Source organism: Mauremys mutica, chromosome 12 (assembly GCF_020497125.1).
Source record: "Mauremys mutica isolate MM-2020 ecotype Southern chromosome 12, ASM2049712v1, whole genome shotgun sequence".
NCBI classification, from domain to species: domain Eukaryota; kingdom Metazoa; phylum Chordata; order Testudines; family Geoemydidae; genus Mauremys; species Mauremys mutica.
The window spans coordinates 4,441,639-4,570,853 of NC_059083.1; the positions used below are offsets into that span (position 1 = coordinate 4,441,639).

Here is a 129,215-nt window from a genome sequence, read left to right on the forward strand (position 1 = left end):
AATTCCCAGACAGGATCAGACCTGTGGTCCATGTTTCCCAGTCCCCTGTTCCTGAGAGAAGAGGCAAGAAACTCCAGCGTTAGCTGGGACCCTAACAGCCCCTCAGTCGCAGCGGGCAGAGAGTTCAGTCACATAACAGCAACTCCTATCAGACCTGACAAACTCACCCAAACAACCTTAGCTCTGCTCTTTGGGTCATCCTTCTTAGAACAACTGAAAACAGCAAATAATCCTATCCTTATAGAAACAAACATTGAAAAGTCTGAAAATACACAATGCAAGTCACCAAAACAACCTTAACTCTGCCCTCTAGTTGTTATTGTTAATTGGCTGATTGTGCATGAAATAACTAACCTCCCTTCCCAAACTAGAGTTCTCCACCTTCACATCTTCCTCCACCTCAGGGGTTCTCAAATCTTTTTGCTGGGACCCCCTTTGAAAATATTTCAGGTTGTGATGACCCCCCCATACCATGCTACTCTTACTTCTGCGCTGCTGCTGGCTGTGGCACTGCTTTCTGAGCTGGGTGTCCAATTAGCAGCACTGCTTCTGTGACCCCACCCGTACAATAGTCTTGCAGCCCCCTTTTGGGTCGGGACCCCCAGTTTGAAAAGCACAGCTCTATCTCTTCTTCCTGGCTGAAGTCAGGTCAGAAAACAAATGTAGCGTCTCTAGGCCAAACCCATTTTCTCCGAGCTATGAAGGGGCACAAAAGTGTTTGGAAACTTTTTGAAACTCTGGAAGAGCTTTTTCCTGGATCCCCTGGACATCAGTACTGCCCTGTCTGTTTCACCTCAAATTTTCCATGAACATTCTCCCCTTCTAGAACCCTTTTGTGCCAGTTCTCAGGCAGATTGGTTATGCTCTAGTGCAGTGACAGAGGACACAACTGACCTGACATTGAAATGAGAGAGTCTCATTTCATGGTTTAACAACCACTGTTGAAGGGGGAGGATTTACTTATCGTATCCTTCCTCTGTGAAATGTCTCTCTTAGCCCTAGAATGAGAGAAAAGCGTAAGGGCAAAGGGTCAAAACACCCTATCACCTGCATCCATGCCGGCCGGGGCAGGAGGGAAACACAGGGCTGAGAATATCTGAACTGCCGGTTATTCCTGCCCTGGGGACTGTGATTCCAGCTGGAGGGGAAAGTGACACAAATGACTGGGAGAAGAGAAATTCCTCATGGGATCCCAGGGTAGGAATCCCCTCCTACCCCTATAAAATCTCCCACTGGGACACTGGGGTCTCCTCCTAGCCCCTTCCCCTCCCAGTGCAGACCCTTGTAGCTCAGTTCAGGGATTGGTAATTATTTGTGTAGACACAAAACCCTCTGGTAACTCGCAGTGACGTCTGCTGAGCTCTGTTCCCAGCCAGGCTAAACCATGTCACCCCCTTACTAAAAACACCAAAACACCTAAGGGCATCACGAGCTAAGGTGACAATCCTAATGTTCTGCGCCCAAACAGCCTTAACTCTTCCCCTGCAACAAAACGTGCCCAACGACTACAGGACAACACCTAAATCAACCTTCACCGTCCACCCTAAAACTCTCTCTCCGAACCGACATAAACACTTTAATCCCTCCCTCTTCTCCCAAAGAGAAAGTTATTCATTTAAAAAAACAGTTAAGACTGTCAAGTGACAAGATACCTAAAACAGCTAATATGAAGATGCATCAACACAGCTGTGTGTTGGGGGAGCCCAGGGCTGGGCTAGCAGCACCTGCAGGTTGGGTTTGAGGGGCACCAGCAGAAGTGTGGGGGGAGCCCAGGGCTGGGCTAGCAGGGGGCTGTGGGTTGGGATTAAGGAGTACCAGCAGAACTGAGGATTGTGGGGGAGCCCAGGGCTGGGGGAGCCAGCTGGGATTGAGGATTGTGGGGGAGCCCAGGGCTGGGGGAGCCGGCTGGAATTGAGGGACATCAGCAAAGGTGGGGGGAGGAATAGCTGGGAGGACAGAAATGGGGGAACACAAACATGGGGGACATATGAGGACCAACATAAAAGGGCAAGACGGACCAAGAAAGTTAAAGCAGAGAAATGAGGGAGACCTCGAAGGCAGCGAGAGATGGGAGCACTGTAGGAAGAGGGAGTGTGTGGGGTAAGCCCTGTGTCTCCTCAGGAGACAGAGAAACTGGAGAACCCCTTTATCACAGGCTGGGGAGGGAGAGGAGAAGCGCCTGAAAATGCCGAGGGGCGGGAAGAGACTTACGATTTGGGGCGTGGGGACAGCTCATTCCATACCCAGTGCCGGGCACAGCAGAGGGGCCTCCCACAAGTTACCACGGGCAACAAGAAACTCCTCAGCAGTGGGGGCAGTCGGTGGGGCTTGGAGACCAGGGGCAGGGGCGGCTCTAGACATTTCGCCACCCCAAGCAGGGCGGCATGCCGCGGGGGGCGCTCTGCCTGTCTCCGGGAGGGCGGCAGGCGGCTCCGGTGGACCTCCCGCAGGCGTGCCTCCAGAGGGTCCACTGGTCCTGTGGCTTTGGTGCACCACCAGAGCTGCAGGACCAGCGGATCCTCCGGAGGCACGCCTGCAGGAGGTCCACCAGAGCTGCCTCCTGCCCTCCCGGCGACCGGCAGAGTGCCCCCTGTGGCATGCTGCCCCAAGCACCCGCTTGGCGTGCTGGGGCCTGGAGCCACCCCTGACCAGGGGTGGCTCAGTTCCCATCTCCTAAAACCAGCGCCTCACCCCACTCTCAGAAAACGTTGGGTGAAATCCTGGGAGTTTTCCTGATGACTTCAGTGAGGCCTGGACTTTATCCTTTTCCACATAGGAAAGGGAACAAGAGACAGGAACAGAAAGAGAGACCCTGAGACAAGGTCACCTACTTACCAGGTTTGGGAGGATTTCAAAACAGACCCTGAAATCTCCCTGATTCCTTCCTCTCTTTTAGTGATCGGCCGATGGGCTCTGCTCTGGCCCCAAATCCACCATTATCTTCATGATACATCTTGGTTTCCAAATGGCGCTGGAGCCTTTTCCTGCTCGGCACAGACTCTGAGCTCAGGTTAGAGCTGCCCTTCGCCCGCAGCTGGGCTGGGCGGGGAGAGACACACGGTGGAGGACTAAGGGCCTTTCGTCTGCCCCGATACACCCCCCTGCGGACTTTGATTCCAGGTGGAGGGGAAAGAGATAAACAATGACTGGGAGAAGAGACGCCCCATGGGAGCCCAGCCCTGCAGTCCTGTTTTTCCCATGCTGATGTGTCCCATTTCAAATGCTGGCTCCATGTCCTACCATTGAGCTGGGATTAGCTGCTGTTAATTATCGGCCTGTCATGTACCCCTTGCACCAACCATCACACTGCCCACACAGCTCGTTAGCTTAGAATGAAGGCTGATAAATGCCATTCACAGCTATGCTGAACCCTCCCACCCCTCCCGAAGATGAGACATCTCGGCGGCTGTGGTGAGCCCCCAGGGGCCGGTCACTGCCCAGCTCACCCTCCAGCCGGAGATCCCGTCACAGAGCAGGGTTTTATAGCAGGGCTGCTCCTCCAGCTTGTGGCCATCCGGGGGCTGTGCTCCTGCAGCTGCCCCCATCACCTGCTTCTTGCAAAGCACAGTGGCCTGCCCACCCCGCCCTGGGCATCCCTGCAGAGCTGGGGAGGAGGGGAAGCAGGGACCCATGGCCGGGATTCTCTGAGCAATGGGGGAGAAACAGACTCAGATGGGCCCGGGGTGCTGCGAGAGGGGTGCAGAAGAACTAGGCCGGGATAGTCAATTATTGTTGTCAAGGTCCAAATTTCTTGGTCAAGGAACAGTGAAGGTCCAGACTACACAGAAACATTTTCCACGCCGCCATAACAACGATTCTAATAAGTAAATAAAAATATTTTGTGGTGTGTTCAAAAGTGTCTGGTGGTCCGGATTTGGCCCACAGTCCGCTTACTGACTACTCCTGAATGAGGTGGTGTGAGGAAGAGCTGTGGGATGGAAGGGAAGAGACGATGTAATCTACTGGGTCAGTGTATTCCAGGCGCCATGGAAACCAATCTAGGCCACAGGGAATCCAGGTACCATGGAAACCAGGTCTCTGAGAAACAAGGTGTCATGGAAACCAGGCACTATAGAAACCAGTTGTCATGGAAACCAGGCCTCTGAGAAACCTGGTGCCATGGAAACCAAGTTGTACGGAAACTGGGCTTCAATGACAATGCAAGCCTCAGGGAAACAGGCCTACAAAGAAGCCGGGTGCCATGGAAACGAGATCTTAGGGAAAATGGATCTTCAAAGAAAACAGGCTGTGTAGAAACCGGGCCTCAGAAACCAGGCTTCAATGACTGCAGCTCTCTGGGAAATTGGGTGCCATGGAAACCAAGCCATAGGGAAACCAGGCTATACAGAAACCAGGCATCAGGGAAACTGGGTACCTTGCCAACCAGGAATCAGGGAAATGGGGCAACAGAGAAAAGTATTGCCTCAAAAGGCCATCGAGACACCAGGGCCCAGGGAAATCAGCTCATGGAGTCAGCGGCCCTGACAGCGAGTCTGTTTTTATTACTATTTGACAGCAAATAAGTTGCCAGGCACTGTAGGTAATTCCCACGTGGGGCCCAGTAGCTGATCTCCTCCCTCAGCAAGTGATTTCACAGGACATGGGTTGGTTGGGCAGACACTCTCTGCGGTGCTGGTGTGGCTGTCCAGGCTGTGAATGGGTGGCTGGCTGGGGAGCCCTTTGTTCCCATGTAGGCGAGTGGAATATCCTGCTTCGGGTTTCGTGTTGAGTCTGGCTTTGCTGAATATTCATAGACATGCTGGGTTAAATTCTGATGACATTTATACCAGCATAAATCTAGAGTAATTCCAGAGTCCAACATTTTGTATCCATATCATGGAGCTGATTCCCTGCTGTGTGACTCTGGTTTCACACCGGTATAACTCCTCTGATTTACACCGGACGCTAACTGGTGTAAACCTTGAGTAACACCATAGCGAATCAGGCCCTGTGTTTGGGTCGGTGTCTGATCGCTGATACATGAAGCGTCCTAGTGACAACTACAGATAACGTTCCCCCATGAGCCTCTACACCCACCCCTCCCAGGACCCTGCCTCCCACCCCACTTCTTACCCCTGCCAGCGAGCCTTGGGTCCCTCCCACTTCCCAGCCCTCAGCACCAAGAGACAACACCGTGGGTTCAGAAGGGCCTGGCATGCAGAGCAGGACCCAGGTGCCGGCCATGCTCCCAGTGTGCAGTAGTGACAAGATCACTGAACAGCCAGACGTGTGCACAGCTTACAGGGAACTCTGCTCCGGGCCCTAGCGAGGCTCAGCGGAAGTGTGAGGTGCAGGTGCCTTTCCCAGGCATGTCTCCCTGGCAGAAATCTGTGGGGGCACATGACCCTGCATGCCACCCCTCCCCCATCGCCTCTGTGCATGGGGTTGACAAGGCTCCTGTTGTCAGCCCTGAGTACCTGGGCTCCCCCCGTCTCCCTCATGGGGCTGAAACAAAAAAATCCTGACATTTAAGAGTTCTATCACAAGATCATGAGTGAGGCTTAATTTTCCTCAGAAATCATGTCTCTTGTGAAAAATTCATGAGAGTTGGCATTGCTGCTAAGGGCCACCAGGCCTCACTGAACCCAGTCACCATGGAAGCCGGGTCGGGCAGTGAACAGGCCTAAGGGCCACCAGTCCCAGCGAACCCAGTTCCTATGGAAACCAGGCCAGACAGTGAACAGGCCTAAGGGCAACAGGCTGCAGTAAACCCAGTCACCATGGCAACGAGGCTGGGCAGTGAACAGGCCTAAGGGCCAACAGGCTGCAGTGAACCCAGTCACCATGGAAACCAGGCCAGTCTGTGATTTAATTTTTTAATCTATGTCATAGGCCATCATGTGCTGAGCTGTCAGTGACAATACAGGACCCGCCCTGGGACCAGTCGCTGACCTCTCCTGTTAGGACCCATGATGCTGTTGGACCAGGGCTGGTTGGGCTGACTCTGCGGGGTGGCTGGTTCACTAGCCCTGGCTGGGAATTGGAGGTGTCCAAGGCAGCCCTTTGCTTCTGCCACAGCGAGGGCCCAGCCAGCTTCAGGGCCTTGGCTTTGTGCAATGCTTGGGGTAGCCCCAATCTCCACACGCACCGCGAGGAACAAAGATCAAATTGGTGTTCTGTATTGTTATTATCGATAGCCCGGGGAGCCCACAGATCCCCCACAAACCAGGTCCCGGGGCACTCGGTGCTGTACAAACATAAGTTAACAGACAGTCCCTGCCCCGACGAGCCTACATCTAAGAAATGATGTCACATGGGGTGCAACAAACAAATGGGGCTGGAGGAAGGTGAGAGGGGCAGGGCCATGTTTTTACAGAGACTAGCTCTGTGCACAACTTGTAGGGATATGAGGTTTTGTAGTTGGTTGGTGTTTTTTGTGGGAGATCTTGTATGTTTTACAATGTGTAAGATGATGGGACACTCTGTTGATGTGTGTGGCATCAATACCCAGATAAGGCTGAGAGATTAGAGTATTCAAACCACAATGTTGTGCTATTTTCTACCTTTGTTACTGTAGCGTGATAGTAGATTGATTCTGGGGGAAAAGACGGTTACTCACCGTAGTAACTGGTGTTCTTCGAGATGTGTTGCTCCTATCCATTCCAGTTAGGTGTGCGCGCCGCGTGTGCACGGCTCTTCGGAAGATTTTCACCCTAGCAACTCCGGCGGGCCGTCTGGGCGCCCCCTGGAGTGGCGCCGCTATAGCGCAGGATATATACCCCAGCCGGCCCGTCCGCTCCTCAGTTCCTTCTTGCCGGCTACTCCGACAGTGGGGAAGGAGGGCGGGTCTGGAATGGATAGGAGCAACACATCTCGAAGAACAACAGTTACTACGGTGAGTAACCGTCTTTTCTTCTTCGAGTGATTGCTCCTATGCATTCCAGTTAGGTGATTCCCAAGCCTTACATAGGCGGTGGGGTCGGAGTTAGATGTTGCAGAACGCAACCGCTAAGCCAGAGGCTGCAACAGCTCTGGACTCCGGGACCAATGAGGCAAAGGTGTGGACCGAGGACCAGATAGGTGTACAACACATCCCCCGAAAGGGAATGCGAGCCAGGAAGGCAGCTGAGAAGCGTGAGCCCTGGCGGAATGTGCAGCAATGTGGCTCTATGGAACATGGGCCAAAACAGAAGAGGTGCAGATGCACAACGTCATTGAAGATGAAATCCTCTAGGAGGAGACAGGTATGCCCTTTATCCGGTATGCCGGTACGATGAAGGTTTTGGGGGCGTTACGAGAGGGCTCTGTCCACTAGATATAGATTGCGGACGCCCTACAGATGTCGAAGGAGGGCAACCGTTGCTCTCCTTGCAAAGAGAGTGGCTTCGGAAAGAAGATCGGAAGGAAGATATCCTGGTAGATATAAAAGGCCGACACCTCCTTAGGGAGGCAGGTCGGACGTGGTAATAACTGCCCTTGTCCGTGAGGAACACAGTATACCTTGGGCCTATTGTGAGAGTCTGAAGCTCGGAGACTCGTGTGGTCGCAGGAAAGGCTACAGGAAACTGTCTTGCAGGACAGTTATGTCAACGAGCATGTAGACATTGGCTCGAATAGGGCAGTCATAAAACTGGTTAGAACCAGATTGAAGAGCCAGGTTTATGGCGGGGCCCCACTGGGGGGGCGGGGTGCATAAACGCTCCAAGCCCTGAGGAACCAGATGGAATGGAGCGGGATCTCGGCGGGAGAAACCTTGCGCGTTTCGGAGCAGCATGAGAAACGCTTCCACTCGGCCAGATACTTCAACCGAATGGATGATTTTATACCACCCCGGAGAATCCCGTAGAACCGAGGTCGAACAACGTAGCTCGGATCGGTTTAGCCACGCAGGAGTCCTGCTGTGAGGTGCAGGAATTACAAGAGCGGGTGGTGAAGGTTGCCGTGATTCCATGTCATGAGGTCTGTGCCAAGAGGGTTGCTACCGACAGGTGTAGCAACATGGTGTGCCAGTGCTGCCCAGGTTACACTGGAGCGATCCCGATCAGGGGCGCTCTGTCCCTGCAGAGTTTGAGCAGGACCTTGTGAACCAGCGGGGACAGTGGAAAGCGTACGGTAGATGGCTGATCCACGGCCTCAGGAAAATCCTCCAAGACCGAGCCTGGGGAGAGGCCTTGGAACGAGGAGAATTTCTCTCTCTCTTTCCGTTCTCGCGAGAGCGAGGAGGGCTATGCGGGGAAAGACCCACTTCTGGAAAACGGAATAGATAAAGACGGGAGGAAACCACCACTTGTGAGACAGGAAGGATCTGCTGAAGCGATCCGCCCGCTGAATCGCCTGGTACACAAGGCAGACTGCTCTCAGCTCTCGGACATTAATGTGTAAGGCCAGCTCTTGCGCTGACCGAAGGCCGTGAGTGCGAAACTACGCCAGGGGTGCACCCAGCCGAGAGATGGGCTGTCTGTCATGAGGGACCCCGAGGGGTGAATGAAACAGCATCTCCGGATACACCGGGGAGGACGCCGACTCCCGGTGGAGGGAGCCTAGGCTGCTCGGGGGGAACGAGCCGACCACGAGTATGGCATCTCTGCCCGGGTGGCACACCCAGGTGAGCCACGATTGAAGTGAACAGAGGCGAAGCCTGGCATGTTTGGTTGCAAACGTGTAGACAGCCACGTGACTCAGGAAACGTAGGCAAGTGCGAGTCCAAGTTGGCGGGAAGGTCCATAGACCTTATACAACTGTCACCCTCGCCTGAAACCAAGGCTGAGGTAAGCAGGCTCTGGCGAGTCTGGAGTCCAGGATGGCCCCAATGAATTCCCTTCCCTGAATGGGAATCAGAGTGGATTTTACTATTGATCATCAGGCCTAGACACAGGAATAGGTTCGTGTCGATGCCCACATGACTGGTACTTTGGGCCCGGTGGTTCTTCGAATGAGCCACTCGTCTAGATACAGAGAACGTGTATCCGACGGTGGCGAAGAAAGGCGGCGACTACAGCCATGCACTTTGAACACCCCTGGGCTGTATAGAGGCCAACCGGGAGGGCCGTATACTGGGAATAACGATGGTAGGCCCCAAACCGAGGGTACCTTCTGTGTGGAAGAGAAATGGCGACGTGAAAACACGCGCCCTTCATATCGAGGGCGGCGTACCAGTCTCCGGGATCCCAGGATGGGATGACGGTCGCCCTGGGTACCATGCGGAACTCTGCATCGTGACTTGTTGAGTTCCCGCAGGTCTAGGGTAGGTCTGAGACCTCCCTTCGCCTAGGGGATTAGGTTTCGCCCTTAGGTACCTCCTGTATAGCTCCGATGAGGAGGAGCGTCCGCACCTCTTGCCAGAGGAATCGCTCGTGAGAGGGGTCCCCAGGAGGGGCGAGGATGGGTAGGCTTTTGCCCCATTGGTGGTTAGAAGGACCCTAATTCCGGCTCCTTTGAGGTGCGGATTGATGGCCACGACCGTGTAAGCCACGCCCGCTGGCCAAGTCCTGACTTTGTCAAGGCGCAGGGAAAAAGCATAGGTTGGGGACGGAAACGTCGGCGCTGAATCACCGGCGTGTGCATGCCGAGAGAGAGAGAGCAAAGTGACCCTGCTGCCCTTTAGGTTCTGCAGCCTAGGGCCAGTGTTTTCAGAGAACAGGCCTGTGCCATTGAAGGGCAAGACCTGTATAGCGTGCCGCAGCTGCGAGGGAAGGCTCGACAACTGGAGCCATGAAACGCGCCGCGTGGCAACACCCGAGGCCAGAGTCATGGCAGCGGAGTCAGCTGCGTCCAACGAGGCCTGGAGGGAAGCTCTCTCCAGCTCCGTCCTTTGCTGCAGGAGGGCATCGAACTCTTGACGGGAGTTCCGAAGAACCGACTCTGTAAATTTGCCCACTGCCACCCACAGTAGCGGATAAGCAGGGCTTGCTGGTTCGCTACACGAAGTTGCAGGGCCCCCTCCGGGTACATCTTATGGCCCAGTAAGACCACACACCCAGCCTCTTTGGATTTAGGGGCTGGTCGCATTTCGATTAGAGGAGGGCCGGAGGGGTATGTTCCTGCCCCCGCCTCATCTGGGGAGGAGGAAGAAGAAAGGCCAGGGACAAGCGGGTCCTGTGTGGGCTCGAGCTCCTGGACGAACGCTGATCCGGTGGGATCTGGGAGTCCGGTGCCGAACCGGGGGTTGCTCTGTACCGGTCGGACGGGGACGACTAATTGTCACCTCTGGCACCCGGAGCTCCGAGGGAACGGAGCGAGATGGGGTCCCCGGTACGCCTCTGGCGTGGGAGTACACTCAAGGCGTCCAGAATGACCACTGATCAGAGTCTTCCAGGAGACCTGAGGCCACATCGGAAAGCAGAGTGCTACGCATATGAAGTGTCCGCACGGGACGACACTGATGCGTGGCTGGATGGCCCTGGAGGAGCTGAAAAGCTCTTGGTAGAGTCTCCGTCTGTAACTGACGTCGCTCGATGCGGCACCGGGGATCGGTACCGGTAGACAGACCAGTACCGAGAACGGGACCTGCCACCGAAGCTGTGCCGGGCGGTCGACCGAGGGTGCGAGGCTCGATGATCAGGAGTGGCTACGAGCGTCCTGGTGCCTGGGGCTTGATCAGTACTGAGTGTCCCGGACCGGGGATCAGAATGCTGACCGGTGCCGCGAGCACTACTGGTACCAACATGGAGAACGGTGCCGAGACCTAGATCGGTGACGGGACCGAGAACATCTGCGGGACCGCGACCCTGAACGGTGCCGCTCTGCGGTGCCGAGGTAGGGTGGTTTGAGCAAGGCAGGCTTGCCCATCGACTATGTAACTCCCACCGGCGGTGCCGGGGGTTGAGGCAGCGTAGATGCTGTCATTGCAATCAGCCCCCTCGCCGTGGACACTGTCTCCGGCGTGGATGGAATAGTGAGCTCGACCCTAACTGGCACCACGGATGCAGCTTCATAGCGAGCTCGACCACGGCCCGTACCGGGGAGCGTTCCAGCACCGGACTCGACGGCTTTTGCCTGGCCAGAGTTAATGGTGCGGGCATTGTCGGTGCCGCGGTAGACATCGGTGCTGGGCGATCCGACGGAGCAGAGCGCTCGGCTGCGGAGCAGGCGGCTCGGACGCAGCTTTAGGGCGAGCTCGACCATGGTCCATACCGGGGAGCTTTCCGGCACCGGACTCAGCGGCTCTTGCCTGGCCGGAGTTAACGGTGCGGACATTGACGGTGCCGCAGCAGACATCGGTGCCGGGCGGTCCCACTGAACATCGCGCTCGGCTGCGGAGCAGGCGGCTCGGACGCAGCTTCAGAGCGAGCTCGACCACGGTCCGTACCGGGGAGCTTTCCAGCACCGGACTCGACGGCTCTTGCCTGGCCGGAGTGAAAGGTGCGGATAGTGTCGGTGCCGCGGCAGACATCGGTGCCGGGCGATCCGACTGAGCATAGCGCTCAGCTGCGGAGCAGGCGGCTCGGACGCAGCTTCCGGGCGAGCTCAACCACGGTGCGAACCGGGGAGCTTTCCAGCACCGGACTCGACGGCTCTTGCCTGGCCGGAGTAACTCTTCATCCTCCAGGAGAGGGGTCCATGCCGAGGGTACGTCGGTAGCGACGGTAGTGCCAGGAGGCCTTGGCGGTACCGGCGATCCGGTGCCGAGGGAGCGTGCCATGAAAACTAACTAGCGCTCGGCGCCGAGAGCGGAGGAGCAAGAGCTGCCTCCCTCAGGAGCTGTTTAAAACGAAAGCCCCGCTCCCCTTTGTTCACTGATTAAGGGCCTCACAAATGCGGCACTTATCTGTGAGGTAAGATCCCTCGAGGCACTTAGGAGAAGATCCCTTGTCGGCAGCGGCTTGTGGCTGGCCGAGCATTAGAAAACGCTGTGGACCGGGCATCGGACCCGGCACCGGGTGAGGGGAAGGGGATAAACCCCGACCCCTGCAAAATAAATACACTATACTATTCTACAAACAAACAGAGTTAACTACAACTATAAACAGAACGAGAGAAAACTACGAGTAGCTAGGGAAGTGGAGGTCAGCTAAGCTGTGCTCCACTGTTCCAATGGCCGTCACAGGCGGAAAGAAGGAACTGAGGCGCGGACGGGCCGGCTGGGGTATATATCCTGCGCTATAGCGGCGCCACTCCAGGGGGCGCCCAGACGGCCCGCCGGAGTTGCTAGGGTGAAAATCTTCCGAAGAGCCGTGCACGCGCGGCGCGCACACCTAACTGGAATGCATAGGAGCAATCACTCGAAGAAGAATCATAATTGCATTAAACAGGAAATGGATGATAAATACACCTCGTATTCTAGGAGATATCCGGCTATTCCAGCTCTGATCAACAGGGGGCAGCAGGAATTCCAATGTGTTCAGGAATTCACAGATTCATTCCATTTCATTTTATTAACTTTAAGTCTTTAAATCAGGATTTGGGGACTTCAACATCTGAGTCAAGGGAGAGAATTATTTCAGGAGTGGGTGGGTCAGCTTTTGTGGCCTGCATCTTGCGGGAGGTCAGACTAGATGATCATAATGGTCCCTTCTGATCTTAAATTCTATGATTCTATGATTAACTAAAACAAGATGAATTACAAAGGGAGGAATATAGCCCAGTGTCAGGGATTCCCTGTCTATATTTAAAGCCATTTACTTTCTGCTACTAGTAACAGCTGAGAGTATTAAGATCGAAAGCATTTCCACAATCCAGTGGATTTTCTCCCTCTTTGCTTTTCAAATTCCCTCCAGTTTAGATAATGTTCTCTTCCACTCACTCTTCCCCTGCAGTTCCCATGCACTAGCACAATGTTGAAATGTCCAGGCTGCAAAGAGTAAAAAGAAAGGTTTGAATTAAAAAAAATGTTTTGATGGGAGTTAAAAAAACCCAACAACATTTGTGGAAATATTTCTGTTTATTCCATAGGAAAAAAATATGATAAAGTAACACAGTTAGGACTTCAAAAATACCAAGACCAAAGTTAAGGTTGTCTGCATAACCCTAACTCCCTTTGTACTTGTGCATTCCAGTACAATCTGTAATTCAAGATCACGTACTTGTTCTTAAATATACAAAGCTAAGATACTGTGTAATAACACATAGCATCTGTACAGTTAAACTACTTTACAAAGATAGATCAGTAACTATGTTCATCTCCGTATTACAGTTCTGAAGAGATTTGCCTGAAGTCAGAGGAAAAGCTGGGAATAGAACCCAGCAGTCCTGGCTCCGTCTTCTAGACAAAACATCAGACATTTCTTGACCTGAAACCTTAGCTACACCTGCAAACATTTCTCCACAGGCTAATTGAGCCCTAAATTCTGACCTGTTTTAGGGGGTGGGTTACTGGTTCATGATTTGTTGAGAGTCCCAGAAACCGGACCACACCATATCCTATAATACAGGACCATCTGCGGTATTGGCATTTCCTTCTGGTTAGCATGAGAGGAACATCTAAGCCTGCAGTGCAATCTGCTGCCATAGCACCTTGAAGGAGCTCATGTGTTTGCAGAAGATCAAAGGTGCCCCTAACTTGTTAGATTTGCCCTGGTTGTCCACGTGCCCTAGCTGTCCATAGAGTGGGGAGCAATTCTTGATTTCTGCTGAGGCAGAACTTTGTAGCTCTTCTGTTTTGGTAAATAGGCCTCAGAATTTCAAGCAGGTTTCTCCTCCAGAGATTATCTAGTTTTACTTTGAGCTCCATGTTAAATAAAACTAAGAACTGCCTTGGCTTTTGCACATTTAAAATAAATTACAGAAAAATAAACATTTACATTTTATTTACATACATGTGCATTTATACTAGGCCATGTTCAATGGAACAACCAAAACGTGTCCATGGAAACCCTAAGTCACCCTGTGATCCTGTTGATTTTCCAAACTCCTTGTCTGTTGCAACCTCTGTTATGTCTGGTTTAAATTTCAAGCCTAGGTTGAACCATGTCTAGGATCAAAAGCTTGTAGAGTCTAGACTAAACATTTTAAATGGTGTCAGTTAACTGCCAATCACTCCACCCAAGTTAGAAGAACATTAAAAGTTCTAGGCCAGGTATGCACTACAGACCTATCTCGGTATAACTACGTTGCTCTGACCTCACCCGCCATGTAGACAGTGCATGTCAAAGGGAAAGCTTCTCCCATTGACACAGCTACCACCTCTCAGGCAGGTGGATTAACTGTGCAGATCGGAGACGCTTTCCCAGGACAGCTGCCTCAGAAAAGGGGTAGGTGGCAACCCTACGGCAGAACTAGGTTCACATTGTATCAGTTACAGCAAAGTTTCTGTAAGACAACACAAGGAATGGGTGTGAGGGGTCTGTGTGAATATGCAACAGTCACCTGCCTCCCCCACACCTCCTCATGGCCAGGGTGGTGCTACAGCAGCCTGCCTCAGTTTCCCTTCTTCCTGGGCTCCTCAATAGACTTCCCAGACTTCTCCGCGCAGACACCTTCCTTAGCAACATGACAGCTGCACACAAAACTCAAAGTCCCATAATGAAGCCAACCAAATCAAACTCAGTTCCTGGCTTTTAGCAGGTCCCTCCCAACCCTACCTTGTTCCCCTGCTGTCTCCAACTCCCCTGCAGCCTTCTTCTCGTCATAGTCCACAAGACCCTTTCTACTCTCTGCAGCTTCCCCTGCCCTAGCATCCTCTCTGGTCCTTTATGGACACCAGCTGCCCTCTATCTGGCCTCATCAAGTGGGTATTAATGCCGCACAAGTGGACAGGATCAGTTTCGTCTTAAAGGGCCCAGCCCCCCCTATAGCAGAGGAGAAGTTGGAAAGTCCTGAATAGAGTGATACAAGGGATGAATTTGTTTCACCCCTGACTTTCACTCACTCAACAGCCCTTTCTGTGAGTAATGCCAGTTCAGACCGTTCACAGGCACATCCTGTGGTGTAATTCACACCCCCAGTCGTATCCCTTTGGACCCTGGCCCTGGGTTTCTGGGCAATACTCTACCTACGTTTCTATTGAAAAAGTCGAGCTAGTCGCTCCCACCATTCCAGTTCCTTGACTGTGTATTGGATCTCCCCATCCCTGCCCCTACACACCTTGATTTCATTCTCCGCTCCCCCCGATGTGAATTCCAAAGTCACCTGATCACACTGGACGGTTAACTTGGAGTTGTTTTGAATGGAAATGGGCTCCGAACAGAATCCATCCCAGGCTCGCTCTAAACAGGCTCTCAGGGCTTCAGTGTCTCCCTCACAGAACTGCAGTTCATTGCACACACGCAGCAAAATATCAGAACTCAGTGGTGGTGGGTTGGCATGTAACCGATCCAGGTATATGTGTATTGGGAGCTGCCCAACATCATACTGAGGTCTCCCGTCCCTGCAGCACACAGAGATCTTGCACAATCCTTCCCCTGACAGGAACTCCAGGCTCCCCCTGTACCAGCACAGCCTCATCCTGGCGTTCCTCTGCACGGACGGGGGCTCCTGGCTGAACTGGGAAATGGCCTCCTCAAAGCAGCAGCTCAGCTCCTCACCCGGCACCCCCCAGCGCCCCAGTCTGTCCCGCACCCTCGCTAGGTCTGCGACGCTCAGCGGTTCTGGGCTGGTGTGTGACCAAGTCACTGGCCTGTCCCCTCCCAGCTCTGTGATGTGATACTGGGGTTCCCCATCGGCGAGGAGCACCGAGATCTCACACTGCCCCCAGCTGGAGATGAACTCCAGCTCCTGCCCATCCCAGTGGATCAGCAGCCTGGCGTTCTCCTGCACACACCGGGGCTCCTGAACGAACTGGTCCAAGGCTTGGCAAACACAGGCTCTTAGGGTACTGGTGTATCCCCGACAGGACAACAGTTTTCTCAACACTCTCCACAGGGTGTCGGCGCTCAGTGGTTCTGGGTGGGCGCGTAACTGAGCCACGTACATGTGCACTGGGAGCTCGCCAACCTTGTACTGGGGTCTCCCATCTCTGTTATGTACAGAGATCTCACATTCCCCCTCCCCTGAAAGAAACTTCAGTCTCTCCTTTCCCAAACAGAGCTTCATCCTGGCGTTCCCCTGCACACACCGGGGCTCCCGGCTGAACTGGGAAATGGCCTCCTCAAAGCAGCCGCTCAGCCCCTCACCCAGCATCCCCCAGTGCCCCAGTCTGTCCCGCACCCTCACTAGGTCTGCAACGCTCAGCGGCTCTGGGCTGGTGTGTGACCAAGTCACTGGCCTGTCCCCTCCCAGCTCTGTGATGTGATACTGGGGTTCCCCATCGGCGAGGAGCACCGAGATCTCACACTGCCCCTGGCCAGAGACAAACTGCAGCTCCTCCTCACCCCAGTGGATCAGCAGCCTGGCGTTCTCCTGCACACACCGGGGCTCCCGGCAGAACCCCTGCCAGGCACAGAGAAAACAGGCTCTCAGGGCGTGAGTGTCTCCATGACAGGACCCCAGTTCACTCAACACTCTCCGTAGGGTGTTCGTGCTCAGGGGGTCTGGGCTGGCATGTAACCGCTCCAGGTACATGTGCACTGGGATCTTCACATCATGGTACTGGGGTCTCCCGTTCCCATAGCAAACTGTGATCTCACATTCCCCCTTCCCTGAGATGAACTCCAGCTCCTCCCCACTCCACCGGATCAGCAGCCTGGCGTTCTCCTGCACACACTGGGGCTCCCGGCTGAACCCCTCCCAGGCGCAGTACAAGCAGGCTTTTAGATCATCTCTGTTCCCCTTACATGACCCCAGTTTGCTCCATACTCTCTGTAGGCTGTTGGCGCTCAGTGGTTCTGGGCGGGTGCGTAACCGAGCCAGGTACATGTGCACGGGGAGCTCCCTATCCAGGTACAGAGGGAGCCTTTTGAAACAGAACACGGAGATCTCACACTGCCCATCCCCTGACAGAAATTTCAGGCTCCCCCCATCCCACCAGATCACCATCCTGGCGTTCTCCTGCACACACGGGGGCTCCCGGCTGAACTGGGAAATGGCCTCCTCAAAGCAGCCGCTCAGCCCCTCACCCAGTGCCCCCCAGCGCCCCAGTCTGTCCCGCACCCTCGCTAGGTCTGTGACACTCAGCGGCTCTGGGTTGGTGTGTGACCAAGTCACTGGCCTGTCCCCTCCCAGCTCTGTGATGTGATACTGGGGTCTCCCATCGGCGAGGAGCACCGAGATCTCACACTGCCCCTGGCCGGAGACGAACTCCAGCTCCCCCCCACCCCACCGGATCAGCAGCCTGGCGTTCTCCTGCACACACTGGGGCTCCAAAATGAATTGCTCCAAGGCGTGGGAAATACAGGCTCTTAGGGTAGCCGTTTCTCTCCGACAGGACACCAGTTTTCTCCACACCCTCCACAGGGTGTCGGTGGTCAGTGGTTCTGGGTGAGCATGTAACCGATCTAGGTACATGTGAACGGGGAGCTCCCCAAGATCATAGTGGGGTCTCCCGTCCCTGTAGCGCACGGAGATCTCACACTCCCCTTCCCCCGACAGGAACTCCAGGCTCCCCCTTTTGCACTGGATCAGCATCTTGGCGTTGGCCTGCACACACGGGGGCTCTCGGTGAAATTCCTGCAGGGCAAGATTAAAGGAGTTTCTCAGCTCCTCACCCATCACTCCGCAGGACTCCAGACTGTCCCTCACACTCGCTAGGTTTGCACTGCTCAGTGGTTCTGGGTGAGACAGTAACCAAGCCAGATACACATCCCCAGTCTGTGCTGTGATGTGATAATGGGGTTCACTGTCCATGTAGTACACCGAGATCTCACACTGTCCTTCCCCAGAGACGAACTCCAGCTCCCCCACGTCCCAGCGGATCAGCAGCCTGGCGTTCTCCTGCACATACAGGGGCTCCCGGCAGAACCTGTCCAGGGCGAGGTCCAGGCAACTGCCCAGCTCCTCACCCAGCTCCCCGCATCGCTCCAGTCCATCCCGCGCTCCCTGCAGGGTCTCCATGCTCAGCGGCTGGGGGTGGGAACATAAACTGGTCAGACACACGGCCCCCATGGGCTCAGAGATGTGGCACCGGGACTCCTTATCTGTGTCAGACACGCTCATCTCATACTCCACTGAGGTGGGGGTCAGCTCTGCCCCCTCGCTGGGGTCACCCATCCTGGCGCTGCCCCTCACACGAGGGCTCCCTGCTGGACTCAGTCGAAGCAGCTTCTCCGGGATTTGGATGCTTCCTGCTGGTGATTCACTCTCTGCGCTGTGACGTGCAACTTATCACACTCACAGACTTTGGGTTGGAGCCTGCTGAAGGCCGATCCATGGCCCGATCTGTCACTTGCCCGTTCCTCCCGCCTTCTCCCCTCTCTGACTACGGAGACGCACCCGCCCCACGGGCCGAGATCCGGGTCACAGGCTGGTTTTGTGTTGCCCTTAGTGGGGCTCTGGGTCAGAGTCCTGCAGAGCGGGGCTGAAACGGGCTCTCAGCTCATCCGTCGCCTCCCCCTGGGATTGCAGCTCCCACCAGGTTCCCAGGGCAGAGGAGATGCAGGTCCCATGGATTCAGTTCGGTCCCTCTGGGGAGTTGTCCTCACAAGGGCTCCGCTCAGCTTCTCTCCTGCCCTGCTCCAGCAGGTCCTGAGGAGAAAACAGGGGAACATTACGGCTGGTCATGGGGGTGCATCTGGCGTCTCCCAGAGCTGTAGGGCTCAGGTCACAGCCCCAGGCAATGGCTCATGGAGCAGACACAGGAGAGAAGTTTTTCTGTCTTTAGTGGCACCAAGTGGGGTGTCCAGTACAAAACTTGGGGACCAGATCCAGCCTTCGCTCTGCGTTGACGTGGCTGCAGGACGTGTTCAGACTGTGCAGGGGTTGGGAGCGGGGGCCCCAAAGGAATGAGGGGATGTGACGCTGAGTGTCACCAGGCCTGACTTGCAGGTGTCTGGCAGATCCCTGCCATTCACCGCGCCTGAGATCGGTGCCTGGGCTCCTACACAACGAACGGGGAGAGCCAGGCACAGAGACAGCGATTCACAAAAGCCAGCAGGGTGGGCAGGGGGCCACCTAAGCCAGCCAGTGGGAGGGGTGCACGGTGGATAAATAATTGAAGACATTGGAGCAGGGGGACTGGATCCTGGGTCTCCCACAGCCTGGGAAGTGCTCTAAGGAGCTTTGGGGTTTGGCTTATACCATGAGCTGTCAGCAGTGGTGGGCTGTTATCTGCTGTATGGACCAGCTGCCAGAGGGGGACACAACGCTCACTTTGCCAGGGATACAGCAGTACCCTCTGACCCACCAGCTCTGTTGCTCACAAGCAGGTGCCTGGTGGGTCACTGGCTGGGACGGCTGATCTGGGCTGGGGTGGGAGCTGTCTGCAGTTTGTGCTTTGTGCAAAGGAAGGGAAAGACCAGAGAAAACCTGGACGTTGCAAGTTATGGCGACGCTCGAGGAGATAAACAAACAATGGAAATGCCCAGATAAGGTCACCCAAACAACTATGTGTCACCCTCCTTAGAACAACTGAAAACAGGAGACAGCCCGGTCCTCAAGGAAAGAAACACACCGGGGTATGTTTGGAACTACACAGCTGAGGCCACCCAAGTGACGTTAACTCTGCCCTTTGTGTCACTGCTCGGAACACCTGAAATCCAGGGTCCAGTACTGAGATAAATCCCCACTTCTGTCTGAACCATGAAGTAGCAGAGGGATGACCCACACATCTCTCCTGGCAGCAAGAGCCTTTTAGATGGCTGGAGGATGAAGGGCCTCATGGGATGCGGGGGACACAAACATGGGGGACATATGAGGACTGACATAAAAGGGCAAGAGAGACCAGGGGATTTATAGAAGAGAAATGAGGGAGACGTCAAAGGCAGCGAGAGACGGGAGCAGTGTAGGAAGAGGGGGTGGGGGGGTAAGCCCTGTGTCTCCTCAGGAGGCAGAGAAACAGGAGAACCCCTTTATCACGTGTTGGGAAGGGAGAAGAGAAGAAGCCCCCAAAAATGCCGAGGGGCAGGAAGAGGCTCACGATTGGGGCGTGGGGACAGCTCATTCCATACCCGGTGTTGGGCACAGCAGAGGGGCCTCCCGCAAGATCCCATGGGGAACAAGAAACTCCTCAGCAGTGGGGGCAGTCGGTGGGGCTGGGGGACCAGGGGTGGCTCATAAAGGGTCACCACAGGCTGAGACTCACCCCAAATCCTGAGGGGGCCCATCCAATATGGAAAATAACCAACCTTTCCCTGAACGATTCCCCCTCACTTCCCATCTCCTAAAGCCAGCGCCTCCCCCCACTGTCTGAAAACCGTGGGTGAAATCCTGGGAGTTTAACCACTGACTTCAGTGGGGCCCAGACTTTATCCATTTCCATGTAGGAGAGGGAACGAGAGACAGGAACAGAGAGAGAGACCCTGAGACAAGGTCACCTACTAACCGGGTTTGGGGGAATCCACAGAAGGATCCTGAAATGTCTCTGATTCCTTCCTCTCTTCTAGGGATCGGCCGACGGGCTCCGCTCTGGCCCCAAATCCGCCATTATCCTCATGAGACATGTCAGTTTCCAAATGACGCCGGAGCCTTTTCCTGCTCGGCACAGACTCTGAGCTCAGGTTAGAGCTGCCCTTCGCCCGCAGCTGGGCTGGGTGGGGAGACACACCTAAGGGCCTTTCACCTGCCTGGATACACCCCCCTGCGGACTTTGATTCCAGGTGGAGGGGAAAGAGATTAATAAATAACTGGGAGAAGAGACGCCCCATGGGAGCCCGGCCCAGCAGCCCTGGATTTCCCATGCTGATGTGTCCCAGTTCAGACGCTGGCTCCAGCCCCTGCCGCCCAGCTGGGATTAGCTGTTGTTAATTATCGGCCTGTCATGTACCCCTTGCACCAACCATCATGCTGTCCGCACAGCTCGTTAGCTTAGAATGAAGGCTGATAAATGCCATTCACAGCCACGCTAAACCCTCCCACCCCTCCCTAACATGAGACATCTCTGCGGCCGTGGAGAGCCCCCAGGGGCTGGTCCCTGCCCACCTCACCCTCCAGCCGGAGATCCCGGCGCAGAGCAGGGTTTTATAGCAGTGCTGCTCCTCCAGCTTGTGGCCATCCGGGGGCTGTGCTCCTGCAGCTGGCCCCATCTCCTGCTTCTTGCAATGCACAGCGGCCTGCCCACCCCGCCCTGAGCGTCCCTGCAGAGCTGGGGAGGAGGGGAAGCAGGGACCCATGGCCGGGATTCTCTGAGCAATGGGGGAGAAACAGACTCAGATGGGCCCGGGGTGCTGGGAGAGGGGTGCAGAAGAACTAGGCCTGAACTAGGTCAATTATTGTTGTCAAGGTCCAAATTTCTTGGTCACGTTATAGCCCAGGTCCAGACTCCACAGAAACGTTTCCCACACGATGCTGTTAATAAGTAAATAAAAAGATTTCGTGCTCCGTTCAATAGTGTCTGGCGGTCTGGATTTGGCTTGCAGTGCCCCTATTGACTGCTCCAGAACATGGCGGCGTGAGGAAGAGTTGTGGGATGAAAGAAGAGGCCACGTAATCTACTGGTCAGGTTTCAGAGCGGTCGCCGTGTTAGTCTGTATCAGCAAAAACAGCGCGGAGTCCTTGTGGCACCTTAGAAACCAACACGTTTATTGGGCAGAAGCTTTCGTGGGCTAAACCCCCTTCATCGGCTGCAGGGAGTGGAACATACAGGGGGGAGGTATAAACACACAGCACGTGAACAGAGGGGAGTTGCCGTACCGAGTGGGGGCTCAGTGCTAACGAGCCAATTCAATTAAGGTGGAAGTGGGCACAGTTGTCAACAGTTGTCGAGACTCAAACGCTGCCCCCCGGGCGCTTAGGAGCTCGTCAGTCCGAACCCCCCACCCAGTGTCCTGCTAACGCAGCTGGAAGAGCCGCTGGAGGGGAGCAGAGGACTCCAGTCCTGGGCTCTGATTGGGGGAACCCTGGGGGGCCTGACGGGTCCCCAGCCTCTGTGCGCCCCAAGCCAAGGGGCAGGACGTTGTCTGTGCAGCTGGGTCCTCCCTGCTCAGCTCTGCTTCCCCTGCGACACCTGCCCCTGGTCTCCTGGGAACCTCTCCCCGCCTGGCGCCTGGTTTGCCCTCTGGTCTGTCCCCTCCAGCCCCTGCCCACCCTCTTCAGCCAGGGCTCCCCCTGCTCTCCCCTCCCCCAGTTGAGGGTCTCTCCCTGGCCCTTGGCTGGGTCCCTCCCACACAGGGGCTCCTTCCTTCCTTGGTGGGACACCCCCCCCCAGAGTTGGCCTCCCAGGAGCACAGAGAACCAGCCTAGACCTAACACAGACCTCCACAGCCATAGAGCTACGGGTAGAGCATCACCCCCTTCAGCCCTGTCTGTGCCAGGGGAGGGAGGGAGAGGAGAGACCGGCTGAGTCCTCCAGGTAATAGAGATAAGGGGGGTGGGGGCTAGAGGAGCTTGTTTTGTGGGCACAGACAGGGCACCTCAGGGGGACAGGGTGAGCCGCGCACTAGAACCAGCCCAGAAGAACGGGTGGATTCTCTCCCCAGCGAAAGAGGCCGGCGAGAAAGTGAAGATCGGGTCCCAGGTACCAGCATCGAAAAATGTCACCTGCCCCCGTTCACAGTCCAGAAAAACCCGGATCCTGCGGGGTGCTGAGCTCGGGGAGAAGCGGATGCTCTGTGCAGGGGATGTGGGAGCCCGGTACTGATCCTCCCAGCACTGCACAGCCCAGATCCCCTGCTCAGGGTAAAGGCTGATCCGTCCCTTCCTCCTCACAGATGCTCTGGCCACCCCCATGCCCCAGACTCCCCCCACCTCCACCCCCACCTCCCAGTAATGTCTGCCCACGGTGAATCCCTCAGAGCCCAGCACGCAGCATATGGTGTCAAATCTCTCAGGGTTGTCGGCCAGATCCTGCCGTGTGTCTCCGTATCTCACACTTTTCCGATCCGCGGACAGGATGAGCTCAGGATGGGCCGTGTCTGGATCCAGAGTCACGTTCGCTGCAGAGAGAGAATCAGAGCATGAGGGGCAGAGCTCAGCCCTGGGGCAGGGTCTGATCGTGTCAGTGACAGAACCTGCCCCAGCTGGGGAGTGAACCAGGCAACCTCCCCACTCCCGGATTTACCCAGCTCTGCACGGGGAGCAGCGCTGAGATCTCAGCCATGGGCCGGGGGGATTCACACCCTGACAGAGCCAGTTCAGGGACAGAGTGAAAGGATCAGCTCGGCTGAGCCAGGCCCCAGACCCTGAGTCTGAGTCTTGGTCTACACTACGAGTTTATATCGAATTTAGCAGCGTTAAACCAAATTAACCCTGTACCCGTCCACACAACAAAGCCCTTTATATCGATATAAAGGGCTCTTAATACTGGTATCTGTAATCCTCCCCGACGAGGGGAGTAGCGCTGAAATCGGTATTGCCATGTTGGATTAGGGTTAGTGTGGCCGCAATTCGACGGTATTAGCCTCTGGGAGCTATCCCAGAGTGCTCCATTGTGGCCGCTCTGGAAAGCAATCTGAACTCGGATGCACTGGCCAGGTAGACAGGAAAAGCCCCGTGAACTTTTGAATATCATTTCCTGTTTGCCCAGCGTGGAGCTCCGATCAGCACGGGTGGCGATGCAGTCCCAAATCCAAAAAGAGCTCCAGCATGGACCGTACGGGAGATACTGGATCTGATCGCTGCATGGGGAGACAAATCTGTTCTATCAGAGCTCCGTTCCAAAAGACGAAATGCCAAAGCATTTGAAAAAATCTTCAAGGCCATGATGGACAGAGGCCATTACAGGGACTCAGCACAGTGCTGCGTGAGAAGCATAACGGAAAGCCAAAGAATCAAATGGACGCTCATGGAGGGAGGGAGGGGAGACTGAGGACTCCAGCTATCCCACAGTTCCCGCAGTCTCTGAAAAGCATTTGCATTCTTGGCTGAGCTCCCAATGCCTGAAGGGTCAAAAACATTGTCACGGATGGTTCAGGGTATGTGTCATCAGCCCCTCCCCGTGAAAGAAAAGGGAAAAAAATCGTTTCTCGCCTTTTTTCAACCTCACAATATGTCTACTGGATGCTGCTGGTAGACGCTGTGCTGCAGCGCTAAACAGCAGCTTCTCCTCCTCTCCTCTCCCCGATAGCAGATGGTGCAATAGGCTTGGTAACCGTCCTCATCCCCTGAGTGCTCCTGGCTGGCCTTGGTGAGGTCGGTCGGGGACGCCTGGGCAAAAATGGGAATGACTCTCAGTCATTCCCTTTTTAAGCTTTGTCTCCTGGAGATTCAGTCCTGGCTGGAATATCAGAGCAGCTGGAGGCTGCGCTCCTCTCCCACCCCCTTTTCATGTCTAATGAAGATTCGGGACTATCATAGCAGTGGGAGGCTGTGCTCCTCTCCCCCCCCACACCCTTTAATGAGCAATAGAGATGACCTGCCTGGAATATCATAGCAGCCGGAGGCTGCCTCCCCCCAGTTTTATCTCAATAAAGTCAGTGTTGTTTCTTATTCATGCATTCTTTATTACTTCATCATGCAAACAGGGGGATAACTGCCATGGTAGCCCAGGAGGGGTGTGAGAGGAGGGAAGCAACAGGTGGGGTTGTTGCAGGGGCACCCCCTAGAATGGCATGCAGCTCATCATGTCTGCGGGATGTCTGGGGCTCTGACTCGGAGCGGCTGTTTGCCTCTCTGGTTCTTTAGTAGACTTGCCTGATATTCTAGGCAGGACTGACTCTACCTTTAGACAAAACATAAAGAAGGGAATGACCTGGAGAGTGATTCCCATTTTTGTCCATATGCCCCAGGCCGACCTCAGCGAGGCCAGCCAGGAGCACCCATGACAGCACCAGACGGTACAATAGGACTGGTAACCGTCTCTGCTACCTTGCAAAGGCAAGGGAATGCTGCTGTGTAGCACTGCAGTACCGCCTCTGTCAGCAGCATCCAGTACACATACGGTGAGAGTGAAAAAAGGCTAAACGGGCTCCATGGTTGCCATGCTATGGAGTCTGCCTGGGCAATCCAGGGAAAAGGGTGCAAAATGATTGTCTGCCGCTGCTTTCACGGACGGAGGATTGACTGATGACATTTACTCAGAATCACCCACGACACTGTTTTTGCCCCAGCATGCATTGTGATCTCAACCCAGAATTCCAATGGGCGGGGGAGACTGCAGGAACTATGGGATAGCTACCCACAGTGCAACGCTCCAGAAATCGACACTAGCCTCGGTACATGGACGCACACCGCTGAATTAATGTGCTTAGTGTGGCCGCGTGCACTCGACTTTATACAATCTGTTTTCCAAATACCGGTTTCTGTAAAATCGAAATAATCCCGTAGTGTAGACATACCCTCAGTGACTCCATCCTTGTGCCTGGGGGGGGAAGACAAGCGGGGGTCAGAGGGAGCTGGTTTTAAGCCACCTTTGTCGTCCTTCCGTTAGTCTGCCTGGCCCCTCGTTCCAGGGGCCTCAGGGCTGCGAAGCAGAGAGCAGCCAGAGTGTGATGCCTCCTGTCTGTGCCCCCAGCAGATTATTGGCAATTAGCAGCAATGGCTAATACAGTATTGCTAATTTCAAGAGATCAAATGTCATGAGAGTGGCCTCAAAATCAGGACATTTTTAAAGAGGATTCTATTGTCCTTTTTTGTCAGTCTCTTGCTGTTTGAACCCCCCTGGCCCCTCCCCAGGGCTGTGCATGTGACAGTCAGTGCTGCCCACTCTCCCGCCTGTCCTGGAGAAGGGGATTTTTGCTCCTGCTGCAGGAGCTCTCACCCCCCATCTGCCCATCTCCTGCCCAGCAATTAATCCTGTCCCCCAGCCCCCATCAGCTCTGTCCCCATCCGACCCCCCCAATTCAGTCCCCCAGCACCATCATCACCCCCCATCAGTTCAGCACCCCGACCCCACCGCCCTCAGTTCACCCTCCCAGCACTCACCCTCTCTGCTCAGACCCCACCAGCAATACAGCCCCCCCCCCCAGCCCATCAGCCCCCCAATCACTTCAGGCCCCCTGCAGCCCCCAGGCCATAATAAAGCCTCACAGCCCCACCTCTGCTCCTCCTGGGGCTCTTCACCCTCCCTAGGCCTGGGGGATACAGTGGGGGCCCCTCTCCCACTTCCCAGGCTGGCAGGGGAGCAGCCGCACTGGGGTGGTGACAGCGGGAGCCCCAGCCGCGCCCAGGGCAGCTGACAGGATTTCTAAGTAAAATTCAGCCTCGTTTTTAAAACTCTGAAATGTCGGGATTTTTTTTTTCAGCCACGGCTCTATGGTGAGATCATGAGTGAGGCTTAATTTTACTCAGAAATCGCATCTCTCACGATTCATTCATGAGCGTTGGCCTGTCTGTGAACAGGTGACGTCTACCGAACCCCTTCTGACATTTTTAACATTTTTTCTTTTGACTTATAAAGTAGAGAGAAAACAGAAATGTCTATTTTTGTATGTTGGCTTCTCCCATTCTTCATTGTACCACTTGTGCATTTGCTAATACTAATAATATGGCCAGGGGATGTGATGTATGCGCATAAAGAGTTCTGAGAACGAGGTGAGATGTTCCTCTCTGATTTGCCAAAAGGCTCATTTTTAAATTCTTAGCTCTCTATGGAGATACACTGCTCGCCCCCTCTCCCGTACCCCAGCCCATCTGGGTAACCCAACCACTAGTTACAAATTCTAAATTCTAAGAGAGAAAAGAATCGACTTTTCTGGTTTTAGGAAAGATCTGGGCAGCCACCAGTAATATGTTGCTCAGCTCCTGTCAAATGCAAAATTGAAACAAATGCTGAACTATGGTGCTGCCAATGAGCCCCTATAATTTCATAGGAAAGTTTTCACTCACCCTTTGATCCGAGAAATTTACCTTTGTCCAACCGCTGTCTAGACAACAGTGAGTCTAGAGGAAGAAATGGGGGAAAAAGACGAAATGTCAGGTGGTCGTGTTTAGGGATATATTCACATTGTTAATGTTCTAACACAAAAGCAAAATGAAAAGAAAACAAACTTTATGAAGTTCTAGTGAAGGAGGTTAAGTGCAATTCAGACCAGTACAAACCATTCCACCCCTCACTATAAAATAACCCCAAACATTAGAAACTAAGGACATGACAGACCAGAGATGTTTTACCAGCAATTACACACCTGTGGCTGGCCCATGACAGCTGACGTGGGCTCGCAGGGCTGGGGCACTGGGGCTGTTTCATTGCGGGGTAGATGCCGGGGCTTGGGCAGAGGCCTGGGCTCTGGGACCCTGTGATGGGAGAGAGTCGCAGAGCCCAGGCTCCAGCCCAACCCCGAACCTCCTGAGCCGCAATCAGCGGACACGGGCCAGTCACAGGTGTTTAATTGCTGTGTAGACAAACCCGCCCCCACTCCCAGAACCACAGCCCCCTCTTGGCTCCAGCTCTGGGGAGAGGGGGCAGAGACAGGTGTAAGGGGGGTGCCAGATAAAAAGTTTGGGGACCACTGGCTTTCAGCACCCCCACTTGTAAAAATTCTTCCAGCACCACTGCCCCCACACCCTCTGTGGGGCTGGAGCTGCGAGCGCTGGCTCAGCCTGCTGCGGGGGAAGCCCCGAGCCTCCAGGCCCCCTCTGTGTCCTCCCATGGATGTGTGGTCAGCGATTGATTTTTTTCTGTGGGTCAATGGCCTGTGATAGAAAAAGGTTCCCCAGCCCTGCTCTGAAGCAAGAGAGGGACTGTGGTGACACCGGAGGCCTTGCAGACAAACAATCCAAACAAACATACTCCAGAAACAGTAAACTCAGCAGGAAGCTCAAGCTCAGGTTAACGTTCCTGGGGGTTTCCTTTCTTAGCAGCTATGGAGTCCGAATGCAGGTCCCTAACCCAGTGTGTGTGGGCCGTACTGAGTTCTGGGTAGGGAATTCATAGTTTCCAAATGATTAGCTGACCATCTCCATCCACAATCATTGTCCCTAAGAGATTTCCCCAGCTCTGTCAATTATCAGTGTAACATAGGTGAGAAAATCCCCCAGGTGACTGGTTATTACCTTTGAATGTCCTCATTATGGTCTCCAGAGATGCGTTTCTTTGAGAAGATTCCCAGATTCTCCATTTCAGGTCAGAAGAAAAGGCCACTGGGTTCTGAAACTTCTCCCTCCCGCATCTGAAGAACAACCCAGTGTTACTCGCTGTGGAGTTCGGTCATGTTTGTGTTTTACTAACATGTATTTTATTCTAGTGAATGGCTGTAGCTCAGCAGACCCTGGAGGTTAAATTCTCTGTTGCCCCAGGAACAGGTCCAATCCCAGTTTGGACACTACAAGTTTCCCCTTCATTCTGGTGAGACCGATACTGGAAAACTGCATCCAGTTCTGGGGTCCCCATTTTAAAATGGACGTTGAAAAAGTGGAGCTGGTGCAGAGAAGACCCACAAATCTGATTTGAGGGCTGGTGAAAATGCCTTGTCCTGAGAGAACCCTGGCACTTGAGTGTGGGGTATAAACACCGTCCTGGGGAGAACAGACTTGGCACTAAAGGGCTCCTCAGTTTAGCAAACAAAGGCAGAACAAGGACCAATGGCTGGAAGCTGAAGGCAGAGAAATGCCCATGGGAATCAGACAGACATTGTTAGCAGTGCGGGTGCATTAACCATTGGCAGAAACTGCCCAGGGAAGTGGTGGATTCTCCATCTCTTGACAGGGCACCAGAACAGGGGGCCGTGGCCCCATCACTTTTAAAGGTGGGAGAGCTCTGCTCTCTGCCTTGGTACCTGCCTGAAAGGTGAGTGATGGGGGAGGGGCGGAGAGGAGTGAGCAGGGGGCGGGGTCTCGGGGGAAGAGGCGGAGCAGGGGAGGGGCCATGGTTTGGGCACCAGTGGGGGCCCCCCCACTTCTAGGCGGCCTCAGGTGTTACTGTCTGTTGACGTTGGTAAATCAGGACTGACTGGCTTTCTGGAAGGTGCTTTAGTCAACACATGTCAGGATTTAGTCAAATACAAGTTATTGGGCTGAACACAGGAATAACTGGGTGAAATTTAAGGATCTGTGATACAGAGGCACCGACTCCATGGATGCTCTGGGTTGCACCCCGGGACCCCGTCGCACTGATGTAAATCTCCCTTGTTGCAAATTAAACCGATTCCTTCCTGTTCTGCCCTCAGGGGACGTGAAGAACAACTGGTCACCGCTCTCTGCAGAACAGCCTCAGGCAGATCTGGAGACTGTTATCAGGCCCTGCCTCAGTCTCCTCTTCTCTAGCCTGAACACACCCATTTATTGCAACCTTCCTCACAGCTCGTCCAGTCTGAACGTCGGGTCACTTCTGTCGCTCTGCTCTGAACTCTCTCCAATTTCTCCACATCCTTCTCACAGTGCGGTGCCCAGAACTGGACACAGGATTCCAGCTGAGGCCTCCCCGTGGCAAGAAGGGGGGAACAACGTCCTCCTGTGTCTGACCCTGACACTCCTGTTAACACACCTGTGCTGGGTGTTCACCCCACGTCAGCCCCCGGAAAGGGTGACGGAAGCAGAGAACGAGGAGATTGGGGAGACAGGCCACACACGGGGGGTTCAGGCCAGAGCAGTGACCCCTGGCTGGACGATGAAGCTCAGCTGAGCAGGTGGGGGCTGGGCTCGTGCAAAGTCAGGCAGGTGGCAGCAGAAATGGCTGCAGTGAGGAGTCTGCAGCCCCCCCGTGCACTCGACAGGGCAGGAGGGACCCAGGCAGAGAACAGGCTGCTGGGAGCCGGGCCTGGGGGAGGGAGTGTTAGACTCACAGGGCCAGAGGGGGCTGCCAGGGTCACCTGGTCTAACCCCCGTCAGAGAGCAGGGGGGAGACGAAGGCCTGTGGGAGGGGAGTGGGGAGCAGCCCAGGGAGGGAGCAGACGTTGCCTGCATGTGGCAGGGTCCCTGGGCTGGACCCTGGAGCAGTGGGCGGCTCGAGCTCCCCACCCAGCCCCGGCTGGAGCGGCATTGCCTGGGCAGTGGGGCCAGCGAGACTCTGCCCCCCAGCAGGGGAACCATTCAGTGACCTGGCTGGGGGCTGAGTCACGCAGAGGAAGCTGCAGCTCCTGGGGGGAGAGATGAGGCTGCAGAGTGAGAGAGAGACAACGGGGGGGGGGGGGGGGGGTGGAGCCGCCAGGGGAGGGGTTGGCCCTGGAAGAGCTAATCCCCAGAGCAGCCAGGAGGGGGCAGCACCTGCGGTGAATACAGCAACCTGGGACAGCCTCCCACAGTCACATCTGCCTTTTTCACAAGAGCATCACCCTGCCGCCTCCTTCACTGTGTGACCCACTGCAACCCCCAGAGCTTTTCCCGCAGTCCTGCTGCCTCCCCAGTGATTCCCCATTTCCTAGTTGTAGATTTGATTTTTCCTCCCAAAGTGCAGCACTTTGCCTCCATTGAATGTTCCCTTCAACTGATTTTAATCCTTCCTCCCTCCACCCTGTGTCTCTTGTGTCTATTTAGACTGTAACCTCCCTGGGGCAGGGACTGTCTCTGTCTGTGCAGCATCCGGCACGTTGGGCCCTGATTTTGGCTTGAGCCTCCAGGCGCTGCCATAGCACTACTGATAACAGCACGTTATAAACTCCTCAGAGCAGGGAACGTCTCTTCCATCGTATCTCCTGCCACGCCCAGCACACGGCTAGAGCTCACTGCACAAATAGAAACAAACAGCTCATTGAACAGTGATCAGATGGCACCGATTTTCCATCCCTACCAACCTGGATGGGGTTTGGAGTCTATGACCTAGAAATGAGAGATTCATTCTCCATCCCCAGTCCCCTGAGGTCTCCGTTCCACCAGCCACACTACAAATAACACCCCTGTCTGTAGGTCAATCACTCTTTTCTCAGGCTGCTCTATTCTGGAGTCTGGTCACAATGACAACAGCCCCGAGATTAGATGTAACGGAGGGAGATTGGGAACCAGCCCCACACTCTGCTCTGCTGGGCCGTGGGGAGCCAGGTCTCAGGTTTAAAATCCCTTCCCTGCCCTGGGAAGTGAAAGGGAGAGTGAGAAGGAGCCACCTACCTGCTCAAGGTGCCTTTGATGTCCTAGAGGGGAGAGAGAAAAGGAAATTCAGTCCCAGCTCTCACACTAAGGATCCCTCCTGCTCTGGAGGGGACTCACTTTGTCTTCACAGTTGGAAGTTCAGAGAGAAATTATTTGTTATTTATTAATGCAAAGAAAAACATTCAATGTGTTGCCTTTGCTCTTTCAGGGAAGTGCTCTGACTGCAGGAGCTGGGCCCGGGAAGTTTCTATAAGGAGGCACACAGGCTCTTTGTGTAGTGACATTTGCATAACCACCCGGCACGTAGAATCAAAGGCTCAGTCTTGCAATGTGCTGAACAAGGATCTTTCTAACACTCACAGGTGTGGGGAAGATCCCCTCCTGCAGACTCCAGTGGGGCCAGAGGGAGGGATGCCCCCATGCTGTAAACTCTCTCCCCACTCGCCCACAAACACTCTGAAGGCCGGTCCTGTGGGCTTCTTGACATCCACAGGAAGGTGGGGCTGGGTGAGAGCAGTGGGTGTGGGGTACACAGTAACACAGGGCCAATCACTGTCCTACATCCCAGGTTCAATGCAGGAAACCTGAGGAGTGAAGAATGCTTCCCACAGCAGATACTGGTCGCAACAGATAATCTGACCTAAATATCAGCTAGAGACATCCAGGATGCTACGTTTTATTTCTCGCCTTCTTTCTTATTTGCTAGAAAGAGGCATTTTTTGAAAAATAAAATCATCAGAAGGCTTTTGGAATTGTAATAACTATTTACATGTTCAGGCTACCGTAAGTAACGAACAGTTTCCCTGTCTAACTTCAGTTCTGGCAGAGAAAAATCATCACAGCCTCAGACCTCATGTGTCAATTTTAAGGCCAAGATTTTCCCTTTGTGATATGTAGGAAAGTGGCAAAATCAGGCTTTAAATGGAATCTTAGCCTCAATCGTAGCTATTTCCATAATTAAAGACTGGTTCCATCTTTAATCTTTTGGCATTAGCGTTTGGAACACAGGCAATGCCAGACTGGCTCAGATCGGACGTCCATCTAATCACTATTCTGTCTCCAAAGGTGGACAGTGCCAGATGCTTCAGAGGAAGGTATAAGATAATCTGCCTCCTACATTCTCATCCTTCTCTCTAACAGTTAGAGCCTGGCAGAAGGAATGAAGTATGAGGTTTAATATCACTCTGCATATTCTTGTTATCCATATAAATATCTGATCACTTTTGAGTTTTGCTAAATGCTTGGTCTCAGCAACATCCGGTGGCAATCAGCTCCACAGTCTAATTATGTGATGTGTGAATAATTGTTCATTGCATCGGTTTTGAATTTGTCACCTTCTAATTTTATTGAATGTCCCTTTGTTCCTGCACCATGAGACAGGGAGAACAGAGTTTGGAGTCTGTGATTTTTGGAGGAGTCTTCTCCTACTAGAATTCAAAAGAAGAATTACTTTTCATTTAGGCCTCGATCCAATGCTCATTGTATTCAAGAAGTATATTTCCATTGACTTTAATGGGCATTTTATCAAGCCCTTAAGGAACAATAATGTATATTGTAGCAATACTGTATGTTCTGACCATTCACTCCTACACTCCAAAAGTGAAGGGTTAGGAGACTTTCTTGCCCTGAGAAAGGTTCTGGGGTGTTTTTAACACCGTCTCACCTGCAGGAATTCCCTCACTGGCTGCTGGCACTTCTGCTCCATCTCACTGATCAGGGAACTGAAAGAAGATAGTTCCTCAGATAATTTGGCAACATACTCAGCCCTCCCCTTTTCAATTTCCTGATTCAGCTCTTCCAACTGGGCCAGGCGGAGTCGCTCTTGTTCCTCCAGAAACTGGCGCAGTTGCTGAAATTCAGACACAATCTTCTGCTTCTCAGTTTCTAGCTGTTTCTGAAATGACAAGATACGAACAGGAAAATCACTGCTCAAGGACAAGACTACGGAGTGAGTCATGGGACATTTTATGCACGTGGCAGCATGTCATTGCAACGTCGCAGAATTTAACTTCTGATATTTTATGGAGAACATACTCTATGCTCAGTAGACAGAAGATTTTCCAATAGATTTTCAAGAGTCCTAACTGGTGTTTAGAATATGAATTTTTCTTGCATGATTCAGATAATCTGTGATCAGTGGCTTCTAGAAAACCAGATCCTTCTAGTAACAGGAAGCACAGCAGGTGTGGGATTCAGAACTGGACTGGCAAGGATTATTTTAGTAGAGGAAACAGCAGAACCCAAACTAAGAAGCACTAGACTTGATCTGGGGAACACAAGCTGTCCACAAAATACATAGAGCCATAAAGGGCATTAAAAAAAAAAAAGTACTAAAACTTGAGCTCCATCATTTGCTCTCATGAGTTCTGAAAACAGTTTTGGATGCATAACATTTGGCCAACCATAAATCTTGGATTTTAAGACACACAGGGACCTTGAGCACAAATTGGGCTGCCGGGAAGACCCTTTTGCAAATGCAAATCTGAGTTTGCAGGTTGGTTAGGACTGAGTGCATGTGAACTGGACAGAAGCCCATGAATTCATGCTGTTTCTGGAGCACTCTCTGGCCCCGGATACCCGAGGAGCCAGGAAATCAGACCAGATCTGGACCCAGATCGTCTCCATGGCAATGTCTAGCAGCGATACCATTCCGGGCCTGTTCCAAAGCTCACTGAACTGACCCAGAGTCTTTCCAATGAAGTCCTTGTGCTTTGTCTTAGGCACTAAGTGACCCTCCTCCTCTGGGGCAGCAGATTCCCAGAGCAGCTGCACTGATTGGCCAGCTGCGGTTCTCTCTGTTCAAAGTGCAGCTGGCCAAAAAAGTGGGGGGTGGAGGAATTTGCAAAAATAATTGAAATTTCAACGTTGTTTCCATTTCTTAGTTTTCAAAATGGAACTTCTTTTGATTTGTTTGAAAAATATGTTGAAATAACTTTTTTTAAATGTCTCATTTTTCTTTTTCCCTTTTCTCCAAATGGAACAAAATAATGTTCATTTCCCCCCATTTTTCTTTTTAGTACATCCTCTCTGTACCTCTTCAAAAGAGCTCCCAGTTTTGAAAAAGTGGCAAAAAGGAAAAGGAAAAACTAAGGGGAAAAAAACCTGGAAATTATTCACTTTAGTGCGCTCAGTCAAAAAAAGGGCTAAAAAGAGAAAGAAGGAGATAAAAAACAAACATGAACGTTTTAAAATTTTTCAGCTTTTTAAAAGCAAAATGAAAATTTCAGTTTGAAATGACACAAAAATGTTTGTTTCATTTTGAAATTTCCTGTAAAAAAATTTGAAAAATTTGTTGCAAGTGACTTTTTCCCATGAAAAAAATTGTTTTCTACTAATCCTCTTATCTGCAGGAACCTTTTTTGTTTGAAACTTTTTAACGAGCTTTGGTTGAAAGACTAAAGGAGAAACTACTGTTAAGTAAACAAATTACACTCGAATTAGCAGTGAAAGTATTTGGATGATTAAAACTCTTTCTTTAATGCTGCATTTTCCTGCTGACTCTCAATTAAAGCAGAACAGTTTTTCTTTACAATGAGAAGAAAGAAGTGATCATCTTTCACGGATGAGAATGTGTTACTCACTATTCCTCTGATGACACTCAGACTAAGCCGTGGATTGATAATGTCCCTGTGCACATCTGCATCTGAGTAATAATGGCACCTACCAGCAATTCCTGGCTTTTATTTTCCCCACTCAGTTTAAATGACAGAATCGCTTCTCTGTTTTTCTTCAAACTCTCCAAACGGCTCCGAATTTGGTCCTAAGAAATGAAAAACTGGTTTAGTTTTGGTTGTTTTTGGAGGATTTTCCCCCCAATTATTTACATGTGCAACAATATCAAATACATAATAAAATGGGCGAGTGCTCTAACCACATGACTATACAGTCAGTCTCACGCTTGTGGTCTCTCTCTCTCTGGCCCAAATGACTCTTTATCCCCAGTGCAATAGCTTCTCCAGGGGAGAGGGAGGGAGCCCCACATCACAATACCCATGGGTAGGGCACTCCCCTGAGAGATGGCAGATCCCTGTACCAATCTCTTCTCCTCATCCGGTGGAGGAGGGACTTGAACCAGTGTTTCCTACTTCCCAGGTGGGCACCCTAACCCCTGGGCTAAGAGTCAGGAGGGAGGCTGCCTCTGTGTGTACCAGCTTGTGGGGTCTGGTCTGGCAGGTGTGTTCAGAGGCCACCTACCAGGTTGGGCCTCACACTCTACCTAGGCAGCCGAACGCCTGTCTTCCTCCAGACTGTGAATCGCTCTAGGGCTTAGGTGGGAAATAGGCGTCTGGATGCCTAGCGGGAGGCAGCACTGCAGTGTGCATGTCTAGAAATATAGGGATGGTGTAAAAGCTGGAACGAGCCAGAAGGGCCCAGACCAACATTTTAGTCAATAAAATTGTTGCAAAACCCATCAGGTGTTTTTACAGACAGTTAAGAACAATATTTTAGTGATGAGAACAGACTCATAACACATTGTGCTCCTGGGGGAATTCAGTGCCACTGCGCAATGCAGGATTTTGCAGAAATTAATGTTGGGCACCAAAAATTTCCTCCTCCCCTGCCCGCCCCCAGAAATGGGCTGCAGAGATGTTGGCCACCACTAGGGGCTGCTGGACTTGGCAGAGCCCAGATCTCAAACAGAGACAATCCCAGGGGGAGGGAACGGGAGTGTTCCCAGCAGCTGCTGCAGTTGCCAGCCCGCCCCGAGGGCAGGAAGGGGGCAGCAGCAAGCAGGAAACGAGTGAGGAGGGGGCAGGGTTGGGGTTGGGGAGAAGCCCAAGGGCCCAGCACAAGGGAGGGGCCGGAGAGGAGAGAAGCCAGCTGTGGCCAGCGAGGGGAAATGGTGCCCCAAATTTTCCGGTGCCCTATGCAGCTGCATGTGCTGCATATGCCTAGGGACGGCCCTGAACGCCATCCCACGGAAACCCTTTTCTGAACCACCTTCAAGTGCCAGTTAATGGCAAAAAAAAAGCTTCATTTTGTCTGAGGTGGCACAAGGGACCAACACGATTCCCATACACTGCGGTGCCATCTATAAACGTGAGCCTGCATTGCATGCCCGACCGCCTGTGCATTGTCCGATAGGCGGCCTGCAGGCTGGGTCCGACAGGCGGGACGATTCTCTCCAGCCCCGACGTAGAACAAACGGGTGTCCTTCGCAGAGCAGGACCTTGTGCGTAGTGCATGCGAGAGCATGTTCACACCGTAGGCAGGACGCTGTTTTGGACTGCCTCAGGCGTGCAAATGACTGTCACAGCCCGCGACTGTACACGTCACACAACTAACTGAGAACAGTTATGTTCTTAACAACACTAGAGAAAATCTTTGCTCCAACTAGCTTTATAAATAAAACTGCTGACGAAACAGTGGAGACTGTTACAGACACTTCAGAACAATCTTTTATTAATGAGAACTGACTAGTTACACGCTGTTATTAACCCTTTCTAACTCAGAAACTTTTATTTGAACACAGAAAAGGACCTGGAACACATGGTTCCAAAAGTGCTTGGGGACCAAAGTGATTCACGTAATACAACTCGCTGAGACTAATGCACTAATGCAGAAAACCTCTTCCAAACCCACCTGCAAGTGATGGTTTCAGTCACTCAGTTCTGAGGCAGCACAAGGGACAAAAACGATACTCACGATACCCCCCAGACTAATGCTGGGCTACAGAACACCCCGACAAACCACCTGTTCAACAAACAGCTTTATTAACAAAACCACCGGCAGACTCAGCTCCAAAGTGGCTCACGGGACCCAAATAAAGGGCAATGGCTGGAATGGGATTTTAATAAATAAAAGTGATTTCAAACAGCTCAGCGGAAACAGTCAGACAACACTGGGAACGTTACTGTAGTCATGAGAACTGATTAACATTAACCCCATCCAGCCCAGAACCATTTTCAAACCAAGAAGGAGCCTGAACAGTCAGTTCTGAAGTGGCTCACAACCATCTTGTCAACTGTTGGAAATGGGCCATCCTGATTATCACTAAAAAAGTTTTTTTCCCCCTCCTGCTGATAATAGCCCACCCTAACTGATTAGTCTGTTAGAGCTGGTATGGCAACACCCAGCTGTTCATATTCTCTGTGTATATATATCTTCCTACTGTATTTTCCACTCCATGCATCAGATGAAGTGGGTTTTAGCCCACGAAAGCTTATGCTCAAATAAATTTGTCGGTCTCTAAGGTGCCACAAGGACTCCTCGTTGTTTTTTAACAGTGTGTTATGTCTGTTGCCATTGCTAAAGTCCTGTTCGTAAGGGGGTCGAACCGTATCTGATGGTTTTGCCATAATTTCTTTTATTAAAAGGCCGTTCCTGCCCATTCCAGCTTTTGCACCGTCCCGTGATTTCTCACCTTGTAATCCTCAGCCGCCTCCTCGATGGGCACCGCCGGGTGCTCTCGGTGATCTCGGGACAGGAGGCAAACCACACAAACGGGGGTTTGATCCTTTTGGCAGAAGACTTTTAACTCCTCCTTGTGTCGGTCACACACCGAGCCAAGCTCTGGTTCCTTTGCTAACTCCAGGCTCAGCATCCTGGCCGCGTGGACGATGTTGCTCAGCTGCCGGCTGGGCTGGAGGCTCCCCCGGGGGAAGGTTTCCCTGCACTCGGGACAGGGGAACTCCGCGCTCAGCCCCTCCCAGCACCGGGCGATGCAGCCCCGGCAGAAGTGGTGCCCGCAGCCCAGGGACGCCGGGTCTGTGAAATAATCGAGACACACGGAACAAGTCAGCTCGGCCAGGAGCTGCTGGGCCGGGGGCGCGGCCGCCGCCATGGGCGCCGCTGCTGCGGAGGGGAGCGGAGCGGAGCGTCACTTCCCTGCGGGGCCGCCCGGGGGGGGGCCAGCAATGGGCCCCGGGCTCCGCGGGGCCCCCCCGAGACCAGCGCAGGCTCCGCCCCCGCCCCGGCGCCTCAGCGCATCCAGCAGCGGCGCAGCGAGTCTCCGGCGGGGCCCCTGAGCCGCGTGGGGAGGGGGCGGGGCTGGGAGCTCCGGGCTGCGCTCAGCTGCCTCCGCTCGGCGCGAGCTCCCAACCCCGCCCCTTTACTACGCTCAGGCCCCCCTGGCGCTCCCGGCCCCGCCCCCTGACCGCGCGGCTCGGGGCGGGGCGGGGCTCAGGCCCCCCTGGCGCTCCCGGCCCCGCCCCCTGAGCGCGCGGCTCGGGGCGGGGAGTCCCGGGGACAGGGAGGGGGCAGAGGTTGGGGGGGTCAAGGGACAGGGAATGGGGGGGGGTTGGATCGTGGGCGTTCCGGGGGGTCTGTCAGGACTCAGCGGGGGGGGTGGATGGGGGTCAGGGACAGGGAGCAGGGGTGGGGTCCTGGGGTGGTGGTTGGGGGTGGGGGGGTCTCTGGGGGGCGGTGAGGGGGCAGGGAATGGGGGGGGTTGGATCGTGGGCGTTCCGGGGGGTCTGTCAGGACTCAGCGAGGGGGGGTGGATAGGGGTCAGGGCACAGGGGTGGGGTCCTGGGGTGGTGGTGGGTGGGGGGGTCTCTGGGGGGTGGTGAGGGGACAAGGAGCAGGCTGGGTCGGGGATTCTGGGGGGGGCAGTCGGGGGGCAGGAAGTGGGTGGGGGTCGGATGGGGGCAGGGCCAGGCTGTTTGGGGGGCGCCGACTGCCCCACCCTACAGCTCGTTCAGCAGTTAGAGGCTGGCAGAGGAGCCGAGCTCTGAGCTTCTCCATTAGGGCCACCGGCCCTGTCACACCTCAAATGCCAAATGATGGTCTGTATTTAATTTCAGTGCCACAGGGAGATTCGTGTCAGGGGAGGGCAGCTTCATTTCAAATTAGCCACTGGGGGGAGGGATCACATGAGAAGAGCAATATCCTACGCCACCCACCTCCTTCCCAACCTACCAAGGGAGACCCCCACCCCTCCCCTGCATTCCCTGAGGCTCCAGAGGGTTAATTCAGAGGTTCTCAAACTTTTGTCCTGGTGGCCCCTTTCACATAGCAAACCTCTGAGTGCAACCTCCACCCTTTTATAAATTGAAAACACTTTTTTATATATTTAACACTATTATAACTGCTGGAGGCAAAGCGGGGTTTGAGGTGGAGGCTGACAACTCGCAACCCCCAGTAATAACCTCATGTCCCCCTGAGGGGTCCTGAGCCCCAGTTTGAGAACCCCTGGATTAATTTAATTTTAGCACCCTGTGTCCATTCTCATGCATGTGCTATTTTAAGCATGTCAGTTTTCACAACATAGGCTCATCCCAGATTCTGGAGCAAGCTCAAATGCTCAGTTTGTGGAGTATGTACATAAGCTATACTAAAGACAAACCCACAGTAACCATCTCCAGTTTGTGAGGGACCCGATGGAGCCAGTCTCTAGGAAACAGATAAATGCATGGAGATTAAGTCCATTAATGGCTGTTAGCCAGGATGGGTAAGGAATGGTGTCCCTAGCCTCTGTTTATCAAAGTTATGGAGACAGATATGAGTCAAGGAAGCCAGCAGAGTATCAGAAACCTGGAAAAATCGCTGCCTGGATGGGCTCAGGCGTTTGGTTACAAGCTGAGGTGGTTCAAAAGTTTTGGATTTTTTTTTTAAGCAGAATTTTTTTTATTATTTGTTTAAACAATCAAACACAGCAAGAGGCAAATACTTGGCCACACACTTCTGAAACCCCAAACCATGTTCAGGTTTTGGCAGACTAATTTCAGCTTTTCAATTAAAAAAAACACAACAAATTTTGAAGGAAAGCAGACAGGAGGAAAGATCCAGAAAAAGTTTTGATGGAAAATATTTGTCCTACCCTTTTAATGAGCTTTAGTGCCTTTTAGCACTAGCTGATGCTGAGAACCAGTAATACCTTGTAAAGAAGTTTTCTCAAAACTGGGTTTGTGCTGAGATGTGGAAGGTTTATTTTTCCCAGGGGCGCCCGTGGGGGGGAGCAAGGGGGCAATTTGCCCTGGGCCCCGCAAGGGCCCCCAGGAGAATATACCATTGCAATTGTTTTTTATAGAAGGGGCCCCCAAAATTTCTTTGCTCCAGGCCCCCTGAATTCTCTGGGCGGCCCTGGGCTGGAACAGGGCTGGATCAACTTTTTGTGGGCACGGCACCAAACATATTTGTGGGCCCCCACTGGGGAAATAGGGCATGTGATGGGGGCAGTCCACAGATTGAGGGGCTGGTTGGGGACAATAGGCACAGCGGGAACGGTCCCACTCAGCCCAGCACAAGGGCACTGTTTACAAACCCACAACTGCTAGACACACAGTGGCCCGCCCAGCCCTGCGCTGCCAGCGTGCCCCTTCCACACTGCCCCCCTGCCCTGCCCTTGTGCCAGCGCCCCCTCGCCCAGAGACCTCCCTCACTGATCCCTACGCCCGGCACCCCCCCTCACAGAGACCTCCCCCACAGATCCCTACGCCCGGCGTCCCCTCACCCAGAGACCCCCCCACAGATACCTATGCCCAGCGCCCCCTCGCCCAGAGACCTCCCCCACAGATCCCTATGCCCGGCATCCCCTCGCCGAGAGATCTTCCCCCCCAGATCTGGGCAGGTGGAAGTATTTCGGAAAAGGATGCGGGGGTTATAGTGGATCACAAATTGAACATGAGCCAACATGATGGAGGTGCAAAAAATGACTAATATTATGGGGTGTATTAACAGGAGAGTTGTATGTAAGATATGGGGCATAACTGTCCTACTATGATCAGCCCTGGTGAGATCTCAGCTGGAGTATTGTGTCCAGTTCTGGGCACCGCACTTTAAGAAAGATGTGGATACATTGGGCAGAGTCCAGGGGAGAGACATGAAAGCGATAGGTTTGGAAAACCTGATCTAGTGAAGCAAATGCCAAGACGTCTGTTGATTTCAGCAGGATTTGCAACAGGCTCCAAACGCATATCACAAAAACACATACACGTTATTCCCAAGAGCTAGTCATCCAATGCCCGTATGCGACAAAATCCATTGCCATAGAAGCAATGGCCAGTCGTGCATCAAATCTAACACACACTCTTCCATTCTGAGCATGGTAACTATGTATAGATTAAGCGACAGGTGGTGATTTTGGTACATACCTACTTTCCGTGCAATCCGCGGCTCCACACGCACGCTCCACTTGCTGTTTCGTGCTGTTCCAGCCACTTTGCATGTACAATTAAAAGCAAAAAACCTTTACTTGAAAGAAACAAAACAAACCTATACTGGGCGGAATAGTGAAACCTGAAAGAGTGCAAGTGAAAAGGACGGATTGATGCTACAAGGATGTGTAGATAGCTATGAAGAGACTATGAGATGTAGATAAATAGATATGAAGACACCAAGACACATAAATGAATCATATGGAGAGAGCACAATAAATCAAGAGATAACGAAAGCCTGATACAGACAGACAGGAAGAGAACGACAGCGATCAGCTAGACTGCTGTGGAGACACTGTGATAGACAGGTATGAAAAGAGAGTGAGAGATTAGATACGTACAGAGAGAGGGACAATTTGAGAGTTAGATATATAAAGATACAAAGAGAGTGTGACAGACAGAGCTGAGCATAGATACAGGAGTACGTATAAGGATGGTGTAAGTGACCAGGGCGTAGTCGGTCTGGCCTAGTGATCACAGCTGGGCTGAGGTCTCCCCACCAGGCATGGGAGTTACTGGGGGGGAGTTGGAGGAATTGCAAGGCCAGGTCCCATAAACAAGAGTCAGGGTCGGGGACTGGAGACCAGAGGTAGTACCAGCTCAGAATCAAGGGGGAAGAATTAAGGGTTGAGTCAGAGACCAAACACCAGGAGATGAGGCAAAGCCCAGCAGGCCACAGACCATGTGGTTGCTCAAACAACTTCCTGGGTCAACCCCTGGGGTTAAATAGGGGCCCTTGGCCAATCAGAGACCTGCAGGGTGCTGTCACTCTCTGGGTCTCGTGGGTGGTACTTCCTGCTGCACTTACTCTGCACAGTGCTCCCTGGTGGCACCATGGGACTATCAGCCACCCCCAGCTGTGGGTTCTAATCCCCAGGTCCTCATAGACAGAGGGAACTGGGAATAGATGGGTATATAAGGACAGTTTTTGCTGTTTCTCCCCATTAAAATTATTCTAGACCAAGACACAGTGTGAATTTAAAGCCAGGTAACTGCTCCAGAACAACTCTGTGTGGAGCTACTTATTCTGGAATAAGAGTGTCTTGTTTCTGTTTAGCTTTTCCACTTTCCAAACTGGAACAGGGCACTTTTGTTCCAGAAAGTATCCGTGTAAGGAGGAGCGTGTGTCTCTCCCCTTCTGACAGGGCGGGAGGCCGCACCGCCTCACTGCTTCGCAAGCAGGGTGCAGCTCACAGCTAGTGAGCCCTCCTGGTGATTAGTGCAAGTAGCAGTTAGTCCCTCTGCCCAATCCCTCAGTCAGGGCGTTTCACAGTTTATAGCTCAGGATGAGTCCGGGCGATACAGCCCAGCAGTTCAGGGTGGGGAATTAGCTCCCAACCAGGAGTGACAGCAAATGCACCTGGTGCCCTAGCTCTGGCAGGTGCCAGACTAATTCAGGCCTGGTGGCCACCCCTCACAGGTGAGTTCCAGACCTCTGAGAGGTCTGGGTTCTCCATGGTCCTGGTTCCCAGACGCCGGCTTTCAATGGCACCTGATTTCCTGAGGCCGGGCTACTCTGAGGCCTCGTGTCCCTCATGCCGACCACTCTCATCACCTGGGTCTCTCCGTTCCCTATGGCCCAATTCCTACACAGCTGGAGTCCATCGCACCCACTGTCCCCAAGGGCTGGTTTCTGTAGCATCCCCGCGCGTGCTCTGGCCAAGCCACAGATTTTGCTCTTTCCATCTCTCAGAGGGAGCCAACCCCGGCAGCCCTGTGTGGACTTGACGCCCTTGTGGGCTCGCTTAGCTGCTCGCTGCCCCTCTCTATATGATTTGGCCTCTCTCTGCAAGGGGGGGCAGGGGAGCGGTGCTGGGGCAGGAGAGCACTGGGGTGCTGGGGGGTGCTGGGTGAGGAGCCGAGTGGCTGCTTTGGGGAGGCCATTTCCCGGTTCATTGGGAGCCGCCGTGCGTGCAGGGGAACGGCAGGATGAGGGTCTGTTCAGAGAGAAGGAGCCTGGAGTTCTTCATGGAGGTGACAGAAGTCACTGCCCTCCCCCATTGTGGGGTGGGGTGGGGGTTCGGGGAGGGGGTTCGGCCCATAGTTCACCGTGTGGGGGCTCATTCAGCTTGTCATGCACCACGGGCCGAGCTGGAGCCACCATCTTTGGGAGAGGTGAATAGATCACCAGCTGCGGCCTCCATCTTGAAGCAGGACAGCATTAAGGTCTGGGGTAGCCCGACATCTGTGTATGGGGCACGGCCTCCCCGCGGGCAGGTGGGTGCTCGGGTGGACTGGTCAGGGACTGTTCCCGTGAGATATGTGAGGGCATAGCCACCCTCTAGCAGATGAGTCTGTATCTCTTTGGCGGGGTGTCGTCAGTCCTGGGTGGACTTGAGGAGGGTGTCTGGCTGGGGTGGGGGATGGTATTTAATCCCTTAGGGGGCAGGTGTCTCTGGCCCCTCCCCCAGATCTGCATCTCCTTCGACGCCCAGGAGCTGACAGTGGCGCTGCCGGGGGAGCAGCAGCTCAAGTTCCCCAACAGGCTGGGGCTGGAGGCCATCGAATTCCTCTCGGTGGAGGGAGACTTCAGGGTCAAGTCCATCAAGTTCAAGTAGCTCCTCCCCTTCCCTGCTGGCTCCTCCCCTTCCCTGCTGGCTCCACCCCCTCCATGGAGAGTTAAAAACCTAACAATAAACATGAATCTGCTGGTCACCCTGTGCTGTCCCTGGGCTCATTATTCACCCCAGTGCAGCCTGGGAGCTGGGATCAGGGACCTGGACCCTTCTCAGCTGGCCCAGGGGAGCTGGTTGGGTGGAGGCTGGGCAGATGGGAGGGGGTGGATTCTCCTTTAGGGATAGGAGTTCCTCTGAGACTCATACAGGGGATGGGGGGAACCCAGGGGTTTAATACTGGAACATGGTCTAGTGTTTGGGAGCCAGGACTCCTGGGTTCTCTCCCCAGCTCGGGGAGGGGAGTGGCATCTAGGGGTTAGAGCAGGGCAGATGGGAGCCAGGACTCCTGGGTTCTATCCCCAAGTATGGGAAGGAGTGGGGTTACAGGTGGTGGGGGGCAGTGCTGGGAGCCAGGAGTCCCAAGTTCTACTCCTGGCTCTGGGAGAGGAAACACCTTGCGCAAAGGAGAGGACAGTTTCTCAGAAAGTTCTGATGTCTGGTGCTAGAGGGCGCAAGAACACCATGAGTGGCATACACACAGAAAACACCTCTCGTAGCCCCTTTGTATACCACCTCATTCCTCCTCCTCTCAATTCCCATGCTTGTAGCATGCATCCAAGGAACGTGTTAGCTCTCTTAGCTACAGCACTACCTTGGGAGCTCATGTTCAGCCGATTTCCACTATGGACCCCTACATCCTGTTTTTCAGAGTACCTCCTTTCCAGTTTTCAGTCTCTCATCCTGTAAGTGTGGCCTGCATTCTTTGTCCCATTAAGTATGACATTGCATGGGGCTGTCTTTAAACACGTTGTTCAGATGAGCCCAACCTACCAAGCCGTCCTGATCCATCTGTACAACTGGCCTGTCCCAATTTTTGAGTCACCTGCTAATTTTACCAGTAATGATTTATATTTTCTTCCTAATCATTGATAACGTTATTGAATTACATTGGGCTGAGAACAGATCCCTGCAGGACTGCATGAGAAACACCTCCATTGGATGACAATTCCCTACTTATCATTACCTTTTGAGATCTATCAGTTAGCCAATTTTTAGTCTATTTAATGTGGACTGAAATGGTTTTGCATGGGGCTAATTTTTGGTCAGAATTTTTTTAGCCCAATAAGTCTCACTCTTGTTCCATATTCCCATGACAAGTCCAGCTGGTGGTGTGACACTGGATGGGAAGGACGCTGAGCTACTACAGTGAATTCCTTCCCAGGCGTCTGGCTGGTGGGTCTTTCCACATCGTCAGGGTCTAACTGATCACCATATTAGCGGTTGGGAAGGTATTTTATTTCCCAGTCACAGATTGGCAGAGACCCTTGGATTTTTTGCCTTCCTCTGCAGCATGGGGCGCTGGTAGGTGACCAGACAGCAAGCGTAAACAATCGGGATGAGGGTGGGGGGTAATAGGTGCTTATATAAGAAAAAGCCCCAAAATTGGGACTGTCCCTATCAAATCTGGACATCTGGTCACCCAAGGCGCTGGTCATTTGCAAATTTAAACTAGTGTAAATGGTGGATTCTCTGTAACTCCAAGTCTTTAAACCATGATTTGAGGACTTCTGGAACTCAGCCAGAAGCAGGTGGGTGAGGTTCTGTGGTTTGCAATGTGCAGGGGGTCAGACTAGATGTTCATGATGGTCCCTTCTGGCTTTGAAGTCTAGGAGTCTCAAGAAGTCTCAGAGGGAGAGCCAGTTCCCTGATTATAAATGTTATCATCTTTCCCTTGCCAGAAATGTAACTTAATTTGGTGTGGGATCGTTCCATGTCAGGATTCCAATAAGCTATTTAGATAATATTCACACACATTGCCCTGCACTTTTATTTTAGGCTGACTAGGCAAGTTAGATCAGGTTGTAAATAACTCATTCTCAGAGAACATGGACAACATTTGCTTTTATCTCATCTACTAATGGTCCTTCCGGTGAATTCGTTGCCCGTGAGTACCGTAGTGGTAAGGCCGTGTCGATACTAGTAAAGTGCAAACCCATCTGTGCACACTTACATTGGTTTACACGTGGCTTACATCAAATACAGGACTTGGTCCAGGTGTTTTATATCATTGTAACTTAATTTGGTAAGGGATCTATTTCAACTAAATTGATATAGGCCTCAGTTAGTCTTGCTTGAGGTGTGACTGGAGGATCATAGAGATGTGGGGCTGGAAGGGACCTTGAGAGGTCCTCTAGTCTTCCCCCCTGCACTGAGACAGGACCATGTAAACCTTGACCATCCCTGACAGGTGTTTGTCCCGCCTGTTCTTAAAATCGTCCAATAACTGGGATTCCACAACCTCCCTAGGTAACCAGTTTGACGCTTCGCTATCCTTAGAGTTAGAAAGATTTTCCTAATGTCTAACCTCAATCTCATTTTCTGTAAACTGAGCCCATTACTTCTTGTCCTACCCTTGCTGGACATGGGGAACAATTGATCACTGTCCTCTTTGTAGCTGCCTTTTGCATATTTGCAGACCATCACGTCCCCATTCAGCCTTCTCTTCTCTAGACTAAACAAGCCCAGTTCTTTCCAGCTTTCCCTATAGGTCTTGTTGGCTAAGTCTCTCATCATGTGCTCTGCTCTTGTCTGGACGCTCTTCAATTTGTTCACATCTTTCTTAAAGTGTGGTGCCCAGAATTGGATACAGAACTCTAGATGAGACCTCACCAGGGCCATATAGAGTTGGGAATAATTATCTTAGAATCATAGAACCATAGAATATCAGGGTTGGAAGGGACCTCAGGAGGTATCTAGTCCAACCCCCTGCTCAAAGCAGGCTCCATCCCAACTAAATCATCCCAGCCAGGGCTTTGTCAAGCTGGGCCTTAAAAACCTCTAAGGAAGGAGATTCCACCTCCTGTATCGTACACCCAACACTTCTATTGGTACATCCAAGAATTAAATTTGCCTTTTTCGCAACAGCATCACAGTGTTGACTCATACTCCATTTGTGATCCACTATAACCCCCCGGATCCTTTTCTGAAGTACTGCCGCGTAGCCAGTTATTCCTCAGTTTGTGTTTGTGCATTTGGTTTTTCCTTCCTAAATATAATGCTTTGCACATGTCTTTATTGAATTTCATCTTGTTGATTTCAGACCAATTCTCCAATTTGTAAAGGTTGTTTTGAATTCCTATCCTGTCCTTCAAAGTGCTTGTCACCCCTCCCAACTTGGTGTCATCTGCACATTTTATACATATACTCTCCACCGCTTGGAGCAGAGAGAGCCAGGCATGCCCCTGGGCAGGGGGTTGTCATCTTCTAGCAGGGAGGAATGCAGAAGAACGGCTTCTTTACTTTTTTTTTTTAACCGAAAAAAATTATGAGTCTACTAGATGTCTTGGGGGGGGATGCCCCAGACAAGGCAGGAAACTGAATTTCTTTTCCTTACTCTCTCCCCCCCCAAAAGGAATAAAATAAAATAAAGAAACATTCGCCTAACTACTTTTAAGGAGAACAGCAGTAACAAACCAAACACTACTTATGCAGATGGAAGTGAGGGGGTTCACCTCTGCAGTGCTAAATAGCCTCAGGATAGACCAGGAGGGAGGGAGGGCACATGCGCTGGCTCAATGGACACTGCTACCAAAAATCTCCAATTAGAGGCGCAGGGGTGCACATACACCTACAGTGGCGCACCCCAGGGACGCTACTCGAAGAAGAATAATTTGTTCCAGTATCTTTCTGGGTATTGAAATTAGGCTGGCTGGTCTCAAATTCCCTTGATCTTCCTTTTTTCAGACAGGCAAACATAGCGCCTCTCTCCAGAGCTCTGGGACCTAACCAGTCCTCCATACGTTCTTGGAGATACTTGCTAATGGTTCCAAGATTGCTTCAGCTGGTTGCTACGGTGAAAAGGCTTCAGGACCCACAAACTTAGATGTATTTAACTTATCTAAATATCTTTAATCGGTTCTTTCCCTATTTTGGTCTGAGATCCTTTCCCCTTGTTGTTAATATGAAGCACCTGGTCACAATTAAGCCTTTTGGTAAAGACCTGAGGCAAAATAGGGATCCCACGCTTCAGCCTTCAGAAGCAGTAGCACAGGTTAGATTTGTTTAACTGAAAACTGGCTTTTCAAGGGAAATGAAAAATGTGGTGGGAAATTTTTCATTCCTTTGAAATTTTTCAGTTTTTTTATTAAACTAAATGACAAATTGTTTAATTTAATTTAAAAGGCAGAGAGAAAAGTGAGGGCGTCGGGAATATAACAACCAAAGAACTGAAATGTTTTGTTAAGTTTGGTTTATTTTTTTTCAACTAAGGAAAAATTCCACAAAAATTGTCCCACAAAACACAATTTTTAAATTTTCCTTCAAATTTTTAATTTTTAAAATGAATTTGGCAGAGAAAATATTTTTCTCCTAGCTCTAAGGAGCAGCACCTGCCTTGGAGACCTCAGAAAACACTGACTCGTACAACAGTAGCTTAATCATAAAGAAAATGACATTTGTACTGCAGCTGAAAAGAGTTAGCCCAACAACGAAACTTTATAACACAATCTGCCAATATTAGCTTTTCAATAAACACTGTCTAAGGGAACAATCACTTCAACATCTTAATTGTTTCATTTGCTGGAAAAGGGGCGATTCCTCGGTTGAGTGTCGGGATTACACAGGGTATTGAGCTGTTTGTTCTGACAGGAGAGGTCACAGCTAAACCCCTTTGAAATAACTGGCCCACAGACCAGTGTCCAATCCCTCCCTTGCCTCTGTGGCAGGAACCGCAGATCTCAAACGCTGGCCCCCAGGGCGCTTGGGAGCTCGTCACTCCGAACCCGCCACCCAGTGTCCTGCTAACGCAGCTGGAAGAGCCGCTGAAGGGGAGCAGAGGGCTCCAGTCCTGGGCTCTGATTGGGGGAATCCTGGGGGGCCCGACGGGTCCCCAGCCTCTGTGCGCCCCAAGCCAAGGGGCAGGACGTTGTCTGTGCAGCTGGGTCCTCCCTGCCCAGCTCTGCTTCCCCTACGACACCTGCCCCTGGTCTCCTGGGAACCTCTGCCGCCTGGCGCCTGGTTTGCCCTCTGGCCTGTCCCCTCCAGCCCCCTCTCCCGCCAGGCTCCCCCCTGCTCTCCCCTCCCCCAGCCCCTTCAGCCAGGCTCTCCCCACCGCTGTCCCCTCCCCCAGTTGAGGGGTCTCTCCCTGGCCCCCGGCTGGGTCTCTCCCACAGTGGGGCTCCCTCCTTCCTTGGTGGGACCCCCCCACACCCTGAGTTGGCCTCCCAGGAGCACAGAGACTGATCCTAGAGCGCCACAAACAGACCTCCACAGCCATAGAGCTACGGGTAGAGCATCACCCCACTTCAGCCCCGTGGGCGTGTGGGTGGGGGCGGTGGCTGAGTCCTCCAGGTCAGAGAGATCAGGGGTGGGGGCTAGAGGACAGGGCACCTCAGGGACACAGCGTGAGCCGCGCACCAGCACTAACCCAGAAGATCGGGCGTATTCTCTCCCCGGCGAAAGAGGCCGGCGGGAAAGTGACGATCGGGTCCCCGGTACCAGCATCGAAAAACGACACCCGCCCCCCTTCATAGTCCAGATACACTCGGATCCTGCGGGGCACTGAGCTCAGGGACAAGGGGATGCTCTGCCCAGGGGACGTGTGAGCCCAGCACTGATCCTCACTGCACCACACAGCCCAGATCCCCTGCTCAGGGTTAGGGCTGATCCCTCCCTTCCTGCTCACAGAGTCTCTGGCCACCCCCACATCACAGACTCCCCTCCCCATCTCCACCTTCACCTCCCAGTAGTGTCGGCCTGAGGTGAATCCCTCACAGCCCAGCACACAGGGCTCAGTGTCAAATCTCTCAGGGTTATTGGGCAGGTTCTGCCATGTGTATTCCCATCTCACACTTCTCCGATCCGCAGACAGGATGAGCTCGGGATGGGCCGTGTCTGGATCCAGAGTCACGTTCGCTGCAGAGAGAGAATCAGAGCGTGAGGGGCAGAGCTCAGCCCTGGGGCAGGGTCTGATCGTGTCAGTGACAGAACCTGCCCCAGCTGGGGAGTGAACCAGGCAACCTCCCCGCTCCCGGATTTACCCAGCTCTGCACGGGGAGCAGCGCTGAGATCTCAGCCATGGGCCGGGGGGATTCACACCCTGACAGAGCCAGTTCAGGGACAGAGCGAAAGGATCAGCTCGGCTGAGCCAGGCCCCAGACCCAGAGTCTGAGTCTCAGTGATTCCATCCTGGTGCTGGGGGGGAGACGAGGGGGGTCAGAGGGAGCTGGTTTAAGCCACCTTTGTCCTTCCTTCAGTCTGCCTGGCCCCTCGCTCCAGGGGCCTCAGGGCTGCGAAGCAGAGAGCAGCCAGAGTGTGATGCCTCCTGTCTGTGCCCCCAGCAGAGCCGTCCCCTGGGGAGGGTGAATCGGGGCGACCGCGCCGGGCCCTGCGCTTTGGGGGGCCCCGGGGGCTGGTGTGACTGGCTGGCGCGGTCGGTCCCAGAAGAGACGAATCCGTCACTTCCGACCCGGACCCCACACCCCCCTAGGGCCAGCCCTGGCCCCCAGCATGGCCCCAACCCACTGCTACAATAACGGCTGGGGGCAGAGTTGCTGTGGAGCCCCTGTGCCAACTTCACACGGACGGGGGGGGGGGGGGCTCCCTGGCACCGGAGCTATTTTCTGGGACCTGTTTCCAGGCACATCAAGGCCCCTTTGCTCTGACAGAGCAGCACGAACGGGCCTGACAGTCAGGCCCTGGAACCTTTCCCCACCTGCCCCCACCTCTCCCCACAGACGTGATCAGAGACCCTGGCAGCACAGGAGGCTCCCAGCAGATCACAGGGCCCAACAATCAGGACATTTTAAAGGATTCTGTTGTGGGTTTTAGCTCAGTCTCTTGGTGTTTGAACCCCCCTGGCCCCTCCCAAGGGTTGCGCATGTGACAGTCAGTGCTGCCCACTCTCCCGCATGTCCTGGAGAAGGTGATTCTGGCTCCTGCTGCAGGAGCTCTCACCCCACATCTGCCCATCTCCTGCCCAGCAATTAATCCTGTCCCCCAGCCCCCATCAGCTCTGTCCCCATCCAACCCCCCTCAATTCAGTCACCCAGCCCCCATCATCACCCCCCATCAGTTCAGCACCCCTCCCCCACCGCCCTCAGTTCACCCTCCCAGCACTCACCCTCTCTGCTCAGAACCCACCAGCAATACAGCCCCCAGCCCATCAGCCCCCCTGCTCACGTCAGGCCCCCTGCAGACCCCAGGCCATAATAAAGCCTCCCAGCCCCACCTCTGCTCCTCCTAGGGCTCTTCACCCTGCCTAGGCCTGGGGGATACAGTGGGGGCCCCTCTCCCACTTCCCAGGCTGGCAGGGGAGCAGCTGCACTGGGGTGGGGACCCCGGGAGCCCCAGCCGTGCCCAGGGCAGCTGACAGGATTTCTGAGTAAAATTCAGCCTCATTTTTAGAGCTCTCAGATGTCGGGATTTTTTTTTCAGCCACGGCTCTATGGTGAGATCATGAGTGAGGCTTAATTTTACTGAGAAATCGCATCTCTCATGCTTCATTCATGAGAGTTGGCCTGTCTGCAAACAGGTGATGTCTACCTAACCCCTTCTGACATTTTAACATTTTTTCTTTTGACCTATAAAGTAGAGATAAAACAGAAATGTCTATTTTTGTACGTTGAATTTTCCCATTCCTCACTGTATCACTTGTGCATTTGCTAATAATAGTAATATGGCCAGGGGATGTGATCTATGCGCATAAAGAGTTCTGAGAATGAGGTGAGATGTTCCTCTCTGATTTGCCAAAAGGCTCATTTTAAAACTCTTAGATCTCTGCGGAGATCCACTGCTCGCCCCCTTGCCCATCCCCCAGCCCACCTGGGTAACCCAACCACTAGTTACGAATTCTAAATTCAAACAGAGAAAAGAATCGACTTTTCTGTTTTTAGGAAAGATCTGGGCAGCCACCAGGAATATGTTGCTCAGCTCCTGTCAAATGCAAAATTGAAACAAAACCTGAACTATGGTGCTGCCAATGAGCCCCCATAATTCACAGGAAAGTTTTCACTCCCCCTTTGATAGGAGAAATTTACCTTTGCAGAACCACAGTCTAAACGACAGTGAGTCTAGAGGAAGAAATGGTGAAAAAGACGAAATGTCAGGTTGTGGTGTTTAGCGATATATTCACATTGTTAATGTTCTAACACAAAAGCAAAATGAAAAGAAAATGAACTTTATGAAGTTCTAGTGAAGGAGGTTAAGTGCAATTTAGACCAGTACAAACCATTCCACACCTCACTATAAAATAACCCCAAACATTAAAAACTAAGGACATAACCTAAGGTTACATGACAGACCCAGAGATGTTTTACCAGCAATTACACACCTGTGGCTGGCCCATGACAGCTGACGTGGGCTCGCAGGGCTGGGGCACTGGGGCTGTTTCATTGTGGGGTAGATGCTGGGGCTTGGGCAGAGGCCTGGGCTCTGGGACCCTGTGACGGGAGAGGGTCGCAGAGCCAGGCTCCAGCCCGAGCCCGAATCTCCTGAGCCAGAGTCAGCGGACAGGGGCCAGTCACAGGTGTTTAATTGCTGTGTAGAGAAACCCTCTGAAACCAACACGTCATTCACAGCCAGACCAACACACAGACACTGTGTCACTGATTAGCATTCAATCATTAGTACTCAGTAAATCTGGCTCATCCTTTGGGGGTCTCATTCTCTCCAGCTCAGGAGGGTAAAAGGTGGAGAATCTCTAAAGCAGGGGTGGGGAACCTACCTCTGCGAAGAGCTGCAGGAACTAGGAACACGGGGGGTTCCCATTTGCTGGCCCCGCACCCAGGACTCTGCCCCAGTCCCCAGGTGTGGTCCCAGCCTCAGCCCCCTTACCCCATCCTGTCCCCCCTCCCGGGGCCACGGCCCAGTCTTGGCCCCCGCTCTGGGGAGAAGGGGCACAGACAGGGGTAATTGGGGTGTCAGGTAAAATGTTTGGGGGCCACTGGCTTTCAGCTCCCCCACTGTAAAATTTCTTCCAGCGCCACTGCCTCTGCAATCCCTGCACGGCTGGAGCCGCAAACGCCAGCTCGGCCTGCTGCAGGGGGAAGCCCCGAGCCTCCACACCCCCTCTCTGTCCCCCTGCAGGTGAGTGGTCAGTGACTGATTTTTAATGTGGGTCAATGGCCTGTGATAGAAAAAAGGTTCCCCAGCCCTGCTCTGAAGCAAGAGAGGGGCTGTGGTGACACCGGAGGCCTTGCAGCCAAACAATCCAAACAAACATACTCCAGAAACAGTGAATTCAGCAGGAAGCTCAAGCTCAGGTTAATGTTCACAGCTGCTAGGAAAGGAAACCCCCAGGGGGTCCGAATGCAGCCCCCTACCCCAGTGTGTGTGGGCCGTACTGAGAGCTGGGTAGGGAATTCATAGCTTCCAAATGATTAGCTGACTATCTCCATCCACAATCATTGTCCCGAAGAGATTTCCCCAGCTCTGTCAGTTATCAGCGTAACATAGGTGAGAAAATCCCCCAGGTGACTGGTTATTACCTGTGAATTTCTTCACTATGGTCTCCAGAGATGCGTTTCTTTGAGACGATTCCCTGATTCTCCCCTTCAGTTCAGAAGAAAAGGCCACTGGGTTCTGAAACTTCTCCCTCTCGCATCTGAAGAATAACCCAATGTTACTCAGTGTGGAGTTCGTTCATATTTGTGTTTTACTAACATGTATTTTATTCTAGTGAATGGCTGTAGCTCAGCAGACGCTGGCAATAAATTGTCTGTTGCCCCAGGAATAGGTCCAATACCAACTTGGACCCTACAAATTTCCCCTTCGTTTTGGTGAGGCCGATACTGGAAATCTGCATCCAGTTCTGGTGTCCCCAGTTTAAAATGGACATTGAAAAAGTGGAGCCGGTGCAGAGAAGACCCACAAATCTGATATGAGGGCTGGTGAAAATGCCTTGTCCTGAGAGCTCCCTGGCACTTGAGTGTGGGGTACAAACACCGTCATGGGCAGAACAGACTTGGCACTAAAGGGCTCCTCAGTTTAGCAAACAAAGGCAGCACAAGGACCAATGGCTGGAAGCTGAAGGCAGAGAAATGCCCATGGGAATCAGACAGACATTGTTAGCAGTGCGGGTGCATTAACCATTGGCAGAAACTGCCCAGGAAGTGGTGGATTCTCCATTTCTGGACAGAGGCCCCAGAACACGGGGGCCGTGGCCCCATCACTTCTAAAAGTGAGCGAGCTCTGCTCTCTGCCTTGGTACCTGCCTGAAAGGTGAGTGATGGGGGAGGGGGCGGAGAGGAGCGAGCAGGGGGCGGGGTCTCAGGGAAGAGGCGGTGCAGGGGTGGGGCCACGGTTTGGGCACCGCTGACCCCCCCCACTTCTAGGCAGCCTCAGGTGTTACTGTCTGTTGATGTCGGTAAATCAGGACTGACTGGCTTTCTGGAAGGTGCTTTAGTCAACACACGTCAGGATTTAGTCAAATACAAGTTACTGGGCTGAACACAGGAATAACTGGGTGAAGTTTAAGGACCTGACACACGTCAGCACCAACTCTGTGGGGGCTCTGGGGCTGGAGCACCCATGGAACAAAAATAGTGGGTGCTCAGCACCCAGCAGCAGCCCCACAGATCAGCTTCCACCGCTCCCCCCCTCCCCCAGCTTTACATTGCCTTTCAGCTGCACTGAACGTCCCCTCGGTCTTGTATTGTGAGTGTAGCAAAAAGTCCTGGGGCACCTGATAGACTAACAGACGTATTGGAGCATGAGCTTTCGTGGGCGAATCCCCACTTCGTCCTGCTCCAATACGTGTGTTAGTCTACAAGGTGCCACAGGACTCTCTGCTGCTTTTACAGATCCAGACTAACACGGCTCCCCGCTGATATTGTGAGTGTGGGAAGCAGGATCCCCTGACGTATCCCATACCCCACTGAAGGGAGATAATTAGGGACAATCCTTGGGGTGTTGTAGATGCCCATCGTACCAGGACCTGGCGTGAGACCCACTATCCCATTTCAAAGATAATTTATGTTCTTATTTAGCTCTTTGGATACATACGATGGTCAGTCCACTAGCTCCGGGGTTCTCAGCTTACAAAGGCCAGTGTGTGTCCCCCCCGCACTGGGGACGGCAAACGCCTGAATGAACCTGCACTGCCCAGGGAGCCGGGAGCAGTGGGAGTCGGTGCAGTTCTGGGGGGCAGGGCTGTAGCTGGGGGGAACTGGCTGGCGCCTTCTATTGCTGGTTCGTCAATGGCTGGGGGATGAGCCATGTAACACGGCCGGGCGGGTCCCTGCCCGCAGGTGTCTGTGTCAGCGCAGGGCCTGTCAGGCCTGTAGCTCGACATCAGCATCGCGGGGCGAGAGGCAGCCCAGGCTGGGGATCTGGGGGGCTCAGCAGTGCCACAGGCCAGGCTGCACCCCGAGACCCCGTCGCACTGATGTAAATCTCCCTTGTGGCCAATTAAACCGATTCCTCCTTGTTCTGCCCTCAGGGGACGTGAAGAACAACTGGTCACCGCTCTCTGCAGAGCAGCCTCAGGCAGATCTGGAGACTGTTATCAGGCCCTGCCTCAGTCTCCTCTTCTCTAGCCTGAACACACCCATTTATTGCAACCTTCCTCACAGCTCGTCCAGTCTAAACCTCGGGTCACTTCTGTTGCTCTGCTCTGAACTCTCTCCAATTTCTCCACATCCTTCTCACAGGGCGGTGCCCAGAACTGGACACAGGATTCCAGCTGAGGCCTCCCCGTGGCAAGAAGGGGGGAACAACGTCCTCCTGTGTCTGACACTGACACTCCTGTTAACACACCTGTGCTGGGTGCTCACCCCACATCAGCCCCCGGAAAGGGTGAAGGAAGCAGAGAACGAGGAGATTGGGGAGACACGCCACACACGGGGGGTTCAGGCCAGAGCAGTGACCCCTGGTTGGACGATGAAGCTCAGCTGAGCAGGTGGGGGCTGGGCTCGTGCAAAGCCAGGAAGGTGGCAGCAGAAATGGCTGCAGTGAGGAGTCTGCAGCCCCCCTGTGCACTCGACAGGGCAGGAGGGACCCAGGCAGAGAACAGGCTGCTGGGAGCCGGGCCTGGGGGAGGGAGTGTTAGACTCACAGGGCCAGAGGGGGCTGCCAGGGTCACCTGGTCTAACCCCCGTCAGAGAGCAGGGGGGAGACGAAGGCCTGTGGGAGGGGAGTGGGGAGCAGCCCAGGGAGGGAGCAGACGGTGCCTGCATGTGGCAGGGTCCCTGGGCTGGGCCCTGGAGCAGTGGGCGGCTCGAGCTCCCCACCCAGCCCCGGCTGGAGCGGCATTGCCTGGGCAGTGAGGCCAGCGAGACTCTGCCCCCCAGCAGGGGAACCATTCAGTGACCTGGCTGGGGGCTGAGTCACGCAGACGAAGCTGCAGCTCCTGGGGGGAGAGAGGAGGCTGCAGAGTGAGAGAGAGACAACGGGGGAGACGCCAGGGGAGGGGTTGGCCCTGGAAGAGCTAATCCCCAGAGCAGCCAGGAGGGGGCAGCACCTGCGGTGAATACAGCACTTGGGACAGCATCCCACAGTGACATCTGCCTTTTTCACAAGAGCATCACCCTGCCGCCTCCTTCACTGTGTGACCCACTGCAACCCCCAGAGCTTTTCCCGCAGTCCTGCTGCCGCCCCAGTGACTCCCCATTTCCTAGTTGTAGGTTTGATTTTTCCTCCCAACGTGCAGCACTTTGTCTCCATTGAATGTTCCCTTCAATTGATTTTAATCCTTCCTCCCTCCGCCCTGTGTCTCTTGTGTCTGTTTAGACTGTAACCTCCCTGGGGCAGGGACTGTCTCTGTCTGTGTCTGTGCAGCACCCGGCACGTTGGGCCCTGGTTTGCCTTGAGCCTCCAGGCACTGCCATAGCACCACTGATAACAGCACGTTATAAACTCCTCAGAGCAGGGAACGTCTCTTCCATCGTATCTCCTGCCACGCCCAGCACACGGCTAGAGCTCACTGCATAATTAGAAACAATTAATAAACAGCCCATTGAATAGTCATCAGATGGCCCTGACTTTCCATCCCTACCAACCTGGGTGGGGTTTGGAGTCTATGACCTAGAAATGAGAGACTCATTCTCCATCCCCGATCCCGAGGTCTCCGTTCCACCAGCCACACTACAAATAACACCCCTGTCTGTGGGTCAATCACTCTTTTCTCAGGCTGCTCTATTCTGGAGTCTGGTCACAATGACAACAGCCCCGAGATGAGATGTAACGGAGGGAGATTGGGAACCAGCCCCACACTCTGCACTGCTGGGCCGTGGGGAGCCAAGTCTCATGTCCAAAATCCCTTCCCTGCCCTGGGAAGTGAAAGGGAGAGTGAGAAGGAGCCACCTACCTGCTCAAGGTGCCTTTGATGTCCTAGAGGGGAGAGAGAAAAGGAAATTCAGTCCCAGCTCTCACACTAAGGATCCCTCCTGCTCTGGAGGGGACTCACTTGGTCTTCATAGTTCGAGGTTCAAAGATAAATTATTGGTTATTTATTAACGCAAACAAAAACATTCCATGTGCAGCATTTGCTCTTTCGGAGAAGTGCTCTGACTGCAGGACCTGGGCCTAGGAAGTTTGTACTAGGAGGTACACAGGCTCTTTGTGTAGTGACATTTGGATAACCTGCTGGCACATGGAACCAGAGGGCTCAGTCTTGTGATGTGCGGAACAAGGATCTTCCTAACACTCACAGGTGTGGGGAAGATCCCCTCCTGCAGACTCCAGTGGGTCCAGAGGGAGGGATGCCCCCATGCTGTGCTGCCCCCATGGTGTAAACTCTCTCCCCACTCGCCCACAAACACTCTGAAGTCCTGTCCTGTGGGCTTCTTGACATCCACAGGAAGGTGGGGCTGCGTGAGAACAGTGGGTGTGGGGTACAGAGTAACACAGGGCCAATCACTATCCTACACTCCAGGATCAATGCAGGAAACCTGAGGAGTGAAGACTCCTGCCCACAGCAGATACTGGTCACAACAGATAATCTGACTATAAATATCAGCTAGAGAAGTCCAGGATGCTACGTTTTATTTCTCACCTTTTTTTTTCTTTCTGCTAGTTAGAGGCATTTTTTGAAAAATAAAATCATTAGAAGGCTTTTGGAATTCTAACGACTACTTACACGTTCAGGCTGCCATAAGTAATGAACAGCTTCCCTGTTTAACTTCAGTTCAGGCAGAGAAAATCATCACAGCCTCAGACCCCATGTATCAATTTTTAGGCCAATATTTTCCCTTTTTGTGATATGTAGGAAAAGTGGCAAAATCAGGCTTTAAATGGAATCGTAGCTTCAATCGTAGCTATTTCCATAATTAAACAATGGTTCCATCTTTAATCTTTTGGCGTTAGCGTTTGGAAGACAGGAAATGCCAGACTGGCTCAGACAGGACGTCCATCTAATCAGTATTCAGTCTCCAAAGGTGGACAGTGCCAGATACTTCAGAGGAAGGTGTCAGATAATCTGTCTCCCACATTCTCATCCTTCTCTCTAACAGTTAGCGACTGGCTGAAGCAATGAAGCATGAGGTTTAATGTCACTCTGTGTATTCTTGTTATCCATATAAATATCTGATCACTTTTGAGTTTTGCTAAATGCTTGGTCTCAGCAACATCCGGTGGCAATCAGCTCCATAGTCTAATTATGTGATGTGTGAATAATTGTTCATTGCATCGGTTTTGAATTTGTCACCTTCTAATTTTATTGAATTTCCCTTTGTTCCTGCATTATGAGACAGGAAGAACAGAGTTTGGAGTCTGTGATTTTTGGAGGAGTCTTCTCCTACTAGAATTCAAAAGATGAATTTCTTTTCATTTAGGGCTCGATCCAATGCTCGTTGTACTCAAGAAGTATATTTCCATTGACTTTACTGGGCATTTTATCAAGCCCTTAAGGAAAAATAATGTATATTGTAGCAATACTGTATGTTCTGACCATTCACTCCTACACTCCAAAAGTGAAGGGTTAGGAGACTTTCTTGCCCTGAGAAAGGTTCTGGAGTGTTTCTAATACCGTCTCACCTGCAGGAATTCCCTCGCTGTCTGCTGGCACTTCTGCTCCATCTCACTGATTAGGAAACTGAAAGAGGATAGTTCCTCAGATAGTTTGGCAACATATTCATCCCTCCTTTTTTCAATTTCTTTCTTCAGCTCTTCCAACTTGGCCAGCAGGAGTCGCTCTTGTTCCTCCAAAAACTGGCGCAGTTGCTGAAATTCAGCCACAATCTTTTGCTTCTCAGTTTGTAGCTGTTTCTGAAATGACGAGATACGAACAGGAAAATCACAGGTCAAGGACAAGACTACGGAGTGAGTCATGGGACATTTTATAAACCTACGGGATATTTTATGCACGTGGCAGCATGTCATTGCAACACCATGGAATTTAACTTCTGATATTTTATGGAAAACATAGTCTATGCTCAGTAGACAGAAGATTTTCCAATAGATTTTCAAGAGTCCTAACTGGTGTTTAGAATATGAATTTTTCTTGCATGATTTGATAATCTGTGATCTGTGGTTTCTAGAAAACCAGATCCTTCCAGTAACAGGAAGCACAGCAGGTGTGGGATTCAGAACTGGACTGGCAAGGATTATTTTAGTAGAGGAAACAGTAGAACCCACTAGACTTGATCTGGGGAACACAAGCCGTCTACAAAATATAGAGAGACATAAAGGGCATTTAAAAAAAAGTACTACAATTTCAGCTCCATCATTTGCTCTCATGAGTTCTGAAAACAGATTTGGATACATAACATTTGACCCACCATAAATCTTGGATTTTAAGCCACACAGGGACCTTGAGCACAAATTGGTTTGCTGGGAAGGCCCCTTTTTGCACATGTAAATCGGAGTTTGCAGATTCCTTAGGACTGAGTGCATGTGAACTGGACAGAAGCCCACCAATTCATGGTGTTTCTGGAGCACTCTCTGGCCCCGGATACCCTAGGAGCCAGGAAATCAGACCAGATCTGGACCCAGATCTTCTCCATGGCAATGTCTAGCAGCGATACCATTCCGGGCCTGTTCCAAAGCTCACTGAACTGACCCGGAGTCTTTCCAATGACGTCCTTGTGCTTTGTCTTAGGCACTAAGTGAACCTCCTCCTCTGGGGCAGGAGATTCCCAGAGCAGCTGCACTGATTGGCCAGCTGCAGTTCTCTCTGTTGAAAGTGCAGCTGGCCAAAAACTTGGGGGTGGGGAGGAGGGATTTGCAAAAATAATTGAAATTTCAAAATTGTTTCCATTTCTCAGTTTTCAAAATGGAACTTCTTTTGATTTGTTTGAAAAATATGTTGAAATAACTTTTGAAAAATGTCACATTTTTCTTTCTCCCTTTTCCCAAAATGGAACGAAATAATGTTCATGTCCCCCCATTTTTCTTTTTAGGATTTCCTCTCTGTACCTCTTCAAAAGAGCTCCCAGTTTTGAAAAAGTGGCAAAAAGGAAAAGGAAAAACTAAGGGGAAAGAATGGGAAATTATTCATTTTAGTGCGCTCAGTCGAAAAAAGGGCTAAAAGAGAAAGAAAGAGTTTAAAAAAATGAACATTTTAAAAAATTTCAGCTTTTTAAAAGCAAAATGAAAATTTCAGTTTGAAATGACACAAAAATGTTTGTTTCATTTTGAAATTTCCTATCAAAAAAATTGAAACGTTTGTTGCAAGTGACTTTTTCCTATGAAAAAAGTTGTTTTCTATTAAACCCCTTTTATCTACAGGAAGCATTTTTTTGGTTGAAACTTTTCAACCAGCTTTAGTTGAAAGACTAAAGGAGAAACTACAGTTAAGTAAACAAATTACACTCGAATTATCAGAGTTTTAATCATCCAAATATTGTCACTTTCTTTAATGCAGCATTTTCCTGCTGACTCTCAATTAAAGCAGAACAGTTTTTCTTTACAATGAGAAGAAAGAAGTGATCATCTTTCAGGATGAGAACGTGTTACTCACTATTCCTCTGATGACACTCAGTTAAGCCGTGTATTGATAATGTCCCTGTGCACATCTGCATCTGAGTAATAACGGCACCTACCAGCAGTTCATGGCTTTTATTTTCCCCACTCAATTTAAATGACAGAATCTTTTCGCTCTCTTTCTTCAAACTCTCCAAACGGCTCCGAATTTGTTTCTAATTAAAGAAAAACTGGTTTAGTTTTGGTTGTTTTTGGAGGATTTCCCCCCATTTCTTTATATTTGCAAGAATATCAAATACATAATAAAATGGTGGGTGCTCTAACCACATGACTATACAGTCAGTCTCACGCTTGTGGCCTCTCTCTCTCTGGCCCAAATGACTCTTTATCCCCAGTGCAATAGCTTCTACAGTGGGGAGGGAGGGAGCCCCACATCACCACAGGCCATGGGTAGGGCACTCCCCTGAGAAATGGCAGATCCCTGTACCAATCTCTTCTCCTCATCAGGTGGAGGAGGGACTTGACCCAGTGCTTCCTACTTCCCAGGTGGGCACCCTAACCCCTGGGCTAAAAGTCAGGAGGGAGGCTGCCTCTGTGTGTACCAGCTTGTGGGGCCTGATCTGGCAGGTCTGTTCAGAGGCCACCTCCCAAGTTGGGCCTCACGCTCTACCTAGGCAGCCGAACGCCTGTCTTCCTCCAGACCGTGAATCGCTCTAGGGCTTAGGTGGGAAATCGGCGCCTGGATGCCTAGCGGGAGGCAGCACTGCAGGGTGCATGTCTAGAAATATAGGGATGGTGTAAAAGCTGGAACGAGCCAGAAAGGCCCAGACCAACATTTTAGTCAATAAAATTGTTGCAAAAACCAGCAGGTGCTTTTACAGACAGTTAAGAACAGTATTTTGGTGATGAGAACAGACTCATAACACATGGTGCTCCGGGGGGAATTCAGCGCCGCTGCGCAATGCAGGGTTTTGCAGAAATTAATGTTGGGCACCGAAAATCCCCCCCCCCCCCGAAATGGGCTGCCGAGACGTTGGCCGCCACTAGGGGCTGCTGGACTTGGCAGAGCCCAGATCTCAAACAGAGACAATCCCAGGGGGAGGGAACGGGAGTGTCCCCAGCAGCTGCTGCAGTTCCCAGCCTGGCCTGAGGGCAGGAAGGGGGCAGCAGTGAGCAGGAAACGCCGCGCAAGCCGGGACCCAGCATGAGGCTGTTTCTCCTTCTGGGTCCCTGGGCTCGGGGGGAGACGGGCTGTGAGTGTGTGGGCCGGGGAGGGCTCCTCAGCTCGGCTCTGGGGTCGGAGGAGGCAGAGAAGCAGGAACTGGGTTGTTGTCGGGGTTTCTTTAACTCTCTACCCCGGGGAAAAAATTGTGTGTGTGTCTGTATTGTTACAGACAGACTTGCTGACAGGTATTTTGAAATAAATTACGAAAATAATTAAAACTGGTGTGATTGTATTGTGTTATTTTGACAAATAAAATTTGCAGAATTTTAAAATATTGTGCACAGAATTTTAAATGTTTTGGTGCAGAATTCCCCCAGGAGTAACATTCTCATTAACTCATTTTGGCTCAAAACCATATTTTAAACCCCAAAAGACCTTGAGGACAATATTTTACCATTGAGAACTGATTCCTAGCACGCTGTTATTAACCCGTTCCAGCCCAGAGCCAGTTTTTAAACACCACGAAGGACCTGGGGCACATGGTTCCGAAGTGGCTCAGAGGATGAGATGTGTAACCAGAGCACATTGCCTTATGGACAATATTGTACCACTGAGAACGGATTAACAGCTGACTGTCATTAACCTCTTCCAGCCCAGAGCCAGTTTTTGTACGCTAATAGGGACCTGGAACAATCGGTTCTGAAGTTGCACAGGTGTAGGAAATTATTACATATTGTACATAGAGATGAGAATACATAATGCTAATGAGAAACCCAGGTAATTTATCTTTGATGGGGCATTCTGGGTAACAATTAGCTTTATTACTAAAGCTGCACAGGACACATGGTTCCGAAGAGACACAGGAATGGCATTTTGATAAATAAAACTGTTGCCAAAAAGAGCAGATACTGTGGCAGACACTTAAGAACAACATTTTAGTAACGAGAACAGACTAATCGAACATCGCTATTAACCTGATCAGGCCCAGAACCTCTTTTTTAACCCCCAAAAGGACCCAGAACACACAGTTCTGAAGTGGCTCATGGGACCAGAATGATACGCACAGAGGCGTAGCGAACGCCCTCTGTACCCTCCGACCGGAGGGGGCCCCGCAAGGAAGGTGGCCCCTAAAAGTGGCAATAAAATAAATACCGCATTCCAGTTTCTGCATTGTCAGGGGCCCCGGACATATGTTCGGAGGGGGCCACATATGTTCGGAGGGGGCCACGTTCTTTGTTGCTATGGTCCTGGATACGCATAACACAACTCACTGAGAACAATGCTATCAGGACCGTCCTTAGGATTTACGGGGCCCTGCGCAGCATTATTAAACGGTTGCCCCTCTGCTCCACTGATGGCGGTCCCCAGCCAGCGCTGCTGACCCCAGTGTGTCGAGGGGGCACAGCCACCACCCCCGTGCCCGGACCCCCAGAACCTCCCCCCCCCATTGCTGACACACACCGGCAGTGGCTCAAGACAGGCTTCACGCTGTCACATGGGGGCTGCATCTTGCCAGAGCCCACGGCCCTCCTGCAGCCCCTCGCCACTCCTGGCTCCCCACGGGCATTGTGACAGGAAGTACCAAGCAGTAACAACAACAACAATAATACGTGTGTGTGCGCATGACAGTGTGTGTGTGAGTATGTGTGTGAGAGAAAGAACCTCTGTGTGTGTGTGTGTGTGTGTGTGTGTTGGGGAGTGTGAGACTGTGTGTGAGAGACAATCTGTGTTGGGGAACTGTGACTCGTGAGAGGCCGAGTGTATGTGGGTGTGAGAATCAGTCTGTGTGTGAGAGACTCTGTGTGTGTGTGTGTGTGTGCGCGCGCGACACTTCTCCTGTCCTGGCCCTGGTCCGGCCCCCGCCAGAGACGGAGCGGCGCAGCCAGGCAGGGTGCAGGGAGGGACTCCGCTGCAGGCAGCGGTGGGCTCCCCGGGGCTGGGGCGGCAGAGCTGAGCCGGCTGAGGAACGAGTGAGGAAGGGGGCAGGGTTGGGGTTGGGGAGAAGCCCAACGGCCCAGCACAAGGGAGGGTCCGGAGAAGAGAGGAGCCAGCTGTGGCCAGCGAGGGGAAATGGTGCCCCAAATTTTCCGGTGCCCTACACAGCCACGTGTGCCGCGTATGCCTAGGGACGGCCCTGAACGCCATCCCACGGAAATCCTTTTCTGAACCCACCTTCAAGTGCCAGTTACAGGCAAAAAATAGCTTTATTTTTTCTGAGGTGGCACAAGGGACCAAAATGATACACACACAGTGTGGGTGCCATCTATAATGCAAGCCTGCATTGCATGCCTGACCGCCTGTGCATTGTCTGACTGGCCCCTGCAGGCTGGGTCCGACACACGGGACGATTCTCTCCAGCCCCGATGTAGAACAAAATGGTGTCCTTCGCAGAGCAGGACCTCACACACAGTGCATGTGAGATCATGTTTACACCGCATGCACTGGAATGGCATTTTAATAAAAACAACTCAGTGGAAACAGTCAGACAATAATGGGAACGTTACTGTAGTCATGAGAGCTGATTAACAGCTGAGTGTCATTAACCCATTCCAGCCCAGAACCATTTTCAAACCAAGGAGGAGCCTGAACAGTGAGTTCTGAAGTGGCTCACACCATCTTGTCAACTGTTGGAAATGGGCCATCCTGATTATCACTACAACAGTTTTTTTTTCCCTCCTGGTGATAATAGCCCACCCTAACTGATTAGTCTGTTAGAGCTGGTATGGCAACACCCAGTTTTTCATGTTCTCTGTGTATATATATCTTCCTACTGTATTTTCCACTGCATGCATCAGATGAAGTGGGTTTTAGCTTTTCCACTGCATGCATCAGATGAAGTGGGTTTTAGCCCACGAAAGCTTATGCCCAAATAAATTTGTTAGTCTCTAAGGTGCCATAAGGACGCCTCGTTTTTTTTTAAACAGTGTGTTATGTCTGTTCTCATTGCTAAAGTATTGATTGTAAGGGTGTCTAACTGTATCTGCTGGTTTTTGCCAAAAATTATTTTATTAAAATGCAGTTCCTGGCTGTTCCAGCTTTTACACCGTCCCGTGATTTCTTACCTTGTAATCCTCAGCAGCCTCCTCTATGAGAACCGCAGGGTGTCCTTTGTGATCTTGGGACAGATGGCAAACCACACAAATGAGTGTTTGATCCTTTTGGCAGAAGACATCTAAAGCCCTCTGGTGTTTTTCACACACTGTCTCAACTTCTGGTTCTTTTGTTAACTCCAGTGTAAGTTTTCTGGAAGCTTCTACAATATTCCTCAGCTGTCTGTTTGGTTTGAGGTTTCTCCGGGAGAAGGTTTCTCTGCACTCAGGACAGTGGAAGTCTGTACTCAATCCTTCCCAGCACTGAGTGATGCAGGCCTGGCAGAAATGGTGCCCACAAGCTAGAGACACTGGATCTTTAAAATAATCTAGACACACTGAACAAGTCAGTTCAGCGAGGAGCAGTTGTGCTGGAGTCGCAGCAGCCATGGCTGCTTCTGCAGAGAAAAGAGGAATTTAGTTTCATTTCCCTGTTCTCAGAAATGGGCTGATTCGGAACTTTGCACATGAAGCAGGCGTTTCCTGTGCATTCGTTGTCTCATGTTACTCTTGGGAGGCTGGAACAGGGCCAGATTAACTTTTTGTGGGCACGGCACCAAACATATTTGTGGGCCCCCACTGGGGAAATAGGGCACATGATGGGGGCGGTCGGCAGAGCGAGGGGCCGGTTGGGGGCAATGAGGCGCAGCGGGAACGGCCCCACTCAGCCCAGCACAAGGGCACAAACCCACAACTGCTAGACGCACACTGGCCCGCCCAGCCCTGCACTGCCAGCGTGTCCGTTCCACACTGCCCCCCTGCCCAGTGCCCTGCCCTTATGCCAGCGCTCCCTCGCCCAGAGACCTCCCCCACAGATCCCAGCGTCCCGATCCAGAGACCTCCCCCACAGATCCCAGCGTCCCCACCCAGAGACCTCCCCACAGATCCCAGCGCCCCCACCCAGAGACCAGCCTCACAGATCCCAGCGCCCCCACCCAGTGCCCTGCCCTTATGCCAGCGCCCCCTCACCCAGAGACCTCCCCCACAGATCCCAGCGCCCTCAACCAGAGACCAGCCTCACAGATCCCAGCGCCCCCTCACCCAGAGACCTCCCCACAGATCCCAGCGCCCCCACCCAGAGACCTCCCTCACAGATCCCAGCGTCCCCACCCAGAGACCTCCCCACAGATCCCAGCGCCCCCACCCAGAGACCTCCCCACAGATCCCAGCGCCCCCACCCAGAGACCAGCCTCACAGATCCCAGCGCCCCCACCCAGTGCCCTGCCCTTATGCCAGCGCCCCCTCACCCAGAGACCTCCCCCACAGATCCCAGCGTCCCCACCCAGAGACCTCCCTCACAGATCCCAGCGCCCCCACCCAGAGACCAGCCTCACAGATCCCAGCGCCCCCACCCAGTGCCCTGCCCTTATGCCAGCGCCCCCTCACCCAGAGACCTCCCCCACAGATCCCAGCACCCCCACCCAGAGACCTCCCCCACAGATCCCAGCGCCCCCTCACCCAGAGACCTCCCCACAGATCCCAGCACCCCCACCCAGAGACCTCCCTCACAGATCCCAGCGTCCCCACCCAGAGACCTCCCCACAGATCCCAGCGCCCCCACCCAGAGACTAGCCTCACAGATCCCAGCGCCCCCACCCAGTGCCCTGCCCTTATGCCAGCGCCCCCTCACCCAGAGACCTCTCCCACAGATCCCAGCGTCCCCACCCAGAGACCTCCCCCACAGATCCCAGCGCCCCCACCCAGAGACCTCCCCCACAGATCCCAGCGCCCCCTCACCCAGAGACCTCCCTCACAGATCCCAGCGTCCCCACCCAGAGACCTCCCCCACAGATCCCAGCGTCCCCACCCAGAGACCTCCCCACAGATCCCAGCGTCCCCACCCAGAGACCTCCCCCACAGATCCCAGCGCCCCCACCCAGAGACCTCCCCCGCAGATCCCTACGCCCGGCGCCACCTCGCCCAGAGACCTCCCCCACAGATCCCAGCGTCCCCACCAAGAGACCAGCCTCACAGATCCCAGCGTCCCCACCCAGAGACCTCCCCCACAGATCCCAGCGCCCCCACCCAGAGACCAGCCTCACAGATCCCAGCGTCCCCACCCAGAGACCTCCCCCACAGATCCCAGTGCCCCCTCACCCAGAGACCTCCCCCACAGATCCCGGCGCCCCCTCACCCAGAGACCTCCCCCACAGATCCCAGCGCCCTCACCCAGAGACCTCCCCCACAGATCCCAGCGTCCCCACCCAGAGACCTCCCCGCAGATCCCAGTGACCCCACCCAGAGACCTCCCCCACAGATCCCAGCGCCCCCACCCAGAGACCTCCCCCACAGATCCCTACGCCCGGCGCCACCTCGCCCAGAGACCTCCCCCACAGATCCCAGCGTCCCCACCCAGAGACCTCCCCCACAGATCCCAGCGCCCCCACCCAGAGACCTCCCCCACAGATCCCTACGCCCGGCGCCACCTCGCCCAGAGACCTCCCCCACAGATCCCAGCGTCCCCACCCAGAGACCAGCCTCACAGATCCCAGCGTCCCCACCCAGAGACCTCCCTCACAGATCCCAGCGTCCCCACCCAGAGACCTCCCCCACAGATCCCAGCGCCCTCACCCAGAGACCTCCCCCACAGATCCCAGCGCCCCCTCACCCAGAGACCTCCCCCACAGATCCCAGCGCCCCCACCCAGAGACCTCCCCCACAGATCCCAGCGCCCTCACCCAGAGACCTCCCCACAGATCCCAGCGCCCTCACCCAGAGACCTCCCCCACAGATCCCAGCGCCCCCACCCAGAGACCTCCCCCACAGATCCCAGCGTCCCCACCCAGAGACCTCCCCCACAGATCCCAGCGCCCCCACCCAGAGACCTCCCTCACAGATCCCAGCGTCCCCACCCAGAGACCTCCCCACAGATCCCAGCGCCCCCACCCAGAGACCAGCCTCACAGATCCCAGCGCCCCCACCCAGAGACCTCCCCCGCAGATCCCTACGCCCGGCGCCACCTCGCCCAGAGACCTCCCCCACAGATCCCAGCACCCCCACCCAGAGACCTCCCCCACAGATCCCTACACCCAGCACCCCCCCGCACAGAGACCCCCCTCCCCACAGATCCCTAGGCCCAGTGCCTCCTCACCCAGAGACCCCCCCACAGATCCCTACGCCCGGCACCCCCTCACCCAGAGACCTCCCCCACAGATCCCTACACCCAGCACCCCCCCGCACAGAGACCCCCCTCCCCACAGATCCCTATGTCCAGTGCCTCCTCACCCAGAGACCCCCCCACAGATCCCTACGCCTGGTGCCTCCTCACCCAGAGACCCCCCCACAGATCCCTACGCCTGGTGCCCCCTCACCCAGAGACCTCCCCGACAGATCCCTACGCCCCCTCATCCAGAAACCCTCCCCCACAGATCCCTACGCCCAATGTCCCCTCACCCAGAGACCCCCCCACAGATCCCTACGCCCGGTGCCCCCTCGCCCAGAGACCTCCCTCACAGATCCTACGCCCAGCGCCCCCCCACACAGAGACCTCCCCCACAGATCCCAGCACTCCCTCGCCCAGAGACCTCCCCCACAGATCCCAGCACCCCCTTGCCCAGAGACCACCCCGACAGATCCCAGCACCCCCTCGCCCAGAGACCTCTCCCACAGATCCCTACGCCAGGCGTCCCCTCGCCGAGAGATCTTCCCCCCCAGATCTGGCCAGGTGGAAGTATTTCGGAAAAGGATGCGGGGGTTATAGTGGATCACAAATTGAACATGAGCCAACATGATGGAGGTGCAAAAAATGACTAATATTATGGGGTGTATTAACAGGAGAGTTGTATGTAAGATATGGGGCATCATTGTCTACTATGATCAGCCCTGGTGAGGTCTCAGCTGGAGTATTGTGTCCAGTTCTGGGCACCGCACTTTAAGAAAGACGTGGATACATTGGGCAGAGTCCAGAGGAGAGCCATGAAAGCGATAGATTTGGAAAACCTGATCTAGTGAAGCAAATGCCAAGACGTCTGTTGATTTCAGCAGGATTTGCAACAGGCTCCAAATGCGTATCACAAAAACACATACACGTTATTCCCAAGAGCTAGTCATCTGATGCCCGTACGCGACAAAATCCATTGCCATATGTAAGGGGACTGTTGCCACCTTACTATCATTCAGTGGGGGTGTTTGGTTGCTAGCTCCCAGCACTAAAAGGGGAGGGATCGATGGCAAATCAGGACCCTGAGACTGACAGTCCCCAGGAACAATGGCAAGAGGCCAATGCTCCAGGTCAGCCTGATTGACAGGGCAGGCCGGCTAATCAAGGAGACAGAAGGCCAGGGTGGGTCCCATTCTCCGTGTGAGCAGGAATGTGCCTGGGTCAGACAGAGTGGGGCCGAGCTAAGGAGAAAGCAGGGGCCTAAGCTGAGCTGGGGAGCAGAGCCAGAGGGGCCAGATCCAGACCTGCACCCACAGAGCCAGAGGCACAGCCCAGGGGGAGCAGATCCTGTGCTGGGAGCAGAGCTGCACCCACAGAGCCAGAGGCACAGCCCAGGGAGAGCAGATCCTGTGCTGGGAGCGGAGCTGCAGTCAGAGAGCCAGAGGCACAGCCCAGAGAGAGCAGATCCTGTGCTGGGAGCGGAGCTGCAGCCAGAGAGCCAGAGGCACAGCTCAGGGGGAGCAGATCCTGGGCTGGGAGCGGAGCTGCAGCCAGAGAGCCAGAGGCACAGCTCAGGGGGAGCAGATCCTGGGCTGGGAGCAGAGCTGCAGCCAGAGAGCCAGGTGTAGTGAGCAACTGGGGCCAGCCAAGGGGGAACCATGGCAAAGGGCCCAGCACAAAAAGACACCCCCAGCCAAGGGTCCATGCAGGCCAGGCTGGGAGGGGGACCTTAACCTGACGGGGGGCTGATGCTGGAAAGAAGGATCCCACCACCCAAAGCCCGGAGGTCTGTGGTCACCACCATTGCACGTGTCCCACCCGCAGCATCCCTGCAGCACAGCCAGAGCCTGAGAAGGAGGCCTGGGGCCTACAAGGAACAGACTGCAAAGTGCCTTGATGTCCAGAGACATTGTTTGTAATGTTCCCTGCCACAGAGCAGGGTGATGTATTTCCCTGTAACCGTTCCCATTTATTCTTATTCTTTTCTTTAAATTAATTGTTAAGTAAACAACTTGTATTTGCTTTAAATTGTATGGAATAATCAGTGGGTCAGGGAGGTGCCCAGTGCAAAGAGGGTACCCCGGAGTGGGGACACCTTAGCCCCTGTCCTAGGTGGCCACAGCAGGGTTGGGGGTCGAGGCCCCCAGGAATCCTGGGCCCAGCCTTGTTGGGGCTACGAGAACTCTGCCAAACAGGAGAGTCCTCAAGGGCAGTGAGGCCTCTGGGTAAAGGAAGTGGGAGCGAGGACTCAGATCCTTTCGCTAGCCCACCTCACCGGGGTAGCACAGAAGCCAGGAAAGTTCCCCACAATAGCGGGACCATTCCCCCGCTTACACATGGCTCCCGGTATCTCCATGGCGTGGTATCATCGCACCTGTTTTTTCTGTCGGCTGTTTCCCTAGCACCTGGTGTGACAGGGTCTACAGAACACAGTGAGGAAGGGGTTAAGTGCCTTCCCTGCCTGCAGACAGCAAACCCAGGCCTGCCCTGTCTCTGCTGTGGGAAATGCAGTTACACAGAGGCACACCCCCAGGTGCTGTGGCTAATGAGGGCCAGCCCCAGTGTAAAGAGGGAGAAACAGGAAGAGACGGGGCAGAGGAGCTTTGGGAGTCCAGGGAGGAGCAGTTCTCTGCCAAAGGAGCTAGCATCAGGCTGCCTCTGAGAGCCGTGAGAACCTCCTGGAGAACAAAGCCTTGTGGAGTAGCGTTTCCCACTCAGTCTGCACAGGTGTTAATAACAGCACCCGTTGCCAGCTGGTCAGGGAGCCAGCTCTGGAACTGTCAGCCAAACCCTGGTGTCAGGGCTCGCAAGGTTAGGGAAGGCTGGACTGGGGTAACTGGTCAGTGATGGAAGTTAAGTTCTGCTCCGACACCAAGACACAAGCTTCAAACCCCAGGAATCTGCAGGCCCCTTCACGTAGCAGCGATCAGACACAAACACAGGGCTGATTCGCTACTGCCTTACTCCAGATTTACACCTGCCAGAGTCCTCTGAAATCAGAGGAGTTAGACCGGTGTGAAACCGGAGTCACACTGTGGGCAATCAGGTCTATATGATATGGATCCCAATTGGTCTACTCTGTAGTTACTCTGGTTTACACTGGTGTAAACAACATCAGAATCAAGCCTGGGGTGTCTACAAATATTCAGCAAAGCCAGACTCAACATGGCAAAGAAACATAAACCCAAAGCAGGATATTCCACTCGCCTACATGGGAAGAAAATGCTCCCTGCTGGCCACCCCTTCACAGCCAGGGCTGCCGCACCAGCTCCCCGTACAGGGTCTGCCCAACCAGCCCATGTCCTATACCAGGGTTCTCAACCTTTTCCTTTCTGAGGTCCCCCAACCTGGTATAAAAACTCCACGGCCCACCTGTGCCACACCAACTGGTTTTCTGCATCTAAAAGCCAGGGCCGGCGTTAGGGGGTAGAAAGCAGGGCAATTGCCTCGGGCCCCATGGCACAGGGACCCCACAAACCTAAGTTGCTCAGGCTTTGGCTTCAGCCGGGTGGCAGGGCTCAGGGCCCCAGGCTTCTGCCCCATGTGGTGGGGCCTTGGCTTTCTGCCCTGGGCCCCAGCGAGTCTAATGCCGGCCCTGCTAGGAGGAGCCCCTGAAATCTGCTCGCGGCCCCCCAGGGGGCCCCGGAGCCCTGGTTGAGAACCACTGGCCTATACAATCACCTGCTACTGGGCCCCACGTGGGAATGACCGACAGTGCCTGGTGCCTTATTTGCTGTCAAATAGTCATAAAAACAGACTCGCTGTCTGGCCGCTGACTCCATGAGCTGCTTTCCCTGGGGCCTGGTGTCTCACTGGCCTTTCGGGGCAATATTTTTCTCTGCTGCCCCTTTCCCTGACACCTGGTTTCTATGGTGCCCATTTTCCTGAGGCCTGGGTTGTGTTCAGCCTCGTTTCCATGGCACCTGGATCTCTCTGAGGCTGCATTTCCATGGTACCCAGTTTCCCTGATGCCGGGTTTCTCCCTGGCCCAGTGTCTCTGAGATCTGGTTGCCATGACCCATGATTTCCCTGACACCTGGTTGCCAAGGTACCCAGTTTCCCTGATGCCTGGTTTCTGTATAGCCTGGCTTCCCTATGGCTTGGTTTCCATGGCACCCGGAGTCCCTGAGGCCTGTTTTCATTGGAATCTGGTTTCTGAGGCCTGGTTTCTACGCAGCCTGGTTTCCCTGAGGTCTCGTTTCCATGGCACCCAGCTTCTTTGTGGGCCTGTTTCCCTGAGGCTTGTTGTCCTTGAAGCCTGGTTTTTCAGGCCTAATTTCTGTATAGCCTGGTTTCCATGGCACCCAGATTCCCTGCGGCCTGGTTTCCATGGCACTGGGTTTCTCTAAGGCCTGGTTTCCATGGCACCCTGATTTCTTTGAGGCCCGGTTTCCATGGCACCTGGTTTCTATGAGGGCTGTTTTCCATGGCACTGGGTTTTTCTAAGGCCTGGTTTCCATGGCATCTAGTTTGTCTGAGGCCTGGTTTCCATGGCACCTGGTTTCGGTGAGGGCTGGTTTCCATGGCACTGGGTTTCTCTAACCCGGAGGGGGGACATGGTGCTGCTTCTGGGAGCTGCTTGAGGTAAGTGCCACCCCGAACCCGCATCCCTGAGCCCCCACCCCCCCATGCCACAACCCCCTGCCTCAGCCTTCATCCCCCTCACCCTTGGCCCCAGCCCGGAGCACCCTCCCGCACACCCAACCCCTCAGCCTGAGCCTCACCCCACAGCCGGAGCTCGCACCCCCTCGCGCACCAGAACCCCAATTTCCTGAGCATTCATGACCCGCCATAAAATTTCTATTCCCAGATGTGGCCCTCGGGCCAAAAAGTTTGCCCACCCCTGTGCTAGGGACCAGTAGAGGGCCTGATATGACTGCCTGGGCCAGACAATGGCCAGACATTTTGTAACTTAGCAACTGATAGCAAGAGCCAGCCGGCTGCCGTGCCCAGAGGTGAGGTGGAGGCCCAGCTGACCTGTTGGCCTGGGAAAGGAACAAAGGATGGAGCAGGGGCAAACGTTCTCCTGCACACACTGGGGCTCCTGGCAGAAACCCTGCCAGGCTTGTTCAAAACAGGGTCTCATGGCATCAGTGTCTCCATGACAGGACCCCAGTTCACTCAACACTCTCTGTAGGGTGTCAGCGCTCAGTGACTGTTGGTGGGTGCGTAGCTGAGCCACGTACACATGCACTGGGATCTTCCTAACGTGGTACTGGGGTTCCCCGTCCCCACAGCGCACGGAGATCTCACATTCCCCATTCCCCGAGGTGAACCTGAGCTGCCTCCTGCCCCACTGGATCAGCAGCCTGGCGTTCTCCTGCACGTACCGGGGCTCCCGGCTGAACCCCTCAGCGGCTGGGGGCGGGCGCGTAACCTGGCCAGACACACGTCCCCCGTGGGCTCAGCGACGTGGCACCGGGGTTCCCCATCGGTGTCACACACGCGCATCTCACACTGCCCCTCCCCTGAGGTGGGGGTCAGCTCTGCCCCCTCGCTGGGGTCGCCCATCCTGGCGCTGCCCCTCACACGAGGGCTCCCTGCTGGACTCAGTCGAAGCAGCTTCTCCGGGATTTGGACGCTTCCTGCTGGTGATTCACTCTCTGCGCTGTGACGTGCAACTTATCACACTCACAGACCTTGGGTTGGAGCCCGATGAAGGCCGATCCACGGCCCGATCTGTCACTTGCCCAGGGCTGGCTCTGGCTTTTTTGCCGCCCCAAGGAAAAAAAAAGGGGGGGGGCAGGGGCCGCCGGAGCGGCAAAGCAGGGGAAAAAACAAAACCAAAACCACAGCGGGGCCAGAGTGGCAAAGCGGAGTGGTGGTGGGGGACAAAAAAATGGCGTGACTGGAATGGCAAAGGGGGTGGGGGGAGCTGCAGCGCAGCCGGAGCAGCAAAGCAGGGAAAAAACAAAACAACAACAACATAAAACCACGGTGGGGCTGGAGCGGTAAAGTGGGAGGAGGGAACAGGGCACTGGAGCGGCAAAGCAGGTGAAGAAAAGAAAAAGAAAAAGAAAATGGTGCAGCTGGAATGGCAAAGCTGGTGAAAAACCCAACCTGCTGCTCGGCTGGAGCGGCAAAGCGGGGGTGGGGGAACGGCGCGGCCGGCAAAGCAGGGGAGAACAAAACAAAAAACCCTACAGGGTGGCCGGCGCCAGGGGACTCCCTGTGCTGCAGAGTGCGCGCCCGGTCTAGTGGGGGGAAGGGGAGGGAGCGAGGGGGGAGAGAGAGAGAGAGAGAAGGGGGGCAGCCAGGGCTTCAGGGAGTGCTCACCACCTCCGCGCCGCCTGCCGGGAGGGCTCCGCGCTGCTCCAGTCGGTGGGGAGGGAAGGACGCGGGCTGCCCTGCCGAGTTTGCTGCAGGGAGCTCCCCTCCTCCACCCCCTACAGGGGGGCCAAAGCAGCAAACAAAAAAAGCGTCAGTGCCGCCCTAGGATTGGGCGGAAGCCGCCCCCTAGTATCTGCTGCCTCAAGCACCAGCTTGCTCAGCTGGTGCCTGGAGCCGGCCCTGCACTTGCCTGTTCCCCCCGCCTTCTCCCCTCTCTGACCATGGAGACACAAGCACCCCATGGGCCCAAGATCTGGGTCACAGGCTGGTTTTGTGTTGCCCTTAGTGGGGCTCTAGGTCGGAGTCCTGCAGAGCGGGGCTGAAACGGGCTCTCAGCTCATCCGTCGCTTCCCCCTGGGATTGCAGCTTCCACCAGGTTTCCAGGGTGGAGCAGATGCAGGTCCCATGGATTCAGTTCGGTCCTTCTGGAGCATCCTCCTCCCAAGGGCTCGGCTCAGCTTCTCTCCTGCCCTGCTCCAGCAGGTCCTGAGAACCAAACGAGAGATGCCCATTTCAATTGGAGAATATTAGAGTTGGTAAGGGGGAAAGGCGCCAGCTCTGTGGGTGCTCTGGGGCTGGAGCACCCACGGGCAGAATATGGTGGGGGAGGGAGTCTGAGCTGTAGGGCTCAGGTCACAGCCTCAGGCAATGGGTCCCATGGAGCAGACACAGGAGAGTTTTTTTGTCTTTAATGGCACCAGGTGAGGTGTCCAACATGCAGCCCGGGGCCGCATCCAGCCTTTGCGTTTACATGGCTGCAGGACGTGTTCAGCTTGTGCAGGGGTTGGGAGCGGAGGCCCCAAAGGATTGAGGGGCTGTGACGCTGAGTGTCACCAGGCCTGACTTGCAGGTGTCTGGCAGATCCCTGCCATTCACCGCACCTGAGTTCGGTGCCTGGGCTCCTACACAACGAACGGGGAGAGCCAGGCACAGAGACAGCGATTCACAAAAGCCAGCAGGGTGGGCAGGGGGCCACCTAAGCCAGCCAATGGGAGGGGTGCACGGTGGATAAATAACTGAAGAATCATTGGAGCTGGGGGACTGGATCCTGGGTCTCCCACCACTGAGCACAGCTACCGGATTGGGTCCCGCAGGTGAGTGAGGCAGATGGAGGCCTGTTGTCCCCTGGCTTGTGAGTTGCTCTGGGGTTGGATGGGAACTAGGCAGCCCAGCACTAGAGAGAGGTACCAGTGCACATGCCCAGAGGGAGACACAGGCGTGGAGGGAACTTTTATGGCAAATACGTAGGTGCTGAGGGAGTTTAGGTGCCTACCGGGCTCAGCAAGAGTTTTGTGCATCTCAGTGGATCCTAAAACTGGGATTTAGCTGCCTGACCCCTGGCTTTCACTTTACAAATAAAGAGTGAGGCTCAGCTCCACAAAGATGTTTTGCTGCCTAACTTCAGGACCTACATTTCTAGCCCTAATGGCAGCAGAAATGGCCTTCCAAAAAGGAACGGCGTATAACTGCCCCAGCGATGTCCGCCAGAGTCTGCAGAGAGCCTGAAACCATTCCCAAGTGAATGCCTCTGCCCTGGATTAACTTGACAGGAGCCGCAATTCTAAAGCTCGGGACTGGGAACTGTTCAGTGTCAAACGTAACGATTTCACTGCTGATCATTAAAGCAGATTGCCCTGGGAAAGGGGGTGGGGGGGAGTGAAAGCCCATAGCCTGGGAAATGGAGAGTTCCCTCCGAGAAGGAAATGCAGAGCTGAGAACAGAGACTTGCAGAGAAAAGAGAAGGAGGAAGGAAGAGAAATGAAGGGCAAACATGGAGGGTGGCCGTAAGGGAAGCAGATTTTCTCACTGAGGAGTGAATGTGGCCCTAAGGCCAGATTTTGAAAGGTATTTCGGTGCTGAACTCCCATCTCTTCTTTATTTCCTTCCCTGCCACAATTTGCAATTTCTGACCTCTGGGTTTCACCCCCACAGGTGGGAAACTGATTTCAATGGGAGTCAGGTGCCTAACTACCTGTCAAAACCTGCCCTTTCATTGTTACATAAATGCCACATCCTACCATTGACCTGAGTGGGAGACCCACTGTGCATTGTGGGAAGGGCATAGGCCAGAATTTAAACCCCAGCCCATAGGTCACAGCCCTAGAGGGAACCGGGCCCTGTGCTCTGAATGAGTCTGACACCCCTGCCACAAGCGTTCTCACTTGTGTGAGAACATCTCACCCCACTGTGTCTCCTTCTGTTCTTCATCTCCTGTCCCCCTCCCATGTGGTCTGAACCTTTCTATATCCCGTACGTGTGTCTCTGCTGCCTGAGTCCAGGGGTGGCTCCAGGAACCAGCACACCAAGCGCGTGCTTAGGGCAGCAAGCCACGGGGGGCGCTCTGCCGGTCGCCCCGAGGGCAGCAGGCAGGCTGCTTTCGGTGGGTCCGCTGGTCCCGCGGACACCCTAAAACTGTCCCTCCTAACCGACAAACTCTTCAATCCCTCCCTCTTCCCCCAAAGCCAAAGTTAATCATTAAAAATAACAGTTAAGATCGTCAAGTGACAACAAGGTACCTAAACAGCTAAAATGAAGATGCATCAACACAGCTGTGTGTTGGGGGAGCCCCGGGCTGGGCTAGCAGCACCTGCAGGTTGGGTTTGAGGGGCACCAGCAGAACTGTGGGGGGAGCCCAGGGCTGGGCTAGCAGGGAGCTGTGGGTTGGGATTCAGGGGTACCAGCAGAATTGAGGATTGTGGGGGAGCCCAAGGCTGGGGGAGCCAGCTGGGATTGAGGATTGTGGGGGAGCCCAGGGCTGGGGGAGCCGGCTGGGATTGAGGAACATCAGCAAAGGTGGGGGGAGGAATAGCTGGGAGGACAGAAATGGGGGGACATACGAGGACCGACATAAAAGGGCAAGAGAGACCAGGGGATTTAAAGAAGAGAAATGAGGGAGACGTCAAAGGCAGTGAGAGACGGGAGCAGTGTAGGAAGAGGGGGTGGGGGGGGTAAGCCCTGTGTCTCCTCAGGAGACAGAGAAACAGGAGAACCCCTTTATCACAGGCTGGGGAGGGAGAAGAGAAGAAGCCCCCGAAAATGCCGATAGGCGGGAAGAGGCTCACGATTTGGGGCGTGGGGACAGCTCATTCCATACCCGGTGCTGGGCGCAGAAGAGGGGCCTCCCACGGGGAACAAGAAACTCCTCAGCGGTGGAGGCAGTCGGTGGGGCTGGGGGACCAGGGGTGGCTCATAAAGGGTCACCACAGGCTGAGACTCACCCCAAATCCCGAGGGGGCCCATTTCATATGGAAAATAACCAACCTTTCCCTGAACGATCCCCCCCACAATTCCCGTCTCCTAAAACCAGCTCTTCTCCCCACTTTCTGAAGAACGTTGGTGAAATCCTGGGAGTTTTTCCACTGACGTTAGTGGGGCCCAGACTTTATCCTTTCCCACGTAGGAGAGGGAACGAGAGACAAGAACAGAGAGAGAGAGACCCTGAGACAAGGTCACCTACTTACCGGGCTTGGAGGGATTCCAAGGGGGACCCAAAATCTCCCCGATTCCTTTCCCCTCTTTTAGGGATCGGCCGACGGGCTCCGCTCTGGCCCCACATCCGCCATTATCCTCATGAGACGTGTCGGTTTCCAAATGGCGCTGGAGCCTTTTCCTGCTCGGCACAGACTCTGAGCTCAGGGTAGAGCTGCCCTTCGCCCGCAGCTGGGCTGGGCTGGGCGGGGAGAGACACACGGTGGAGGACTAAGGGCCTTTCATCTGCCCCGATACACCCCCCTGTGGACTTTGATTCCAGGTGGAGGGGAAAGAGATAAAGAAATAACTGGGAGAAGAGACACCCCATGGGAGCCCGGCCCAGCAGTCCTGGATTTCCCTTGCTGATGTGTCCCAGTTCAGATGCTGGCTCCAGCCCCTGCCGCCCAGCTGGGATTAGCTGTTGTTAATTATCATGTACCCCTTGCACCCACCATTACTCTGCCCGCACAGCTCGTTAGCTTAGGTGAAGGTTGATAAATGCCATTCACAGCTACGCTAAACCCTCCCACCCCTCCCGAACATGAGACATCTCTGCGGCCGTGGAGAGCCCCCAGGGGCCGGTCCCTGCCCAGCTCACCCTCCAGCCGGAGATCCCGGCGCAGAGCAGGTTTTATAGCAATGCTGCTCCTCCAGCTTGTGGCCATCCGGGGGCTGTGCTCCTGCAGCTGGCCCCATCTCCTGCTTCTTGCAATGCACAGCGGCCTGCCCACCCCGCCCTGAGCGTCCCTGCAGAGCTGGGGAGGAGGGGAAGCAGGGACCCATGGCCGGGATTCTCTGAGCAGTGGGGGAGAACCAGACTCAGATGGGCCCGGGGTGCTGGGAGAGGGGTGCAGAAGAACCAGGCCGGGGTATTGTTGTCAAGGTCCAAATTTCTTGGTCACGTTATAGCCCAGGACCAGACTCCACAGAAACGTTTCCCACACGATGCTGTTCATAAGTAAATAAAAGATTTCGTGCTCCGTTCAATAGTGTCTGGCGGTCTGGATTTGGCTTGTGGTGCCCCTATTGACTGCCCCAGAACATGGCGGCGCGAGGAAGAGTTGTGGGATGAAAGAGAAGAGGCCACGTAATCGACTGGGTCAGGTTTCAGAGGGGTCGCCGTGTTAGTCTGTATCAGCAAAAACAGCGCGGAGTCCTTGTGGCACCTTAGAGACCAACACGTTTATTGGGCAGAAGCTTTCGTGGGCTAAAACCCCTTCATCGGCTGCACGGAGTGACACATAGAGTAAGCTGGAAGAGCCGCTGAAGGGGAGCAGAGGACTCCAGTCCTGGGCTCTGATTGGGGGAACCCTGGGGGGCCCGACGGGTCCCCAGCCTCTGTGCGCCCCAAGTCAAGGGGCAGGACGTTGTCTGTGCAGCTGGGTCCTCCCTGCCCAGCTCTGCTTCCCCTGCGACACCTGCCCCTGGTCTCCTGGGAACCTCTCCCGCCTGGCGCCTGGTTTGCCCTCTGGGCTGTCCCCCGCTCCTCTCCCCGCAGCCCCTTCAGCCAGGCCTCCCCGCCAGTTGAGGGGTCTCTCCCTGGCCCTCGGCTGGGTCCATCCCCCACAAGGCGGCTCCCTCCTTCCTTGGTGGGACACCCCCCTCCCACTGCACAGAGTTGGCCTCCTAGGAGCAGAGTCCCAGCCTAGAGCCTCCCACAGACCTCCACAGCCATAGAGCTACGGGGAGAGCGTCACCCCCCTTCAGCCCAATCTGCGTAGGGGGGAGGCGGGCAGCTGAGTCCTCCAGGCCATACAGATCAGGGGGGTGGGGGCTAGAGGAGCCTGTTTCATGGGCACAGACAGGGCACCTCAGGGACACAGGGTGAGCCGCGCACTAGAACCAACAGCACCAAAGAACGGGCGGATTCTCTCCCCGGCGAAAGAGGCCGGCGGGAAAGTGACGATTGGGTCCCCGGTACCAGCATTGAAAAACGACACCTGCCCCTGTTCATAGTCCAGATACACCCGGATCCTGCGGGGTGCTGAGCTCGGGGGGAAGCGGATGCGCTGCTCAGGGGACGTGTGAGCCCAGTACTGATCCTCCCTGCTCTCCACAGCCCAGACCCCCTGCTCAGAGTTAAGGCTGATCCGTCCTTTCCTGCTCACAGATGCTCTGGCCACCCCCACATCACAGACTCCCCCAGCCCCCCCCTCCACCTCCCAGTAGTGTCGGCCTGAGGTGAATCCCTCACAGCCCAGCACACAGGGCGCAGGGTCAAATCTCTCAGGGTTGTCGGGCAGGTCCTGCCTTGTGCATCCCAATCTCACACTTTTCCGATCCGCAGATACGATGAGTTGGGGATGGGCCGTGTGTGGATCCAGAGTCACGTTCGCTGCAGAGAGAGAATCAGAGCGTGAGGGGCAGAGCTCAGCCCTGGGGCAGGGTCTGATCGTGTCGGTGACAGACCCTGCCCCAGCTGGGGAGTGAACCAGGCAACCTCCCCCCTCCCGGATTTACCCAGCTCTGCACGGGGAGCAGCGCTGAGATCTCAGCCATGGGCCGGGGGGATTCACACCCTGACAGAGCCAGTTCAGGGACAGAGCGAAAGGATCAGCTCGGCTGAGCCAGGCCCCAGACCCCGAGTCTGAGTCTCAGTGATTCCATCCTGGTGCTGGGGGGGAAGACGAGGGGGGTCAGAGGGAGCTGGATTTAAGCCACCTTTGTCCTTCCTTCAGTCTGCCTGGCCCCTCGCTCCAGGGGCCTCAGGGCTGCGAAGCAGAGAGCAGCCAGAGTGTGATGCCTCCTGTCTGTGCCCCCAGCAGAGCTGCCCCTGGGGAGGGCGAATCGGGGCGACCGCGCCGGGCCCTGCGCTTTGGGGGGCCCCGCGGGCTGGTGCGATTGGCTGGCGCAGTCGGTCCCAGAAGAGACGAATCCGTCACTTCCTCCCCACACCCCCCTAGGGCCGGCCCTGGCCCCCAGCCTGGCCCCAACCCACTGCTACAATAACGGCTGGGGGCAGAGTTGCTGTGGAGCCCCTGTGCCAACTTCACACCGGGGCGGGGGGCTCCCTGGCACCGGAGCTATTTTCTGGGGACTGTTTCCAGGCACATTAAGGCCCCTTTGCTCAAACAGAGCAGCATAAAAGGGCCTGAGAATCAGGCCCTGGAACCTTTCCCCACCTGCCCCCATCGGCGGCAGGTTTGTATAATTTTTGGTGGTGCCCAAAATGGTGGTGCCTCCCCCCCCACTCCCACCCTGTAAGCCGATATATATATTTTATTAAATAGTGTAAACATGGACTGGAAGCCGTAAACATTTAAGTTTCTCCTTATTGCACAATGTCACTATCAGAAAAATCCATTGTTGATTATTAGTGGTCCTACAAATCAAGAATTTGTTGCTGGGATAAAATGAATCTACAACGCGTCGGCGCCACAAGATTACAAGCGTCAATTAAAAGTGGAAAGTCAGAAGCAGCTTCAATATACGGTATTATATTTTGTGGGAATGTTCTTAATGTTTTCTCTGAATACTGTGTGGGTGCCTCAGCTTCCCCTGCAAGGTGCCAACTGAAGGTGTTGGGGACAAAGATCAGGTGACCTCCTTGTCCAGAAGAGACACAAAGGCCAGAGGAGGGAGTGTCAGTTTGGAGCTGGCTGGGGAAATGGGGAGAGGCCCAGAACTTGGGTCTGGGCTCCCCACCCCCCAAGATGGACCTGACAGAGGGGTTCTGTTTTCTGTACCCACAAGCTCTGTTCTAGACTGTGATCCTGTCGTCTAATAAACCTTCTGTTTTACTGGCTGGCTGAGAGTCACATCTGACTGCGGAGTTGGGGTGCAGGGACCTCTGGCTGCCCCAGGACCCCGCCTGGGCAGACTCGCTGTGGAAAGTGCATGATGTGGAAGGGCTGAATGCTCTGAGGTCAGACCCTGGAAGGTGTAAGCTTCTTGCCCTGGAGACAGTCTGCTCCGAGAGAGGAGGCTCCCCCAGAGTCCTGACTGGCTTTGTATGGAGTAGTTCCAGAGCATCCCAGCATCCCCTTCCACACCATGCGCTTCCCGGAAGTTCGCACAGGCACTGACACTCCCTCCTCTGGCCTTTGTCTCTTTTCCAGGCATTAGGAGGCCACCTGATCTCTTTGTTCTCCAGCACCTTCAGTTGGCACCTTGCAGGAGAGTGGCCCAGGCCATCAGTTGCCCAGAGACAGGGTTTCGGCCATTCTCTGTGCAGACGGCATCACACTGGCCCTCTAGGGCTCTACAACAATCACACCCCCTTTTCCCACCATCTAGATCGTTAAGAAATGCATAGGGGAAACTGAGGCACCACACAGTATTCAGAGAAAACATTAAGAACATTCCCACTCGTAACACCTGTATACGACTAGTTATATACTTTAAAGGGTGTAAAATAATCAAGTATTGTGCTAAACACAATTATACCAGTTAGTAGGGGAAGCAAAAGTGGATGGGAACCTGGGAGGCAGTGACCGTGAGATGGTCGAGTTCAGGATCCTGATACAAAGAAGAAAGGAGAGCAGCAGAATACAGACCCTGAACTTCAGAAAAGCAGACTGACTCCCTCAGGGAACTGATGGGCAGGATCTCCTGGGAGAATAACATGAGGGGGAAAGGAATCCAGGAGAGCTGGCTGTATTTTAAAGAATCTTTATTGAGGTTGCAGGAAAAAAACATCCCGATGTGTAGAAAGAATAGTAAATATGGCAGGCGACCAGCTTGGCTTAACAGTGAAATCCTTGCTGATCTTAAACACAAAAAAGAAGCTTACAAGAAGTGGAAGATTGGACAAATGACCAGGGAGGAGTATAAAAATATTGCTCAGGCATGCAGGAGTGAAATCAGGAAGGCCAAGTCACACTTGGAGTTGCAGCTAGCAAGAGATGTTAAGAGTAACAAGAAGGGTTTATTCAGGTATGTTAGCAACAAGAAGAAAGTCAAAGAAAGTGTGGGCCCCTTACTGAATGAGGGAGGCAACCTAGTGACAGAGGATGTGGAAAAACCTAATATACTCAATGAATTTTTTGCCTCTGTCTTCACAAACAAAGTCAGCTCCCAGACTGCTGCACTGGGCAGCACAGTATGGGGAGAAGGTGACCAGCCCTCTGTGGAGAAAGAAGTGTTTTGGGACTATTTAGAAAAACTGGACGAGCACAAGTCCATGGGGCCGGATGCGCTGCATCCGAGGGTGCTAAAGGAGTTGGCTGATGAGATTGCAGAGCCATTGGCCATTATCTTTGAAAACTCATGGTGATCGGGGGAGGTCCCGGATGACTGGAAAAAAGCTAATGTAGTGCCCATCTTTAAAAAAGGGAAGAAGGAAGATCCAGGGAACTACAGGCCAGTCAGTCTCACCTCAGTCCCTGGAAAAATCATGGAGTAGGTCCTCAAGGAATCAATTCTGAAGCACTTAGAGGAGAGGAAGGTGATCAGGAACAGTCAGCATGGATCCACCAAGGGCAAGTCATGCCTGACTAACCTAACTGCCTTCTATGAGGAGATAATCATAGAAGATTAGGGTTGGAAGGGACCTCAGAAGACCATCCAGTCCAACCCCCTGCTCAAAGCAGGACCAATCCCCAAATGGCCCCCTCAAGGATTGAACTCCCAACCCTGGGTTTAGCAGGCTAATGCTCAAACCACTGATCTATCCCTCCCATCCACTGGCTCTGTGGATGAGGGGAAAGCAGTGGACGTGTTATTCCTTGACTTTAGCAAAGCTTTTGATACGGTCTCCCACAGTATTCTTGACCGCAAGTTAAAGAAGTATGGGCTGGATGAATGGACTATACGGTGGATAGAAAGCTGGCTAGATTGTCGGGCTCAACGGGTAGTGATCAACGGCTCCATGTCTAGTTAGCAGCCGGTATCAAGTGGAGTGCCCCAAGCGTAGGTCCTGGGGCTGGTTTTGTTCAATATCTTCATTAATGATCTGGAGGATGGCGTGGACTGCACTCTCAGCAAGTTTGCAGATGACACTAAACTGGGAGGAGTGGTAGATATGCTGGAGGGTAGGGATAGGATACAGAGGGACCTAGACAAATTAGAGGATGGGGCCAAAAGAAATATGATGAGGTTCAACAAGGACAAGTGCAGAGTCCTGCCCTTAGGACGGAAGAATCCCATTCACTGTTACAGACTAGGGACCGAATGGCTGGGCAGCAGTTCTGCAGAAAAGGACCTAGGGGTTACAGTGGACGAGAAGCTGGATATGAGTCAGCAGTGCGCCCTTGTTGCCAAGAAGGCTAATGGCATTTTGGGCTGTATAAGTAGGGGCATTGCCAGCAGATCGAGGGATGTGATCATTCCCCTCTATTCGACATTGGTGAGGCCTCATCTGGAGTACTGTGTCCAGTTTTGGGCCCCACACTACAAGAAGGATGTGGAAAAATTGGAAAGAGTCCAGTGGAGGGCAACAAAAATGATTAGGGGGCTGGAGCACATGACTTATGAGGAGAGGCAGAGGGAACTGGGATTGTTTAGTCTGCAGAAGAGAAGAGTGAGGGGGGATTTGATAGCTGCTTTCAACTACCTGATAGGGGGTTACAAAGAGGATGGATCAAGACTGTTCTCAGTGGTAGCAGATGACAGAACAAGGAGTAATGGTCTCAAGTTGCAGTGGGGGAGATTTAGGTTGGATATTAGGAAAAACTTTTTCACTAGGAGGGTGGTGAAGCAGTGGAATGGGTTCCCTAGGGAGGGAGAGGAATCTCCTTCCTTAGAGGTTTTTAAGGTCAGGCTTGACAAAGCCCTGGCTGGGATGATTTAGTTGGGGGTTGGTCCTGCTTTGAGCAGGGGGTTGGACTAGATACCTCCTGAGGTCCCTTCCAACCCTGATATTCTATGATACTCTAAACTGATCACCAAATTTAAGTTGCGTGTTTTTCTCCTCAGGTGAGGACTCTGGGGTGGGGCTGGGGATGAGGGGTTCACAGTGCAGGAGGGTGCTCAGGGCTGGGGCTCAGGGTTGGGGTGCTGGGGGCACAGGCTCTGGGGTAGGGCAGGGCTGGGGATAAAGAACTTGGGGTGCAGACAGGCTGCCCCAGGGCTAGGGCCAGAGAGGGCTCCCCCTCCACTGGCAGCAGCAAGCTCCAGGGGAGAGACCCCCTCCTCTTTCCCCCCGCCCCGTGGTCACTGCACACGCTCCTAGGGCCCCTCTCAAGTCCAGAAAGCCCACTCGCCTCCCCTGTGGTGGGTACCGGGGGATGGGGAGGTTGCCATCACGTGTGGCCTCCCCTGCTGCTGCCCCTCACCATAGCCTCACTGGGGATGGGGCTGCCCCTTGCCCAGCGTGGTGCAGGAGTGGGGACTGCAGGGTGGTGGCTGGGGGGGCAGGGTGTCACAAAATTCACCCAAGCCCCAGCAGCTCAGGTCTAGGAAGCTCCCCTCCCCAGTGGTGTAGTCAGGTTCTAACATCAGGGGGAGCGAACACGTAAAAAAAGGTGCCACCCGACATCTCCAATTACTAATCAGGTAGTAGGGTTTACAGTGCTATAACAAGAGCTTATGCTATGACCATTATCCAGTCAGCTTGCCAGGGCCGGCTCCAGACCCAAGCACACGCTTGGGGCGGCATTTTGTCGCCAGGGCGGCAGCCGGCTCCGGCGGACCTTCCGCAGTCATGCCTGCAAGAGGTCCCCCGGAGCCGCGGGACCAGCGACCGCCAGAGCGCCCCCCACGGCGCGCCGCCCTGCTTGGGGCGGCGGGATTCCTAGAGCCACCCCTGCAGCTTGCACACTGCTATTTTGAATTAGTGATAATTCACAGAGAGAGAAAGAAGGAAGCTGAATTTAGAGAACAATTATTGACCAGATTCCTGGTTATCCACCAGCCACTTTGCTCCAGTCCATAGCACAAAGCACCGTAAACGCAGTAGAATCTGGCGGCCACACGCAAAACCCGGAGCCCAGTGCTGGCTGCCTGGAAAGGTGCCGATTTTGGAAAATGTGCTCAGAGGGGAGCGTCCGCTTCCCCCTTCCCCCGCACTACGCTACTCGGTGGGGGGCATGCTCCAGGGCGCGGGGGGATGGCATGGGCCGGTGCCCACTCCAGGCAGGGCCAGGGGAGAAATCCAGCTCCAGATATTGCTGCAGGAGCTCTCACCCCCCATCTGCCCATCTCCTGCCCAGCAATTAATCCTGTTCCCAGCCCCCATCAGTTCTGTCCCCATCCGACCCCCCCAATTCAGTCCCCCAGCGCCATCATCACCCCCATCAGTTCAGCACCCCGACCCCACTGCCCTCAGTTCACCCTCCCAGCACTCACCCTCTGCTCAGACCCCACCAGCAATACAGCCCCTCCAGCCCATCAACCCCCCTGCTCACGTCAGGCCCCCTTCAGCCCCCAGGCCATAATAAAGCCTCACAACCCCACCTCTGCTCCTCCTGGGGCTCTTCACCCTCCCTAGGCCTGGGGGCTACAGTGGGGGCCCCTCTCCCACTTCCCAGGCTGGCAGGGGAGCAGCCGCACTGGGGGGGTGACAGCGGGAGCCCCAGCCGCCCCCAGGGCACCTGACAGGATTTCTAAGTAAAATTCAGCCTCATTGTTAGAGCTCTCAAATGTCGGGGTTTTTTTTCATCCACAGCTCTATGGTGAGATCATGAGTGAGGCTTAATTTTACTCAGAAATCGCATCTCTCACGATTCATTCATGAGAGTTGGCCTGTCTGCGAACAGGTGACGTCTACCGAACCCCTTCTGACATTTTTAACATTTTTTCTTTTGACTTATAAAGTAGAGATGAAACAGAAATGTCTATTTTTGTATGTTGGATTTTCCCATTCTTCATTGTACCACTTGTGCATTTGTTAATAATAATAACATGGCCAGGGGATGTGATGTATGCGCATAAAGAGTTCTGAGAACGAGGTGAGATGTTCCTCTCTGACTTTCCAAAAGGCTCATTTTTAAACTCTTAGCTCTCTGCGGAGATACACTGCTCGCCCCCTCTCCCGTACCCCAGCCCACCTGGGTAACCCAACCGCTAGTTACAAATTCTAAATTCTAAGAGAGAAAAGAATCGACTTTTCTGTTTTTAGGAAAGATCTGGGCAGCCACCAGGAATATGTTGCTCAGCTCCTATCAAATGCAAAATTGAAACAAAACCTGAACTATGGTGCTGCCAATGAGCCCCCATAGTTCACAGGAAACTTTTCACTCCCTGTAGTGGGGTGGTCACCCACTCCTGCCCTGAGGGGCTTAAACCACCCAGGAGAGGGCTGTGGCTGGGGGCGAGCAGCTCCGAGGCTGATTGAGGAAGTGGGCACCCCTGGCCCTTATAAAAGGGCTGTGAACCAGGCAGTCAGTCAGGGAGTCTCCTCTAGCTGTGGAGGGAGACGGGCCTGGCTGCTTGGGAGCGTACCAGGGTACTTGATGTGGGGAGACCCAGAAACTGTGGGGGTACTGCCAGGGGCAGCCCCCAAGAGAAAGGGGCACCAGGGTCTGGGAGGGACATGGGGGCCAGCGACAGGTGAGACACTGGCCGGCAGAGGGCTCTCTGGAAGCTGGTGAGCTAATTTCCTGGACAGCCAGCAGGAGGCGCTGTGGAGGTGAGCATTGCATCGTTACACTCCCCTTTGAGATGAGAAATTTACCTTTGTCCAACCGCTGTCTGGACGAGAGTGAGTCTAGAGGAAGAAATGGGTGAAAAAGATGAAATGTCAGGTTGTCGTGTTTAGGGATATATTCACATTGTTAATGTTCTAACACAAAAGCAAAATGAAAAGAAAACAAACTTTATGAAGTTCTAGTGAAGGAGGTTAAGTGCAATTCAGACCAGTACAAACCATTCCACACCTCACTAAATAACCCCAAACATTAAAAACTAAGGACACGACCTAAGGTTACATGACAGACCCAGAGATGTTTTACCAGCAATTACACATCTGTGGCTGGCCCATGACAGCTGACTTGGGCTCGCAGGGCTCAGGCACTGGGGCTGTTTCATTGCGGGGTAGATGCTGGGGCTTGGGCAGAGGCCTGGGCTCTGGGACCCTGTGACGGGAGAGGGTCGCAGAGCCCAGGCTCCAGCCCGACCCCGAACCTCCTGAGCCGGAGTCAGCGGACACGGGCCAGTCACAGGTGTTTAATTGCTGTGTAGACAAACCCGCCCCCACTCCCAGAACCACGGCCCCGTCTTGGCCCCAGCTCTGGGGAGAGGGGGCAGAGACGGGGGTAAGGGGGGTACCAGGTAAAATGTTTGGGGACCACTGGCTTTCAGCACCCCCACTTGTAAAAATTCTTCCAGCGCCACTGCCTCTGCAATCCCTGCGCGGCTGGAGCCGCGCACGCCAGCTCGGCCTGCTGCGGGGGGGGGGGGGGGGGGGGGCCCCGAGCCTCCACACCCCCTCTTTGTCTCCCTGCGGGTGAGTGGTCTGCGATTGATTTTTTCTGTGGGTCAATGGCCCGTGATAGGAAAAGGTTCCCCAGCCCTGCTCTGAAGCAAGAGAGGGACTGTGGTGACACAGGAGGCCTTGCAGACAAACAATCCAAACAAACATACTCCAGAAACAGTGAATTCAGCAGGAAGCTCAAGCTCAGGTTAAAGTTCACAGCTGCTAAGAAAGGAAACCCCCAGGGAGTCCGAATGCAGGCCCCTAACCCAGTGTGTGTGGGCCGTACTGAGAGCTGGGTAGGGCATTCATAGCTTCCAAATGATTAGCTGATGATCTCCATCCACAATCACTGTCCCCAAGAGATTTCCCCAGCTCTGTCAGTTATCAGTGTAACATAGGTGAGAAAATTCCCCAGGTGACTGTTTATTACCTTTGAATTTCTGCACTATGGTCTCCAGAGATGCATTTCTTTGAGAAGATTCCCAGAGTCTCCATTTCAGGTCAGAAGAAAAGGCCCCTGAGTTCTGAAACTTCTCCCTCTCGCATCTGAAGAACAACCCAGTGTTACTCGCTGTGGAGTTCGGTCATGTCTGCGTTTTACTAACATGCATTTTACTCTAGTGAATGGCTGTAGCTCAGCAGACCCTGGAGGTTAAATTCTCTGTTGCCCCAGGAACAGGTCCAATCCCAGCTTGGACACTACAAGCTTCCCCTTCATTCTGGTGAGACCGATACTGGAAAACTGCATCCAGTTCCTGTGTCCCCATTTTAAAATGGACGTTGAAAAAGTGGAGCCAGTGCAGAGAAGACCCATAAAATTGATTTGAGGGCTGGTGAAAATGCCTCGCACTGAGAGATCCCTGGCACTTGAGTGTGGGGTATAAACACCGTCATGGGGAGAACAGACTTGGCACTAAAGGGCTCCTCAGTTTAGCAAACAAAGGCAGAACAAGGACCAATGGCTGGAAGCTGAAGGCAGAGAAATGCCCATGGGAATCAGACAGACATTGTTAGCAGTGCGGGTGCATTAACCATTGGAAAAAACTGCCCAGGGAAGTGGTGGATTCTCCATCTCCTGACAGGGCACCAGAACAGGGGGGCCATGGCCCCATCACTTTTAAAGGTGGGTGAGCTCTGCTCTCTGCCTTGGTACCTGCCTGAAAGGTGAGTGATGGGGGAGGGGCGGAGAGGAGTGAGCAGAGGCGGGGTCTCAGGGAAGAGGCAGAGCAGGGGTGGGGCTGTGGTTTGGGTGCCACTGCCCCCCCCCCCTTCTAGGCAGCCTAAAGGTAATAGGTAATAATTGGAGATATACCAATCTCCTAGAACTGGAAGGGACCTTGAAAGGTCATTGAGTCCAGCCCCCTGCCTTCACTAGCAGGACCAATTTTTGCCCCAGATCCCTAAGTGGCCTCCTCAAGGATTTAGTCAAATACAAGTTATTGGGCTGAACACAGGAATAACTGGGCAAAGTTTAAGGACCTGTGACACATCGGCACCAAGTCTGTGGGTGCTCCAGAGCTCAGCACCCACTGGCAGCTCCACAGATCAGCTTCCCCCCGCCCCCCTTCAGTGCCTCCTGACCGCTAGCTGGCCCTGCCGATCAGCTCCTCCCACTGCCTCCCGCCCACCGGGGATCAGCTGTTCAGCAACGGGCAGGATGCGCTGGGGGGAGGGGGTGGACTCGGTGGAGCAAGGGTGGGAAGAGGCTTGGCAGGGCAGGAGGAGGCGGGGTGGGGCTTTGGGGGAAGGGGTGGAGTAGGGGCAGGGCCAAGGGCAGAGTGGGGGTCGAAAATCCCCGGGGGAATGAGAAAGTCAGTGCCTGTGCGGTGATAGACAGGAGGTCAAAAGTGAGGATCTCACGGTCCTTTCTGGCCTTCAGCTTTATGCATCTATGAAACTCAGTAATACCATGTGGCAATGAGTTCCATGGGTTAATAATGAATTGTGTAAAAAATGTATTTCCTTTTCTCAGCTTTACATTAGTTGCCTTTCAGTTGCACTGAACGTCCCCTCGGTCTTGTACTGTGAGTGTGGGAAGCAGGATCCCCTGACGTATATCCCGTACCCCACTGAAGGGAGATAATTAGGGACAATCCTTGTGGTGATGTAGATGCCCATCGTACCAGGACCTGGCGTGAGACCCACTATCCCATTTCAAAGATAATTTATGTTCTTATTTAGCTCTTTGGATACATACGATGGTCAGTCCATTAGCTCCGGGGTTCTAAGCTTACAAAGGCCAGTGTGTGTCCCCCCCGCACTGGGGGACGGCAAACGACTAAATGAACCTGCACTGCCCAGGGAGCCGGGAGCAGTGGGAGTCGGTGCAGTTCTGGGGGGCAGGGATGGAGCTGGGGGGAACTGGCTGGTGCCTTCTATTGCTGGTTCGTCAATGGCTGGGGGATGAGCCATGTAACACGGCTGGGCGGGTCCCTGCCCGTAGGTGTCTGTGTCAGCGCAGGGCCTGTCAGGCCTGTAGCTCGACATCAGCATCACGGGGCGAGAGGCAGCCCAGGCTGGGATCTGGAGGGCTCAGCAGTGCCACAGTCCAGGCTGCACCCCGGGAACCCGTCGCACTGATGTAAATCTCCCTTGTGGCCAATTAAACCGATTCCTCCTTGTTCTGCCCTCAGGGGACGTGAAGAACAAGTGGTCACCGCTCTCTGAAGAACAGCCTCAGGCAGATCTGGAGACTGTTATCAGGCCCTGCCTCAGTCTCCTCTTCTCTAGACTGAACACACCCATTTATTGCAACCTTCCTCACAGCTCGTCCAGTCTAAACCTCGCATCACTTCTGTTGCTCTGCTCTCAACTCTCTCCAATTTCTCCACATCCTTCTCACACTGCGGTGCCCAGAACTGGACACAGTTTTCCAGCTGAGGCCTCCCCGTGGCAAGAAGGGGGGAACAACGTCCTCCTGTGTCTTACACTGACACTCCTGTTAACACACCTGTGCTGGGTGCTCACCCCACATCAGCCCCCGGAAAGGGTGAAGGAAGCAGAGAACGAGGAGATTGGGGAGACAGGCCACACATGGGGGGTTTCGGCCAGAGCAGTGACCCCTGGTTGGACGATGAAGCTCAGCTGAGCAGGTGGGGGCTGGGCTAGTGCAAAGCCAGGAAGGTGGCAGCAGAAATGGCTGCAGGGAGGAGTCTGCAGCCCCCCTGTGCACTCGAAAGGGCAGGAGGGACCCAGGCAGAGAACAGCCTGCTGGGAGCTGGCCCTGGGGGAGGGAGTGTTAGACTCACAGGGCCAGAGGGGGCTGCCAGGGTCACCTGGTCTAACCCCCGTCAGAGAGCAGGGGGGAGACGAAGGCCTGTGGGAGGGGAGTGGGGAGCAGCCCAGGGAGGGAACAGACGGTGCCTGCATGTGGCAGGGTCCCTGGGCTGGACCCTGGAGCAGTGGGCGGCTCGAGTTCCCCACCCAGCCCCGGCTGGAGCGGCATTGCCTGGGCAGTGGGGCCAGCGAGACTCTGCCCCCCAGCAGGGAACCATTCAGTGACCTGGCTGGGGGCTGAGTCACGCAGAGGAAGCTGCAGCTCCTGGGGGGAGAGATGAGGCTGCAGAGTGAGAGAGAGACAAGGGGGGGAGACGCCAGGGGAGGGGTTGGCCCTGGAAGAGCTAATCCCCAGAGCAGCCAGGAGGGGGCAGCACCTGCGGTGAATACAGCAACCTGGGACAGCATCCCACAGTGACATCTGCCTTTTTCACAAGAGCGTCACCCTGCCGCCTCCTTCACTGTGTGACCCACTGCAACCCCCAGAGCTTTTCCCGCAGTCCTGCTGCTGCCCCAGTGACTCCCCATTTCCTAGTTGTAAGTTTGATTTTTCCTCCCAATGTGCAGCACTTTGTCTCCATTGAATGTTCCCTTCAATTGATTTTAATCCTTCCTCCCTCCGCCCTGTGTCTCTTGTGTCTATTTCGACTGTAACCTCCCTGGGGCAGGGACTATCTCTGTCTGTGTCTGTGCAGCACCCGGCCTGCTGGGCCCTGGTTTTGCCTTGAGCCTCCAGGCACTGCCATAGCGCTACTGATAACGGCACGTTATAAACTCCTCAGAGCAGGGAACGTCTCTTCCATCGTATCTCTTGCCACGCCCAGCACACGGCTAGAGCTCACTGCACAATTAGAAACAATTAACAAACAGCCCATTGAACAGTCATCAGATGGCCCTTACTTTCCATCCCTACCGACCTGGGTGGAGTTTGGAGTCTATGACCTAGAAATGAAAAACTCGTTCTCCATCCCCGATCTCCTGAGGTCTCCGTTCCACCAGCCACACTACAAATAACACCCCTGTCTGTGGGTCAATCACTCTTTTCTCAGGCTGCTCTATTCTGGAGTCTGGTCACAATGACAACAGCCCCGAAATGAGATTTAATGGAGGGAGATTGGGAACCAGCCCCACACTTTGCACTGCTGGGCCGTGGGGAGCCAGGTCTCATGTCCAAAATCCCTTCCCTGCCCTGGGAAGTGAAAGGGAGAGTGAGAAGGAGCCACCTACCTGCTCAAGGTGCCTTTGATGTCCTAGAGGGGAGAGAGAAAAGGAAATTCAGTCCCAGCTCTCACACTAAGGATCCCTCCTGCTCTGGAGGGGACTCACTTGGTCTTCATAGTTCAAGGTTCAAAGATAAATTATTGGTTATTTATTAACGCAAACCAAAACATTCAATGTGCAGCATTTGTTCTTTCGGAGAAGTGCTCTGACTGCAGGAGCTGGGCCCAGGAAGTTTGTATAAGGAGGCACACAGGCTCTTTGTGTAGTGACATTTGCATAACCACCCGGCACATGGAACCCGAGGGCTCAGTCTTGCGATGTGCTGAACAAGGATCCTCCTAACGCTCACAGGTGTGGGGAAGATCCCCTCCTGCAGACTCCAGGGGGGCCAGAGGGAGGGATGCCCCCAGGCTGTGCTGCCCCCGTGCTGTAAACTCTCTCCCCACTCGCCCACAAACACTCTGAAGGCCCATCCTGTGGGCTCCTTGACATGCACAGGAAGGTGGGGCTGGATGAGAGCAGTGGGTGTGGGGTACAGAGTAACACAGGGCCAATCACCATCCTACACCCCAGGTTCAATGCAGGAAACCTGAGGAGTGAAGACTCCTGCCCACAGCAGATACTGGTCACAACAAATAATCTGAATCTAGATATCAGCTAGAGAAGTCCAGGATGCTACGTTTTATTTCTCATCTTTTTTTCTTTTTCTGCTAGTTAGAGGCATTTTTTGAAAAATAAAATCATCAGAAGGTTTTTGGAATTCTAACGACTACTTACAATTTCAGGCTACCATAAGTAACGAACAGCTTCCCTGTCTAACTTCAGTTCTGGCAGAGAAAATCATCACAGCCTCAGACCCCATGTATCAATTTTAAGGCCAATATTTTCCCTTTTTGTGATATGTAGGAAAAGTGGCAAAATCAGGCTTTAAATGGAATCGTAGCTTCAATCGTAGCTATTTCCATAATTAAACAATGGTTCCATCTTTAATCTTTTGTTGTTAGTGTTTGGAACACAGGAAATGCCAGACTGGCTCAGACTGGACGTCATCTAATCAGTATTCAGTCTCCAAAGGTGGACAGTGCCAGATACTTCAGAGGAAGGTGTCAGATAATCTGTCTCCCACATTCTCATCCTTCTCTCTAACAGTTAGCGATTGGCTGAAGCAATGAAGCATGAGGTTTAATGTCACTCTGCGTATTCTTGTTATCCGTATAAATATCTGATCACTTTTGAGTTTTGCTAAATGCTTGGTCTCAGCAACATCTGGTGGCAATCAGCTCCACAGTCTAATTATGTGATGTGTGAAAAAGCATTTATTGGATCAGTTTTGAATTTGTCACCTTCTAATTTTATTGAATTTCCCTTTGTTCCTGCATTATGAGACAGGGAGAACAGAGTTTGGAGTCTGTGATTTTTGGAGGAGTCTTCTCCCAGTAGAATTCAAAAGAAGAATTTCTTTTCATTTAGCCCTCGATCCAATGCTCGTTGTACTCAAGAAGTAGATTTCCATTGACTTTACTGGGCATTTTATCAAGCCCTTAAGGAAAAATAATGTACATTTTAGCAATACTGTATGTTCTGACCATTCACTCCTACACTCCAAAAGTGAAGGGTTAGGAGACTTTCTTGCCCTGTGAAAGGTTCTGGGGTGTTTCTAACACCGTCTCACCTGCAGGAATTCACTCGCTGGCTGCTGGCACTTCTGCTCCAACTCACTGATCAGGGAACTGAAAGAGGAGAGTTCCTCAGATAATTTGGCAACATACTCAGCCCTCCCCTTTCCAATTTCCTTCTTCAGCTCTTCCAACTGGGCCAGCAGGTGTCGCTCTTGTTCCTCCAAAAACTGGCGCAGTTGCTGAAATTCAGCCACAATCTTCTGCTTCTCAGTTTGTAGCTGTTTCTGAAATGACGAGATACGAACAGGAAAATCACAGGTCAAGGACAAGACTACGGAGTGAGCCATGGGACATTTTATAAACCTATGGGATATTTTATGCATGAGGCAGCATGTCATTGCAACGCCACGGAATTTAACTTCTGATATTTTATGGAAAACATAGTCTATGCTCAGTAGACAGAAGATTTTCCAATAGATTTTCAAGAGTCCTAAGTGGTGTTTAGAATATGAATTTTTCTTGCATGATTTGATAATCTGTGATCTGTGGCTTCTAGAAAACCAGATCCTTCTAGTAACCGGAAGCACAGCAGGTGTGGGATTCAGAGTTGACTGGCAAGGATTATTTTAGTAGAGGAAACAGTAGAACCCAAACTAAGAAGCGCTAGACTTGAACTGGGGAACACAAGCTGTCTACAAAATAGAGAGAGACATAAAAGGGCATTTAAAAAAAAAAGTACTACAATTTCAGCTCCATCATTTGGTCTCATGAGTTCTGAAAACAGTTTTCGATACATAAAATTTGGCCCACCATAAATCTTGGATTTTAAGCCACAAGGGACCTTGAGCACAAATTGGGCTGCCGGGAAGACCCCTTTTTACACATGCAAATCTGAGTTTGCAGGTTGCTTAGGACTGAGTGCATGTGAACTGGACAGAAGCCCACCAATTCATGCTGTTTCTGGAGCACTCTCTGGCCCCGGATACCCTGGGAGCCAGGAAATCAGACCAGATCTGGACCCAGATCTTCTCCATGGCAATGTCTAGCAGCGATACCATTCCGGGCCTGTTCCAAAGCTCACTGAACTGACCCGGAGTCTCTCCAATGACGTCCTTGTGCTTTGTCTTAGGCACTAAGTGAACCTCCTCCTCTGGGGCAGCAGATTCCCAGAGCAGCTGCACTGATTGGCCAGCTGCGGTTCTCTCTGTTCAAAGTGCAGCTGGCCAAAAAACTGGGGGGTGGGGGGATTTTGCAAAAATAATTGAAATTTCAACGTTGTTTCCATTTCTCAGTTTTGAAAATGGAATTTCTTTTGATTTGTTTGAAAAATATGTTGAAATAACTTTTGAAACATGTCACATTTTTCTTTCTCCCTTTTCCCAACATGGAAGAAAATAATGTTCATTTCCCCATATTTTTCTTTTTAGTACGTCCTCTCTGTACCTCTTCAAAAGATCTCCCAGTTTTGAAAAAGTGGCAAAAAGGAAAAGGAAAAACTAAGGGGGAAAGAATGGGAAATTATTCATTTTAGTGCGCTCAGTCGAAAAAAGGGCTAAAAGAGAAAGAAAGAGATAAAAAAACAAATATGAACATTTTTAAAAATTTCAGCTTTTTAAAAGCAAAATGAAAATTTCAGTTTGAAATGACACAAAAATGTTTGTTTCATTTTGAAATTTCCTGTCAAAAAATTTAAACGTTTGTTGCAAGTGACTTTTTCCCACGAAAAAAGTTGTTTTCTACTAAACCCCTTTTATCTACAGGAAGCGTTTTTTGGTTGAAACTTTTCAACCAGCTTTAGTTGAAAGACTAAAGGAGAAACTACTGTTAAGTAAACAAATTACACTCGAATGATCAGAGTTTTAATCATCCAAATATTGTCACTTTCTTTAATGCGGCATTTTCCTGCTGACTCTCAATTAAAGCAGAACAGTTTTTCTTTACAATGAGAAGAAAGAAGTGATCATCTTTCACGGGTGAGAACGTGTTACTCACTATTCCTCTGATGACACTCAGACTATTCCTCTGATGACACTACTAAGCAGTGGATTGATAATGTCCCAGTGCACATTTGCTTCTGAGTAATAACGGCACCTACCAGCAGTTCAGGGCTTTTATTTTCCCCACTCAATTTAAATGTCAGAATCTCTTCGCTCTCTTTCTTCAAACTCTCCAAACGGCTCCGAATTTGTTTCTAATTAAAGAAAAACTGGTTTAGTTCTGGTTGTTTTTGGAGGATTTCCCCCCATTTCTTTATATTTGCAAGAATATCAAATACATAATAAAATGGGTGGGTGCTCTAACCACATGACTATACAGTCAGTCTCACGCTTGTGGTCTCTCTCTCTCTCTCTCTCTCTGGCCCAAATGACTCTTTATCCCCAGTGCAATAGCTTCTACAGCGGGGAGGGAGGGAGCCCCACACCACAATACCCATGGGTAGGGCACTCCCCTGAGAAATGGCAGATCCCTGTTTGAATCTCTTCTCCTCATCAGGTGGAGTTGGGACTTGAACCAATGTTTCCTACTTCCCAGGTGGGCACCCTAACCCCTGGGCTAAAAGTTAGGAAGGAGGCTGCCTCTGTGTGTATCAACTTGTGGGGCCTGAAGTGGCAGGTTTTGTTCAGAGGCCATCTACCAGGTTGGGCCTCACCCTCTACTTAGGCAGCCGAACGCCTGTCTTCCTCCAGACTGTGAATCGCTCTAGGGCTTAGGTGGGAAATAGGCGTCTGGATGCCTAGCGGGAGGCAGCACTGCAGTGTGCGTGCCTAGAAATATAGGGATGGTGTAAAAGCTGGAACGAGCCAGAAAGGCCCAGACCAACATTTTAGTCACTAAAATTGTTGCAAAACCCATCAGGTACTTTTACAGACAGTTAAGAACAATCTTTTAGTGATGAGAACAGACTCATAACACATTGTGCTCCTGGGGGAATTCAGTGCTGCTGTGCAATGCAGGATTTTGCAGAAATTAATGTTGGGCACCGAAAATTTCCTTTTCCCCCACAGAAATGGGCTGCCGAGACGTTCGCCACCACTAGGAGCTGCTGGACTTGGCAGAGCCCAGATCTCAAACAGAGAAAATCCCAGGGGGAGGGAACGGGAGTGTTCCCAGCAGCTGTTGCAGTTGCCAGCCCGCCCTGAGGGCAGGAAGGGGGCAGCAGGAAGCAGGAAACTCCGCGCAAGCCGGGACCCAGCATGAGGCTGTTTCTCCTTCTGGATCCCTGGGCTCTGGAGAGGTCGGGTCTGTGAGTGTCTGCGCCGCAGCTGGGCTCTGGAGGAGACGGGATGTGAGTGTGTGGGCCGGGGAGGGCTCCACAGCTGGGCTCTGGGGTCGGAGGAGGCAGAGAAGCAGGAACTGGGTTGTTGTTGGGGTTTCTTTAACTCTCTACCCCGGGGAAAAAATTGTGTGTGTGTGTCTGTATTGTTACAGACAGACTTGCTGACAGGTATTTTGAAATAAATTACGAAAATAATTAAAACTGGTGCGATTGTTTAGTGTTATTTTGACAAATAAAATTTGCAGAATCTTAAAATATTGTGCACAGAATTTTAAATGTTTTGGTGCAGAATTCCCCCAGGAGTAACATTGTCACTAACTCATTTTGGCTCAAAACCATATTTTAAACCCCAAAGGACCTTGAGGATGATATTTTACCACTGAGATCTGATTCCTAGCATGCTGTTATTAACCCATTCCAGCCCAGAGCCAGCTTTTAAACACCACGAAGGACCTGGGACACATGGTTCCGAAGTGGCCCAGAGGATGAAATGTATAATCAGAGCACATTGCCTTGTGGACAATATTGTACCACTGAGAACGGATTAACAGCTGACTGTCCTTAACCTCTTCCAGCCCAGAGCCTGTTTTTGTACACCAATAGGGACCTGGAACAATCGGTTCTGAAGTTGCACAGGTGTAGGAAATTATTACATATTGTACATAGAGATGAGAATACATAATGCTAATGAGAGACCCAGGTAATTTATCTTTGATGGGGCATTCTGGGTTCCGAAGAGACACAGGAATGGCATTTTGATAAATAAAATTGGTTCCAAAAAGAGCAGATACTGTGGCAGACACTTAAGAACAACATTTTAGTAACGAGAACAGACTAATCAAACATTGCTATTAACCTGATCTGGCCCAGAACCTCTTTTTTAACCCCCAAAAGGACCCAGAACACACAGTTCTGAAGTGGCTCATGGGACCAGAATGATACACATAACACAACTCACTGAGAACAACGCTATCAGGACCGTCCTTAGGATTTATGTGGCCCTGCACAGCATTATTAAACGGGTGCCCCTCTGCTCCACTGACGGCGGTCCCCAGCCGGCGCTGCTGACCCGTATGTCGAGGGGGCACAGCCACCACCCCCGCGCCCAGACCCCCAGAACCTCCCCGCCCCATTGCTGACACACACCGGCAGTAGCTCAAGACAGGCTTCACACTGTCACATGGGGGCTGCGTCTTGCCAGAGCCCACGGCCCTCCTGCAGCCCCTCGCCACTCCTGGCTCCCCACGGGCATTGTGACAGGAAGTACCAAGCAGTAACAACAACAACAATAATACGTGTGTGTGCACGTGACAGCGTGTGTGTGAGTGAGTATGTGTGTGAGAGAAAGAGCCTCTGTGTGACAGTGTGTGTGTGTTGGGGAGTGTGAGACTGTGTCTGTGTGACAATCTGTGTTGGGGGACTGTGACTCGTGAGAGGCCGGGTGTATGTGGGTGTGAGAGTCAGTCTGTGTGTGAGAGACTCTGTGTGTGTGTGTGTGTGAGACTCTGTGTGTGTGTGTGTGTTAGGGAAGTGTGAGCGACAGTGAGCGCACTGGTACTTTAAGTCCCCCCCTCCTCACTCACGAGGAAGTTTCACTTCTCCTGTCCTGGCACTGGTCCGGGCCCCACCAGAGACGGAGCGGTGCAGGCAGGCAGGGTGCAGGGAGGGACTCTGCTGCAGGCAGCGGTGGGCTCCCCGGGGCTGGGGCGGCAGAACTGAGCCGGCTGAGGAACGAGTGAGGAAGGGGGCAGGGTTGGGGTTGGGGAGAAGCCCAACGGCCCAGCACAAGGGAGGGGGCGGAGAAGAGAGGAGCCAGCTACGGCCAGTGAGGGGAAATGGTGCCCCAAATTGTCCAGTGCCCTACGCAGCTGCGTGTGCCGCGTATGCCTAGGGATGGCCCTGAACGCCATCCCACAGAAATCCTTTTCTGAACCCACCTTCAAGTGCCAGTTAATGGCAAAAAATAGCTTTATTTTTTCTGAGGTGGCACAAGGGACCAAAATGATACACACACAGTGGGGTGCCAGCTGTAGATGCAAGCCTGCATTGCATGCCCGACTGCCTGTGTATTGTCTGACTGGCCCCTGCAGGCTGGGTCCGACACGCGGGATGATTCCTCCAGCCCCGACGTACAACACTATTTTGTTCTTCTCACAGCAGGACCTCACACACAGTGCATGCGAGATCATGTTTACACCGCATGGAGGACGCCATTTTGGACTGCCTAAGGCATGTGAGTCGTTGCCTCGCTTGCTAAACCTGTCACGGCCTGCGACTGTACACGTCATACAACTAACTGAGAACAACACTACAGGAAACCTTCGCTGAAGCCACCTTTAGGGGCCCGTTCCAAGCTCCATCCGGCTTTATAAAGAAAACTGCCCAGAACACTCGGTGCCGAAGAGACACAAGGAACAGAAATATGCCAGAAACATCTTAATAAATGAAATTGTTGAAAAAACAGTGGCTACTGTGGCAGACACTTCAGAACAATCTTTTATTAATGAGAACTGACTAGTTACACGCTGTTATTAACCCTTTCTAACTCAGAACCTTTTATTTGAACACAGAAAAGGACCTGGAACACACGGTTCCAAAAGCGCTCGGGGACCAAAGTGATTCACGTAATACAACTCACTGAGACTAATGCACTAATGCAGAAAACCTCTTCCAAACCCAGCTGCAAGTGATGGTTTCAGGCAGTAAACGGCTGTATCAGTAAATCCGCCCAGAACACTCCGTTCCGAGGCAGCACAGGGGACAAAAATGATACTCACGATACCCCCCAGACTAATGCTGGGCTACAGAACACCCCGACAAACCACCTGTTCAACAAACAGCTTTATTAACCAAACCACCCGCAGACTCCGCTCCAAAGTGGCTCACGGGACCCAAATAAACGGAAATGGCTGGAATGGCATTTTAATAAAAACAACTCAGTGGAAACAGTCAGACAATAATGGGAACGTTACTGTAGTCATGAGAACTGATTAACAGCTGAGTGTCATTAACCCATTCCAGCCCAGAATCATTTTCAAACCAAGGAGGAGCCTTAACAGTCAGTTTTGAAGTGGCTCACAACCATCTTGTCAACTCTTGGAAACGGCCATCCTGATTATCACTACAAAAGTTTTTTTTCCCTCCTGCTGATAATAGCCCACCCTAACTGATTAGTCTGTTAGAGCTGGTATGGCAACACCCAGTTGTTCATGTTCTCTGTGTATATATATCTTCCTACTGTATTTTCCACTCCATGCATCAGATGAGGTGGGTTTTAGCCCACGAAAGCTTATGCCCAAATAAATTTGTTAGTCTCTAAGGTGCCATAAGGACGCCTCGTTTTTTTTTTAAACAGTGTGTTATGTCTGTTCTCATTGCTAAAGTATTGATTGTAAGGGTGTCTAACTGTATCCGCTGGTTTTTGCCAAAATTTATTTTATTAAAATGCAGTTCCTGGATGTTCCAGCTTTTACACCGTCCCGTGATTTCTTACCTTGTAATCCTCAGCAGCCTCCTCTATGAGAACCGCAGGGTGTCCTTTGTGATCTTGGGACAGATGGCAAACCACACAAATGAGTGTTTGATCCTTTTGGCAGAAGACTTTTAAATTCTCCTTGTGTTTGTCACACACAGTCTCAACGTCTGGTTCTTTTGCTGACTCCAGTGTCAGTTTTCTGGAAGCGTCTACGATATTCCTCAGCTGTCTGTTTGGTTTGAGGTTTCTCCGGGAGAAGGTTTCTCTGCACTCAGGACAGGGGAAGTCTGCACTCAATCCTTCCCAGCACTGAGTGATGCAGGCCTGGCAGAAATGGTGCCCACAAGCTAGAGACACTGGGTCTTTAAAATAATCTAGACACACCGAACAAGTCAGTTCAGCGAGGAGCAGTTGTGCTGGAGTCGCAGCAGCCATGGCTGCTTCTGCAGAGAAGAGAGGAATTTAGTTTCACTTTCCTGTTCTCAGAAATGGGCTGATTCTGAACTTTGTACATGAAGCAGGCGTTTCCTGTGTATTCGTTTTCTCATGTTACTCTTGGGAGGCTGGAACAGGGCCAGATTAACTTTTTGTGGGCGCGGCACCAAACAAATTTGTGGGCCCCCACTGGGGAAATAGGGCACGTGATGGGGGCGGTCGGCAGAGCGAGGGGCTGGTTGGGGACAATGAGGCGCAGCGGGAACGGCCCCACTCAGCCCAGCACAAGGGCACTGTTTACAAACCCACGACTGCTACATGCACACTGGCCGCCCAGACCTGTGCTGCCAGCGTGTCCCTTCCACACTGCCCCCCTGCCCAGTGCCCGGCCCCCCCGCCAAGCACCCCTTCGCCCAGAGACCTCCCCCACAGATCCCAGCGCCCTCACCCAGAGATCTCACCCACAGATCCCTACGCCCGGCACCCCCTCGCCCAGAGACCTCCCCCAAAGATCCCAGCGCCCTCACCCAGAGATCTCACCCACAGATCCCTACGCCCGGCACCCCCTCGCCCAGAGACCTCCCCCATAGATCCCTACGCCCGGCGCCCCCTCGCCCAGAGACCTCCCTCACTGATCCCTATGCCCGGCACCCCCCTGCACAGAGACCTCCCCCACAGATCCCTATGCCCGGCGCCCCCTCACCCAGAGACCTCCCCCACAGTTCCCTACGCCCGGCACCCCCTCCCCCCCGCCCAGAGACCTGCCCCACAGATCCCTATGCCCGGCATCCCCTCACCCAGAGACCCCCCCCACAAATACCTACGCCCGGTGCCCCCTCACCCAGAGACCTCCCTCACAGATCCCTACGCCCGGCATCCCCTCACCCAGAGACCCCCCCACAGATCCCTATGCCCGGTGTCCCTGTCGGGGACTCGAACCCCAACAGCGAAATTCGTTGTCTGATCACAGAGAACCAGGCAACACCAGCAAGGTCCGATTAAAAGCCATTTATTGATAAGTGCACGTATCAGTAAAGGGCAGCTCGTCTCCAGTGAAAAACCAGCCTGCTCTTTACAGCTTAGCATTAACCTATATAGACAGTTTTATTACGTCATACATCACTCACTTGAGCAAAACCCACCCCCCTTTGTTTAACAACTTATAACTAGACACTTTTTAATATACACACATGCCTAGACTTTATGTCTACAACTTTAGATTATTAATTATGTCTTAACAACACCCAAAAGTAAAAGATACAGGGGAGGTTTAAACAAACCTATCACTCAACCAGAGAGTTAGAATCTGAACCTCAAACACTGTTCTTAGCACAGCTAATGGTATGCCAGGAATGCAGTCTCTGGCTTATCTCACGTTTTCCAGGGCTCTGTTAAACAATGCTGTTTCTCAGTACTTTCCCACTCTGGGATTACCCAGAAACCTTTGCTAGCCTGATTTCAATCAGGTTGGCATAACTGTTTTGTCTGCTATATTTTCATTCAGGCCTAACACCCCCTCACCCAGAGACCTCCCCCACAGATCCCTATGCCCGGCACCCACCCCCCCCGCACAGAGACCTCCCCCACAGATCCCTACGCACGGCGTCCCCTCACCCAGAGACCCCCCCCCCCACAGATACCTACGCCCAGCACCCCCTCGCCCAGAGACCTCCCCCACAGATCCCTACGCCAGGCGTCCCCTCACCGAAAGATCTTCCCCCACAGATCTGGCCAGGTGGAAGTATTTCGGAAAAGGATGCGGGGGTTATAGTGGATCACAAATTGAACATGAGCCAACATGATGTAGGTGCAAAAAATGACTGATATTATGGGATGTATTAACAGGAGAGTTGTATGTAAGATATGGGGCATCATTGTCTACTATGATCAGCCCTGGTGAGGTCTCAGCTGGAGTATTGTGTCCAGTTCTGGGCACTGCACTTTAAGAAAGACGTGGATACATTGGGCAGAGTCCAGAGGAGAGCCATGAAAGCGATAGGTTTGGAAAACCTGATCTAGTGAAGCAAATGCCAAGACGTCTGTTGATTTCAGCAGGATTTGTAACAGGCTCCAAATGCATATTACAAAAACACATACACGTTATTCCCAAGAGCTAGTCATCCGATGCCCGTACGCGACAAAATCCATTGCCATATGTAAGGGGACTGTTGCCCCCTTACTAACATTCAGTGGGGGTGTTTGGTTGCTAGCTCCCAGCACTAAAAGGGGAGGGGTCGATGGCAAATCAGGACCCTGAGACTGACAGTCCCCAGGAACAATGGCAAGAGGCCAATGCTTCAGGTCAGCCTGATTGACAGGACGGGCCGGCTAATCAAGGAGACAGAAGGCCAGGGTGGGTCCCGTCCTCCGTGTGAGCAGGAATGTGCCTGAGTCAGACAGAGTGGGGCTGAGATAAGGAGAAAGCAGGGGCCCAAGCTGAGCTGGGGAGCAGAGCCGGGCCAGATCCAGAGGGGCCAGAGCTGCACCCACAGAGCCAGAGGCACAGCAGATCCTGTGCTGGGAGCAGAGCTGCAGCCAGAGAGCCAGAGGCACGGCCCCAGTGGTTTCTCCAGGAATTGAAATTAGGGGGGGTGTTTGAATTTACTGGGGGGGGTGTCAGGACCAATGAGATATATAAAAGAGAGACGAATAAAGTAAATGTTTTGTTAGGATTATGCAAATTTAACATAAGAATAATGCAAGTTACACCAAAACACATAACAGGTCTAGATTTCTAAAAAAATATACATTTAAAAAAAAAGTATTTAAATTGATTTTTGAAACGTAAGCCATCATGGGGTAAGAGGAAAGTCCTCTCATGGATCAGTAACTGGTTAAAAGATGGGAAACAAAGGGTAGGAATAAATGATCAGTTTTCAGAATGGAGAGAGATAAATAGTGGTATCCCTGAGGGGTCGGTACTGGGACCAGCGCTGTTCAACGTATTCATAAATGATCTGGAAAAATGGGTAAACAGTGAGGTGGCAAAATTTGCAGATGATACAAAACTATTCAAGATAGTTAAGTCCCAGGCAGACTGCGAAGAATTACAAAGGGATCTCATAAAACTGGGTGACTGGGCAACAAAAATGGCAGATGAAATTTAATGTTGATAAATGCAAAGTAATGTACATTGGAAAACAATCTCAACTATACATACAAAATGAAGGAGTCTGAATTAGCTGTTAACACTCAAGAAAGATCTTGCAGTCATTGTGGATAGTTCTCTGAAAACATCCACTCAGTGTGCAGGGGCAGTCAGTGATTCCCAACATTCTGTTTGCTTTTTTAAAAAGAACAGGAGCACTTGTGGCACCCGTCAGGGACTCGAACCCCGACAGCGAGGTTCGTTGTCTGACCGCAGAGAGACAGGCAACACCAGCAAGGTCCGATCAAAAGCTCTTTATTGACAAGTGCACGCATCAATAGAGAGCAGCTCGGCTCCAGAGAGAGCCAACTGCACTTTACTTCTTAGTATCAGCCTATATAGACAGTTTTATTACGTCATAGATCATTCACTTGAACAACCCACCCCCCTTTTCTAACAACTAGAAATTAGACACCTTTAATATACACGCATGCCTAATCTTCTATGTCTACAGCATTAAATTGTTAATAATATCTTAACAAGCACCAAAAATTGGGAATGTAGGGGAGTTAAAAACAAACCGAAGACTAAACCAGGGAGTGAGTAAGGACGCTGGGAGGCTGGGGTTTCTTATCAGTTCTTCAAACACTGTTCCTAACCCAGCACAGCTGGTACTATGCCAGGAATGCAACCCCTCACTTATCTCACTTTTTCCCAGGGCTTTGTGAGACATGCTACTTCTAAGTATTTTTCACTCCAGGATTACCCAGAAGCCCTTGTTAGCCTGACTTCGGTCAGGTTGGCATAACTGGTTTTGTGCTACATCTTTATTCAGGCCTAACACACCTTAGAGACTAACACATTAAAATATCATATTGCCTCTATATAAATCCATGGCACATGTACACCTTGAATACTGTGTGCAAATCTGGTTACCCCATCCCAAAAAAGACATACTGGAAATGCAAAAAGTACAGAGATGGGCAACTAAAATTATTAGGGGTATGAAACAGGAGAAGAAATTAAAATGACTGGGAATTTTCAGCTTAGAAAAGAGTCGACTAAGGGGGGATATTCTAAAATCTTGACTGATGTGAAGAAAGTGAATAAAGTAAATGTTTTGTTAGGATAATACAAATTTAACATAAGGAAAATGCAAGTTACATCAAAACACATAACAGATCTAGATTTCTAAAAAAATATATAATTTAAAAAAATGTAATTAATTTAAATTGACTTTTGAAAAGTAAGCCATCATCGGGTAAGAGGGAAGATCCTCTCATGGATCAGTAACTGGTTAAAAGATGGGAAACAAAGGATAGGAATAAATTATCAGTTTTCACAATGGAGAGAGATAAAAGTGGTATTCTTGAGGGGACAGTACTGGGACCAGTCCTATTCAACATATTCATCTGGAAAAATGGGTAAACAGTGAGGTGGCAAAATTTGCAGATGATACAAAACTATTCAAGATAGTTAAGTCCCAGGCAGACTGCGAAGAGCTACAAAGGGATCTCACAAAACTGCGTGACTGGGCAACAAAATGGCAAATTAAATTCAATGTTGATAAATGCAAAGTAATGCACATTGGAAAGCAATCTCAACTATACATACAAAATGATGGCATCTGAATTAGCTGTTAACACTCAAGGAAGAGATCTTGGAGTCATTGTGGATAGTTCTCTGAAAACATCCACTCCATGTGCAGCAACAGTCACAAAAGCAAACCATGTTGGGAATCATTAAGAAAGGGATAGATAATAAGACAGAAAATATCATATTGCCTCTATATAAATCCATGGTGCGTGCACACCTTGAATAGTGTGTGTAGATCTGGTCACCCATCCTAAAAAATATATATTGGAATTGGAAAAGGTACAGAGATGGGCAACTAAAATGATGAGGGGTATGAAACAGGAGGAGAGATTAAAGTGACTGGGAATTTGCAGCTTAGAAAAGAGATGACTAATGGGGATATGAGAGAGGTCTACAAAATCTTGACTGGTGCGAAGAAAGTGAATAAGGAAATTTTATTTAATCCTTCACATAACACAAGAACTAGCAGTCACCCAATGAAATTAATAGGCAGCAGATTTAAAAAAAACAAAAGGAAGTATTTCTTCACACAATATAAAGTCAACCCAGGGAACTCTTTGCCAGGGGATGCTGTGAAGACCAAAACTATAACAGGATTTTAAAAAGAACTAGATAAATTCCTGGAGAACAGGTCCATCTGTGGCTATTAGCCAGGACGAGAGGGATGCAACGCCATGCTCTGAGTGTCCCTAGCCTGTTTGCCAGAAGCTGAGAATGGGCAACAGGGGATGGATCACTTGATGATTCCCTGTTCTGTTCATTCCCTCTGAAGCACCTGGCCTTGACCACTGTTGTAAGACAGGGTACTGGGCTATATGGACCAGGGGTCTGACCCAGTATGACCATTCTTATGTAAAAATTAATTATAATAAAAATGTTTAGTACAGAAACTCCCCAACATAATGACCTCCCAAGATAGCAACAATGTGAGATAACAACCTTGGTAAATACTGCATTTTAAAAATCTTGGCCTACTGGGAAACATATTTATATAAGTTTCCATTCCCAGTCACAAATCCAGCATTCTGGAGCAAAGTGACTAAAATATAGTCCAACAAACAAATGTTTATTTAACGTGCCCCTCACTTTTCCCTCCACCGCACTCCACTCATCGGTGTTGTCCTTGGTCAGTGGAGACAGAGTTCAGAGGTGCTTTCACATGAGTACACCTTCCAGGTGGGGGACAAAAAGGCACAGATTGCTCTGGCCATGGCTGTTTGTTGTGCCACCGTTCACTCCACCGCTCTTGCCAATGGCCCTGCACAGTCACCTTCTGTTGTCACCTACCACTGTGACATCTCCGAGTTGGTCTCTTGAGGTTCCACCAGCTCTCAGTGATTTCAGCTGAGCTCTCAGGGCTTGGCTACACTTACAAATTTGCAGCGCTGCAGCAGGGTGTGAAAACACACCCTCTCCAGCGCTGCAAATTGCGGCGCTGCAAAGCGCCAGTGTGGTCAAAGCCCCAGCGCTGGGAGCACGGCTCCCAGCGCTGTCCGTTATTCCCCACAGGGAGGTGGAGTACGGACAGCGCTGGGAGAGCTCTCTCCCAGCGCTGGCACTTTGACTACACTTAGCGCTTCAAAGCGCTGCCGCGGCAGCGCTTTGAAGTGTAAGTGTAGCCAAAGCCTCAGTGTGGGAACCTCGCTGCTAGTGCAGTCTGGGCTGTCTCTTACACAAAAACACTGTCCCCACAGGAACACTGTCCCCACAACAGGACTAAGCACTTAGACCTGATTGTCAGTGATTTCAGCTGCAGTGGTCACTTAACAGAACAAAAGACTATCTATTGGAGCCTAATCAGCTCTGTCTTTAAACAGTGGAGAGGGACAGGTCCCCACCCTCTCTCTTGATGCCTTCAAATCATCACAGGCTAAGTACAGTTCTATTGCCCTTTACTCATACAATAAGAACAACATTTCATCCTCCCCCCCCACATTCAAGTGGTTTGTAACCCAACCCCAGCCAAAATCTATCACTTGGACAACACAGCTCTGTTTGCTCGATACCTAGGTAGATTAGGTATGAATGTAAAGATAATCTGACCCTGAAGCCTTAGCCCCCAGCTCATCACTAGCTGTCAGGGAGAACTCATTTAGACTTTGCTTACAAATCATCATTTGAAATTATTAGGTTGGCCAACATCACCGAAATGAATGCACTGACATCATAAAAAACAGCTGTATAAGGAAGCAAGGAAGCTAGTCTATGTTCATACTTTTCAAATCTATTATATTTTTTCAGATACACATATTTTATCATACACTGTATAAGCTTTTGAAGTATTAATGTTTCAGTTTAAATTCAGATTTCCAAACAGTCACTAAATTGGTATGTAACTAGCTCACAAAACTAGGGGGGGTGTTGGGAAAATTCAGGGGGGGTGTACACCCCCCCTGGGGGGGGGTGTAGGGAAATCACTGGCTGCAATGGAGTGTGTGAGTTGGGGGTAGGGGGGTATTAAGGCTGGGTCTTGGAGGGGGTGGTAGGATGGGAGCTGTGGGGAGAGGTTGGTAGATATTTGAGGCTGGAGGCCTGGTGGCAGGGGGTTGCTGGGTACTGGGGGTATCTTTAATTTCTCTCCCTGGCCTGGGGGGGGCTGTTTGACCCCTAAGTCCTGTCCCCCCACATCTGTATGGGGGAGTTGAGTCTGTCTCCTGGCAGCCAAGCCCCACCTGGTGACTGGGAAGCTGTGAGATCCCTGAGGGTGTCTGGGGGTGGTGATGGGATCCTCTGGGGCTGAGAGGGTCATGTGGGGGTGGGGCAGGAGTAGTAGGCTGGAGGGGTCACAGCTCTGTCACTTGCACCCCTGTGTGAGTCATTCCTTGTCTGCTCCCCCATCTAGTGCCCCATAGAGGAGACAGGCCCCATTTCTGGTCTTCCCCCCCCACCCTGAGCCAGCCAGTCCCTGCCCTAGGACTGTATGGGAGCTGGTGCCCCCTAGAGGGGACAGGCCCCATACCCTGTTTCTAGCCTCCATGAGCCATCTGGTCCTTGCCCTGGGGCTGGATTGGGGTCTGTGCCCCATTCTCTGTCCCCTCTGGGGAGGGGTGGTGGGGGAGTCACTGGGGGGTGCTCACCTCTCCCCCTTCCCCCACCCCCAGGGGATGGTTCTGACCCACTTGAAGGTCCAGCCTGGCGAGTGCATCGCTGTGAAGGGGACAGTACCACCAGATGCCAAGAGGTGAGTCTGGGCTGATGGATGTGGGGAGGGAAGAGTTAACCTGATCCCTGGAGGGCAATACTGGGGTTCCCTGAACCCAACAGTGCAGTGGGGGAGTCTCTGGGACCCCTGGATGGGCTCAGCCCTCAAGGGGGCAGCATCTCCCTGCAGGCCCCTCACCCCCTGGGTCTGCATCCTCAGCCCTCCTGAATCCTCCAGGGACCCCCTGCCTCAGCCCTGACCCCTTTCAGGGGGAGCTGTGGGGATGGGGTGTATGTGTGTCAGTGGACTCCTCATGGGATGGGGGGCTGGTGTCCCCAGGACTGACCCCTGAGGGGTCCATGGCCCCAGCCCCTTCTGTGGGGCTGGCTCTCAGCCCCTGCATGGGGTGAGCTCAGTGGGACAGAGCCCCACAGACTGGGGGCACTGGGCTGCAGGGGGACTGGGGCTGGTGTTGGCCCTGTGATGCTCCCCTCCACCCTGGGCAGGGGCTGGAGGGCAGCAGAGAGGATGCTGGGAAAGCTGGGCCGTAGGCTGGTGCATTGTGGGAAGCTCCCATGTGATGCCCAGCAGGTGACTCTGCTGCTGAGGATGGTGGGAAACTGTCCCACAAGGCAGCAGAGCTGCAGCTTTAGCCCAGGGGATTCTGGGAGACTTGCCTGTGACCCAGAGCCTGTGGGGGTGACAGCAGGGGATGCTGGGAAATTCCCATGATGCAATGCATGTCACTGCAGGGGGCTCCATGATGCAGTGCTGTCCCAGAGGATGCTGGGAAGCTTCCACCAGTGCAATAAATCGAGCAGAGGGAATCCTGGGAGATTGTCCCATGGTACAGGGCAGCAGGTGATGGAAGATTTCCCACAATGCTCTGTATGGCAGAGGGGTGGCTGGAAGTTTCCCACAATGCAAAGCGAGTAGCTGCCCCTGTTTGGGGTGGGGGGGGCCCTGGGGTGGGATTCCCTGCTGGCCCCTGGGGAAGCTGCCTGGCCCAGGCAGGGGGTCCCAGCCTGTCTCTCTCCCCTCCAGCTTTGCCCTGAACATGGGCCGGGCTGGCTCGGACCTGGCCCTTCACTTCAACCCCCAGTTCGAGAGCCACGGGGACGCGCGTATCATCATCTGCAACTCGCTGCAGGGCGGGGAGTGGGGGGAGGAGCAGCGGGAGCCGGACTTCCCCTTCCAGCTGGGGCAGGACGCCAAGGTGAGGGGGGCACTGCCTGGGGGAAGATCCCAGCTCCGCCTCTGTGGGGTGGACTGATCTGGGGGGTGAATCGTGAGCTCCCCTCTGGGGCAGAGCACAGCCCCCTTCTCTCCTAGCTGGGGTGGGGTGCAGGGCACTGTCTGGGGGGATGATCACGGCTCCCATTCCTGGTGTGAGATGGGTGTGGGCAGGGCACTGGGGTGGAGTAAAGCCCATGCTTTGGGGGCAGGACTCCCCCTCTCTCTAAGAGCAGCCTTCTCCCATCTCTGGGGCACTGTGTGGAGAAGATCACAGCTCCCCTTTGCTGGGATCAGCTGAATGGGGGGGAAGGGGGCAGGACACTATGGGAAAGACCGCAGCCACCCCATCTCTAGCAGAGGAGTCTGTTGCTAGTGGGGATGTCTCCAGTCCTGGTTGGGAAGGGGGTGTGTGTAAGGTTGGGATGGTATTTAACCCCGTAGGGGGCAGGTGTCTTTGGCTCCGCCCCTCACCCTCTGGCCCCTCCCCCAGATCTGCATCTCCTTCGATGCCCAGGAGCTGACAGTGGCGCTGCCGGGGGAGCAGCAGCTCAAGTTCCCCAACAGGCTGGGGCTGGAGGCCATCGAATTCTTCTCCATGGAGGGAGACTTCAGGGTCAAGTCCATCAAGTTCAAGTGGCTCCTCCCCTTCCCTGCTGGCTCCTCCCCTTCCCTGCTGGCTCCGCCCCCTCCATGGGGAGCTAAAACCTACCAATAAACATGAATCTGCTGGTCACCCTGTGCTGCCCCTGGGCTGGTTATTCACCCCAGTGCAGCCGGGAAGCTGGGACTGGGGCCTGGCTCAGGGGAGCTGGCTGGGCGGAGGCAGGGCTGGTGCAACCATTTAGGCAAACTAGGCAGCCGCCTAATGGTTGGGGGTGCCTAAAAGTCCCCTCAGGGGAGGAGGTGGAGTGGAGGTGAGCTGGGTGCGGGGGTGCATGGGGAGGGCCACCAGCAGTAAGGGGGGGGTGTGGACAGGGGAACCGCTCCCTGCCCCAGCTCACCTCCACTCTGCCTCCTCCGCTGAGCACACAGCCCTGCTCTAAGTCTCCTCCAATGGGAGCCGCAAGCCTGGGTGGGGAGGAGGAGCCGGAGCTGAGGTGAGCTGGGGCGGGCTCCCCAGGTGGGGGTTAGCTGCCATGGCGGGGTTGGGGGAGTCTCCCCAGGTGGGGGTTAGCTTGGGAGGGGGGGGAGAGGTTAGCTGTTGTGGGTCAGGGGTAGCTGCTGTGAGGGGGGGCTTCCCAGGTAGGGGGCTGAGTTAGCTGCCGTGGTGGGGAGGGTGGGGTTAGCTGGGTGGGGGGTGCAAGGTGGAAGTTTCGCCTAGGGTGTGAAACTTCCTTGCACCAGCCCTAGGTGGAGGCTGGGCAGGCAGGGGGAACTAGACCAAGGGGTGTGTGTGGGTGGGGGGAAGACTCTCTCCTTTGGGGGACATGGATCCCTCTGGGACTCATGCAGGGGATGGGGGGGACCTAGGGGTGTAATACTGGAACATGGCCTAGTGGTTGGGAGCTAGGACTCCTGGGTTCCATCTCTGGCTCTCGGAGGCAGAGCTACCGAGAGCAGGCTCATGCCCTGGCAAAAATAATTTTTCAGCCCCCCCCCCCCCCTCAGCAAGGGTGGACTGGCTAAACAGGGCTAATGGGGTTGGGGGGAAGCCAGCCCTAGGCCCCCTTCTGGACGGCCGGGCCCTAGTAATTTGTACTGGCTTCCCCTCCCCTCGTTGGCCCTGCTGGGGGAGGAGTGGGGTCTAGTGGGATACAGGGTGGGGTGGCTGGGAGCCAGGACTCCTGGGATCTCTCCCAGCCATGATGGGGGAAACAACTCTCTGGAGGGAGAGGACAGGGGCTGTCACACCATTTTCACCTTCTCTCCTACTTTGAAATTTTTTCTTGAACTTCTCACCGGCTAGTAGCCATATGAGGAGAAAGGTCCCATCTCCCCTTTACCCTGGAGCCAGCCGCTATCCCCAGCCTGGGGCCAGATTAGAGCCAGGCCACCTAGAGGGGATCAGGCCCCCATGTCCCATTGCCTAAACCAGCTGTTCTCCAGCTGGGGTCTGTGGGCGCAGGGGAGTCTATGGACACTGCACAGGGGGCCTGCAAAATAGTATTTGGGGGTGGGGGAACCTCACTGCAGATGCATGGGAAGTGGGGGTGTCACCCCCCCACACTCGTGCCTTCCATTTGGCCCTGGTGCTGATGGGGTGGAGCAGAGCTGTGGTATCTCCTGGGCTAGCTGCTGCCTGCTCAGGGAGCCCCTGGCTGTGAGGCCACCTCCTAAGGCTACCGCAGAGGGATGGGAGAGAATCTCTTCTGCAGGGATGCAGGAATTTTTGGTGGGGGGGCCCCCCCACCCAGACAGACTAGATGATCTGCTGAGGTGAGGCTGGAGGTGGTGCTCCTTCCCCAAGCTCTCAAATGGTTGTGTGGGGGGGGGGGGGAGCAGGGAGCTTGCTCAATTTGGAATGAATCTGTTTCAGAATGAAAGTCTCAGGATGAATTAGCGAAGTCTGCATGGCTGCTTTTGTTGGTGAAACTTGTGCTGGTGAGGGGTGTTCCTCCTCCCTTCCCCCATCTGACCGGCGTAACATTTTACTGATCGGTGGGCTAGTGTAGACATAGTTTTAGTAAATGCTGATTAACTTTTCTGGATGGCCCGTGGTAGACAAGCTCAGAGTTAAATGTGCTCAGGCCTCCTCACAGGCAGATTGTGAATAGTTTTTATTATGAAACAAGCCCCCAGGAAAGACCTTTAAATAAAGGAGAAATAATTTAAGGGTTTTACAAAAGCACAGAGGGAATATTCCACACCCACTGCTCATGCACAATGCCCCAACGCTTTCATTGTATCTGTCCCAACACCCCGTTCCATGGGCTAACAACCACACACGTACAGACCTGGGGCTCAAACTATTAACAATAGGCATCCCTGACACACTTCCACCAGGTGTTAATGTTTTCTACGGCTGGCTGCTCTGCCTCCCAGCCGTTGTTAAGCTTGTCCCTTTGCTCTCACAGCTAGTGGGTGGAACACAAAATTCAGCTCTGATGTTCTAATTTTTTTTCCGCTGCTTCCAGTGTGTCCCTTAAACAGCGTCATCTGCCCATCAGGCAGCCCAATGCTCACTTGTCCACCATCTAGCAGTTACCAGGGTGATTGAGAAATGTTCCTTTTTCTCTTCACACAGCCTGCATGTGGCCTCACTAATCAAGGTATCCAACAGTAAGCCGGCTCTCCTAGAATAACAGGATCAATCTCCATGCAATTAATGTCCATAGTGTTCTAGGGGCAAACAGTTCTTCCTCCATTAATTTAAACAGCTTTTAGTGTTGAAAGATCCTACCAGCACAGACCCTCCCAAACCACCTGTCCATCTTTGGAGCACCATGGAGAAATACCACTGTGTGTTTATAAATTCTACTCCCTGGTTAGGGGGGCAAATGACAGGCACATGGGTCCCATTGGCTGTCCCCACACAGTTTGGGAACCCCATGTGTGCAAAGCCACCAGTGATTTCCTGAGTATTACCCAGCATCGTGACCTGGTTGGCCAGCACCTTGTCAATGGCACAGCCGACCTGCCTCAGCATGGCCCCAACAGTTGATCTCCTCGTGCTGAATTGGTTGGCTACAGACCAGTAACGTCATGGGGTGGCCAATTTCCAGAGGGCAGCGGTGAGCCGCTTCTCCCTGGGTACGGGCACCGCGTGTTCCTACGTGTCGCTGAAGCTCCGGAGTCAGTTCTGCACAGAGCTCAGAATAGGTAACCTTCCCCAGCTGGAAATTATCTCGCCACTGCTGGGTCACCCCAGCCCTGCAGAACCGTCCTGTACCACTGATCCACGCTGAGTTCCCAGGCCCAGAAACAACGCTGAACCCTGTGTAGCTGATCCAGCAACTGGTCCTCTCGTTCCAACAGCTCAGTATTGTCCTCTGCCTCCTGCTGCCCCCAACACAGCGTGGTCTCTGCCAGAGAATATTCTCCTGCTCCTGCATCATCTGCTCAGTGGTGCAACAGGCAAAGTCCAAGGCCAAACTGTCCAGCTTTGACTGCTGTAATCCAGACCAAGCTACCTCTGGGTATTGGCAGTTGCATGGCGGAGCAGAGCAGTGCTGGATCCAGGCTGGCTGGCAGCAGGTTGACAATGGTGCAAGCCCAGGCCAACAGAAACCATGGCAGTGCAAACAGCAGAAACCTGGGACTTTTTTTTTTTTTTTTTAAATTGAACCCACCTGGCTTCCCACATTTCACAGCAAAAACAATTCCAGGAAGCTCGCTGCTCAGGAGTGAAGCAAAGGACCATGGGATGTCCCTGGAGGACACTGCACCCTCAGCGCACAGCAAATGGCTGCTGTGTGTTTCCACGATGTGAACTGAAAACAGAATGGGCCATACGTGGGCACATTATTGAATCCTGCAAGTTACCTAACATGCATCAAAGAGCTTTGGATTACTGCGTCTGTGTACACGCATATTTAGTCTCTACCCAACACTTTCCAGAATATGAGAAGTCTAGCAATCCTTGGCCACCATCCTGACACCTGAACCCTGTATTGGATTCTCCCCTCTTCACCTTCACACACGGTGATTAAATTCTCCCCCCGCCCAGAGATGAACTTCAGCTTCTCCCCGCCCCACTGGATCAGCATCCTGGCGTTCTCCTGCACACACCGGGGCTCCTGTCTGAACCTCCGCCAGGCTCTGTACAAGCAGTCCCTCAGCGCAGCAGTGTCTCCCCCACAGAGACCCAGCTCAGTGTAAACGTTGAGCAGGCTGTCGGCACTGAGTGGGTCCATGCGGGAACATAACCGGGTCACATACAAGTGCACTGGGTGAGTCTCGACATGAAAATGGTAACGGGGATTTCCTTCCTGATAGGAAACAGTGAAAATGTACTGCCCCTGCCCTGACAGGAACTCCAGGCTGCCCCTGTCCCAACAAAACCTCATCCTGGCGTTCTCCTGCACCCATGGGGGCTCCCGGCTGAACTGGGAAATGGCCTCCCCAAAGCAGCCGCTCAGCCCCTCGCCCAGTGCCCCCCAGCGCCCCAGTCTGTCCCGCACCCTCGCTAGGTCTGCAACGCTCAGCGGCTCTGGGCTGGAGTGTGACCAAGTCACTGGCCTGTCCCCTCCCAGTTCTGTGATGTGATACTGGGGTTCCCCATCGGCGAGGAGCACCGAGATCTCACACTGCCCCTGGCCGGAGACGAACTCCAGCTCCCCCCCACCCCACCGGATCAGCAGCCTGGCGTTCTCCTGCACACACTGGGGCTCCTGGCGGAAACCCTGCCAGGCTCGGTCAAAACAGGCCCTCAGGGCGCTAGTGTCTCCATGACAGGACCCCAGTTCACCCAACACTCTCTGTAGGGTGTCAGCGCTCAGTGACTGTTGGTGGGCGCGTAGCTGAGCCACGTACACATGCACTGGGATCTTCCTAACGTGGTACTGGGATCCGCTGGCCTCATAACGCACTGTGATCTCACATTCCCCCTTCCCCGAGCTGAACTGGAGCTGCCTCTTGCCACACCGGATCCTCATCCTGGCGTTCTCCTGCACACACGGGGGCTCCTGGCTGAACTGGGAAATGGCCTCCCCAAAGCAGCTGCTCAGCTCCTCGCCCAGCGCCCCCCAGCATCCCAGCCTGTCCCGCACCCTCGCTAGGTCTGTGATGCTCAGCGGCTCTGGGCTGGTGTGTGACCAAGTCACTGGCCTGTCCCCTCCCAGTGCTGTGATGTGATACTGGGGTTCCCCATCGGTGAGGAGCACCGAGATCTCACACTGCCCCTGGCCGGAGATGAACTCCAGCTCCCCCGCGCCCCACCGGATCCTCATCCTGGCGTTCTCCTGCACACACCGGGGCTCCCGGCTGAACTGGAAAATGGCCTCCCCAAAGCAGCCGCTCAGCCCCTTGTTCAGTGCCCCCGAGCGCCCCAGTCTGTCCCACACCCTCGCTAGGTCTGCGACGCTCAGCGGTTCTGGGCTGGTGTGTGACCAAGTCACTGGCTTGTCCCCTCCCAGCTCTGTGATGTGATACTGGGGTTCCCCATCGGCGAGGAGGACCAAGATCTCACACTGCCCCTGGCCGGAGACGAACTCCAGCTCCTCCTCACCCCACTGGATCAGCAGCCTGGCGTTCTCCTGCACACACCGGGGCTCCCGGCTGAACTGTGAAATGGCCTCCCCAAAGCAGCCACTCAGCCCCTTGTTCAGTGCCCCCCAGCGCCCCAGCCTGTCCCGCACCCTCTCTAGGTCTGCAACGCTCAGCGGCTCTGGGCTGGTGTGTAACCAAGTCACTGGCCTGTCCCCCCCCAGCTCTGTGATGTGATACTGGGGTTCCCCATTGACGAGGAGCACCGAGATCTCACACTGCCCCTGGCTGGAGACAAACTCCAGCTCCCCCCCGCCCCACCGGATCAGCAGCCTGGCGTTCTCCTGCATGCACCGGGGCTCCCGTCTGAACCTCCGCTGGGCTCTGTACAAGCAGGCCCTCAGCGCAGCACTGTCTCCCTGACAGAGACCCAGCTCAGTGTAATATTTGAACAGGCTGTTGGCACTGAGTGGGTCCTTGCGGGAACGTAACCGGGCCACATACAAGTGCACTGGGAGAGTCTCGACATGAAAATGGTAATGGGGATTTCCTTCCTGATAGGAAACAGAGAACGTGAACTGCCCCTGCCCTGACAGGAACTCCAGGCTCCCCCTGTCCCAACACAACCTCAGCCTGGCGTTCTCCTGCACACACGGGGGCTCCCGGCTGAACTGGGAAATGGCCTCCCCAAAGCAGCCGCTCAGCTCCTTGCCCAGCGCCCCCCAGGACTCCAGTGTATTTCGAATCCTCTGCAGGTTTTTGATGCTCAGAGGTTCTGGGTGCGAGTTCATCCAAGCCACAAACACATCCCAGGTTTTCTCTGTAATGTGGTACTGGGGCTCCCCAGCGCTGCATGACACGCTGACCTCACACTGTCCCTGCCCGGCAATGAACTCCAGCTCCCCCTCGTCCCAGCGGATCAGCATCCTGGCGTTCTCCTGCACATACAGGGGCTCCTGGCAGAACCTCTCCAGGGCGAGGTCCAGGCAGCTGCCCAGCTCCTCGCCCAGCTCCCCGCATTGCTCCAGTCCATCCCACACTCCCTGCAGGGTCTCCATGCTCAGCGGCTGGGGATGGGCACGTAACCTGGCCAGACACGCGTCCCCTGAGATGAGGGTCAGCTCTGCCCCCTCCCTGGGGTCGCCCATCCTGGCGCTGCCCCTCACACGAGGGCTCCCTGCTGGACTCAGTCGAAGCAGCTTCTCCGGGATTTGGATGCTTCCTGCTGGTGACTCACTCTCTGCGCTGTGATGTGCAACTCATCACACTCACAGACTTTGGGTTGGACCCTGCTGAAGGCCGATCCACGGCCTGATCTGTCACTTGCCCGTTCCTCCCGCCTTCTCCCCTCTCTGACTATGGAGACGCACCCGCCCCACGGGCCGAGATCCGGGTCACAGGCTGGTTTTGTGTTGTCCTGAGTGGGGCTCTAGGTCGGAGTCCTGCAGAGCGGGGCTGAAACGGGCTCTCAGCTCATCCGTCACGTCCCCCTGGGATTGCAGCTCCCACCAGGTTCTCAGGGTGGAGGAGATACAGGTCCCATGGATTCAGTTCGGTCCTTCTGGGGCGTCCTCCTCCCAAGGGCTCCGCTCAGCTTCTCTCCTGCCCTGCTCCGGCAGGTCCTGAGAAGCAAACGAGAGACGCCCATTTCAACTGGAGAACATTGCCAAGGGCACAGGCGCTGGCTCTGTGGGTGCTCTGGGGCTGGAGCACCCACGGGCAGAATATGGTGGGTGTGCTGAGCACCCACTGGCAGCCCCCCCATCAGCTGCCCCCCACTCCCCCAATGCCTCCCACCCGCTGGTGGGTCTCGCAGATCAGAGCCTCCCCCTCTCTCCCTGCTCCTCCTGCCATCGCAATCAGCTGATTCGCAGTGTGCGGGGGGCTCTGGGGGGGGGGGAAGGAGGCGGAACGAGGACACGGGGCACTCGAGGGAGAGGTGGGAAGGGGCAGGAAAGGGGCAGGAGTGGGGAGAGGCAGGTCGGGGTGGGGCTCTGGAGGAGGCGGTGGAGGGAGGGCGGGGCCTGGGGCACAGCCAGGGGTTGAGAACCCCCCAGTACGTTGTAAAGTCAGCGCCTGTGGTCGGGGGGGGGGGTGAGTCTGGAGTCTCCCCGAGCTGTAGGGCTCAGCCCCAGGCAATGGCTCCCATGGAGCAGCCACAGAAGAGAAGTTTTCTGTCTGTAACGGCACCAGGCCGGGTGTCCAACATGCAGCCCGGGGCCGCATCCAGCCTTCGCTCTGCGTTGACGTGGCTGCAGGACATGTTCAGACTGTGCAGGGTTTGGGAGCAGCAAAGGGACGAGGGGCTGTGACGCTGAGTGTCACCAGGCCTGACTTGCAGGTGTCTGGCAGATCCCTGCCATTCACCGCGCCTGAGTTCGGCGCCTGGGCTCCTACACAACGAACGGGGAGAGCCAGGCACAGAGACAGCGATTCACAAAAGCCAGCAGGGTGGGCAGGGGGCACCTATGCCAGCCAATGGGAGGGGTGCACGGTGGATAAATAACTGAAGAGTCATTGGAGCTGGGGGACTGGATCCTGGGTCTCCCACCGCTGAGCAGCTACCGGATTGGGTCCCGCAGGTGAGTGAGGCAGATGAAGGCCTGTCGTCCCCTGGCTTGTGAGTCGCTCTGGGGTTGGATGGGAACTAGGGAGCCCGGCACTAGAGGGAGGTACCAGTGCACATGCCCAGAGGGAGACACATCGGTGTGGAGGGAACCTTTAGAGAAAATATGTAGGTGCTGAGGACAAGTTGAGGGCTTCAATAACTCAGACATAGGTCAGGGGTTTGTTACAGGAGTGGGTGGGTGAGATTTTGTGGCCTGCATTGTGCAGGAGGTCAGACCAGATGATCATAATGGTTCCTTCTGACCTTAAAGTCTATGAGTCTATGATTCCATGATAGGTGTCTCCAGGAGTATCATGGAGTTTGGAGGAGACAAGGCCCTGCACCCCCGGCTTCCTGCAATTCACCGTGACTCTCAGCCAGGCAGTAGAACAGAAGGTTTATTAGATGACAGGAACACAGTCCACACCAGAGCTTGTCAGCATAAACAGGACCCCCTTAGTCAGATTCTTCTGGGTAGTAGGGAACTTAGAGCCTAGCCTTGGTGTTCCCTATGATTCCCCCACTCAGCCCAAGACTGGGGGGAAAAACCCTCAACCCATCTCACTCCCCCTGCCCCTGGCTCCTCCTCTAGCATTTGTCCATTTTCCTGAGCAAAGGTATCACCTGGCTCATCCCATGTCCTGGCTCGGGTTTCAGGCTCAGGTATCGTCCCTCAAATAAAGTCATCCCCTGCTCTCCCATCCCCCATGCAGACAGTACCAGTAAAACTAGACACATTCCCAGGTCAGTCCAGCCCGCTCCCTACCGCGTCACAAGGGTTCAGCAGGAGTTTTGTGCATCTCAGTGGAGACTGGGATTTAGCCGCCTGACTCCGTTCGTGCATCCAGGCCCTGGCTTTCATTTACAAATGAAGAGTGAGGCCCAGCTCCGCAAAGGTGTTTTGCTGCCTAAGTTCAGGACCTACGTTTCTAGCCCTGATGGCAGCAGAAATGGCCTTCCAAAAAGGAACAGCGTGTAACTGGCCCAGCGACGTCCACCAGAGTCTGCAGAGAGTCTGAAACCATTCCCAAGTGAATGCCTCTGCCCTGGATTAACTTGATCGGAGTCTCAATTCTAAAGCCCAGGGCTGATAGCAGTTCAGTGTCAAACGTAACGATTTCACTGCTGATTATTTCAGCAGGTTGCGCTGGGAAAGGGGGGTGGAAGCCCATAGCCTGGGAAATGGAGAAGTCTCTCCGAGAAGGAAATGCAGAGCTGAGAACAGAGACTTGCAGAGAAAAGACAAGGAGGAAGGAAGAGAAACGAAGGGCAAACATAGAGGTAGGCCTTTCTCACTGAGCAGTGAATGTGGCCCTAAGGCCAGATTTTGAAAGGTATTTCGGTGCTGAACTCCCATCTCTTCTTTATTTCCTTCCCTGCCACAATTTGCAATTTCTGACCTCTGGGCTTCACCCCCACAGGTGGGAAACTGATTTCAATGGGAGTCAGGTGCCTAAATACCTGTCAAAATCTGCCCCTTCATTGTTATATAAAGGCCACATCCTGCCATTGACCTGAGTGGGAGACGCTATGCATTGTGGGAAGGATGTAGTCCAGAATTTAAACCGCAGACCATGGATTATAACCCTAGAGGGAACCCGGCCCTGTGCTCTGAATGAGTCTGACACCCCCTGCCTGTGTCTCTGCTGCCTGAGTCCCTCTCCCCCCGCCACCTAGACGCGTTTCCCTGCTAGCTCTGTCACCGGCATTCCCCCCTCAGCATCACTACAAACCAGCTGTTTAGCTAAATACGTACTGAAGGGTTAAAATCCATGTGCATTTTATATAACAACCACTCCATTGGTCTATGGATTGTGCCAGCTCTTTCTCAGACCCAAAGTCCAGAGTTTGGTCAAGAGACCAGAGGCCTAGCAAATAGTGATCAGCTAAGAGAAAGCTGGGGTAAACAGATAATCTTGTTTTGCTAAGGCCTGGTCTACACTATGCGTTTCAACCGGTTTTAGGAGCGTTAAACCGATTTAACACCGCACCCGTCCACACAACGAGGCCCTTTATATCGATATAAAGGGCTCTTTAAATCGGTTTCTGTACTCCTCCCCGACGAGAGGAGTAGCACTAATATCAGTATTACCATATCGGATTAGGGTTAGTGTGGCCGCTAATCGACGGTATTGGCCTCCGGGCGGTATCCCACAGTGCACCACTGTGACCGCTCTGGACAGCATTCTGAACTCGGATGCAGTGGCCAGGTAGACAGGAAAAGCCCCGTGAACTTTTGAATTTCATTTCCTGTTTGCCCAGCGTGGAGCTCCGATCAGCACGGGTGGCGATGCAGTCCCAAATCCAAAAAGAGCTTCAGCATGGACCGTACGGGAGATACTGGATCTGATCGCTGTATGGGGAGACAAATCTGTTCTATCAGAGCTCCGTTCCAAAAGACGAAATGACAAAGCATTTGAAAAAATCTCCAGGCTATGATAGACAGAGGCCACAGCAGGGACTCAGCACAGTGCTGCGTGAGAAGCGTAATGGAAAGCCAAAGAATCAAATGGACGCTCATGGAGGGAGGGAGGGGGGACTGAGGACTCCAGCTATCCCACAGTCCCCGCAGTCTCTGAAAAGCATTTGCATTCTTGGCTGAGCTCCCAATGCCTGTAGGGTCAAACACATTGTCTGGGGTGGTTCAGGGTATAGCTCGCCAATTTACCCCCCACCCCCACCCCCAGAAAGAAAAGGGAAAAAAATCGTTTCTTGACTTTTTTCAATGTCACCCTATGTCTACTGAATGCTGCTGGTAGACGTGATGCTGCGGCAGTGAACAGCACCATCCTCTCCCCCACTCCCTGGTGGCAGACGGTACAATATGACTGCTATCCATCGTCATCATCAGCCCGTGAGTGCTCCTGGCTGGCCTCAGGTGAGGTTAGCTGGGGGCGCCTAGGTAAAAAACTCCTGATCATTCCCAGTAGATGGTACAGAATGGCTGGTAACCGTCTTCATCATAGCAACTGGGGGCTGAGCTCCATTAGCCCCCGCCCTTCATGTCTAAAGAAAAGATTCTGTACTGCCTGGACTATCATAGCAGTGGGAGGCTGGGCTCCTCTCCCCCACACTGCTTAATGTCCTGTCTGGACTATCATAGCAGCTGGAGGCTGCCTTCCCCTCATTTTATCTCACTAACAAGTCACTGTTTCTTATTCCTGCATGCTTTATTACTTCATCACACAAATCGGGGGACACTGCAACAGTAGCCCAGGAAGGATGGGGGAGGAGGGAAGCAACGGGTGGGGTTGTTGCAGGGGCACCCCCTGTGAATGGCATACAGCTCATCATTTCTGTAGGATCTGACATGGAGTGGCTGTGCTCTCTGGTTCTCTGATACACTGGTTCTCTAGTACACTTGCCCCATATTCTAGGCAGGACTGACTCTATTTTTAGATACCATAAAGAAGGGATTGACTCGGGGAGTCATTCCCATTTTTGTTTTTGCGCCCCCGGCTGACCTCAGCCAGGGGCACCCAGGACAGCAGCAGACGGTACAGAACAACTGATAACCGTCATCTCATTGCCAATTTACAATGGCAGCAGACGGTACAGAACAACTGATAACCGTCTCTGCTATCATGCAAAAGCAAATGAATGCTGCTGTGTAGCGCTGCTGTATCGCCTCTGTCAGCGGCATCCAGTACACATACAGTGACAGTGACAAAAGGCAAAACAGGCTCCATGGTTGCCATGCTATGGCGTCTGCCAGGGCAATCCAGGGAAAAAGGGCGCGAAATGATTGTCTGCCGTTGCTTTCCCGGAGGAAGGAATGACTGATGACATTTACCCAGAACCACCCGTGACAATGATTTTTGCCCCATCAGGCACTGGTACCTCAACCCAGAATTCCAAGGGGCGGGGGAGACTGCGGGAACTATGGGATAGCTATGGAATAGCTACCCACAGTGCAACGCTCCAGAAATCGATGCTAGCCTCGGACCCTGGACGCACACCGCCGAATTAATGTGCTTAGTGTAGCCGCGTGCACTCGACTTTATACAATCTGTTTTACAAAACCGGTTTATGTAAAATCGGAATAATCCTGTAGTGTAGACATATCCTAAGATAGGCTTGGTCAGCACATTGCCAGGTATTGGATCTAAGAACTAAATAATTGTGTCTTATGCAGAGCTGCAAATTGAACAAAGGATCCCTGTTCCTATTGTGTCAGTCTCTTCTGTAGGGAACGTTCTTCCCACAGATCCAACCTTGAGTTTATGAAAAGTTGCACATGTCAGTATAAGCTATGGCATCCTTCCACCTCCCTTCCCAGGGACCAATGCCTGCCTTAAGACATAAAGGGGACAATCTTTATTGCCATATACTTTCACTGTTTCTTTGCTTTAACCTCTAGGAATGTACCTGTTGGACAATCAAAGGAGTTGCTCCATTGCTATGGACCCCAAATCAGAATTCAACATATATATTTTATACTAATAATATTTTATCAAAGTATTAATTAAATGTTAACTTGCTAACTTGAGACCATGGGCGGAGACATTATGTAACCTGTTAGCCATTGGCTAATGTGCTATCTTGTCTTGCTGCAAAACCTATCCCGAGGTGTGGAACTGCCTACCCTGTCATTTCCCCCCGCCCATGGAAAATCTATATATTCTATTGTAATCAATTGATTGACAGTGTCTCTGAGCCTAATAAGCCAGGTGACACTCCGCCAGCGCTGTGTGTAATAAACTCCTATGCTTGACCTCTACACGGTATGGATTTATGTCCTTCACGTACATCACCCGTGGATGGGTCTCTGAAAGGCTGGACTACTAGGGTTGGTGGAGGGCTGCAGGTTTAAAGCCAGAAGCAGTGGGTTTAAGGAGGTGAGGGGTCTCTAAAGCCGGTGGGTTTGGGGAAGGGAGTCCCTGCCCTGTCCTCCTTGAGCAGAGTAGGTGGAAGAAAGGATGTGACATGCAGAGTTCTCCTGTGATAAGTGGGCCTGAAATTTACCCTCACTGTGAGCTCAGCTGTAATTAGTATGTGCAAGTCCATAAGATGTTACAATCTATAACAAGAAACGCTGAAGGGAAAAGGTACGAACGAGAGACAGAAAGACCGGCGTTAGTCCAAACAAAAAGCCCCCCTGATATAATTCAAGGATGGTGTTAAAATCCTGCCTGGTAAATGAGAAAATGTGGGTCCAGAAATTAATGAGCCACAGTGGGTGAGTTGGGCATTAGGCCTAATGGGTGGGCAAAATAATGAGGGGATGGGCTACTCCTCCCATCACTCCCTCTTTGGTCCTCAATGAGAGAGACTTTGGGGGGAAAATACAGAGGAACGGATGGAGGCTGTCATCGTCATGGCTACCAACCCCTACCCTTTCCTGGGACCCTGGGCCTTCACCATCCTGACCCTGAGAAATGTTCTGAACAGACCAGGTCAGAGAGCCTGATTCAGATGCCACCACCACCCTTTAATGCTTTTTACCTTTTCTTCTTTGTCTATTAAGAAAGGTTAAAAGGATTTTTAATGGGGTGTTTGCCATGGGACTAAGCAGGCTGAGGTCTCTGTAGATCAAACTCTGAACCTTGTTTAACTCTGGACAGGGGCTGGGTTATTAAAAAAAAACCTTTGGACCCTCTGCTCCTTCTAAATTAATTCCACAAGCCCCCACCCCCAGCACTTGAGAGCCCTGGTCGTCCTCTCCCCGTCTACATGCTTCCCTGCCGCTTGGTTCCTTTCACCTTGCTCCCTTGGATCTAGCCCCCAATAGCCTGCTCTCAATTGTTTTCACCCCGAAAGCCTACACAGGGGTTTTCCAGACTCTCAGTCCTCCAGAATGCAGAGACGTCGCTCTAATCAGACACAGCGCACGGTAAGGGCGGCTGAAATGTGTGACAGGTTCATACACAGGGGTCATGATGAAAAACCGATTAGAGAAACAAAAACTTATGGGAATTAGGGGGAATTATGTTTTCTAAGAAGATCAATAAAATTACTGGGAAAATTTAGCCTGTATTAAAGTTAAATACTACTGTATTTGCTGTCAAATATTAGTACGGCTGGTTTAAAAAACTGCCAGTGGTTTCTTATAAAAGAGAGAAGAAGTTGTATGGTTTGCCGGTACATGCTGACCCTATTGGTTATGTAAAACCAGAACATTTTATCTAATCCTGCTCCTTGGAATTTCTCCTTATCGTGTAGTTATTGCAGCCATATGATTCAAAGTACAAATTTCAACCATCCCTTCCCTGGCAGAAGGATTTCCATTGGCTGCTGGATAACATGTGATCCCTTCCTAATTGCACAGATGAAATATACTTTTGAATTGTACATAGTAGAGACCACCTGACCTTTGCTATGGAGAATTGCTGACCATCACTCTGCCGTTAGGAAGGGCGGGACCATCTCTCCTATTGCTGGTCATTTTATAGATTTAAACCATTCTGTCAGTCCCTTAGGATTTAGGGGGTTGAATATAATTTTATATCAAACAGAGGAGGAGAGAGAACTAACAAACTTCAACAAAGGGAGCTGATTTAAATTTTAAAACCTTGTCACTTCTTGGAACGTAGGAATTCCCAGACAGGATCAGACCTGTGGTCCATGTTGCCCAGTCCCCTGTTCCTGAGAGAAGAGGCAAGAAACTCCAGCATTAGCTGGGACCCTAACAGCCCCTCAGTCGCAGCGGGCAGAGAGTTCAGTCACATAACAGCAACTCCTATCAGACCTGACAAACTCACCCAAACAACCTTAGCTCTGCTCTTTGGGTCATCCTTCTTAGAACAACTGAAAACAGCAAATAATCCTATCCTTATAGAAACAAACATTGAAAAGTCTGAAAATACACAATGCAAGTCGCCAAAACAACCTTAACTCTGCCCTCTAGTTGTTATTGTTAATTGGCTGATTGTGCATGAAATAACTAACCTCCCTTCCCAAACTAGAGTTCTCCACCTTCACATCTTCCTCCACCTCAGGGGTTCTCAAATCTTTTTGCTGGGACCCCCTTGGAAAATATTTCAGGTTGTGATGACCCCCCCATACCATGCTACCCTTACTTCTGCGCTGCTGCTGGCTGTGGCACTGCTTTCTGAGCTGGGTGTCCAATTAGCAGCACTGCTTCTGTGACCCCACCCCCTACAATAGTCTTGCAGCCCCCTTTTGGGTCGGGACCCCCAGTTTGAAAAGCACAGCTCTAGCTCTTCTTCCTTGCTGAAGCCAGGTCAGAAAACAAATGTAGCGCCTCTAGGCCAAACCCATTTTATCCGAGCTATGAAGGGGCACAAAAGTGTTTGGAAACTTTTTGAAACTCAGGAAGAGCTTTTTCCTGGATCCCCTGGACATCAGTACTGCCCTGTCTGTTTCACTTCAAATTTTCCATGAACATTCTCCCCTTCTAGAAACCCTTTGTGCCACTTCTCAGGCAGATTGGTTATGCTCTAGTGAAGTTAGGGAGGACACAACTGACCTGAAATTGAAATGAGAGTGTTTCATTTCATGGTTTAACAACCACTGTTGAAGGGGGAGGATTTACTTATCATATCCTTCCTCTGTGAAATGTCTCTCTTACCCCTAGAATGAGAGAAAAGAGTAGGGCAAAGGGTCAAAACATCCTATCACCTGCATCCAGGCTGGCCGGGGCAGGAGGGGAAACACAGGGCTGAGAATATCTGAACTGCCTGTTATTCCTGCCCTGGGGACTGTGATTCCAGCTGGAGGGGAGAGTGACACAAATGACTGGGAGAAGAGAAATTCCTCATGGGATCCCAGGGTAGGAATCCCCTCCTACCCCTATAAAATCTCCCACTGGGACACTGGGGTCTCCTCCTAGCCCCTTCCCCTCCCAGTGCAGACCCTTGTAGCTCAGTTCAGGGATTGGTAATTATTTGTGTAGACACAAAACCCTCTGGTAACTTGCAGTGACGTCTGCTGAGCTCTGTTCCCAGCCAGGCTAAACCATGTCACCCCCTTACTAAAAACACCAAAACACCTAAGGGCATCATGAGCTAAGGTGACAATCCTAATGTTCTGTGCCCAAACAGCCTTAACTCTTCCCCTGCAACAAAACGTGCCCAACGACTACAGGACAACACCTAAATCAACCTTCACCGTCCACCCTAAAACTCTCTCTCCGAACCGACATAAACACTTTAATCCCTCCCTCTTCTCCCAAAGAGAAAGTTATTCATTTAAAAAAACAGTTAAGACTGTCAAGTGACAAGATACCTAAACAGCTAATATGAAGATGCATCAACACAGCTGTGTGTCGGGGAAGCCCAGGGCTGGGCTAGCAGCACCTGCAGGTTGGTATTGAGAGGCACCAGAGAAGTGTGGGGGGAGCCCAGGGCTGGGCTAGCAGGGGGCTGTGGGTTGGGATTAAGGGGTACCAGCTGGGGGAGCCGACTGGGATTGAGGATTGTGGGGGATCCCAGGGCTGGGGGAGCCGGCTGGGATTGAGGATTGTGGGGGAGCCCAGGGCTGGGGGAGCCGGCTGGGATTGAGGATTGTGGGGGAGCCCAGGGCTGGGGGAGCCGGCTGGGATTGAGGAACATCAGCAAAGGTGGGGGGAGGAATAGCTGGGAGGACAGAAATGGGGGAACACAAACATGGGGGACATATGAGGACCGACATAAAAGGGCAAGAGAGACCGAGAAAGTTAAAGCAGAGAAATGAGGGAGACCTTGAAGGCAGCGAGAGACAGGAGCACTGTAGGAAGAGGGAGTGGGTGGGGTAAGCCCTGTCTCCCCTCAGGAGACAGAGAAACTGGAGAACCCCTTTACCACAGGCTGGGAAGGGGGAGGAGAAGCCCCTGAAAATGCCGAGGGGCGGGAAGAGGCTCACGATTTGGGGCGTGGGGACAGCTCATTCCATACCCAGTGCCGGGCACAGCAGAGGGGCCTCCCACAAGTTACCACGGGCAACAAGAAACTCCTCAGCAGTGGGGGCAGTCGGTGGGGCTGGGAGACCAGAGGCAGGGGCGGCTCTAGACATTTTGCCACCTCAAGCAGGGCGGCATGCCACGGGGGGCGCTCTGCCGGTCTCCGGGAGGGCGGCAGGCGGCTCCGGTGGACCTCCCGCAGGCATGCCTCCGGAGGGTCCACTGGTCCCGTGGCTTTGGTGCACCACCAGAGCTGCGGGACCAGCGGACCCTCCGGAGGCACGCCTGCAGGAGGTCCACCAGAGCTGCCTCCTGCCCTCCCGGCGACCGGCAGAGCGCCTCCCGTGGCATGCTGCCCCAAGCACCCGCTTGGCGTGCTGGGGCCTGGAGCCACCCCTGACCAGGGGTGGCTCAGTTCCCATCTCCTAAAACCAGCGCCTCACCCCACTCTCAGAAAACCTTGGGTGAAATCCTGGGAGTTTTCCTGATGACTTCAGTGAGGCCTGGGCTTTATCCTTTTCCACATAGGAAAGGGAACAAGAGACAGGAACAGAAAGAGAGACCCTGAGACAAGGTCACCTACTTACCAGGTTTGGGAGGATTTCAAAACAGACCCTGAAATCTCCCTGATTCCTTCCTCTCTTTTAGTGATCGGCCGATGGGCTCTGCTCTGGCCCCAAATCCACCATTATCTTCATGATACATCTTGGTTTCCAAATGGCGCTGGAGCCTTTTCCTGCTTGGCACAGACTCTGAGCTCAGGTTAGAGCTGCCCTTCGCCCGCAGCTGGGCTGGGCGGGGAGAGACACACGGTGGAGGACTAAGGGCCTTTCGCCTGCCCCGATACACCTCCCCTGGGGACTTTGATTCCAGGTGGAGGGGAAAGAGATAAACAATGACTGGGAGAAGAGATGCCCCATGGGAGCCCAGCCCTGCAATCCTGTTTTTCCCATGCTGATGTGTCCCATTTCAAATGCTGGCTCCATGTCCTACCATTGAGCTGGGATTAGCTGCTGTTAATTATCGGCCTGTCATGTACCCCTTGCACCAACCATCACACTGCCCACACAGCTTGTTAGCTTAGAATGAAGGCTGATAAATGCCATTCACAGCTACACTGAACCCTCCCACCCCTCCCTAACATGAGACATCTCGGCGGCTGTGGTGAGCCCCCAGGGGCCGGTCACTGCCCAGCTCACCCTCCAGCCGGAGATCCCGTCACAGAGCGGGGTTTTATAGCAGGGCTGCTCCTCCAGCTTGTGGCCATCCGGGGGCTGTGCTCCTGCAGCTTCCCCCATCACCTGCTTCTTGCAATGCACAGCGGCCTGCCCACCCCGCCCTGGGCATCCCTGCAGAGCTGGGGAGGAGGGGAAGCAGGGACCCATGGCCAGGATTCTCTGAGCAATGGGGGAGAAACGGACTCAGATGGGCCCGGGATGCTGGGGGAGGGATGCAGAAGAACTAGGCCTGGATAGTCAATTATTATTGTCAAGGTCCAAATTTCTTGGTCACGTTATAGCCCAGGTCCAGACTCCACAGAAACGTTTCCCACACGATGCT

The 129,215-nt window shown here is 53.2% G+C and overlaps 5 protein-coding genes across 9 annotated transcripts; 1 reads left to right on the forward strand and 4 right to left on the reverse strand.

Moving 5' to 3' along the window:
• Positions 1-12,399: 12,399 nt before the first annotated feature.
• LOC123345563 lies at positions 12,400-20,498 on the reverse strand. Of its 2 annotated transcripts, none has more exons than XR_006572817.1 (2): positions 20,231-20,498; positions 12,400-12,730 (listed from the first exon to the last, which is right to left on the reverse strand). XR_006572817.1 is itself a non-coding variant. In XM_044982538.1 (2 exons), exon 2 carries the CDS (start codon positions 17,959-17,961, stop codon positions 14,878-14,880), a length of 3,084 nt encoding a protein of 1,027 aa, XP_044838473.1. In that variant the 5' UTR covers positions 17,962-18,435; positions 20,231-20,498; the 3' UTR covers positions 14,376-14,877. The 2 variants fall into 2 exon arrangements, 1 of the variants encoding a protein (XP_044838473.1); XM_044982538.1 differs by lacking the exon at positions 12,400-12,730 and adding an exon at positions 14,376-18,435.
• Positions 20,499-20,823: 325 nt separating this feature from the next.
• LOC123345571 (E3 ubiquitin-protein ligase TRIM7-like) lies at positions 20,824-41,522 on the reverse strand. Of its 3 annotated transcripts, XM_044982550.1 has the most exons (8): positions 40,776-41,522; positions 37,106-37,449; positions 34,406-34,501; positions 32,405-32,635; positions 30,760-30,782; positions 27,775-27,890; positions 26,608-26,661; positions 20,830-22,778 (listed from the first exon to the last, which is right to left on the reverse strand). In XM_044982550.1, exons 2-8 carry the CDS (start codon positions 37,283-37,285, stop codon positions 22,258-22,260), a joined length of 1,221 nt encoding a protein of 406 aa, XP_044838485.1. In that variant the 5' UTR covers positions 37,286-37,449; positions 40,776-41,522; the 3' UTR covers positions 20,830-22,257. The 3 variants fall into 3 exon arrangements, with proteins under 3 accessions (XP_044838484.1, XP_044838483.1, XP_044838485.1); XM_044982549.1 differs by lacking the exon at positions 40,776-41,522 and having other exon boundaries at positions 20,824-22,778; positions 26,629-26,661; positions 37,106-37,579; XM_044982548.1 differs by lacking the exon at positions 40,776-41,522 and having other exon boundaries at positions 20,828-22,778; positions 37,106-37,578.
• Positions 41,523-47,674: 6,152 nt separating this feature from the next.
• On the reverse strand, positions 47,675-65,353 carry LOC123345575 (zinc finger protein RFP-like). The gene is made up of 7 exons (XM_044982554.1): positions 64,538-65,353; positions 60,430-60,525; positions 58,424-58,654; positions 56,757-56,779; positions 52,939-53,054; positions 51,490-51,522; positions 47,675-49,366 (listed from the first exon to the last, which is right to left on the reverse strand). Exons 1-7 carry the CDS (start codon positions 64,952-64,954, stop codon positions 48,843-48,845), a joined length of 1,440 nt encoding a protein of 479 aa, XP_044838489.1. The 5' UTR covers positions 64,955-65,353; the 3' UTR covers positions 47,675-48,842.
• A 13,061-nt stretch (positions 65,354-78,414) lies between these two features.
• Positions 78,415-101,103, reverse strand: LOC123345573 (zinc finger protein RFP-like). Of its 2 annotated transcripts, XM_044982552.1 has the most exons (7): positions 100,646-101,092; positions 95,971-96,066; positions 93,929-94,159; positions 92,263-92,285; positions 88,190-88,305; positions 87,019-87,051; positions 78,420-79,800 (listed from the first exon to the last, which is right to left on the reverse strand). In XM_044982552.1, the coding sequence occupies exons 1-7, from the start codon at positions 101,060-101,062 to the stop codon at positions 79,277-79,279; spliced, it is 1,440 nt and encodes a 479-aa protein (XP_044838487.1). In that variant the 5' UTR covers positions 101,063-101,092; the 3' UTR covers positions 78,420-79,276. The 2 variants fall into 2 exon arrangements, with proteins under 2 accessions (XP_044838488.1, XP_044838487.1); XM_044982553.1 differs by lacking the exon at positions 93,929-94,159 and having other exon boundaries at positions 78,415-79,800; positions 100,646-101,103.
• Positions 101,104-108,169: 7,066 nt separating this feature from the next.
• On the forward strand, positions 108,170-110,839 carry LOC123345825 (16 kDa beta-galactoside-binding lectin-like). The gene is made up of 4 exons (XM_044982882.1): positions 108,170-108,181; positions 108,848-108,927; positions 109,933-110,104; positions 110,615-110,839. The coding sequence occupies exons 1-4, from the start codon at positions 108,173-108,175 to the stop codon at positions 110,837-110,839; spliced, it is 486 nt and encodes a 161-aa protein (XP_044838817.1). The 5' UTR covers positions 108,170-108,172.
• The last annotated feature ends 18,376 nt before the right edge of the window (positions 110,840-129,215 follow it).

Bases quoted from the DNA above. Each gene is read 5' to 3' on its own strand.
- LOC123345571 (XM_044982548.1), bottom strand. From the start codon at position 37,525: ATGGCGGCGGCCGCGCCCCCGGCCCAGCAGCTCCTGGCCGAGCTGACT. The intron at 27,891-30,759 runs GTAGGTGGCTCC...GTTGTTCTTCAG, and splicing joins ATCAAAGGCACCTTGAGCAG to ATGCGGGAGGGAGAAGTTTC. The intron at 26,662-27,774 runs GTAATAACCAGT...TTCTTCCTCTAG, and splicing joins CATAATGAGGACATTCAAAG to ACTCACTGTTGTCTAGACAG.
- LOC123345825 (XM_044982882.1), top strand. The intron at 108,928-109,932 runs GTGAGTCTGGGC...TCTCCCCTCCAG, and splicing joins GTACCACCAGATGCCAAGAG to CTTTGCCCTGAACATGGGCC. The intron at 110,105-110,614 runs GTGAGGGGGGCA...CCCCTCCCCCAG, and splicing joins AGCTGGGGCAGGACGCCAAG to ATCTGCATCTCCTTCGATGC.
- LOC123345575 (XM_044982554.1), bottom strand. From the start codon at position 64,954: ATGGCTGCTGCGACTCCAGCACAACTGCTCCTCGCTGAACTGACTTGT. The intron at 56,780-58,423 runs GTGAGACGGTAT...TCTCCCCTCTAG, and splicing joins CAGCGAGGGAATTCCTGCAG to GACATCAAAGGCACCTTGAG. The intron at 51,523-52,938 runs GTAATAACCAGT...TTCTTCCTCTAG, and splicing joins CATAGTGAAGAAATTCACAG to ACTCACTGTCGTTTAGACTG.
- LOC123345563 (XM_044982538.1), bottom strand. From the start codon at position 17,961: ATGGGTGACCCCAGCGAGGGGGCAGAGCTGACCCCCACCTCAGTGGAG.
- LOC123345573 (XM_044982552.1), bottom strand. From the start codon at position 101,062: ATGGCTGCTGCGACTCCAGCACAACTGCTCCTCGCTGAACTGACTTGT. The intron at 96,067-100,645 runs GTAAGAAATCAC...TTCTTTAATTAG, and splicing joins AGGCTGCTGAGGATTACAAG to AAACAAATTCGGAGCCGTTT. The intron at 87,052-88,189 runs GTAATAAACAGT...TTCTTCCTCTAG, and splicing joins CATAGTGCAGAAATTCAAAG to ACTCACTCTCGTCCAGACAG.